General features: G+C 43.0%; 2 protein-coding genes and 1 pseudogene across 6 annotated transcripts; 2 read left to right on the forward strand and 1 right to left on the reverse strand.

Annotated features, from left to right (window-relative positions):
* The first annotated feature begins 14,290 nt into the window (after positions 1-14,290).
* Positions 14,291-114,375, forward strand: LOC147417801 (uncharacterized). Of its 5 annotated transcripts, none has more exons than XM_086506441.1 (7): positions 14,291-14,546; positions 14,684-14,847; positions 41,686-41,831; positions 41,920-42,002; positions 91,582-91,650; positions 113,344-113,478; positions 113,833-114,375. In XM_086506441.1, the coding sequence occupies exons 4-7, from the start codon at positions 41,997-41,999 to the stop codon at positions 113,869-113,871; spliced, it is 249 nt and encodes an 82-aa protein (XP_086362567.1). In that variant the 5' UTR covers positions 14,291-14,546; positions 14,684-14,847; positions 41,686-41,831; positions 41,920-41,996; the 3' UTR covers positions 113,872-114,375. The 5 variants fall into 5 exon arrangements, with proteins under 5 accessions (XP_086362567.1, XP_086362566.1, XP_086362568.1 ...); XM_086506440.1 differs by having other exon boundaries at positions 14,305-14,546; positions 14,672-14,769; XM_086506442.1 differs by lacking the exon at positions 113,833-114,375 and adding an exon at positions 113,563-113,826 and having other exon boundaries at positions 14,311-14,546; positions 14,684-14,769.
* On the forward strand, positions 36,750-39,068 carry LOC147417802 (uncharacterized). The gene is made up of 3 exons (XM_086506438.1): positions 36,750-38,528; positions 38,605-38,748; positions 38,843-39,068. The coding sequence occupies exons 1-3, from the start codon at positions 38,034-38,036 to the stop codon at positions 38,882-38,884; spliced, it is 681 nt and encodes a 226-aa protein (XP_086362564.1). The 5' UTR covers positions 36,750-38,033; the 3' UTR covers positions 38,885-39,068.
* Positions 84,957-85,921, reverse strand: LOC147417803 (DEAD-box ATP-dependent RNA helicase 20 pseudogene; annotated as a pseudogene).
* Positions 114,376-144,179: the final 29,804 nt, after the last annotated feature.

Here is a 144,179-nt window from a genome sequence, read left to right on the forward strand (position 1 = left end):
CGCTCAACCTTATCCATGTAGGTGTCCAAACTTAATGTGTATGTGGTCAAAGCTTCTATCTAAATAGGTATGTAAAGAATATCCAAACTTGATCTAGGTGGTGGAGGCTCGAACTTAAGTTGGAGCCTCACCACCACCTACACTTAGAGGAGGCTCAAAGCTATGCATGAATAGGTTTTCAAACTTGAATTATGCGGTGAAGGATCGAACTTAAGTTCGAGCCTCAACACTAACTAGAGCCACATGTCCTCAAAATTTTGTCCATGGAGATGAGAGATCTCACCTACAAGTTTATTACGTACACCTACTCCCTTGTTCGATAAGCTCGCTTGATGCTCTTGAACTAGACCAGAGCACGCTCAACCTTATCCACATAAATGTCCATACTTCATATGGATGTGGTCAAAGCTTCTATCTAAATAGGTATGTAAAAAAATTCCAAACTTGATCTAGGTGGTGGAGGCTCAAACTTAAGTTGGAGCCCTAGACTTAGAGGAGGCTCAAAGCTATATATAGATAGGCTTTCAGCTTGAATTAGGTGGTGAAGGCTCAAACTTAAGTTCAAGCCTCAACACTAACTAGAGCCACATGTCCTCAAAATTTTGTCAATGGAGATGAGCGATCTCACCTGCAAGCCTACTACTAACACCTACTCCCTTGTTTCATAAGCTCGCTTGAATATAACACAATCAAATTCCCTAAAATTTGGTGGATAAGGTTTTCTTTGAAGGAGAAATAGTGGCTACTCAAATCTATCTCCTAAGGTTGGGCTATAGCAAGAAGTCAGTTTTTGAAGATGCTAATGATCATTGGCTATTGTCTACAAACCACGTCTGTACAATGACCTTGGAGTTCTTTCAAATCTAGAGTTGCTCTTGGAATTATCATATTTGTATTACTGGTGTTCCTTTATGTCCAGCTTGGTGGCATGGCAGCTAATGGCAAGCTTGCCTTATGAGCCTTGTAGAAAGCAGAAAAGCTACCATAGCCACAACACCAAAATCTGATCTCGAGTCTCCCTTTTGTAGGGAGGCACACTTTAGCTAGTTTTTGAAGGTTGCGGTGGCATGGGATTCTTGTTGTAGGGAGGCATACTTTGGCTAGTTATGGAAGGTTGCGGCAACATCATGGAAATTGGAGGAGGATCAACTGAATTAGGAGGTAAAAAGGACTTGGAGGTGTGGCTGCATGTTGGTACATATGCCCAAATGTCGTCGAAGGTAGAGGCTAGCTATTGGTGCTGGCTAATTCAGGGAGGGTCCTTGAGGTGCTGGCTAACCAAATGTTGTTGAAGGGAGATGCCTGCATGTAAGTGTTGACTGACTTAGAGGCGCCCCGGGCAGTGGTCAGGGTCCTGATGTAGATGTTGGCTGGCTTGTAGGGGGTCTGTATGCAAAACCAGGAGCTTGATCGGGTGTACGAGAACTCCCTTGATATTGTGCTAGTCGTGGAACCTACAATGTAGCCCCTGCAATTTCTAGTGTGTAGAAATGTGTCCTCCTTGAGATTGCATCGGGTCCATTGGTGCCCCATCCTGAGGGGGTGGAGTGGACGTCATGGCTGCAGCATAGCCTTCTTCGACAAGCTAACTAGAAACGGTTATAGAACAAGACATGTGCAAAGCAGAAAGACCAGGAAGGGCGCAGGTTGATCCCATTATATGAATTGTGGGAATGCAACACACATTGAGCTCTATCAAGAGATGAAGAGATCTTACTTAATGATGAACGTAGGGTTATCTCAAGAAAAATGTAGCATGCAGAGAGGAAAACCTCGACAAAGAGCTCTGTAGAGAAAATTGACAGACCCCCTTCAGGCTCCACTGTCTGACTTGTGCTTTTTGTTGGTGTGATGACGGATGGGTACCGTGGAGACTTATGTGCAGGTGCGCATTAATTGCAGGGAAAGTATCTTCTTTTGGACTCTCACAGGAACGCACTGCAAGACAGCTTCCTTGCGATTTCTAAACTACATGCTAAAGAAGGAACAATAAGGCATCTATGGCGAGCTTGTTTTCAAGGGAGCTATGGCGAGCTTTCCTGCTAAAATCTCACGTCAAATTCAAATTTCAAACTTGACGGAAGTTCAAGGCATCGTTAGTTTTAACGTTTTTATGATGATGTTTGCTAGGCAGAAAAGGTGCAAGCTCCAAACTTAAGGTGCGGGCTCCAACTCAAGTTGGAGGGCGGATGAGGACTAGCACTCTTCAAAGAATTTGGATATCCCATCCTGACTCATAAGTTTGATCTTTGCAGAGTTTGAATTCTAACTCAAGCTTTCAAGTAGGTGCTACCCATGTTGGAAAAAAAGTACAGATGGAATCTTGCATGGATTCCTTGAGCAACGAGACATCGATGCACTCACGTGGGGGGAGCAACAACAGGTGATGTTGTCAACGCATGTGGTGTAGGCATGAGCACCAAGGCTGCGGCATCACCCTCAACAAGAGGCGGCAACGCAGATGGAGGAGGGACTGGGAGAGGGTTTAATTTTTTTTCTTTTAAATCACAAGTTTTGAATGTGCAACACTAAAAGTACCTTGCTTAGGTGGTTAGCGCAAAGAATGCAAGCTGGACCTACAAATTCTTAGGAGGGCCCTAGGTGTTGTTGCTCCATGTGCGCCAAGAAAGGAATCCAAGAAGATTTGTGTGCAATATAGATCAAAGAAACCAGTAGGAAGGGAAAATGAAATTAGTTAGAATCTCTTGAAATTCTCTCTCTCTCTCTCTCTCTCTCTCTCTCTCTCTCTCTCTCTCTCTCTCTCTCTCTCTCTCTCTCTCTCTCTCTCTCTCTCTCTCTCTCTCTCTCTCTCTCTCTCTCTCTCTATTTCTATTTCTATTCTTGCATTTGTAGGTGACTCTATCCCTATTTTTTGGTTTGACGAGTGGTTGCATGGCAATTTGCAACTCTCTCTCTCTCTCTCTCTCTCTCTCTCTCTCTCTCTCTCTCTCTCTCTCTCTCTCTCTCTCTCTCTCTCTCTCTCTCTCTCTCTCTCTCTCTCTCTCTCTCTCTCTCCACGGAGACATAAGCAGGTCCCAATTTTCACCAGACGTGAAGGGAAGGCCTCTCTCTAGATGCAAACACATATTCCTTCTTCTTGAAGACATGGGCGAGAGAATTCACGAGGATATTTATTTAGAGCTGAGCATTAGGGCATACATAGGGCACTTGGCACATAGAGGTAGGAGTTGAACGAGTAGGAGGGAAGAGGCAAAACAGATGCAAGCTATGATGAGGGTATTGAGAATGCAATAGTGTAGGTCAAAAGTCTATCATTCATGGGGGATGTCCCTCTTGTTTATTGTGATACATACGAGTCTATTGCGTGCATTTATTTTGGTTGTGCTTGCAAAATGGAGAGGGAAGAGAAGGGGGAGTACTCTATTGGTTTTTTCTAAACGTATCCCCATATGTCCAAGTTTTTCTTCAGCTGTTGGACTAGCTATTGCATCTTGTCACCTCATGACTCATGGAGTCTAATACACATTATCCAAGCTCTTATTCTTAGTTTAGAAATGGAGTGCAAAAGCCGGACTTGTATAAGCTAAACAATGTTTGAGTGTTAAAGTACTTCTTAGCTCTTTTATTTTTTGCAAGTGAGAAGCAAATTTTGTATGGGCATGGAATTGGATTTCATGTATTTTCTTTGCATTTGAAAATAACTCGTGAACATTGTAAATACACTTGTTGATAACATTTCATGTCTATGCACACATCACAAAGCATCTACTTGAAACTCTGACACCCAAAGGAGATTGCAAGCTTTGAAACAATTGTCCCAAATTTGTGCATTTTTCCCAAAATTCCTAAATTTGTCTTCAATGGTCTTTGCATCAATGTCAACTTCTTTTCCATACCACTAGTGGATTGCGTAAAAGGATCTTTCATGCGGAGGAGGAAGTGGAAACTCTTAAGCTACAGGTGGAAGAGAAGGATGCTAAGATTGAGAAGCTTGAAGATAAGATCCTGCATCTTAAAAAGACGCCCTTTAGGTGCAAGGGAACGTAAGAGGAGCTTCAATGCCATAGAGACTTTAGCCCCCGAAGGTGGTGCTAGAAAAAGAAGGGTTACAGCTACAAGGTACATTTTGTTACGCTCCAATCTGTGTTTCTGTGGTTATGTTTTTGTCCATTCTTGTAGGAATTTTGTAACAATGTTTTTGTTCATTCTTGTAGGAATTTTATCCAAGAGCTGTGTGGTAGCCACAACCAAGAGCATCGCATCCATTTGTTAAGTTTGTGCCTCAAGAATTGGATGTCGTAGCCCTTTTACGAGTACCGAATGCAGAACATTTAAACAATGCTGTCACAAAGGAGGTGATGCAAAAGTTTTCAAGTCTTGTGAGCAATGTTGATGTACAGAAGGCTTGTGATGAAGTTGGAATTAGTACTAAGGGATACATTGCCTCATATGTTCTCCTTAAGGATGCTTTCAGGGAAAGAGGAATTAGTGAGAATGTTTTTCCTATATCACTTAAGGTCAATCTTGCTAAGAAGGCCTCAAACGAAGACGTGTATTTTTGAATAGGAGGCTATTTGCACATAGAGGAGATAATGCCTTCATCCATCTTTACCAAGCAGTCCAAAGGAGTTAAGAAACATATCAATGCAAGCATAGGTGCAGACAGGGTCGACAAGGGATTTCCTTCCTCAATGTCAAATAATATTTTTGTTGCTTTGGGAAGGCTTCAAATGGCAATGATACATTTTTATGGTGTACCACCTAATGGTGAGGCTACAGTAATGCAATCTTTTTTTTTAAGTATGGTTCTCCTTATGTTATTTTGGACATTTTTCAGTGCTAGGCTCAAAGTTGGTGTTTGTGCTCAAGCCAGACGAGTGTTAGATTGTGAAGAAATGAAGATTAGAAAGGATAAGTATTACTCTCATGAACGAGGCATTATTTCATGCAAAACGTATAGCTATGAATGAGGATTGTGCACCATCTTTCAATGTGCAGTCGTAGAAAGAAATTTGGTGGCTGGTGCTATTGAGGTTCCCAAGGAGACCCATGGAGTGCTTGCTTGGATTTTTGAACTCATTCCGTGGATAACAGATGTCATTAGGCACAACTAGCTGGGGGAAAACTCCAAGTAGATGGCATAGGGGAGTTTGAAGTTGACTGGCACTTAGGTGGAAATTTGAAAACAATCAAGTGCATTCTAGGGTGCAAACAAGGGGCACGAGCTCTGTGTCCTTGTCCATTTTGCATTAAGGGCTATAGGGGGAATGCATGCAAGATCGCAATGGTCAACGAAACAGAGGAAGATGACAATTCACAATTTACACGTGTGTGGGAGCATTCGGTTCTATGATGTCCTATGCTGGAGGAGCCCAATCGTGCCACAAAAGACAGTGAATGGAACCCTATAATTAACTTCCCTCTCAAAAATGTGCATTTTTGCACACTTCATGCTTTTATGCGCATGTTTGATCGTTTATTAAAACTTCATATTGATTATGTCTTTACAATGAAGCCTACGGTGAGGTCGTTTCACGCTATCTCAAAAGTGGAAGGGCTCTTAAATTCAATAGGTTGTCATGGGACCAACACCTCCATTGTTGCACAGAAGAACAATGCAAGCACTCAGGAAGTGGCCCAACCAGTGTCCATGAGTGGACTAAAGGCAAGGCATTTTTTGAAGAGGGTTCGGTCCAAGGAAAGGGGTGCTGCTGCCGGAACATCAACATCTGAAGGTGGATGGGAGTTGTGGAAGGATCTCTGCAAGTATACAATGGACAATGATAGCAATGCAAGTGTTGTGCTTAGCCGACAACATGTTTGGGCGGTATTCGACAAGATGATGAAGATACTACGACTTGCAAGCACAACCAGTGAGCAACAACAAGAATTCCAAAATTTGGTGGTGAAGTTCACCAAGGCAGTCATCATTGCATGGGGTGAATCAAACATTACACACTATATGGTGAGTGCTTGCTATTTTTACTTGGTTTGTACTATGTTTAGTTTTGATCATCTATGTGTTGTGGCCTTTTGGGCAGCACATCCTCTATGCCCATGGTGCATACTTTATGAACATGTATGGTTCATTGGATCTTTGGAGCACGCAAGGTATGGAGAAGTCACACTATCGTGCCAGGGGTGTCTAGTTCAAGAATACAAGACATGGAGAAGGTTTAGTGCGCTCATGCTATCTTCAGGAAATGTTCAACTGGTTTTATTGCACCACCTTTGGACGCAAAGTGTCGATTGAACGTGCAAGGTCATCGCGCTTGGCAAAAGAAACTCGTCGACTGGCCCATGTTCGTTCCTCAAAACACTGGAGATCCTCACAAGGTCCAACACAGCATGTAGTGTGGCGAGCATCAAGGACTAGGGTTGGAAAAGTTTGGGTCAGGCGGTAGTAGTTGTATTTAGAATCTCAAGAAAATGGAAAATCTACTACATTTGGATGCTCTCTTTTTTTGGATCAAACCTTTGCATTGTTTGATTGTTTATGCAATTTTAGAAGTGTACGTTTCACTCTATGTGTTTGAATAGTTCTCCAATTTCATGTGGTTTTAAAATTCAAAAGATTATTTTCTCGTGCTTTTAGCGGCTCTTTTCCACATGTGAACCTGCCCTTATATGGCCACCCTATATAAAGAGGTAAAACCCCCCCCCATTCTCAAACAGATAACACTCCTTCCCTCACCGAACGCCACAAGCTCTACGAAAGCCCCCAAATGCACTTTCATGATGGCAAGGAAAAAACAAACTGCAAAGAAGAATCCCAAGACCATTGAGGCGTGCAAAAAGCAGAAGATGCGTGCAAATCAACAACCTAAAGAGCTACCTGATCCAGATCGAACAGAGACGGACATGTCTGATAAACGTGCATTGTGGGAAGGGGAGGACATCCCAGTGAACCATAGGGTGGGCGGGAAGACATTTCCAGGGCAAATAGGCCCGAGGCCATCCGGCCCAGGTCGCCCCACTATGGCCGGCAAGTCACTGCCCAGAGGAATGGGTGCAATGCCTTCTGATCAACACAACAATGATGAGCGTAGCAGTGAAGATGAGTATTATGATCCAGATGAAGATGACCCCTAGCCACATCCCAAGCACCATCGAAAGTCGAAATTCTACAAGAAGCCGCAAAGACCCAAGCCACAAGGAGCTCAGAGGCCCCCACAATGCCGACCTCAAAAAACACGACGATTTTGTTGAGCGTTTACTGAGATTCAACATTATCAAAAGACAACAGACCTGCTTATAAGGAAAGAACCTTTTGCACGGACATGTAAAGAAGTGCTACAAAGCTACATCACAGAGCTTCGGATGTCTGCAATTACCCTCGAATCAATTCAGGAGGCTGCAGAGGCTTATTTGGTCAGTCTCTTTGAAGAGACATTCTTTTGTGTTGTCCATGCCAAGCGTGTAACAATCATGGCCAAGGACATGCAACTTGCACGTCGCCTAATGGCACGACTGATACCTCTGATGTCAAAACCTTTTTTTGTAACTAGCTTTTGTATTGGAATCAATTTACTTTGGAACCCTTGTACTGGATTCAAGTTTTCTCGAGAACTCAATGTATTCTCACTTTGCGACAAATACAATCCGTCTCTTTTTGTCTCTCTATGTTACCTTAATGTCCAATTTTATTGTCTATTTGTCTATGTTTATTTTGTTAAATGGTTGAAGGTGAGATGCTAATTAGCTGTACAAAAGGCTAATCAACTAGCAACAAGATAGATAAATTTTTTGCTTTGTATTTGCCAAAAACTTGCAAAGCTTGATAAATTTGTGATGTCCACAAGACAACGAGAATTGGCCAACCATCAGTCTTGCAGGGGGCCAAATCTCGCTTACTTGTGGACACATTCAAAATTGCATGAAATGTCAATTTCAGGGCATAAGTAGTACCAAAAAAGCTATTATATGCAATTTTTTGGACAAATTTTGTTCAATGTACAAAATCAACTTTCAAACAGTTTGCCTTGTCACTAAAAATGAACAAAACAGTAAATTGAACTTTGCAAAGATCATGGAGAAGAGAGATAATTTGCATTTAAAAGCTTGTACATCTGGCTTAACGATCTTTTGACAGGAGGCGCTTTGCAACCTCTCTACGATGTTCTATACGATTGGGTAGAATGGATGTAAGTACAGAAGCAGCTATAGCTTGGGCACTGTCAACCCCCAAGGCTTGACAAAGAGCTATGTGTGTCATGACTTTGCCGCGGAAGCCAGTGCCAAAAGTGGGAATTGCAAGTGACTTTTTCACAAGAATAATTACATGAGTTGTTCGAGGGATGGTGGCTAAACATAGGAGTTTACTTGTGGCCTTAAGCACCCACAAAACAAAATGGCCATTTAGGGAGAAATCCTTGTGAATGATGCACACATCTTGCATTGGTAGTTTGCCGATGTAGTGTGCTAGGGAACCATGAGGCCCAAACACCGTGCACTCTCCCCCCTTCCAGCTAGCCCAAAGGTCCATGTCCAAAACATCCTGCAAAATTGTGATTAACCAAAAGCAAAGAAGAAAGGTTGAATTAAGATACTTAGTATTACCTCTTGCTGCTTATCATCATCATCCATTGTTGGTGTGGCTTCATTGATAGAGGATTTTCTCTCATCAACCTTGTGGGGGCTCTGCGAACCAGGCGAATCGGGGCAGATAGGAGTTTGTTTGGCAACAACTTTGGCTTGTGTGGCAACGAACTCCTCATCCATGACTTTTCTTTGCTCTGAAGCGAGAATATCCTCTATCACTAGCGCAATTGTGTCAGCAACAGAGTCCCCCAATGGAAGCAACTTGTCATCTAGAGCTTCTGGTGTAGGATCAAGGGGGAACTCCATATTGGTGCATATGAGGCTAAGACACTCATCTAATCGGACACCAAAAGACTTTTCAAGATCACGTGAGAATAAATACTCCTCATATTCTATAATTATGCTGCTGAGACGGCTAATCTCCACTTCAAGAATCACAGCAGGTCACGGCACTTGGGGTCGGGCACCTCGAAGGTGCCAGTAATCTGCTCTCTTGCTGCAACTGCTTCTTCCAAGCCATGGGGATATTCAGCAGCTTGCAGTCTTCGCTCACTTTGGACATCTATAGGCGCGGCCTTCGGATCTTTACTATCCGCCAACACCCCACCTACTGCCAAATGCGGGATCTCCATCTCCTCCAGGGAGGGCTCTTCGTTGACGAGGAAGAAGAGAGTGGCAATATTGGACAAGAAAGATTGCCCAATTTTGCGCTTCTTGAAGGAGTCTGCAACTTCCTTTGTCACTTGACGGAAGTGGTTCGCCTCTTTTGCAATCGCTTCAAAGAGATCTAGTCTCTTTGAAAATGTTGTGTCGCCCTTGTGAATGTAGCAAAGTAGATCACATGGCAACCACATCATGGCGTTGTCTTCAAAGCTCACAACATACTTGAGTATATGCGCATGCATATACTCTATGATGTCGTGAAAAGTGTCATTGTGGAGTTGCATGGTTTTTTGTAAGTCCACTGTGTGGGTAAAGAAGCAGTGTCCAACGTATTTAGTGTCCTCTAAGAAAAGAAGAAACCGCAAAAGGATGGTGTGTGTCTCTTCCGATGTTTCTGCTGCGTGGGAGGAGGATGCGCTAGCATGTGCTGCCATGGCTGTGTGTGTGTGTGTGTGTGTGTTCTTTCTGTCTCTCTCAAGTGTTGACAGAAAAATAAGAAGCCTCTCCCCTTTGTATAACACCCCCCCCCCCCCCCCCCCCCCCCCGCGCTACATAAAAAGACACCATCTCAAAGCTCTTTGATATACATACAAACACACATGGGTGCGCACACAAACACCCAAACAAAATCTAAAAAACTTAATCAACAAAGGTGATACTGTAATGACAAAAAAGTTTTGAATTTCCATTAAATAGAAGGCGTTACAACGTGGCATTAGAGCCAGTTACATTGATCTATCAGATCAACTTAAAGACAATGCGCCGCCAACCCTCCACTCCTCTTGCACTTTCATGGCTACCTCCATCTGCCTACCAATCTGAAACAACAAAAATGTGTTTAATAAGACTAACAATTGGCACATGTAGACAACACATAAACTAAACTGACCTTTTGCCGATTGAGACGAAAGTAAGCATCTTTGATTTCTTCGTAGCCCAATATAATTAAGTGTTCCCGTATGTTGGTGAGTGTCCAGGGTTCACTGACTTGCACAATCTCAAAAACACCATTTGACAAAGTAGCAGGCATGTCAAATGTCACAAAATTAGCAACACTAGATTGTAAAGGTATCCACTTTCCACTCTTACACATCCAACGCTCATAGTGAAAACGTCAATACAGTAGTGCGCACTTTCAAATATCGTATCCCTATACCTGAAGTGCCCACCTTACACTTGTATTTATCTCCTTGGTGCACTCCCTCGACCATTCCCCAATTATCTCCAAATACCAGTTTTAGTGCTTCATACATGACATTCTTGCTACAAAACATAGTATATGTGACACAGAATGGCAATTTCTTGAATAGGTGTACAAAAACGCATGGGGCAGCACCAACTAAGCCCTACTGATCTAGAAGCCTTCCCAAATTTTAATGAGGAGCAAATATCGAAAAGCATCTTCTCCGTCATTGAGAAAAGTGACCATGCATCGGGTTGTGGCCATTCCAGAGTCAGTAATGAAGGTTTGTCAACAACAATGATCTTACCATATCCATCCTTCGAGGCAGGCACTACATACGTGTGTGAGTAGAAGAAGATTCTGCATTGCAACAGAATCGAAGGTGGCGAGTTGGGAAGCATCATAACATCAATGTCCATATGAAGAGCGTTGAAGGTTCTTGTGAGACTCTTGATTGGTTGTTCCTCAACAAGGTCGGATGGAATTATATCTATGACAACACCAAAAAATACTAAATAAAAAACAAATAACAAGCATTTACAATTAGCAACCAACAATGTTTTACGACTTACAATGTATTGGGAAATCTCTTGAGATTCCATTCCTCAAGCGCATGGAACGCCAAGAGTACACGTGTTGAACATTGGCCACTGTGCCATTGACTCTATCATCTATGGTTTTTGAAACCAAAAAGTCTCCCCTTCCAATATTCGTCAAGGTTGCCACGGTTTCAAACTCGATGAGGCCCGATAACTACAGGTTGCATGAAGATCCAAGATCCTTTAGAAAACACCTGCAACACGCATTCCCCATCGGAATCCCTAGTGTTATGCAAGAAAACCGCCTCTATCTCATCCTTTGGCTTCCTTGAAGTGGAGGGGGTTGACATGGTAGCACCAAAAGAAGAAGAGTTGTGGTGTTAGAGAGAGAGACATGTTGTTTCAGAAATGAAATGAGAAGGAATGGTTGAGTGGGAAACAAAGGGGAGAAGAAGTAGTTCAAATGGATGGTGTGGATGAAAGGGGGAGACAGGTCGCGCAACTATGGAAAGCTTCCATTTGTGATGCAGCTATGGAAAGCTTGGTGGGAGGGGGAGAAGTGGCTAATGGGAAGCAAGGGGAGAAGAAGTAGCTCAAAGGGATAGTATGGATGAAAGGGGGAGACAAGTGGTGCAGCTATCGAAAGCTTCCTCATGTGCTGCAGCTATGGAAAGCTTGGAGGCAGAAGGAGAAAGAGAAGAGAGAAGAGGTAGAATAGAGGGTATTGCTGAGAAATGCAGATTTTGGTCAAAGAAAATAGTTTTTTGACCATGTATTTGGTTAGGAGAGCTTTTGGGAAGTGAAAAGTGAGATTTAGAGATTTTTTTTTTAAATTGAAATTTTACGGTTACTTTATAGGCGCCCATGAAAATGGAGGGAACCCAACGCCCCCCCCCCCCCCCCCCCCCCCCCCGGCCCCCCCCCTTTCCCCCTTCTCTCTCTTTCTAGGGGACAAAGCTATAATGAGGGGAATAAATAGGCCCTCATGTCCCCCTACTATCCTACCTTTTGAGAGGGTATAGCTATGGCCACCACCCTCTTCCTATTGGTCCATGCTTAATCACCCCTTAAGCTAAAGGGACCTTTTGGGGTTCATATTTTTCCTAATGACTAAGCACTTTATGTCTCATCATGATTTGTTCAGCCCCCTTGAGACTATCCCTAATGGGAATACCGCCACGCGTGCCAATAATGCCTCTTACCTCATTAAGTGGCAGCTCTTTCACACTGTTGAATGTTTTGTTTGTACTTGGGATCAAGAAGATTTTTTTTAATTTTTTTTTTGTATCTACACTTGCAAAACTTGGTCTTGTGGTCAAGTTTGTGGATGATATATGTACTACACATGATCTTATGTTTTGTGATACTATTATGGCATCTGTCAATTTGTTTAGTGGGCTTATAAGAATAATGCTTACAAGAAATATGTGGAAGATTCAACATACACAATGTTTGATTTGAGAAGGTTGTTTCAAATGCAAAACTTTGGCATGCTCATTTTGTTCATTTGAATGTTTTCAATTTCCTATGTGTGAAAGAATCTTATATGGATTCTTTGTTGCCACCCCTCGAGGCACCATTGAAAAATGTTTGTGAAGGATGTATTTTGGGCAAAATGCAGAATTCTAAGTTTTCTATGGATAGTTTGGTGTGGGCTACTCGCAAATTGTAACTTGTCCATAGTGACATTTGTGGTTCGATGCATCCTCTATCTTTGGGAACTATTTGTACTTTGTGACTTTTATTGATCATTACTATAGGCATGCATGGATAATTTTGCTTAAGGCAAAGTTCGAAGTGTATATGTGCTTCAAGTATTTTTTTCTTATGGTTGAAAATGTATTTGGTTGTACTCTGGACACCCTTCGTTTTGATTGGGGGTGAGTATATGCATGTATATATCTGCTTAAGGCAAAGTTTGAAGTGTATATGTGCTTCAAGTAATTTTTTTCTTATGGCTGAAAATGTATTTGGTTGTACTTTGGACACCCTTCATTCTGATTGAGGGGTGAGTATATGTCTAAGTAATGCATTTCTAATGAGTCATAGGATAAAACACGTATAGTATGATGCTAATGGGAGAATCTTTGGAGATATATGGAAGAACTCCAAGTGCCAAGTGATTGTATGCTTGCGCTTTCTTATATTTACAAAAAGGGGACATGTCGAGTGCATATGGGAAAGAGAATTTTAGAATTTTTTGCAAGCATTATTGGTGGCAAGCAAGGATGCCCACTTTTGCCGAGTCTCTTTAATGAATTGGAATGCATGACTCTTGAGTTTATACAACAAAAAGGCTTCAAAGGGTTTATGATTGAGAACACGGTGCTCATGACACTTTAGAAGATGCACACATGCTTATGATTCCTTTGGAAAAATTTTGCTTGCATAGTGGGCCGACTGTGAATGGCTCCAAAATCTTTATCACATGAGGCGGAGATAGTCGACCTACATCTATTGCATTCTTGCCAAGGACGCTCGAATCTAATTGGATGTTGAGGGAAATGAGGGTTGTTGGGTGTCGATCCCTTAAACGACCTCATCCCTTCAACAAGCTTGAGCTGGAAAGACATGTTAGGGAAGTCTGTTTGGATGCATGTGACAAGGGCCTAAGGCTTGAGTTGTGACATTGAGTTGGTGAAAGTTGAATTGATGTGAGACTTCTCCTACAAATGCCATGTCATGAAAGGAAGAGACATGCTTGGAACTCCATCCACCCCACAACATTATGCACGCACTATCTACTCCACGACACTTAGTGACACAAGGCATTAAAAAGGGGAGAAGCAAGGGGATCGACAACTGGGAAGTGCAAGGCAAAATCCCAAGGCGCAACAAAACGTTGACAAAGAAAAAATCGCGCGCCCCTCCGCCTGGTTTCGAACCCAGGACCTCGCCGTCGGGGTTGTGTGACACATGGGCTAGACATTTCACTCTTGCACCCACGTTGTACCCACGTTCAATTTTACAACCTTTTATTGCTAAATTACAGGGGTTGCCTGGGTTTAGTTTCTGAGTTGACGTTTGCGACTGCGATCTCCCCGGTCCTCGTGTGTGGACTTCCCAACCCTTGCTTCCCCTTAACAACCCCCCATTGGGTGTAAAACAGAAAGTGTGTCCTGTCATGTGTGACGTTACACTGGGTGACAGCCCTCGTTTATAAGTGACACGGGGTCACGTTCAAGGGATCTACGGCAGGGGCGCGCTTTCGGCATCGCGTGGATTTGAGACCGTCGGATATCCGCAGCAGGGGGGGGCAGGCTTTATGTACGCGCGGACTCGCCATACCTGCACGGATGCATGTTAGGCGAGTTGGATAGAGCGTGGGAGTCTGAGGGTGAGGTCTGGGGCTCGAGCAACGAGCGCTGTGAAGGGGCGCTAAATCTTTTAGGTCACGCCCTTTTGGATCAACGGTGGATCCAACTGGCACCGTTGATCCCTCGACGCGACCCCGTGTTCATTATCAACGAGGGGTGACAGCCAAGGAGCCTATTGGGGGAGTCTCCAGTGTCCAGGCGCCCGTGTGTGAGAGCGGCCTAAGACAATGGCATGACACCTTGATAATCAGCCAGAGTAATTGCGCTTGTGAAATAACTCGACACACGAGCCGCATGCACGTTTCTGTGGTCGATCATGGCGAAAGCTCTTGAGCTAGCAAGGTAGGCACCCACAAATGCATATATGTTTGCTCCCGCACATATACTCTCTCTCTCTCTCTCTCTCTCTCTCACACACACACACACACACATACACACACACATTTCGCCGTTAAACCCCAGTTTAGTACTCCATGCAGGTAGCCGAAGTCAACAATCCAACTACTTTAGATGAGGCGCAGCAGTCCATTATTTTAGACGCTCAGTAGCTCATACAAGCATAAAGGTGAGGACCTCGTTCCTCACTCAGAATTGGCTACTATAGTCAGTCAAATCTCTCTATAAGGTGGTCATTATCTCTGAGGTATGTTTTTTTCTCAATGAGGGTTGTCTTTACTTTGCACAATGGTTGCTCTTCGAGCTTGAAAAAGGAAAGACAGTGGGCTCATACACAAGAAGTTTTGGATAAATTCTCACAATAATTCCCACATTGTGACTTACCTCAACATCAGGAGCTTCTGTGAGGGAGGCACCGCATACCTAGCTAGGTACGATTGGGGGCAGGGGACCGCCGCCCCACCTAGCTAGGTACGATTGGGGGCAGGGGACCGCCGGCCCGGTGGGGCAGCGGTCCCCTGCTCCCAATCGTACCTAGCTAGGTATGCGGTGCCTCTCGAACAGAAGCTCCTGATGTTAATCATTGTATGAAAAACACTGAAAAAGACTCTGTTTTCCTACATGAGAAAAATTCTAAATCTTCTTGTGATAGCTTGCATAGTGGGTCGATCGTGAATGGCTCCAAAAAAAGGGTAATGCTTGTAAAAAATCTCAAAAAGGAGAAACCATGCATTGTGTACAAGAAAGAGCCACTTGATTTGGTAGAGAGCGTCAAGTACCTTAGCTTTGAGGTTCCAACCAAACATAAATGGAACAATTGCGTTACTTGATGCTTGGAAGCTGAAAGAGAGCCTACTTTGTACGAGAGGCTAATTTATTGTGTTCACAAGAAATATACATGTTTAACTTGCTTGTATAAATTGCTCGATCTGAAGGACAAGTTTGGATGGATGTATGGTGCGTGAGAGAGAGAGGGAGGGAGAGGGATTTTATTATCGTCCTTGGAGGTCAATATGACCTATGGGACCAAAGATACATTTGATGTACTATGGGGTGACGCATAACTAGTTTTGGATTTTGAAGGATTGTGTGATGTCAATTGCTATAGAGAGCATTGGAGAATCGCAATAGAGGGCCTGGTTGAGAGAGGAAAGCATGTAGATCCAGGAAAGAGAGAGAGAGAGAGAGAGAGAGAGAGAGAGAGAGAGAGAGAGAGAGGTGCACATGGGCTTGTGTGTATAGAGAGATCACGAGGTGATTGGAGACCAACAAAGAGAAAAAGGATGATTTTTTAACTTTCACCAAATGGTCGACACTCACCGAGCCTTTATATAGAGGAAGAAGGAATAGGAAGATATATCAAAATAAATCTCTGCAAATACCTTAGATTTTGGCATAGATACCTGTTGGCTCATCAACTTTTCCTTGAAAATCAGGACCATGAAATGGGTTTTTAAAAGCACAAAAATGAAGTGCATACCATTTGCAAGTTGAAAGGCTTGTAATAAGGCCCTTGCCAGATCCATATGAAGGACAATTACGAGGTGGCAGACCTTGACGACATGTAGAGTTGTCGCAAGCCTCGAGACTAATTGACATGGGGTTGTCAGATGGGATCAATGGTCCCCCTTTTTGGAATTGGATGCTAATGGTCCGATTAATCCCCAAGTGAACGCAAAGTGAGCCCACATAAAGTGAGCTCAAATATTTTTCCCAAGTGAACCACATGTGAGCTCTAGTAAACTCCAAGTTGTGACATCACCCACCCATTGCACGGGTGAACTGAGTGTGAATATAAAGTGATTCGAGTCCACAATACTTTTTATGGGTGCACGTTTAACAAGCAAATCGCAATGGCATAATGGTTGAGCCTTGGCATTGGGAGCAAGTGGTCGGGGTTTAAAGACCCTGGTGTGCAATTGGGAACTATTTTTTCTCTTTCAATTTGTCTTGTAAAAGGCTATAGCAAGCATACTTTGTGTGGCCAACTCTAGCGTCTTTGTCACACTAGACGGAGGTAGCTACTTCTATTGCATGCTTGCCAAGGAAGCTCGAATCTAATTGAATGGGCATTGTTGGGCGTAGCCCTCAAACCACCTCATCCCTTCAACAGACTTGACTTGGAAAGGCATGTTACCACATGGGAGACCTGTTCTTTGCCTTGTGTGATTGTGTGAATTGAAGGTGCAAGAAACTGTTGGTCCATACTAGTTGTTGCAAAGTCCGATCGGATGCATGTGACAGGGGCCTAAGGCTTGTGTAACACAAACCACCTGGATGTTTGTGACATTGAGTTGGTCCACCTATCGATGCCATGTCATTAAAGGTGTTTGGAACTTAGTCCTTCATTAAGCAATCTTTAGGCTAAAATTAGAAGGGCTACTCAAAGATTTTTCAATATTCTATCCTGCTTTCGAAGGGTAAAAATATTTTTGCCCTTCATTGAAGGGTAAAAGTACCTCCGAAGGGCGTCGAAGCCTTTAAAAATTAGGCCTGAAGTCTCAGTCCACCCTGCAACATTATACACGCACTACCAACTGGTCTATCTTCATTGGGTGTACAAAACCTCAAAATGTAAAAATATTGAAGTGTGTCTTGTCATGTGTGACGGCCAAGGTACCCAAAACAGCCTAGGCCTATTGGGCCTATCCAATGTTCAAGGACCTGTGTGTGATAGAGGCATAAGACAATGCCATGACATTGCCAAAAACGATGCAAGTAAATACCTTGATAATTAGCCATAGTTATTGCAAAGTAATTGCGCTTGTGAAATAACTCGACACACGAGCCTTGGGCATGCGAGCGTGTTTCTTTGGTCGACCATGGCGAAAGCTCTTGAGCTAGCAAGGTACACACACATGCATATATGTATGTCTCTCTCTCTCTCTCTCTCTCTCTCTCTCTCTCTCTCTACCGTCAAGAGCTCATGTTAAACCCCAGTTTAATACTCCATGCAAGTAGCCGCAATCAAGGATGCGACTACTTCAACTGAGGTGTGGCTCCATGCAGGTAGCCGCAGTCAATAATGTGACTACTTCAGCTGAGGCGTAGCAGTCCATAATTTTGGACATTCAATAGCTCATACAAGCATGAAGGTGAGGATCTTGTTCCTCACTCAGAATTGGCTACTTTCACAAGAAGTTTTGCACAAATTCTTACAATATTTCCCACATTGTGACTTACCTCAACATCATGACCTTCTGTGAGGGAGGCACCGCATACCTAGCTAGGTACGATTAGGGGCAGGGGACCACCGGCCCCTCTTGAGCAGAAGCTCATGATGTTATGCATTGTATGAAAAACATTGAGAAAGACTCCGTTTTCCTACATGAGAAAATTTCTGAATCTTCTTGTGTTTAGGCAATCTGACCTCTGTATAAAGTGAACATTATCTTTGAGATATGCTTTTTTTAAATGAGAATTTTCTTCATAATCTCTTTACTCGGCATTACGGTTGCCGTGATAAATCAATCTTTCTCTTAGAGTTTGAAAAAGGAAACCCAATTAAGAGTAATCAATAATTGAAATTTACCTTCAAACTTAAGTCATGTAACCCAAAGATCTTGAACAAAATTTGTGTGAAACATGGTTATCTATGTATATTTTCTTGCAATGAGTGTTCTCTTTCAGCGCATGTGGTGATGCCATTGTTCATAAACTTCTTTCTAGAGAAGCTACTCACACATTGCCTTCGTAAGAGAGAGCTACTCTACGTCAACAGGCCTTGAAGTGAGTGCTACGCGTAAAAGCTTGAACAATTCTAGAGTTTGGCATGTATGTAGATGCTCAATACATCACTGAATTCTACCTGACCCAATGTAAACGATAGTTTCTTAAAATTGTCACTAATCTACAACTGATGCTTATAATCTCTACCCCTACTATGACAAAGAAGAGATCTCTCAAAGGGCTATCCAACCTTCAAAACTAACCATTTTATTTCAGGATTGATTTGAAAAGACAAATAACTTATACTCCCATGTCTTTTAAATTAGTCATATACATGGTTTACCTCTTTTAGTAGTAATTTATACTTTTTTGGTGCACATGCCTAAGGGTTCTCATTTTCGAAGAAACTTTAATAAGTACGTAATATGTATATTTTTTATACAAAACCTTTATCAAGATCAATTTCTTGTAAAGTAATGCCTTGAAGAGAGACAGCATTGCCTTGGTAATCAAGGTGATCACTCGATATGTTTGCAAAATAGTTCCGTGTTCGAGGAGCTTCGAATTTGAGACTATAAAGTCTAAAGAAAACAAAAAAGTGTTCCATATCATAGTTTGGTGGAGGGTCCCAAAAAATTATAAAGTGCTCTTTTTCATGAAATTTTAATTAGTTCAATGGTGCAAACTTTGTTTAGTTCACTTCATTGTTAACCGTTTTTTGGCTGCCATTTTATGTGGTACACGATGTGTACACTTAAGAATGGAGAGAGAGAGAGAGAGAGAGAGAGAGAGAGAGAGAGAGAGAGAGAGAGAGAGAGAGAGAGAGAGAGAGATGAATGATGGAAAAGGTTGGCAAACTAAATAACTCAATATGAAAGACTTTGTGATTGATACAAGACAAAGGATAGAGAGGCCCCTAGGCTACATTTATTATGAGCCATGATGATCTCAGATAAATATCAGTGTCAAATAAAATAAAGCTTCATACTAAAACAATAAAATGGCCAAAACAGCCCTAAGATGGGCAAAGTGCTTGTGCAAACCCTAAATGTGCTCGAGATCCTTGTTCAGCAGGTGTACGGGTGGCCAACCCAGAACCAAGGGTTAGTACACGTGATGAGAAGCTTGTAAGGAGGAGAAGCATCTGATAGGTGAACACTAACATCCTCTTCAGATGCTGAAAAGTTGTTGAGGAAGTATGAATTGAACATAGATTGGTGATCAACGAGAAAAAGAGAAAGTTCTTTCTGCGAGAGAGAGACTTTTTGGGCCACATTGGTTCATCCAAGGATGTAAGCATGGATCTAGCTAAAGTGGCGGCTATTTGTGATTGGCATACATTGAGAAATTCACATGAAGTGAACCTTTTTGGGATTAGCTCTTATTATAGATGGTTCATTAGATAGTTTGCAATTGCTTCACTGTTGCATATCCTAACTCAAAAAGGGGTACCATTTACTTGGGGACCTTCACAGATTGTAACATTTGAGAAACTCCAACATGAGTTGACTATCGGGTTAGTGTTGAAGTTACCAGATTGTGGAGGGTTGCACAGATTTATGAAAAGAAACTCTTAGCAATCATTCATGCTTTTACTCAGTGGAGGCTTTACTTGCTCGGTGCCAACTATACTGTGTACACAGATCAGGAGAGTTTGTGATATTTTGTACCAAAAAAAATCATTGTCGCAGTTTCATTGCTAGATAGTGTATTTCGTGGTCTTGCAAGCCACATATATCTACTCAGTGTTCGGGAAAAGTATGCCTCAGCTTAGCCTTGAGCCGGTTGCAAAATCAAAGTAGCCAGTTGAGGGGAGGGCAAGAAGGAGAAAATTCCGCTTAAAATACATGAAAAATAGTGTATATTTTGCAAAAATACTGGCTAGTATTGTAAAATTTCTGGTTCAGATTTGTCTCAGAGGGATTTTTGTATGTTTGTGAAAATGAAATTTCCTGAACATTGTATCTACTGTTACATCAATGTCTTATCAAGCTTCATCCATTGAAAACAGGCCAAAGCTTTTGGCCTCGCCCCTGTTGGGCATATCTCATAATCAATGCACTCCAAGAGACAATATCCCGGACAGGAAGCTCCTCAAGTAGTTTTCTAGTCTTTTGAAGTACACCACATTTGGCATACATGTCGACCAAGGTAGTGCCAAGGACGACCTTTTGTTTCCACAACCCCTAACTAATAATATCATCGTGAATTCTTTTGCCCATATCAACGGCTTGCATAGTGCCACATGTCTTCAAGATGCGAAGGGAGGTGATTGCATCTTGATAAATGCCCTCGCTTCACATGTGCTGAAAACAGCCCACAGCTTCTTGATCTTGCCCTTGTTGGGCATATCCCGCAATCAACGCACTCCAAGAGACAACATCCCGGACAGAAAGCTCCTAAAGGACTTTTTGTGCTGTCTCAAGTACACCACAATTGGCATGTGAACCAAGATTTCTCAAGTACACCACAATTGGCATATGAACCAAACACGGCGTTATTTTTCAATAGCCCCTCACTAACAATATCATCGTGAATTGTCTTGCCCATATCAGCGTCTTGCGTAGTGCCACATGCCTTCAAGATGGAAGCTTAGGTGAATGCATCAAGAGAGATGCCCTTGCTTTGCATCCATTGAAAACAGCCCACAACTTCTTGGCCCTACCCTTGTTGTCAATGCACTCCTAGAGACGGCGCCCTAGATGAGAAGCTTGTCAAACACTTTTTGTGCTTTTTAAGTACACCGCATTTGGCATACATGTCAACCGATGCAATGCCAAGCAGGACATCTTTTCTCAATTGTCCCCAAAATTATCAGTGTGAATTCTTTTTCTTATCATCCTGATTTTCTTTGCTAATAACAATCTCTTGCCTAATGCCACATGCCTTCAAGATGCAAGCGTAGGTGATTGCATTTGGAGAGAGACCCTCTCTTTGCATCTGCTGAAAACGGCTCAAAGCTTCTTGGCGCCACCTTGCTTGGCAAATCAGTCCTAAGAGATGACATGCCGGACAAGAAGCTCGTCAACGACTTGCTGCGCTCTGACAAGTGCACCACACTTGACAGACAATACTGACTAACGTGTTATCCAAGTATTTGTTCTTTTCAAGTAATGTACGATTGCGAATATCAGCCTATATCTTATTACCTTAGTAGAAATCCTTCCTCTTAGCACAGTCTTTAAGTGAGCCCACAAAAGAAACTCAATTCTCTTCCTTTGCATGTTTGCTTGCGCATGGGTTATTGTTGCTTTCTTGGTAGCGCTCTATGAACCTGAGTCCAACGGTGCTTAGAGAGAAAACGAATTGTGTGTATGTGTCCACGCCAGTGTCATAAAATCCCGTTTCATAGATATACCACCTTGATACCTTGATGCTTGCGAAACATTTCGGTGAGACGTACAAAACGTACAACCTCCATAAAATGAAAAACACTCTCTATATAGAGTTTAGAGTCATGGGTATCTATCATTCATAGATTACACATAAACATCCATACGCGTATAAATATCATGTGCATGTATACACAAATATAGTTACAACTATAAATAAATAGATAAAACTATAGATATTTTATTAGTGCGTATATAAATAAACACATGTAAGTATCATATGTGTGCATGTGTACATACATACATACATATATATATGTGTATGTGTCCACATAGATATATACACACGCACGCATACAACCCGGGAAGTTGGGCCATTGTACAAATTTCATGGGGATGCGTGAGGATCATATGGATCCCATTATAGAGCTTTGCAGGATGTGGGGCAACCTAGAGGATCAAGAAGCCCTCATTTTCTTTGCTAGCGGAGCCAAGGCCAACTTTATTACGACAAAGATGGTGGCTCGTTTTTGGGAATCAAGCTTGAAGACTTGGGGCCACATATGGGTGCAATGCTAGCAGCACAAAGATATAATGTTGCTGTAACTTGTCATAGGCAACCTGTGGTTGCATTACCAGGGTGAGGACTTCGGCAGTATGTCTTGGGCAAGATGTTATGTTCTTTTACGAATGCCTTGGCGCGCCCTGAGCATCTTAGTGGACTATGCGTTAGTCCCTTCGCTGGATCCATCTTGCACAAATGGCATGACACAAGCCATACTCATGCATTAACGAGCGTAGAGAGTAGACGTCAAACTCGCCTTCCAGCCATAGACCCAATACGGGCTCAACCCCAAGCTGGGAGTCTGCAGTCAACGGGCTAGCTTGTACCACAAGGCACTATAAGAGGAAAAGTCACGAACCGCCACTATTGCCGTGGATTAATAACAGAAAATAGAGAGAGAAAAAATTGCGTGAGTGGAAATAGCGGTGGCAAAGGATGCGGTAGTTGTCCAACAACAATATATGTGGTAATAGACGCAGATATATATCCACAGCTATTATCGCGTGTGTTACTGCTTCGCTACATGGGCTTTTCAAAAATTAAGATGATCTGCTTTACTTTTTCTCTACTTCTTCCGCCTTTTCTCATCCTCACTAGTTCCACAGGACGACGGACTATCAGAACTCTCTCAAGATGAAGAAAAATTTGAGTCATCCTCGAAACGAGCACGCTTCTTGGATCTGATTACCACCTCAAAAGTCGACTTCCGGCCCAAATAACCGGGGAAATCCACTGATTTCCTCTTCTTCTGATAATGCTTTAAGCCTTTCATTATCTAGTTCATCTTCTTTTCAAGAGATTTGCCAAACTCTTCCTGCGAGTACAATTTCTACTTTTCTGCCCTTGCCTGTCCTTTCAGCTTTCTTCCCGACTTAAGAGGAGGGTCTATGGTCTCATGCCATCTCGAGCGAATCTCATCAATCGGGTAATTCTTTAGGTGTTTCGCAAACTTCGGGTCTCTAGAGTACTTGATTAATCTTTTCACACGTGTCAACTTGCGGTTGACATTTGTACTCCACTCTGGCAAACTTCCCCGCCGATAATTTGCCCAATTCTTCATTCTTTTCTTTATTCTTGTGCCGGGTTTCAACTTTTCTTTGCCTCTCCGTTGAGAAGTGTTATCTCTGTCAGACTCTCCGCGAGAACCCATGTGTGGTCTTGGGTTCTTTATGGCTGATGCCCTTAAGACAAAACGATGATGGGAGCGTGCCCGATGCGTGATCGACTAAGGGTGGGAGTCGCTAATAAGTCCGAGGCAAACAACCGAGATACCTTGACAAACAAAATCTTGACTGTTCTGTCAGATTCTCCTTGAGAACCTCTGTGTGTTGTTGAAGGATCGGATCCTCCATAGAAGAATCTTTTTGAGCTCTGATACCATTGCTACAAGCTTGGACACTCCAAGCGAGAAATCAATAGCAACACATGAACAAAAATTACAAAATCACTAAACTTTACGAGAGAGAGAGATAGTCGACACGACGCGAAATGGCCGTGGTAAACTTTGAGAAAGCTTTATAGCGAAGGGCTTGTGTCCCATACCACAAAGCCTAGTGTCCTGTATACAGACTAGGACACTCCAAGCGAGAAACCAATAGCAGCACACGAGCAGAAACTTCAAAATCATTGAACTTCGAGAGATAGATAGATAGATAGATAGAGAGAGAGAGAGAGAGAGAGAGAGAGAGAGAGAGAGAGAGAGAGAGAGAGAGAGAGAGAGAGAGAGAGAGAGAGAGAGAGAGAGAGAGAGTCGACACGGCCCGGCATAGTTTCGTGCCTAGAGGTATTGGCCCCAAAGTCTAGCGCCCCTTTCGGTAATTTCTTTATCATTAATCATTGCAATATACAACTCCCGAGTGACCTCTGCTCTCAGACTTTGCGTCCAGATGCTCTGCAAAGTGAAGCCCCAAGGGCTCTATTTATTCTTACAAGGAATGCCCCAAAAGTAGAGCCCCAAAAGCAATTAGTTGGTGGAGCATGACTTTCCATCAAAACCTTTGGCAGTAACTGTTTAGTAACACATAACTTTCCATGCATCATGAGAATGTCATCCTTAAGCATATAGTGCTCATGATGTCTCCCATCAACAAGCTGATCATAGATCCTTGAAAAATCTGAATCTTCAGCATATTGTGTCTTCATTTTGTCTAGTTCACAATGGTACGGAATTGACTCTGTCAAAATTTGGGGCTTTCGTGATAACGCATTAGACACCACATTCTTTTTCCCTTGCACATGCACAATCTGAAAATGGAACATTGACAAGATGTTTGCCCATCGCATGTGTTTCTTAGACAACTTCGTTTGTGTGAGAAAATATCGCAAGGTTTGATGATCTGTTTGAACAACAAAATCAGCCCCTAGCAGATAGTGTTTCCACTAGTGAGAGCGTGAATAATTGCCAGCAATTCTTTCTCATAAACTTGCAAGTTCCTTTCGGTCTTCAAAAGAATTTTGCTCTTATATGCGACTACTCGGCCATTTTGCATTAGAACTGCACCAAAACTGTGGCCACATGCATCACATCGAACCACAAAAGGTTTCGAAAGATCTGGCAAAATGATTACCGGATCTGAAGTCAGCTTTTCTTTCAAGTGTTTGAAGGCTAAAATCTCCTTGGCTGTCCACTTCAAAGTAACTGCTTTCCCTTGTAGTGCATGGAGTGGAGAAGCAATCTCAACAAAATTTTGGATGAACGTTCTGTAGTAGGAACATAAGCCTAGAAAGCTTCGAATGTCATGTATGGACTTCAAGTCTGGCCATGACCTAATTGCTTCCATTTTGGCGGGATCCATCCGTACCCCATCCTTTGTAACAATGTGCCCAAGGAAGTGAATTTCTTCCAAAAAGAATTCACTCTTCTTCGCATTAATGAGTAGCCCGTTCTTGCGTAACTCATTGAAATTGCGGTTAAGTGATTTCTATGCTCTTCTTCAGACTTTGTGTAGACAATCATGTCATCAAAGAAGGTACTCAGGAAGTTTCTATGCGTTCTAAATATTCTGTCCATAATTCTTTTGAACGTGGCAGGAGCATTTGTGAGACTTTGAGTAGACAATCATGTTATCAAAGAAGGTACCCACAAAGTTTCTATGCGGTCTAAATATTTCTGTCCATCATTCTTTTGAACGTGGCAGGAGCATGACAAGAAACTCATAAAGACCAAATGTTGTCTTGAACGCATTCTTGTGGACATCTTCTGGCCTAATGCGTATCTGGTGGTACCCACTCTTTACGTCTATCCTGGTAAACAATGACGCTCCCTCAAGTCGATCAAGGATGTCATCTATCCTCGGTATGGGGAACCTGTTTTTTATAGTATTCTTATTCAGGGCGCGATAGTCAATGCACATGCGCCATGAACCATCCTTCTTCTGCACCAGGAGTACACGCGAACAAAAAGGGGATGAACTGGGCTGAATCAGCCCCTTCTCTAAAAGCTCATTGACTTGACTCATAATCTCTTTCTGTTGGGCTGCACTAACCCTGTACGGTAGTCTATTTGGTGGACTAGAACCTAGCACAAGAGGTATGATCCTCAAGTCTCTCAGGAGGTAACTCCCCTGGCAAAGAGTCCAAAAACAATCGCTGAAAAGAAACCACTTAGAAAAGTTGACCTATCTCTATTTAAGGTAGACAAATTAGATACAACTTCAGGTACTTCTTTTGCAAAGATCAAGTACGCAGAAAGATGATTCTTTATTACAAATGAAATTGTAGAAGCAAAAACGATTGGAACAGACTCGCCTTTAAGGTTTACATCAAGGACATGAGTTTTTTCTCTATGTACAAGGGTAATCTTTTTGTTGTAAGTATCCACCATAGCATGCAACCTGTAACACCATGGGATACCCAATAACACATCGCAGCCCTCTAGTGGCATAATATGAAATTCTTCTGCATCCACATAACTCTAAATGTGCAGACGAAGTTTCCCCAAATTGGGAGTAATAGGCTCTGAATGACTTGGGCATTATAAACCTGCTTCATCTGTCATACCCATCTCCTCGGCAGAATGCCCAACTTTGCTGTTTTCATGTTATGAAATTTGCACTGGCTCATGGATCAAAGAAAACCAATCCTGTTTGGTCTCTAACTTTGCCCCAAGCTCTACACAATTCGGTGGCATCTGTGTTTGGCTCGTCACCAACCAAATCTGGGACAAGTCTTGCATAGGCTTTGGCTTCTTCCCTTTATGCTTTGACTTGTCATCCTTATCTTGTGACTTCTTTTGTGGGCATTTATTCGCAAAATGTCCCTCCTCTTCACAAATGTAGCATTTCTTGGCCTTTCTTAGAGCTTTTCTTTTTTCAAAAGATTTGCCAAAAAAAAAACCTTTTCTATCCTTGTCCTCGCCCAGACGAAGATTTAGACTGCTTCTTGGACGTGTCAGTTTCATCAGTGGAGGGTTTCTTTGTGGGAGGCACAGAAGTCTTTGCTGCAGCATTTCCCTTGGCTGAAAATTATTTGCCGTGGGACCCTCTCTTGTCTAGCCATAGCTTGAAACACTGAACCACCTCCAAAATAACCGGGATATGTAGTAGGTAACGGAAGGGTCGGATGCATAGCATGCTCAATACTCCCTTGACCATTCACAAACAGTTCTTGTCCAGGTAAAGAAAATTGCTTGGGATCAATGGACATCGCTGGTTGTTCAATCACATGGGATTTCCCTCGAGCATCACGAGTCCTTTGTGCATTTGAAATCTCCTTTTCCTGCAACGGATCAGTCATGCCTTGTGTCGGAGCCTGAAATTCTTGTGTAGGAGCCTGTAAGAACTCCTGCATTTTTGGGTTGTTAGCCAACTGTTGAAACATTTCCTTGGAGCTACGTAGTTGAGCTCTGAACAACCTGTCCTCTTCTTGAATTGTTGAAGGAACTTCCTCTGTACCATGTGAGGAAGATCCCTCTTCAGGTACTTGGTCTCTCTTCTCTGCCATAATGACAAGCTCAATGTTGCTTTCACCCACAATAATCCACGCTGCACTTTTTGAAGAAAAAGCTCACTATCCCGTCGATGGAACCATATAACTGGCTTGTACATAGTAGAGGACGGTACTATTTCAATTATCTGTTAACTTTACACAGAGAACTGAGAAGAAAAGAGAGCACAGAGGCGTCCAACGACTAGAATGTCACTGCGCACACAAAAACCGACACCCTGTAGGTCCCAAAGACTCGCGCCCCTTTTGTATTTCTTTATTCAATTAAGAACAAACGATTCGGACACGTAGATCAAAGTCTCACACAGTTGCCAAACTTGGCGAGGGCTGAAATTGCAGGTCTCTGACCCAATTTCGGCAACATAATGATGCCAAAACCCTTGTAGGTCAAAAGCAAATGTCTAGGACAGATTCCCTCGCAATTTAGAAGCTTTCTGGTGAGCTGTAACAGAATTAAGGCGTGCTATAATTCCCTATTTTTCCAATGTCAGGTGTACAGAACCCTGTACACACACGCATCCCAAGGCTTTCCCAAGGCTCCCCTGGTGCTAATTTGCAGTTTAGGTGTGACGTTCAAAAGTTTGCGTTTTTGCTTCTATATTTGGGTCAGTCTGTCTTTGTACTCATGTATTCACAGATACTCACAGTTCCATCGCGAAAGATTGCGACTTTGGAGAGTTTTCTCGCGTGAAAACTCTTCCAAATCACAGGGGGACCGTCCCATTGCGTGCGGGAGCCCTTGGGACACGCGCATACATTTTTTTCTCCGCTAAAAACGATACAAAACAAAGAATTACAGCCTGCTGTGTTTTTTTGCAGGTTTAGGGTTTCGGCCCAAATTCCATTTGGCACACACAGGCTTCCATACTCATCAGCATTCAGTGCTAACTGGCCCGACCAGTCCCAGACTGATTGACCTAGATTCCCAATGTAAGAAACCCGTTCGGCCACATCTGTTTCACACTGGCCATGTAACGTCCACTTGCACCTTTTCAAGGGTTCCAGGGAAAACGAGTAAAAAAAGTAAAAATGAAAATATGTAGTACATATTTAAAGAAGGCAGCAAGAAAAATACACTTCCTGGTGACACAGAGAGTAGGTTGTTGCGATTTGGACAGAGTCAAAACACACAGGAGGGTGGTGCTGCTAGAGTGGCCAAAGGCCTTTGGGAGCTTAGTCGTTTCTTTTTCCAAGAGTCAACAACACGGTTGGTTGCGGTTTGTGAGGAGAAGCGGCTCTGTCGGGGCATTGCTTCCCCACAGCGGATGCAGGAGCGTCACCCAAGTAGCCCTTGGATGGAGGACCAGATGCAACAAGCTCGATAGGAGCTAATCACCATTGAGGAGCGGTGCCATGAGTTGGCCTACCATCGTAAGCACGTGGACCCAGGTGGGGGACAGAGTTACTGGTGAGTTTTTTTGAGATGATGGGTCGTGTTTGCAAGTTGAGGAGACCGGATGGGTCTGTTTCCATAGAGCTTAAGGACATGTGGGTAGTACCTATTGACCTTTATTGTGAGCTTCTCATAGTCGAGCTGTAGTTAGAGCACATGGATGCACGCAGAGAGTAGGTGTGGGCACAGGTGCTTTGCCTAGTTCAGGAGGCTCTCATGGGACTCCCTCATGGTAGTTGCCCATGAGAAAATGGTTTGACTCCTAGCTTCTTCTTGGAGTACTAGGACGTTCTTGGACAGGACCTATGTAGTCAATACCAACACATTTAGCACACAAGATGCATGATAGCATGAGCGAAGGTTTGATCTACCTCATCCTTAAGGCCCTAGATGAGATTCGACAGTGGCGGTCCATCATCATTCTCAACTCAGCCTACAAAATTCTTGCAAAGGCTCTGAGCTTGAGAATTCAGCCACTACTGGAGAGCATCATACATGAGACTCAGACGGGCTTTGTCAAGGAGCGTAGTATCCTTGACAACATCTTCACTTTCTATTGACTTTGAGAAGGCCTATGACAGAGTTGATTGGGGCTTCCTTGAGGCACAATGTGTAGGATGGGTTTTTCAGATGCATGGATGAGAGAGGTGTCTGCTCTTTACAAATGTGCTCACAATCAGGTGTTGTTGGCAAGGGTCGAGGGGAACGCTTCATGCTTACACGCTTAGTACAGTAGGGATGCCCTCTTGTCCCCTTCGTGCTACGTAGAAGCGATGAGTAGATTCTTGACCTCACAGGAGGTTGGTTTGTGTGGCCTATAGCTACCCATTCGGGGAGAGGAGCTCTTGGGCATTGAGTTTGCCAATGACGTAGGTATGTTTTTGGAGGGCCATGAGGCCAATTTGCATAGGTGTGAGCAGGCAGTGGAGGTGTTCTGTTGTGTGTCGGGAGCATTGATCAATTGGAGAAAGACAATGGCTTTTTGGGTTGGTGATGCTCCCACGCCTGACTGATCGCTTGGCGAGGGCTTTCGTTGGATCTCTCTAGGGACACCAATTTGTCACTTCGGATGCCAGGTTGGCTTAGATTTATCACCAAAGTAGCAGACTGCTCCTCTCCTCCTAGCCATCACGAGAAAACTGCTTCATTGGAGCTCGACAGGGCTATCTCTTGGTGGCAGGGCTGTAGTGGCCAACCAGGTGCTCTTGGCCACCATGTTGTACATCACTTCTTGCTGAATTTTCTCGTGTTCTTGCATCGGTTGATGAAGAGATTTTCGTGGATAGGGAAAGACATGCAGTGGGATTGGGCAAAGGTTTCTTGAAAGGTCATTACAGTACCTTGCTCTTAGATCAACGACCTAATCAATGTCATTACAAATATGACATTTTTTTTTTCATGAGAAAAAGATCCTTCTATTAGTTGATGAAATTGCTCATGGGGTTACAATCACCTCTACTAGAGAGGCCTACAACAATCATAAGGGGAGAATCTCCCAATGGAAAAAAAACATATGTACAATGAGGGCTAAATCAGGAGATGGGAGGAGGGAAAAGCCACACAGGTGGACGGTAGTGCCATCTGAGCACACCCCGGACCATGGTGAAGAAAGGCCTAGGGTGCCAGAGTCGAAGGAACGCCTCTCTACGCTCTCGCATGCGGTCAGAGCTGCCCTGAAGATGTACTGCTGTTAGGCATATCTCCTGTGTGCAAGATGTACTGAAAAGCGCTGCAAAGGTTTGTGCCCAACAAGTCCCAATACTCCAAGAAAAAACTGGGAGTCAAACCATCCTCCCCTGGACAGCTACCACGGGGAAGTTCTCTGAGGGCCACATGGAGCTCCTCTAGTTGGAGAGGCAACTCACGTCTCTGACGCATCTCCTCAGTCACAAGACAAGGCATCTGTGCCCAAACCTTTTCTCTGCATGCATCCTGACGCTCTGACTGAGGCTCTGTTGACAACAAGTCACAATAGAAGTTAGTAGCAAATGTACGCATATCCTCAGGCTTTGAAGCAACTGACCCGTCAGGTCTTCTCTACTGGCTGACACTGGTGTGCGCATGACGGTCCCACTACCTCAAAGAACGACCTAGACACTCTGTCACCCACCTGGGTCCACTGAGATGCCTGTCGATGAAAATCAAACTCGTGACGCCTCTCCTCTATGCTAGCAAGCTCTTGGTGAGCCTCTTGCAACTGCTCCTCCAACCAAGGACTGCCTGGGTGCTGCTCCTGCATCCGCTGCAAGGAAGCAATGCCCTGACGGAGACGTTGCTCCTCCTCCCTCGCTGCAGCCAGGTGGGCCGTAGACTCTTGGAGAAAGAAATGACTAAGCTAAGCAAGTCTAGAGGCCTCCTCTATCAGCACGAGAGTCCTACGTGTCCAAGCCCTCTGTCCAAAGAGCCTCCGCTCGCTCTCTGAGCTCTGAGTCCAATAAGATCCTCTCAGGGATGCCTAGCATCATGCTCCCTCTCCTCTATCTATCTGTCACCGTGAGAATCATTGGTGCATTGTTCGAAACAATTGTCCCAGCCAAGATGCAAACTGACTCTCCCAAGTCACAGATCTGGTCACTAGCGTAGAAGCGATCTATCCGAGATAGATTCAATCCTCCCACTCTGCGGTCCGAGCGAGAGAAGGCCAAGCTGTCTGGGGGCCTCACAAAGCGAGAGTGCTGCCAAACATCTGAAACCCTCAAAGTCATACATAGCCTCTCCAGGCTGCCAACTCAGCTCCGTGCAAAGTAGCATGGCTACCACCGATCCTGTCTGAGGGGTCCTCCAACATGTTGAAGTCACCCTCAATGCTCTGCATGCGATAGAGACTCTACAACGTGAGACCAAAATTCTGTACGTCCACTTGCCACATTGGGCGCATAAATGTTCAGGAAATCCAAGAGGCAACCCTGAATCTGCATAGTAATCCACTGAGCCCTACCATGCACAATAATACCTCTGTCCACAATGGCATGTTGCCAAGAGTCTGCAATAGTCATACATACCCCTCCCTGTATACCACCAGGTCCAAATGCAGCTGATCAAAATGTCTCAAATCGCCTACGCAAAAGCTTGCCACATTGTCTAATGCGGCTCTCACAAAGATGATGCTCCTGCAGCATAAGAATATCAATCTCTCCGTCCACAAGGCATTGTTGAAGCTCCTGACGCAATCGACCCCGCTGGCGTTGAAACTGTGGCCCACCTAATCCCTGCACATTCCATTTGACAATCCTCATGGGGAACGGGAGAGAACTGATGCTGCAGCAACAGCTAACCGCTCTATCTTCGAGGCTGGCTTGGATGGAGAGTAATCCGCATCTGAGCGTCCCCGAGATAGGCGGGACTACAAAGATTGTCTAGCCCAGGCCCAAGAAGAGCATGCCGTATGCAGGGCAACCTCCTCTATCCAGCAGTCCTCATGTATGTATACATAGCATGATGGGCTCTGCGTGTCAGCAAAGAAGTGTACCACAATGTGTCTACATCCTGTCGAGTCTGGAGGTGTCACTGAAAACTTGGCCAGTGGCCACAAGGTCTGTACCAAGTCTGTAACCCCCAAGTCTCTCGTGTGGTGAGAGAACTCGAGGGCCTATGCTTGCAACCACTCCATCACTGAGTCCAAGGTCCCCTCAGCTTGATCCCTGCCACATAAGGGAAAAGAGAAGCCAACCGTCGAGTCTAGGGCCTCTATCCCTCTGGCTGCAAGGAACAGTACATGAACTCTGAAACAAGCTGCCTCAAAGTCTGGTGAAGGGTCCCCGAGAAACCGCGTGAAGTCGTAGGCAAAGAAATCCCACATGCGACGAATGTCGAAGCACGTCAGTCCACGAGGAACTGTTGCAAAGGGAGAAGTCTTCACCAAAAGGGGGGTACGCAAGAAGGGCTGTCCCTCTCTCGCCAAGCGACTTGTGGCAAAAGCGCTGCCAAGAGATCTCCTAGCAGTCGAGGAAGGTCCTACCCCATGGGTCGGCTGTAGGGAAGGAACGGGAGGAGATGTGGAAGCAGGGGGACTGGTGGGAGGAGGAAGAGTGGGGGGGACGGGGAGTCGCAGAAGGAGAGGGGCGAGGTGGGGAGGGGGAGGGGCGGAGGAAAATTTGGGGGCAGGAGGGGGGGGCTGTCGAAGGTGAGGCTCAAGTGGAGGGTGGAGTTGGGACCTCATCTTGTTGAACAGGGTCGAAACGGTTCCCTGTGGGAACCCATTGTTGCTCGCCTGGAGCTTGGCGACCACTCGGAGGGCCAGGCTGGCGTGGTGACCCTTGTCGACGTCGACCACAAAACGTGTTGCCAGCCTTCCTCTGCCTTAACCCAAGGCTCGGAGAGTGACACTATGAGAGATCGGGGTGTTTACCGCGGGCCATTACCGCAAAACAAGAGAGAGGAATTCAAAATGAGGAGAGAGAATCCTTTTGATGCTCAAGCGGCACTTTACCGCAAATATTACCGCGTGCATTTCCGTGAATATTGCTGCGCACATTACCGCTAAAGCTGGACCCCCTCCCCCCTCCCTCTCCCGCAGGTTTCCATTTAAATCCAATACAACTCAAAATGTATTTACACACTACAACTCCTACACTCTCTAGAATGCTTGCTCACTTCACTTAATCTCTCTTTCACTCTAAAAATTCTATACATAAATCATTGAACTCACAACAAAACCATTACAAATACTATTCATAAGCACATAACGAAACATTTGCAAATTAATCATATACTACACCAAGTGAAAGAATGGAGAGTTTTATTAATTCTCATCTTGTATAAGATCTCTACAAGCACTAGGATCCATATTTAGACCCATAGTATTCAAATCAATAAACAAATTTAGAGATTCTTCCTCCTCTCCATCACCTCGTGTAGAATCATCATCGCTTTCTCCCTCTTCCTCCTCCTCAAGATGACTATTTGCAAGGCTTGGCTGACCTTCTTCAACTTCTACTACATCTTCCTCTGCATCTTGTGGTGATGGTATGATGGGATCAATTACTGGCTCAATGTCCGTCTCTGCAAAGATAGATCTACCCCGCGGCGTGACTGGAATGACATACCAAAGTCTTCTTTGATATATACATGGCACATAAAAGACTTGTACGTCACACACAAAGAATAAGCTGATATACATAACTTAAATTTTTAATTTAAGTTAATTGCACATAGCCTAAATTACCTGCTCGCAACTACTAGGATACACCAAGTTGTCAGTTTTTCCCCGATGGAATTGGGTGGAATCCACCATAATGAGCCCATTTTCATGTCTTTTGACCTCACCCGCAAACCATCGTCACTCAAAGAGGAATTTGTGAAAAGATCTGAAATCCACTTTGATTATTCTCTCTATAGTACCACAATATTTGACCTCATCTGTTGTTGTGTCAAAGTTTCCCATCACGCCACAATCATTAGTGGTCCGACGCTTATCTATCTTGCGGGTGCGAAAATGTCGGCCTTCGGACCAAATGGAGTTGAAAATGAGACCCTACAATCACAATGCATAAGAGGTTACATCTTATTTCATTAAGTGATTTGCATACATGCATACATAACATATACACACTCACCTTGCGCAAGCATCCTCGCGCATACTCCCATTCTTTAGGGCTTATTTGTTCTCCTTGTGCTTTGGCATTGGTCATGGCATTATGGATCCACTCTACTTGAATCAAATCAGGATATTTTGCAAGCTCTTTAGGAAAAGGAGGTGCACATCTACCTCCATGGGACCTCTTCTATGCATCTCTATCCCTTTCTCTAGCTGCGTGGGCTTCCAAGTACATATTGACCCATTTGGTCATGATAGTGGCATTGAGTAAAGAGTAGTTGTTGACTATGGCATGAAACTCTCTATCCATGACCAAGAGTGAGCCTTTTCCACTGGGAATGGTTGAGTGCTTCCTAGGATCCTCTTCTTCACTCCACAGACGAGGCAATGATGGATCCACTGTGATGAGATACTGTGAGACATACACAAATGCCTCTTGCACCACCCAACCTTTTGCCATGCTCACCTGAAAACATTAAAACCATATATTTTTATTAGTAACTCCATAGCGTATAAATGCTATCTATATTGTATTGATTTTGCATACCTCCGGTTGTGACCTCAATCTAACAAAATCCTTTAAAGTCTTCAAGAATCTCTCCAAGAAGAACATCCATCTAGAGTGAACCACCCCACAAATGGCAATCTCCTCAACAAGGTGAAGCAATAGATGTATTTGGCTAACAAGTATTTCACGTGGGAATGCATCCTCAATAGCACACACTGCCTCTACTGCTAGCTGATGGGCTACTGGTATGGCTTCTACTTCTATCTCCTTGGAGCTCACAAATCTACAGGGCAAACGTTATATAGTAGATGAAAAAAAATTCCAAAGTTCATGCATGCACAACATGATATAGTACTTGAAAAAAACCCATTACCTCACAATCTCACCCACTTTGAATATTGCAGCCTTCACCTTAGTGTCCCCATAACCACTAATAGTTATGGGAAGTACAAACTACAAACAATAAAACATCTTAGTGAATGTCAACCTATATATAAGGACACATAGACACCACAAACTGTTCTACTCTTACCTGAAGGATTTTATGCCAATCATGGGATTTCAATCCATACAATTGAGTGGAGCCACCCTTTTTGGTTTTTGTGAAAGCACCTTTGAGTGACCGCATATATCCCGTTGGAGTTCTGATGGATGCAATGACTTGCTTTGTCCACTCTTGGTCTGCCTTTGACATTATCCACGGTGCTTTTGGGAGAATCATCTTTCCCCGCTCCCCCATGCGGGGCGTGGTTGAAGGGGGGAGACGTCTAATGGCTCTTAAATCTTCCCTAGCACCCAATGAATCCTTCTTGCCAGATATGTGATCCCATATAGCTTGCCCAACATTTTTGAATACATGCATAGGGTCCAATAAGTGCTGAATTTTCAACGAAGCCCAATAGGGGAGCGACAAGAAGATTGAGTACCTAGACATACCCTTTGGCAACCCATTGGGAGGCGGTGAGGATCAATAGTAATAATGTCAGAACGTGGCCATCTGTGTATATGGCCCGAATTTGCGCCGTGGTAATAGGTGCGGTAATCAGCGCGGTAAGACACACAGTAATGCTCGCGGTAATAGGAGCGGCAAATCAATTTTCAAATTTTTTTATAAATAGGGGCATCCGCGTGCCTCGTGAAGTTCAAAGCCCTAAAATTTGAATTTCATCGTTTTCTCCACAGAAGCCGAGAGCGCGAACCTCACAACCTTGAGCTCTACCTCCATCTCTACTCTTCTACTCTCCACCATCTCTACTCTTCCACTCTCCTACCCTCTCCCAACAAGCGTTTCAATTCCATGTAAGTTTTGTTGTTATGTTTTTTGATTTTTTCACACGCATACACACACATGCATACACACACACACGCATGCACATACATGCATACACACACTAATTACACACTAATTAGTGCATGTGTTCTTTACACACTAATTACACACACCACTAATTAGTGTGTGTTAACACACACTAATTAGTGTGTGCATGGCCAACCCCAAATTTAACATATTAGGTTATGCAAGTAATAAATTTAACAAATTTGACAAATCTAACAAGTTTAGATTTTGCAAGTAACTAATAATTAACAAATTTAGGTTTTGGTGTGTCTTTACTTACACTAATTAGTGTGTGCATTAGAATATTGCACACACTAATTATTGTGTGTAAAGAACACATGCACTAATTAGTGTGTGCATTAATGTTTAGATTTTGCAAGTAACCACTAATTAACAAATTTAGGTTATGGTGTACTTTACTTACACTAATTAGTGTGTGCATTGGCCAATGTGATTGGTCAATGTGCACACTAATTAGTGTGTGATTAGTGTGTGCATTGGCCAATGTGATTGATCAATGTACACACTAATTAGTGTGTGATTAGTGTGTGCATTGGTCAATAGGATTGGCCAATTCACACACTAATTAGTATGTGTTAACACACTAATTTGTGTGTGATTAGTGTGTGCATTGGCCAATGTGATTGGTCAATGCACACACTAATTAGTTTGTGATTAGTGTGTGCATTGGCCAATGTGATTGGTCAATGCACACACTAATTAGTTTGGGATTAGTGTGTGCATTGGTCAATTGGATTGGCCAATACACACACTATTTAGTGTGTTATTAGTGTGTGCATTGGTCAATTGGATTGGCCAATACACACACTATTTAGTGTGTGATTAGTGTGTGCATTGACCAATGGAGTTGGCCAATGCACACACTAATTAGTGTGTGCACAAGCCAATTACACAAGCCAATGCACACACTAATTAGTGTATGTTAACACACACTAATTAGTGTGTGCACAAGCCAATTACACAAGCCAATGCACACACTAATTAGTGTGTGCACACTAATGCACACACTAATTAGTGTATGTTAACACACACTAATCTAATGCACACACTAATTAGTGTATGTTAAAACACACTAATTAGTGTGCACAAGCCAACACTAAAACACACTAATTAGTGTGTGCACAAGCCAACACTAAAACACACACTAATTATGTTAAATTAAACAACAATCAACACAAAAACATAAACATACCTCCATGATTAAGTCGTAGGTGACGTATTAGGCCCCAATGGCCGTCCAAGTGATCGCGCAATCGGTCACACTAATCATAAACACAATAATCTCTTATTAGTCAATACACACTAATATCTTATTAGCACTCAAGGCTTTGCAAGACTCTTTTGTAGGTTGTAGACACACATTGGATTCTTTCAACATTGGATACTATAGAGAATCCAATGTTTGAAAAAAATCAATGTGTAAATTTTTAATCATATATTCGAATTTTATACCTTAGTTTAATCTTTGTCGTAATAAATGCAGACCATGTCTTCTTCTTCCACACCACGCTTTCTCAGCATTGAGGATTTCATGGCAGACGGGATGTCATATCCCGACGCTCTCTCTGCCTATCATTCACAGCCGTCGCCTCAGCAGTCATCATTAGGGTTCGGCTGGTTTCGGGACGCTCTTGGTGGGTCCGCTGCCGTACCTGTGATCGATCCAGATGTGGAGAGGGCATTGCGTCTTCAGGCTGAGTGGTTAGGTTTGCAGCAGACCCTTACGCAGCGCTATTCACCGGCGCAGCTAGCAGCTTTTGGATTATCAGAGGTCTCTACTCCGACTGGTGGCACTCCATACCTGCAAAGTTTTCCAGCTACAGCTCCAGGTTCAGCTTTTCCTTCACAGGGTCCAACGCACCAAGGTCCGACGCCATTGGTTGCGACGCCACAGGGTCCGACGCCACGGGCGTCCACCTATCCATCACCTATCCTACCTTCTGTCCCAGATTCACGTCGGCGCTCTTCTGGCAGTCAGCGTCAGGGCAGCTTGCGCGCTAGCGCCGGTTGATCTCGACGAGGGAGCGGAGCTAGTTGTTGTTTTGGGGGGGGGGGGGGAGGGATGGAGTACTATAGATTCTTCTCCACAATCACCGCTCCCTGCTCCAGCAGAAGATGAGGACCATGACATGCCTTCACCAGATGCTCGCGGGTTATACTACCAGGTTCATAGAGGAGGTATGGTGGATCTCGGGACAGCGCAGGACAGGAGATTCCGCACACACGTCAACCAATTAATCCACTCCACATATATCAATTGTTTTCTCAAATTTGATCAGCAAGATCCCTACAACCTCACATATATAGAGACAACCATGCACATGCGTTTCCCTAACCTTGAGGGGCAACAATTCTCAAGGCAATGGTTGCAAGAGCATGTCAAAACATTTCTGAAGAACAAAAAATCTACTGTGAGGAGAGCTGCAAAGAAGACAATGAAGTCTCCAGAGCATAGCTATCGGCAAGGAAATGTCCATGATGTGGAGTGGGAGACCGCTATGGGCGAGAAAGAGGACGAAAGGGCAACGGGTGCGAGGATGTATATGCGTCAAGTTGAGGCCAGATCCCATCAGACTCCTACGCATTATGGTTCGGGAGGAAAAACGGCTTGGAAAGACAAATACGTAAGTAAAAATATTAGTTTTATTGTAAAAAATCTAATGTTTTTCATTTAATTAATTGGTTGCTAGTTTTTGTCAGTATAACATTACCATGAGTCGCCCGACCAGAGATGTGCAGAGATATAGAGAGAACCATACCGAGTATCAAACTTTGTGTTGGTTGTTTGAAAATCAAATGATCTCTCGAGAGGAGTTCGAAAATGCGTGTAGAAGTCTGCAACATGTAAGTTTAATCTTATTTAAATAATCAAATTGTTGATTTTATATCAAATATTAAATAACAAAGTGTTAATTGTTTCTTTTTTATGGTTTTGCAGAGTCAAGGAGTTCCACGCGAAATGCCGCCAACCCCCCCATGACCATCCTCTATTTTGTATACACGGGCCCCGTTTGCCCTATCCCACATGACCATACTCTATTTTGTACACGCGGGCTTTTTTTGCCCTTTATGTAAATGCAATATCTATCATTTTTTGGCTCAATACCTCCCCCAATTGTAATTCCACTTATGTAAATGAAATTATCAATCTTTTTTTGGTTCAATGTATTGTCCAATTGTGATATTTTGTTGTAATTAATAATAATTTTGTAAAATAACTAAAATAAATAAAAAAATAGATGACCTTTTGGATGGTCCTGCAAAGGACAATCCAAACGGTCATCTGTTTTTTTATAATAAATCCTGCCGCGGTAATGCCCGCGATAACGCACACGCGGTAATGTTTGCAGCAAAAAACGCGGTAATAGGCGCGGAAATATAGCCGCAACCATTATCGCGGATGTTACCGCTAGACCATTACCGCAAACGTTTCCGAAGTATTTTCCGCGTACGGGAATTTTTATATCTCAAGTTTGTTTGTTTTTTTTGCGGTAATGTGAGCGATAATACCGCGCATATGTTATAGTGTGAGTCTGCCTGAGTACCCTGTGACTCTGTCTGCTGTTGCTGGCCAGTCCTAGGAGGCTGGGGCTGAGCTTGAGGTGAATGTCGAGGCCTCCTCCGTGGACAGGCCTTCGCAAGATGACCCATTTGACGACAAATAAAACACTGATTCGGGAGGCTTGAATACTCCACTCTCTGGCGGAGCCAACCACCACTCACCCTAGGTAGTAGAATGACCTTCAGAAGGGTGTGGGTGTCCTGAATCAGAACACGTACTGTGGGAATGCCAGCTGCCTTGGCAGCTACAGAGGCTGCCATGCGAGGTGTCTCCAGAACAATGCCTATCCTGGATAGTAACGGATGGTACTCCCTCCTCACGCCGGGGAAGCAGACTGAGATGGGGAGGTCTGCCTCCTCGACAAGCATGTCGGTAGCTCGGTCGAAACCATGGCTCCACTGTCGAAAATTAGCTTGAACTGCTTGAATGGCCAGGGGGCTCATCGCAATGACCTTGGACGCCATCTAGGAGTCTCAAACTCTATCTGGTAATAGCCACGCCCGAGAAGCTGAACGTTGAGTTTCTTGCCCACCTCTGCTAAAAGGTGGGTCTGGAGAAGATGACGCACCTCTCCTCTGCTAGGGCGGGTGCCGATGATCTTGCAGATGACGGAGGTCGCCTGGAAGCGCTCCACCTTTGCTGCGAGGCTTGCTTGCTCTGTCGGTGAAAGAGCAAGTCGGATGGTGGGCTCTGCAGAGTCGGGCGAGGGGGCTTCTTGAGAGTCCCTCTAGGGTGGAGCATGAGCCTCCATCTATGTCCGCCGCCGTGATGGAACGCGAGACGGAAGGAGACCGCCCTTTGAGGAAATCCCAACAAGCAATGTCAGGAGGTCAATCCCTTCGGAGCAAGTCGAGAGGTGCCTTCAGGGGGATGGGAGCCAGCGAACGGAAGCGGGGGTGGAGGAGCACGGGAGCGCGAGGGGAAGGGCTGGGGCAAGGGGGCAGCATGCAGTCTGGCTGTACTGGACAGCGGCGGGCAGGGTAGCGCGCAGCGCGAGGGAGGAGGGGGGAGATGTGAGCGATGGCGAGAGGGGGAGGTTGCAGGTGCGTGCGCGCGGGGGGGGGGGGGGGGGGGGGGGGGGGGTGAGCAGCAGCGAGCGTTAGCTGCAGCACCGAAATATGACATTTTTCAACCTGCTGATTGCAAAGTTGCAATGGTAGAGAATGCTACTCTCAATTCTAGGAAGTACAGAAGCTGTTCAATTTCAGTAGATGCAAGTTGCAACTTGAAGGTCAGTCCTATACTTCGAATATACACTGTTTTTAGGGCTTGCCTTTTTTCGTTATTCTTCTCTTGTTATATCAGCCGCATTATAGTTGTCCACAAGACTTTAAACCATTATCCATTTATAAAATTAATTTATTTTAAGGGTTGATATTTGAAGGGTTTCCGAAAGATGTACCCTTACTTGTCTAGGGTTTTCTACAATATTAAGTAACTTGCATGTCAGTGGTGGGAAGAGCTACAATATTTTGCTATGCTTGTGCTGGGTAAATCTCGAAGGGTGCCCGGCAAATCACAGAGAAGAATTGTGTATGTTGTTTCGAAACTTTTGAAACATGCTTCATATGAAATGTTTTGAAACTTCATGTCTACTATGCTCTTAAGCGGCATTATTGAAATTTCAAGCGGCACAATTGTAAATTGAGACAACTTTTCCTCGGGTGAGAAGGGTTGCAGTTTTCAACCTTGACGGTTTGCGTATTTTTTGGGCTTGAGTTTTATGTGTCTAGATTGAAGGTGGAGATAAGAGCTGCTATGGCTCTTGGGTTTCAAGGTTTGTTGTATCCATTCAAAGATGACCATTGAAAGTAGTTCCTGGAAATCTTTCAAGAGCAATTCTCTTTGAGAGTGCAATGCCAGAAATCAAACTTTGGATCAGAGTACTCATAGCAATGTTCGTTGATTGAGTTGGGGCTTGCCAAAGGCAATTTTCCTAACCGGAGCAAGAAAGGGCACACTCAAAGCTCTTTTGGTTTCTAAGTCAAAATCTGAAGCATTTGCCAGTATTTACACTGAAAACTTGTAGAATTTTACTGGTTTCCTTCAAGGAAAGGTCGGAATCTAGCTGGGATTTTGCAATTTTAGACGGTTAAATATACATTAATCCCGGTTTTTTTGCGAACATTGGATAGAGTAATGCAGCAAAGCTATTAATAGTTCAATCTTTACGATGTCATTCGTAGCCAGTTTTGAGGAGTTTTTTTTGTCTTTTGCAGATGTTTCTCTATGGTGCTATAGGCATTGGTGCATTCTGGAGCCTCAAACAATGAGCGTCAACTCCAACACAGATATGTCTTTGAGCTCTCTCGCATGTTTTGCCTCAATGGGTGAAGTTGGAGACCATCGCTCTTGAGCTAGCAAGGTTGGCATGCACACAATGTACATGCATACATGTATGCTCCTTCGCCATCAAGACCTCATGTTAAACCCCAGTTTAATACTTAATGCAGGTAGCTGCAAACAATCCGACTACTTCAGCTGAGGCGCAGCAGTCCATTATTTTGGACAGTCGATTGCTCATAAAAGCATGAAGGTGAGGATCTCGTTCCTCACTCAGAACTGGTTACTATGGTTAATAAAGTATCTCTATAACGTGACCAATATCTTTGATATATGTTGTTTCTAAATGAGGGTCTTCTTTATATTCTCTTTACTTGGCATAATGGTTGCCCTAGTAAATCAATTTTTCTCTTAGAGCTCGAAAAAAGAAACCTGAATTATGAGTTATCAATAATTGAAATTTACCTTCAAACGTGACGTAAATAGCTCGTGTAACCCAGAGATCTTGAACAAGCTTTGCTTGAAAACATAGCTATATATTTTTTCTTGCAATGAATGTTCTCTTCTAGCACATGTGATGGTGCCATTGTTCACAAACCTCTTTCCAGAGAAGAAGGATAAGCTACACACTAATTGCCTTCCTAAGAGAAAGGTAATATATGTCAATAGGCCTCGAAGTTAGTGGTACTCAAAAAGCTTGAACCATTCTAGAGTTTTTCATGGATATAGCTGTTCAATACTTCGGTGGGTTGTGATTTTCAACTCTACCTGACTGAATGTAAGCAATATTTTCTTGAAACTGTCACTAATGTACAAGTGGTGCTTTTAATCTCTATGCCTACTATGACAAAGCAGAGAGCTCCTTCAAAAACTTTTTTTCAGGCTCGGTTTGAAAAGAAAAAGATCTAATACTCGATGTCTTTTAAACTAGCCATACTTGGTTTATCTTTTAGTAGTGGTTTATACTTTTTAGGTGCACATGTCTAAGGGTCCTCATTTCTTTGTAAGTATTAGGTGAAACTACAAGTACGTGATATTTTTTAAAACAAAATTGTAAAGTGACAATGCGATGCCACGTCTCCAAATGGCATAGGGTGGTTGAGATTAGATATATGGCTGAGGTTAGGCATTGCAATTAGAACAATATTAGTCGTGTGATGAGTATGGGGAACCAAGGTAAATTGAGGGTGAACTAAGTGGAATCAAGATCACCTTGCGATCTGCGATTTTTCAAGGAAGAGCATTGACTTGATAATCAAGATTTTCACTTGATATGCTTGCAAAATAGTCTTGCGCTTAAGGAGCTTTAAATTGTTAGACTTTCTAGCCTAATGAAATTGCATAAAGAAAACAAAAAATTATATGGCTCTAGGGCTAATTGAGTTCCAAATCATAGTTTGGTGGAGGGTTTGCATAGTGTCTCCCAAAAAACAAGGTGAAGGTGCACTTTGGCATTTTAGTACAAAAAGTTTAAAAGGAAGTCAACTTATGTCAGGCTTTGAAATGAAGGGACATTTTGACAAACTAAAAACAGAATAAGATTTCAATGCTACACATGAAAAGATTAGTCCAATCAGCAAAGGAAAAAATAAATAAATCAAATGTATGCTCTAAGGCTTGTATTTAGAAAGCCAATTATAAGAACAGGAATGCCCTTTTTTGTTGTTATGTGCATAGTACACCATACTAAGAGGCATATAAATCGAGTACAAGGCAATAGCTTTGAGATTCTAGTTAGTTCAATGGTGTAAACTCTGTTGGCGTGCCCAAAGGGCATGGGCTAGTGTTGAGTATTCTTTTTAGTCTTAGCTCAAAAGACTTTTAGTAATATTGAGAAGAGAACTTGTGTAAGGTAACACTGAGCAGGCCTAAGTTCAGGGGGTGGAGGAGCGTGGTGTTTACCTCAAATGCTGTTGGCTCGACTCCACTCTGCTCGATGTTGCACGGGAGCTAAAATGATTACCCCTGACATTCAAACGAATTTTTTTCACGCTTGCAGTGCGATGCCCCATGCAACACCTTTATGTGTCGCATAAGCGACCACACGAGTGTTGCTTATGTGACACATAAATTCCAAAAATCTAAATTATATGCGGCGTTGCTTATACGACGCACACTTTTTTAGCAATTCAAAAATGCTCTCGGTGTCTTGTAGTGTGCTAAAGGAAAAAAATATGCATATATGTATATGTATGTGTGTGTGTTGGCTACCCGGTCGTCTTCGGGCCTTCATGTCTCGGATTTTAGAGAACTTTTGGTCTACTTGCTCTCACAAAAAAGGTCCGTGATTGCTCGCGATGGATAAGTTGTGTACTCCAAAGCGTTGTGGTGGTGTGAATATTCTACAGTTGTGCTCTCCTGTTACAGCAAGGAAGGCTACTTTGTTATTGGTACTGGTTGAGCAAAAACAACCTTGGACGTAGATGTTTGTGTTTCTTTGCTCTCGTGCAGTTTCTACACCAGCTTTTGGCCATTGGCAGCCTTTGTACCGGGGTGTGGTTTTTGGTAAATTGAAGCTAGAATACCTGGATGCCCCCTTGCTTCCAGTCTTGTAGCTGATTGAAAATTAGTGATGCAGGAATTGTTGTGACATGTTAGAGACGATGAGTGTGGCTGTCATAAAGTGATGACGTGGCTACTCACAGCAGAAACCCTAATTTCTGCCAGAAACCCTAATTTCTGGAAATCATGGAGGTGGAATTATTTTTGTTTATTTTTTTAATAAAGTTTTGAGCGACGCAAATCCAGCTTTTGGGCTACGCTTTGCTTTATTTTGCTCTCATAGAGAGAGAGAGAAACTGCTTTTGAACTGGGGCTCTGCTTTTGGGCATCCCTTGTAATCTTTATATACACGGTTTAGGGCTTACTCTGTAGAGCATCTGGACGCAGAGTCTGAGAGTGAAACCCTAACCGCTCTTTGTACTTTGACATTGATTTTAATACATAAAGAAATACCGAAAGGGGCGCCAGTCTTTGGGGGCCGGGGCCAATATCTCTAGGCACAGAACTCCACCGGGCCAGTGCAAATCTATTGTGATCTGTGAATTGTTTGAAGTGGTTATTTGGTGCTGTCGCGATTGATTCTTGACTTGGAGTGTCCAAGTTTGTTACAGTGGTATCAGAGCACGGCCGATTTCTCTTCTACGGGAAATCCGATCCCCAAATTTTTTTTCCGCGGCACCTATGGCTTCACGCAAGGATCAGTCGACTCCCTCTGCATCTGGAGATGCGGGCAGGGATTACAACGAAGATTCCAGCAGAGAGTATGGCCCGCCTCAGCCTACTCAGGCGGAGCAAAGAGAGATGAAGTGTCGTCAATTGATCGACGATGCAACAAAGATGATGCTCAGTTTTGCGAAGGATTCGAAATTGGCAAAATATATGAGCGAGACTTCTTTTCACGAAGTGCATATGCAGTGGCAAAAAACCACTACACCACCCCTGAACCCGCTCTCAAGAAACCTTTTGATCACAAACAGTATTCAGAGAAGGAATTACAAGAGGTAGTTGATGCACGGATTGCTCAGCTTTTTGACGCACAGAAGAAAGCCAAAAAGCACGGCAAAAAGCAGAAGAAAGGCACTGACCTCCTGGGATATTTGGGTCGTCAGTCGACATTTGACAAGGCAAAGAAACAGAAGAAGCGTGTTCGATTTGAAGGAGTACCCAGCTCTTCTTCTTCTTCTTCTTCTTCTTCTTCTTCTGACAGTTCTTCTAGCTCTTCAGATTCGACCGAAGAAGACAGAAAAGGTAAAAAGCGAAGCAAGAAACAAAGCTTCGGAAAGGGCAAGAAAAAGGCAAATAAGGCTAAATCTCGCCGAGAGACTAACAGTTCTACTGAGGACTCGTCTACAGACAGCTCAGATTCTGATGACAGAAACTTTTATGCGAACAAGAAGAATTTTTAGAAAGCCAACCAATATGACTTTCTCGAAGATAAAAGCAAGAAAGTCCGAGAGTTTAAGGAAGGTGGCCACTCGATCAAGTTTGATACTTTTTCAGGATACTCGGATGCTTCGAAGGCTTTGTCTTTTATTCAGCAGTTTTACATCGCTTTCGTAGGAGGACGCTATTCAGAGCACTCCAAGATTCGGAGAGCTGCTTCTTACTTTAAGGGGAATGCTCGTACTTGGTGGTCCACGCTTCTTTTAAACAAGGTTGCGCCAGTTAAATGGCTGAAATTTAAGAAGCTTTTTATTTCTTCTTGGTTGACGCAAGAATATGAACGAGATATACGAGCTGCTTGGAACCATCTTCGAATGACCAAGAAAGATACAATCAATGCTCACTGTGAAAGATTCTGGAGCTCTTTTCTACCCGCCTCTTCATTCAAGAAGATCTCGTTCAGAGAACAGATTGAGCGGTTTACCTTGGGTCTACCTACAGAGATTCGAGATCACTGCTTGGAACAGAAGTCAACTTCTATTCAGGAGTTGATGAGTCATGCGAAGCGGGGCTTTGCCATTGACTCTGGCAGTCTGACCTACCCCACAGATGAGACCATGACACTACGAGCCAAACAGGCTTCTGGGAATGAAAGTAGAAAGAAAAAGAGCAACCCAGAGAAAAAGGATGCACGACCCAAGCTTACTCCTGAGGAGCGAGCTCGCTTCATTAGAGAGGGGAAGTGCTTTGGATGCGGGGAACATGGACATATCTCCGCGAAATGCCCTAAAAAGGCACAGAAAGAACAGAATGATAAAGACGACAACAAGCCTGAGAGTTCGAGAGCAGCTGAGGAACGTGGCAGAAAAGGCAGATAGAATAGCAGAACTGGTACCACATGGCGTGGGACCTGCACCGAATCTAATGAATGAAAGTACAAACTTTGCCGCTTTTTGGGCAAAGTGAACGATCAGGAAGCTCTTTTGAAGGAGCCAAGGCCAACTTCTTTTCACTGGGAATTGGCGGCTCGATTTAAAATTACGTCCGACAGACTGACGCCATAGGCGGAGGTAGTTCGACTCGCACCTGGATGGGATGTTGCCATTACAGCGAGCATTGGCAAACTTCGTTTGCAATGACAGGGGTGTTCAGGGCTCGTGAGTGACGTTCTACTGAGGATCCCTTGGTACCACAAGAACTACGTCGTGGTTGACTACCGGGCCAAGAAAGAAACTTTCATAAATGAAGGGCTCAGAGATTGTACTTGATGAACTTCAGTTTCTTTACTTATTCTTTTGGAAGAGAACTGAACGATGGATGAAGGCTGAATATGTTTTGACCTGATCAAAAGAACGCCAAGATCTTTCTCCACACCCATACTGATTGCTTTATAGAGGGCCTGAAGATCAGACCATTGACCTCATACCTGGAAGCACGACAGCGAACCGGCCACCTTACCGTGTGAGCCGAGTACAGAATGAAAAGATTATGAACCAAGTGAAAGACCTCTTGGAAAAGGGTCTTGTCCAGCCTAGTACTTCACCGTATTGCTCTCCAGTGTTGTTAGGATTTGAAGAAAGACGGATCTTGGAGAATGTGCATCAATTATAGAACTCTCAACAAAATCACCATCAAGAACAGATTTCCGATTCCTAGGATCGATGATATACTCGATAGGTTACAGGGATCCTCGTGCTTTAGCAGGATTGATCTGAAGAGTGGATATCATCAGAACCGAATCGTGTCGGGAGACGTCTACAAGACAGCCTTTCGGACTACTTTTGGGTTATTTGAGTTTTTGGTGATGCCTTTTGGCTTAATCAATGCTCTTGCGATACTTAACCAGATGATGGACGGGATTTTTCGAGAGTACAGGCTATTTGTTGGCACTTTCTTTGAAGATATCATTGTTTTCTCCAAGAATGAGGCAGAACACAGAGATCATCTGCTTGAGAGATACACTTTTTGGGACACTTTGTCTCAGCAGCAGGAGTGCAAATGGATTCGGCCAAGATAGAGACTATACGTGACTGGCCCGATTTGAAGAATGTCCATGAAGTTGGAAGCTTCTCGGGACTGTGTTCGTACTAGAGACGGTTCATTCGAAAGTTTGCAGAGGTTGCTTTCCCTTTGCATATCTTTATACTGAAAGGAGTCCCTTTCTCGTGAGGATCCACGAAGGTGATTGCCTTTCAGACATTGAAAGAGAAATTGACTACGGGACCAGTTTTGACTTTGCCGGACTTGCAGAAGTCATTTGAAGTATATTGTGATGCTTGTGGTCGTAGTCTGGGTGCGGTCTTGATGCAAGAAGGCCATGTCATTGCTTACGAGAGCCGATTGTTCTCTAGGCCGGAGATGACAGCACAGATATATGAGAAAGAGCTTTTGGCGGTTATCCATGCTCTTACTCAGTGGCGGCATTACCTACTCGGAGCAGATTTTACTATCTTTACAGACCATCAGAGTTTGCGCTACTTCTTGTCACAGAAGCAGCTCTCGAAAAGGCAGATGCGGTGGGCGAACATCTTGTCACAGTTTCACTTCCAGATTGTCCATGTGCATGGAGAGAAGAATGTGGTGGCAGATGCTTTGTCTCGGAAGCCATTGGTTCTGGCTTTTTCCGCGATACATCATAGGAGCTTCGAGGATATGGTCGACTAGTATGCCACAAATACAGATTTTGTAGATATTTTCACACGGATACGGGATGGGGAGACAGTAGCAGGATACTCCCTTCGGGAAGGCTACTTGATGAGAAAAACCATGTTGTGCGTTACACAGCCGTTGAGGGAAAAGGTTATGACTGAATGCCACTGTCCACCTTTTTACGGGTCATCGCGGCATTGCTACCACCATGAAAGGGGGAGAGATACTTCTTTTTGCCGAGACTCAAAAAGGATGTGGAAGAGTTTGTGCGCAGTATGCCAGAAGGTCAAGTTTGACAGGCATAAGGCATAGGGATTGTTACAGCCTTTACCCATACCCACCCACCCCTCCCACCCCTGGGAAAGTATTGCAATGGATTTCATTTTTGATCTCCCGAGAACACAGAATGATCACGATGATTTTCCGATTACATAGCACGTCTGAGACGATTGTCTCCGACAGAGACCCCAGATTTGCGAGTTTGGTTTGGAAGGCAATTTGGGAGAACATTGGCACGCGGTTGCAGTTCTCGTCATCGTTCCACTTGCAGACTGACGGGCAATCTGAGATTGCCAATTCAGTGGTTTTAGATTTATTGAAGTCTTGTATCTCGGATCAGAAGACTCAATGGGAAAAGAACTTACCTTTGGTGGAATTTGCCTACAATAACAAGATACACTCTTCGACGGGGAAGACGCCATTTGAGATTGTTGAAAGTGCTGCGATGGTTCCATCCTGTCTGAGCACGAAAGATCAGATATTTGAAGCGGATGAATATTCGCGAGATTTGGATACGGCTTTTGCCAAGGTTCACGAGACTTTGCAGAAGTCTCAAGAACGATAGAAAAAAGGCAGTGGATCGCCATCGTCGCGACTTGAAATTGAAGGAGGATGATTGGGTGCTCTTACGTTTTGAGAAGGCACGCCTAAGAACGAAAAAGAGAAAGGAGACGCTTCTTTCCAAAGCTTAGTATGCGATACTACGGACCTTTCCAGATTACTGAAAAGATAAATGATGTCTCCTTCCGATTGAAACTGCCAGATACTTGGAGGACTCACAATGCATTCCATGTGGGTCTCTTGAAACCTTTTAAGGGTGATGTGCCTGATGATGGGGAGCCTGATGAGCAACCCGAAGTGGAAGAAAACAAGGAGACCCTTGTTCTTGACCAGATTTTGGCACATAGGGATACGAAGAAAGGTAAAGTCCGAAGGTGATTCTTGGTTAAGTTCAAGAACTTGCCTGCATTTGATGCAAAGTGGATGGAGGAGGAGGACCTAGCAGATACTCCTCGGATTGTGAAACTTTACCTCGATGCTTTGGTTTAGCATAGTCTACTCCAAACGGAACCCAGAATTCAGCTTGGCTGGTGATCTGGTGCAGTGGGATGCACAAGAGGGGAGTCACTCCACTCCTTTGTCAACAGATGCCTTGATCTTGATACTAAAGTCACTGATGTCTCTTTGAGCTTCAGGGATACTGAGAGCTGACAGTATTCTGCTGGATGACTTTATGAAATGGAATTCCTGATTATGATACTGATTTGTTCTTGACTTCTCTTAAGTGCAGGAACTGATAGACTAAACGACTGCAGCATTTTGGTCTGATTGATCTCGAATAGACATGGTTGCAATAGGGGTTAGTCAATCAGACATCGATGAGGTCCCGATTGGACCTAGATGTGATTGCTAGCTACATTGCCGATAAATCATGGTCTACGATCCGAATGAATGTTGAATGTCACGTGATGTCCAATGATGTCTAGTGATGTCCCGTGATGTTGTGTGATGTGACTGTAGATTTGGTACATGTGCTAGATGTGTGTTCCTAGTACGTAGGTACTAACAGTCAGTGTCTGCTAAGACGGTTTATGGCTTTTGTCGGTTTTGCAGGCGTAATCGCGGTCGATTACAATACTTTCAAGAGGGGGGTATGTCACGAAGTGATGACGTGGCTACCGACAGCAGAAACCCTAATTTCTGCCAGAAACCCTAATTTTGCAAAAACCCTAATTTTCGGAAATCACGGAGGTGGATTTTTTTAAAGAAAAAATTTAATAATTTTTTGAGCGACGCAAATCCAGCTTTTGGGCTATGCTTTGCTTTATTTTGCTCTGAGAGAGAGAGAGAGAGAGAGAGAGAGAGAGAGAGAGAGAGAGACTGACTGCTTTTGAACTGGGGCTCTGCTTTTGGGCATCCCTTGTAATCTTTATATACACGGTTTAGGGCTCACTCTGCAGAGCATCCGGACGCAGAGTCTGAGAGTGAAACCCTAACCGCTCTTTGTACTCTGACATTGATTTTAATACATAAAGAAATACCGAAAGGGGCGCCAGTCTTTGGGGCCAATATCTCTAGGCACGGAACTCCGTCGGGCCAATGCAAATCTATTGTGATTTGTGAATTGTTTGAAGTGGTTATTTGGTGCTGTCGCGATTGATTCTTGACTTGGAGTGTCCAAGTTTGTTATAGTGGCAACTCACTTGGATTGGAGAGTGCATTGGAGTCCGTTTTTTGATCGGACTCTTGTTCAACGCTCCCGTAGACAGGCTTATTTCCTCTTCTAGAAAGGTATTGAAAGGATAACAAATGCGATAGATGATGCTGGACGGGTGCTCTCGTTTAGACAGGCTGCTCTTACTTTTGCGCTTGGGATACACTACAAGAGTATGTGGAACACCATTAAGGATCTTGTTGACTCTGTATCTCCCATTCCGCCGTTGGTTGAGGAGGATTTGTGATTTGCATTAAGTTGGTTCTTCGATCGTTATCTGCAAAGAAGGTGTATTGTCATTTGCAGTGATCTTCTTTGTAATGGAATTTGCCTTAATATGTGAGAGTAGCGGAATTTAATGAGAGTACTTTCAAGAAATGATTTTGTGAGCATAGCGGGTTGACATAATTGAAGATAGCAACATAATCATAGCAATTAGTTAACTTGGCATAGACAATACTTTTGCAAGAGAGAGAGTTTAGAGAACATGACAACAGTTGAGGACCGGATTTATGTGGAGCCGGTCCCCCCTCCAATAGGCATTTGTATTATGATTTCTCCCATTAAGAGAGACTTGTTACAATACATTCTTTGTGTTCCTTGTGACCTAGGTGATGCAATGAAGATGGAAAGCTTCATGCATCACAATCATAGCATAACATGAACTTGAAGAAAGCTTTAACTATCCCAAGCCTCAGTCCCAAGACCTCAAACACCTTCGAAGGTGGAGAGAGCTAGCAGGGAATGAGGGTAGGGAAGAGGAAGAAGAAACATTTCGTAGGAGAAAGAATTAGTTCCTCACTTATCATACTCTTGTTGCTAGCATACATAATAGCATAGTAATGAAGAAGAAGGAGATGGCAAGCGTAAGCATTGAAGCATGGCTCTTGGTTGGATTTGCACTCCATAGCCAAGAGTGTTGGTGTAGGCTCTCAACCTCTACTTGCTTGGAGAAGGAGAGGGAGCTCTTGCACTTTGCATAGTACCCAATGAAAGTGCTTGTGAGTGTGTGTGGGTGAGTATACCCCTCAAGCAAGCCCCTAGCTAGCTTGGGTCGACCCCCCCTTGTAGCTCATGCTTGAAGCTCATTGGACCCTCCCAGGCCTAGCCAATCACAAGCAAGAGCCATTACAAGCAACATGGGTAGCCTTGGGACAAGTGTCCCCCTTTCCCCTTTGAGAGAGAGGACTTGATAAATGCAAAATTAATTAGATAATTCAAGTAATTTATCATTGGACCCCTTTGAAGCCTAGCCAATAGGCTTCAAGCAACACATGAAGGTAACATGGGTAGGGACCTGACATGTGTCCTTGCTGCCTCTTCAAGTTGGGGCTTCCCTTGTGTGTGTGAGTGGGTGTTCTCTCTCTAGCCCCTAGGAAAAGGGCTCGCCCCCCCTCTTGTAGGAATGCTTTTGACTTTAGGTGATCAAGCACCTTACTCACCAAGCATGACAAAGCACTTGAACTAGGGGGTGTTCCCACAAGCATCTCAGGCAAGCTTCTCAAGGCACCTCAAGTACCTTAATCATGTAGCAAGTCAAGCACCTCAAGCATGGAGCCATTCAAGCACCTCAAGCATCTTAATCAAGCACCTCAAGCATGACAAACACCTCAAGCACGACAAGCACCTCAAGCAGGACAAGCACCTCGAGCTTGGGCCGGGTTCCCACCTCAAGCTCAGCCCTAGCTTACCTAAGGTCAAAGGACTTTTACACACATTTATTGGAGGTCTTCAATGAAGCTAACCCTAAGGTCTTATGCTCCATTGGTTAGCCTTGCTCTTTGATAGACCATCTCCCTTTTGGGCCCCTTTACCATTGGCCCCGTGTTGAGATAGATCTATAAGCACATATCTATATCTTAACACTTGTTCCCGTTTATTCTCCCACATTAAGTGATCAATTTAATATGAGAAAATCATTTGGGTTGGTTAGATTTGAGATTTTATGACATTCTTGGATGCAAGAACGCAGTAATAAGGTATGGAATATAAATAAGGGTGCTAGATGGTGGCGGATTAAAGTTATGAAAGTGTAGCATGTTAAACTACCTATAAAGGAGCATTATTTATGTGAAGATGCATCATGGGGGTTCTCCCAACTAGCAAATTTTTGCACTCTAGAAGATTGGCCTCTTCGAGATGTGTTCGTTGTGGTGCGGGCATTGAGAATATTCCACATCTATTGTGGTCTTCTTCTCGTACACAACAATTTGTGGACTGCATCTCTACACCTCTTTGCACGCGTTTCCCTAGGACACCGTTTGGTCGATTTTTTTGGATTTTTGGAGTGCTACCTTTGCTTCGGCTGTATGCATACTTTTTCAACTCGGATAGATTCTGGGTGCTTTGGACAGTGTGCAGAGCACGTAATTTCCTCGTGTTTCAGCATATTCAAGTAGAGTACATTTCCTTCTTCAAATTATCTCTTCGACAGTCCCTTCAAATTGCCTATGTCTTGGATGAGCTCCCCTTTAGTCATTACGAGCTCTTCTTTTACTGTTTCTGATTTAGCGCTTGTAATATTTTCTATGGGTTTTCCTCGTTTTGAGGTTTTCCATTGGTAATTCAAAAGAGTGTGTGTGTGTGTGTGTGTAACAGGCTTGGACACTCCAAGCGAGAAATCAATAGCAATTCACGAACAGAAAATTCAAAACTTCAAATTGATTTCTCGCTTGGACACTCCAAGCGAGAAATCAATAGCAATACACGAACATAACTTCAAAATCAGTGAACTTTAACACACACACACACACACACACACACACACACACACACACACACACACACAGAGAGAGAGAGAGAGAGAGAGAGAGAGAGAGAGAGAGAGAGAGAGAGAGAGAGAGAGAGAGAGAGAGAGAGAGAGAGAGAGAGAGAGAGAGAGAGAGAGAGAGAGAGAGAGAGAAAGATTTTTAACGTCTATGTCAGGCCGAAATCGGCCTATGAGACAAATCAAATGTACATGGTGTGTATGTCATCCGTCTATCGGAAAGACAAATGAAACAAAACTGAACTGAACTGAATGTAAGGTAGTGGAGTATCTGAGGAGGGATGGAGCTCTATCTCTAGGGGTATATGCATGTCTATATGCTCAAGGTAGTACAATCATGAGAATGCATCAAGCTATCTAGCTCCATCCTGTACTAATGGGGGGATGTAAGATGTGGTACATGGGCGGGTCTGGTGCCAAGGCTACCCGGAGAGAGAGAGAGAGAGAGAGAGAGAGAGAGAGAGAGAGAGAGAGAGAGAGAGAGAGAGAGAGAGAGAGAGAGAGAGAGAGAGAGAGAGAGAGAGAGAGAATCGACACGGCACGGCACGGCGTAGTTGCGTGTCTAGAGGTATTGGCCCCAAAGTCTTGGTGCCCCTTTTAGTATTTCTTTATCATTAATCATTGCGAAGTACAACTCCCGAGGGACCTCTTCTCTCAAACTCTGCGTCCAGATGCTCTCATAGTGAGGCCCCGAGAGCTCTTATAAACAGTACATGGGATGTCCAAAGGCAGAGCCCCAAAAGCAATCAATCCAAAAGCACTTTCACCCAAAAGTTCTGGTCTCTAAAAGCTAGCGTTGGAGATTTCCAAAAGCAGCCAACGTAATTTGCGGGAAATCCCTACAGCCTGCCATGTGGCACCTGCAACGGAAATTTGCGACGTCAGCATCCGTACGATTTGCCACGTCAGCATGTCACCGCATTTTAAGGAAATCCCTTTCAGGGTTCAAGCTTCTGTCTTTTAAGGTTTAGGGCCCTATGATCGGTGCTTCATAAGTTCTTCAAGTTAGTCCGCTCAGTTTCTCTTGTCCACTTGGCCATTTCTTTGCCAGATGGTCAGGCCACGTCATCACTTTGTGACATACCCCCCTCTTGAAAGAATTGTAGTTGTCCTTGATTACGCATGGAAAATGAGACATAAGCCATAAACCAGTTCAGTAGACACTAACTCTAAGTACCGATGCACTAGACGACACAAATCTAGCACTTGCACAATGACGACAGTCACTGAACATCAAATCATATTCATATCAAATCACATAGAATCCATCGAGATCTAGGACCATGATACCTGGCAACGTGTTTAGCAATCGCATCTAGATCCACACAGACCTCACTAATGTTGGATTACCTAATTTTTATTGCGATCATGTCCATAGAATCTCAAGACCGAAATGTTGCAGTTATTTCGTTTGTCAAACCTACACTACACAATCACATGGAGTGAGCACACATAAATCAGATTCATTTTTGGGAATTCCCATGTCGAAGTACTTCTTTCATAAAGTCATCCAACAGAATACTGTTAGTCCATCAATATCCCTGAAATCCAAAGGAAAATCAGTGATTTTATTCCATCTAGGTAACTTGTGACAAAGGAGCGGAGTGACTCCCCTCTTGTGAAGTCCCATCTGTAGTAGATTCAACCCTGCTGATCTTCGGGATCTCTTGGAATAGTCAAAGCTAGATCGAAAGCCTCAAGGTAAAGCTCCAATATCTGAGGAGTATCTGCTAGGTTCTCCTCCTCTATCCACTTCGCATTCAATGCCGGATAGTTCTTGACGAAGGATAGTTCTTGACTAAGAACTGTCGTTCACTTTATCTTTCTCTTTCCTTTCCTCATGAGCTAGTATTTGTTTCCGAACGAGAATCTCCTCGCTCTCTTCTACTTCAAATTGGTCCTCAGGCTCCCGGTCGAGTGGCGCCTCACCCTTGAAAAGTTTCAAGCGACTCACATGAAAAGCATTTTGAATCTTCCAAGTATCTGGCAACTTCAGTCTGAAGGATACATCATTTATCTTCTCTTGAATCTGGAAAGGGCCATAGTACCGCATTCTTAGCTTTGGAAAAAGCCGCTCCTTTCCCTTCCATTTCCTTAGGCGTGCCTTAAACCGTAAGAACACCCAATCATCTTCCTTCAATTGCAAGTCGCGTTGATGTCTATCAGTTGTCTCCTTATGCTGTGCTTGAGACTTCTCAAGAGCCTCGCAAACCTTGGCAAAAGCAGTGTTCAAATCTCTCGTATATTGATCCGCTTTAAAAAATCTTATCCTGGGTCTAGGGAATTCTTTGATCTACCAGCTGGTTCCCTTTTCCTTTCTTTCCTTATGCCTTTGTGTGCTTCTGTGCTCAACAACAGAGTAGGCCCCCCATGTCTATGCAGTTCCCTTCAAGTAAGATGCCTCCCTTCGCACCTTGGAGTGTTTTGAGAACCAACCTCCAGAGAAGGCGACGTCAAACTGTTGTACAAACTCAAGGGCTCAATAGGTGTCACAAACTGCTGACGTGTCAAAGCCCTGAAAAATGGAGCCAACTTGCAGATGCCGGCCGAGGGGCCTAAACCCTAAGAAGAACAAGTAACAGAAGAAGAAGTCCTACCAACTTATGGGGACCCCGTTCGATGGGGTCCCAAGTGACATAAAGGATTAAATTACAGCAGGACCCACACACACACACACACATAAAGACTTGTGTCAAAAGCTGATGACGTGGTAGACTTGTATGGACAACACACGTTTTGTGCTGACAGTGTTGACATGGCAGTTGTACGGAATTCCGTGATTTACGATGATAGCTTTTTGGCATTGCTTTTGGACCATAAGCTTTTGAGTTTGAAGGCTTTTCACTGAAACTGCTTTTTTGGCCAAGGGCCTTTAAATATGAGGCTAGGGCTAATTCTCTAGTATGCTTCCTGGAGAGGGTGCAGAGTCTAGAGTACCGCTTGTACTGTGTTGATGCAATATAAAGAAATACCGAAAGGGGCGCCAAGGTTTGGGGTCAATACTCTCTGGGGTGGAATTCCGCCACTTCGTGTCGTGTGTCGTCTCTCTCTCAGTTTAGTTATTATTGAAGTGCTAAAAGTCTGTTCAATCTATTCTTTTCTATTAGCACGTGGTGCCCGTCTTGTGACAGGCTTTGATACCACTGTCACAAGACGGGCACCACGAGCCAATAGAAAAGAACAGACTGAACAGACTTTTAGCACTTCAATAACAACTGAACTGAGAGAGAGAGAGAGAGAGAGAGAGAGAGAGAGAGAGAGAGAGAGAGAGAGAGACGACATGCGACACGGAGTGGCGGAAGAGAGTATTGGCCCCAAACCTTGGCGCCCCTTTCGGTATTTCTTTATATTGCATCAACACGGTACAAGTCGGTACTCTAGACTCTGTAGCTCTCCAAGAAGCATACTAGAGAATTAGCCCTAGCCTCATTTTTAAAGGTCCCTGGCTTGAAAAGCAGTTTCAGTAAAAAGCCTTCAAACTCAAAAGCTTCTGGTCCAAAAGCAATGCCAAAAAGCTACGAGCGTAAATCACGGAATTCCATACAACTGCCATATGAGCACTGTCAACGCAAAATGCGGGGTGTCCGTACAGGTCTGTCACGTCATCAGGTTTTGGCGCAAGTCTTTCTTTTTGTGTGTGTGTGTGTGTGGGTCCTGCTTTATTTTAATCCTTTATGTCACTTGGGGCCCCATTGGACGGGGTCCCCATAAGTTGGTAGGACCTTTGCTTCTATTACTTGTTCTCCTTAGGGTTTAGGCTCCTCGGTCTGCATCTGCAAGTTGGCTCCATTCTTCAGGGCTTTGACACGTCAGCAGTTTGTGACAATAGGTGTCTTGGTAGCCTGAAAACGTCTCAAACCTAACGGCTTGACTCTCTTCCTTGAACTCCTAGGTCTTCTTGCTCATCTGGTCACTGTCAAAAAAGGACAAGCTCTCCTCCTATGAGTTGCTAGATGGCCTTCCGAGCCCTCTAGGCTTTCTCAAAAATCTGCTTTTCTTGCTTTTTCTCCACTTCAAAAATCTTGTGTTTGGTGCTCAGATCATAGCAGCTAAAATACACGTATTTTATTTAGAATACACAACGTCCCGTATTGAAACATACAATACGTCTCGTAACGTTTGCCTCTTATCCAATTCAGGGAGTTGGAAAGATTGTGCTTACTGCTGCAAATGGCAGCTCCTTCACGCTTGTTGATGCACTTTATGTACTTGTCTGTATCCGCACTTGCTAGACTTGGACTTGTAGTCAAATTTGTGGATGACAGATGTACAGTTCATGATCTTAGTTTTGGTGATGAAATTGTTGCATCTGGCCTTTTGTGCCGTGGGCTGTATAAGCTCACTTTGTATGACAAGTGTGGACAAAATTTTGCAAATGCCGTTGCAGATTCAAGTTCTATTTCAGATGCAAAACTTTGGCATGCACGTTTTGGTCATCTGAATTTTGCCAGTTTGCTGCGTTTGTAGAAATCTGATATGGTTGCTTCTTTGCCGCCTCTTGAAGCACCTGTCAAACATGTTTGCGAAGGCTCTATTTTGGGTAAGATGCAGCGTTCTAAGTTTCCAAAGGATGGTTCAGTTCGGGCCACATGCAGGTTGCAGCTTGTGCATAGTGATGTTTGTGGGCCCATGCAAACTCCGTCCTTGGGCAATTACCTTTACTTCGTGACTTTCATTGATGATTACTCCAGGCATGCATGGGTATTTCCGCTTAAAGCGAAGTCCGAAGTTTTTATGTGCTTCAAACAATGTCTAGCTTTGGCTGAAAATGTCTCGAAATGTACTATGGGCACCCTTCGTTCCGATCGAGGGGGGGAGTATATGTCTCATGAATTCAATGCATTTCTGGCTAGTCGTGGGATAAAACACCAATGTACAGTGCCTTATACACCTCAGCAAAATGATGTTGCTGAGAGGAAAAACAAGTCACTTACGGAAATGGCACGATGTATTGTCAAAAGTCAAGCTTTGCCACATTCTTTTTGGCTTGAGGTCATCATGTGCGCCACTTATGTACTAAACAAGTGTCCTACGGAAGCTTTGCAATCTATTACTCCATATGAAGCATGGCATGCTAGAAAGCCTTCTATTGAGCACATGCGTGTTTTTAGCTGTTTGGCATATGCTTTGGTGCCACAAACACAACGGAGAAAATTTGATGATAAGGCTGTCAAATGTATTTTTGTTGGTTATAGTGCTGAAAGCAAAGGTTACAGGTTGTATCATCCGCCGCAAACGAAATGAATTCTTGTTTCACGGGATGTAGTGTTTGTGGAAGATTCTGTTTAGCTCTTGCTTTCATGTACTAGAGACAATAATGTAAGCTCACATGACATTTATGACACTTTGTTGCCTCTTTTCAGTGGTGGAAATACGAATGTAAGTTCCAATGAGGCAAATGTACAGCCTATGGGGGTTTCTAAAAATGTTACAGATCAGCCTATTACTGATGCAGATGTACATGATGTACTTGATGAGGAAAGGACTGAAAATGAGCAGGCTAGAGGTATGCCAAAATGGCTGGTGCACACTTTGCGTGACAGTAACTTGGATGCACCATTGTCTAGTCGTACTCGTTCAGGCTCTCGCCATGCATCTTATGCATCAGATTGTTATGCTTTGGCTGTGTCTAACTCACATGATGTTGAGGAGCCTCTGTCTTTTGATGAAGCACAGAATTCAGAAAATTGGATGGCTGCCATGCAATCAGAATATGATGCACTTATAGAAAATGACACATGGACTATGTGTGATTTGCCTTCTGGCAAAAAGGCCATTGGTACGAAGTGGGTTTACAAGTTGAAATGCAAGCCGGATGGTGAGATCGATCACCATAAGGCTCGACTTGTTGCAAAGGGTTATGCACAACAAAAAGGCATAGATTATGAAGAGACTTTTGCCCCACTTGTCGTATGACTACTGTGCGTTTTCTATGTGCATTGGCAGCTCATTTTGGTTGGGATGTACATCAATCATACATTGTTACTGCTTTCTTGAATGGTGACATATTTGAGGAAGTTTATGTAACGCAGCCTCGCGGTTTTGTCATAAAAGGACAAGAGGACAAAGTGTGCAGATGTAAGAAGGCTTTGTATGGGTTGAAGCAATCTCCTCGTGCTTGGTATGAGAAAGCTGACACTCATTTTGTCAAACGGGGCTTTCGTAACAGTCTAACAGAAAGCACATTGTATGTAAAGCGTGAGGGTGATGTACTTCTCATTGTGGTTCTTTATGTCGATGATTTGCTGATCATTGGACCAAATGAGAGACATATTGCTGAATTTAAGGCTGATTTGAATGCTACTTTCAAGATGAAAGATTTGGGGTTGTTGCATCATTACTTGGGTATACAGTTTAAGCAGTGTGATGGTGGTATTGCCTTTTGTCAGAAAAGTTACATAGAGACATTGCTTTGTAAGTTTGGACTTGAGGATTGCAAACCTATTGCCACTCCCATGGAAACAAGTTTGAAGTTGAGTCTACATGATGCTGGCGATCCTGCTGATGTCACTCTTTACCAAACTGCTGTTGGCTGCCTCATTTATGTATGCAACACGAGGCCGGATATTCAGTTTGCAGTCTCACAGGTCAGCAGATTTATGCATAGCCCATGGTCTAAGCATTGGCAGGCTGTCAAGAGGATTTTCCGCTATCTTAGTGACACTTTACATCTTGGCTTGTTTTATCCCAAGAGTGGACCATTGCCGCCAGACTTACATGCTTTTTCGGACTGAGATTGGGTTGGTTGTTTTGACACGCGAGTGTCCACAAGTGGTTTTTGTTTCATGCTTGGCAGTTCATGTATATCATGGTTGAGCAAAAAGCAACCTACTGTGGCCACTTCGAGTTTTGAGGCTAAGTATAGGGCAGTCTTCATAGCTACGGTTGAGTGTGTATGGCTCAGAGGCCTCATGGCTGATTTGGGTGTTGGACAGGACACTGCCAACACTATCTACACTGACAGTCAGAGCGCATTGGTAGTTGCGAGGAACCCAGTTTTTCATGCTCGCACAAAGCACAATGAGGTGCATTACCACTATGTCAGGGAGAGGCTCTCAGCAGGAGAGATCAACTTGGCTTATGTGCCAACACAAGACAACCTTGCAGATCTTTTCACAAAGGCATTGTCTCGTGAGAAGCTTGAAGCTTTCCACAAAGCTTTGGGCTTACTCCCCTTTGTGGACTGATCTTGTCCTCAGGGCATGGCACTTCCCTTTACTCATGTGCCAGCTCTCGTTCACCGCATCACTCCAACGGGGATTTGTTACCATATACATGTGGTAGTGATGTATCTGAACGCACTAGGACTGCCGGGGCATTTTTTTCCTCTTTAGGAGGTTTTTCCCCCCGAGCATTGTATATACACCCATCACTCTAGGGCTACCTATCTTTCCATTGCACACTAAGTAACACACTCTCTATTGTGTGCCTTGAGCTTCCTTCGTCTTCTCCAAGCTGTGTGTGTTTCTCTGCAACCATAATTCCAACAAGCAACGCACTATGCAATTTAGAATCAGTGAACGGTTCCTCAAGGCAATGTGCATCTTGCAGGGATATGATCGGATGAACAAAAGAAAGCATCAATTGATGCGCATAGCAAGCAGCCGAAGATGCCTGAGAAGGAGCAGCAAACACCTGTCCATAATGCAAAACCATGGCAGCAGCAAGTTCCCGCTTTGAAGAAGTCCAAACACCTTGTAGTGAAGATAATGCGTCGTGCTCTCTATGGTGGGTGTGCCTCAGTGCAGTGTGCGTGAGATCTCACTCCACAGAATGAAAACACAAAAGACAATGAAGAACAGAACAACAATAGCGAGAAACCTGAACAATATATTATATGAACCATGACCAACTCAAAGAAACCAATACAGACTCTTGCATGGAAGCACTCTCAGCTCCACCCCAGAACTCCTGGGTACAATGGGGGTTCGAGGCTCAGCTATGCAGGGAAGACCTGAAGACGTTCTGTGCGTGAACTCAAGATGCTAGACTCCAGACTACTGACCACACAAAAAGTAGATGATAATATGATGATACCGACCCCTCCAACCAACCACACATATATCTCTCCTAAAGAGCCACCAACGGCTAGCAGATATCCCAATCCAGCTAAGCCTATCTCCAAACTGAGGTGGTGGTGGTGATTTGCCATGGTGTCCACTAGACCACCATCCGTAACACTTGCCACGTGTTACTGCCCAGGCGAGAGTCCCTCCAGTGTGAACTCAAGCCCAACTGCAACTAACTGCTTGTCATGTGCAAGTGACACTATAGCCCTGTAGGTTTCCCACCACAAGACCATTCACCGTTCCGGTGAGAGAGAAAATTGAAACTGGCAGAGAGTACTGAAACTAGAGAGGACACTGAAACTATCAGAGAAAATTGAAACTAGAAGAAAATCTGCAGTCAACCCGACTGACGACTGTGGAGAAGACTTGATGAAATGTCGGTATTTGCAGAATATGATGAAGAAGTACGGCAACCTGCCATAGTGAGATAGGCTACATAGAAAGTAAAAACTCAAGAAGGCCCAAGTCTGCAACAAAAGCCCAAAATGGAGAGTGTAGTGGAAATGTCACCAAAAGGCAGAAAGTTGTTCGAGGTGAAAATTGGTTTTGAAAAAATCCTCCAAAGTTAGCTTGATTTCGTTTTGGCGACCCTCCAACTTGCTTGGAATTGCCAGTTTTTTTTTTTTTTGTCCTGATAAACTTCACTAAAGCAAATGCTTGGGAACACTGGTGCGTAGGGATTGGGTGGGGGGTATGGGTAGGGGCGAGGAGGAGGGAGGGGGAGGGTAGGGGCGAGAGAGGAGTAGGGAGGGGCGAGTGTTGAGAATGGTGGTGAGGGATGAGAGGAGGGCCGAGAGATGAGTAGGGAGGTGCGAGGGTTGAGGGAGGGGTTGGGTAGGGACGAGAGGGGGAGTGGGTAGGGGTGAGGAGGGAGGGAGGGGGTGGGTAGGGTGAGTAGAGGGTAGTGAGGGGCAAGGGGGCGGGGTGGGAAGGGGCGAGAGAGGAGTAGGGAGGGGCGAGGGTTGAGGGGGTATGGGTAGGGGCGAGGGGGGGTGGGAAGGGGCGAGAGAGGAGTAGGGAGGGGAGAGGAGGGAGAGGGGGTGGGTAGGGGCAAGGGGTGAGGGTAGGGATGAGTAGAGGGGGGGTGGGTAGGGGCGAGAGAGAAGATAGGATCTAGGGGGGGGGGGGGGGGGGGGGGGGGAGGGATGAGGGAAGAGTGTAGAAGGTAGAGGGTGGGTAGGGGCGAGGGATGGTAAGGGGGTGGGTAGGGGATTGGGGTGAGGGTGAAGGTGCTTACAGGATGCACATGCACAGAGAGCCTAGGGGTGAACTCGTGTAGAGGGATTTATTTCCGCTTCTATGATTCTTCATAGGCTCACCAAATCCAAAGGCTTCCACCAAGGGCGCATGGTGAGTAGCCTTTGTGACCTCCACCCTTTGAGCTTGCTTAGGTAGCTCATTGGGTTTAGTTATTATGGAAACATTAGAAGAGGGTGTACCCCTAGGCAAAGATTGAAGAGAGACTCCATAACAAGGCACAGGTTTGGTAGCATTCAACCACTCCAGCAGATCTTCATGTGACCCGTTAGGTGGAGTAGGTTGTTCCAATTCAAGGCTGGTTTCTAGGGACAAAGAACTATGCTGCATGACGGGATCCATGCCTCCTTCTAGGCGAATGTGTTGCATTGGGGAGCCGGGAGTATGTATCCCCATGGCGTCGTTTCCCCAATCATGAAGTGCTTTAGTGTATCGCAGCCATGGTCTACCGATGAGCAAGGGAAATCCGCCCTCAACCTAGGGAAGACGAACCACAACAAAATCCAAGTTAATTGTGAAGTCTTGTACCTATAGAGGCACTTTGTCCACTATGCCCATTGGGTAGACTGTCCTCTGGTCGGCCAATGTAACTGTGAAGGGAGCAAAGCGAGTAGGCTGTAGACCTAAAGCCAACATAGTGAACTTGGGCATCATGTTGATGCCAAATCAACCATCCACTATCACCCCTGAGAATTGCCGCCCCAAGACGGACACAGTTAGACGAGAGCTTCTATAATCAGTGAGGGGAGCAGCGGGATGGGATAACATATAGGACTCTGATGGTCGCACTGGGAGTTGCCCGCCATGAGAACTTGCTCCGGGGTAAAGTGACTGAATAACACCAAGGGTGTCACTTCTAAAACTCGCATCTAGTCGCAGCATGTCATAGAGGGACACTTGTTGGGAGGTGTTCTTCAAGGTCGTCTCTGCTGTAATCTTATCTTTTTCTACCAGTGGTTTCTCTGGTACCTTGATCTTGTGTAGATCGGCAACTGCTTCCAAGAAGGCTTCATCAATATCGGAGTGCAAAGATTTGGATTCTTGCTTGGCACTGGGGGATGGCTTGTTAACAGTTGAAGGCAGGGTATCCACTGGTGAGAATGTGTGGGGGAGTTGAACTTGCTGGGATGCTAAGACCGAGAGCCGCTTTGGGCCCCCGAGTCAGGACGCCCGCTGGCTCCTCTATCAACTGCAGCTTATCTTGAGGGTAACCGCATGGCAGAAGGGGACGGTTGAAGAATGGTGCTAACTATTATTAGATTGAGCTTGGGAAAGGTAAACTCATTTTGGCTTTGACTTGGGTTCAAAGCCGCGGATGCACGAAGTTTAGGGTAATCCTTACTGTAGTGATCCTTTGCTTCAGGGCAATGACGGCAGGGAGGGGACCCTTGTGGCAGGGGGCATTTGCTTTGGTAATGTCCATATTCCCCGCATCTGTAGCACAAAATGGGTTGATTCAATGGGCGAGTCGAAGGGTGAGGTGGTCCTTGCTCTTGGTGCATGGAGTTGGAGGTGGAGGCATAGAAACTTTGAGGGGATAAGGGAGCATGGACATGATAAAAGCTCTGAGAGGGAAAAGTACTCTGCATACCTTACATAGGAGTGGCTGTCAACTAAGGTGGCATTTGGGTTTGTTGACCATAAGTAGAAACCATATGGGATGCAGGAGCTAAGCCTTGTTGAAGCGTTGGAGGGAGACTCTGTCGTAATTATCTTAGTCCCTTCAGATAGTAGCATTATTTGTCATCATTGCCTAACTTCTCACAGAAGTGAAAGTAAGCTCGGAGCAGATATTCCTGCGGAGGATGCCCGAGAGAACGACAAGAGGTACACCAAACCATAGTTTTAGTCTCCTGATGAGCTTTGATCTCCTCAAGCTCGCGCTTGAGATTGTCCAAAGCTTCTTGCTGTGGAAGCTTCTGTTGCCAAAGAGAGAATGATCTCTCTTCTTGAAGAGCTCGTTGTAACTTCAGAGCTTCCAGTCCTCAAAGTGACTTTCTAAAAGGACTGAGGTGGTTTCTACTGGAGGAGAGTCGGTGAACAGCTTCCTCGCTCCTATCCGAGTAGCAGCTGCAACAAACTCCTCCAGGGTGGCGTCATGTCGGAGATTCTCCCGTAGTTTTTGTTGAGACGTTTTTGGAAGAGCCTTCTCCACCCACTTCTTAACCATGAATTCACCCGGTTGCTGAGGAAGCTTGGCGACCAAAGACTTTGTCTGGTCATGAGCACTGCAAAAGTCTCTTTGGGCTGAAGCATCAGGTTGGCTAACTCATCCAGAACCTTCTCTTGGAAGTCCCTTGGTCTGAAAGCTTCACAGAATTGTTAGTCTCAATGTGGCCCAAGTAGTAAAGTGGTTTTCTGCAAACTGACTGTACCACTTGTCTGCTAAGCCATCCAAGGTAGATGGGAAGAGTACTAAGTAGGCGTCTTTGCGGTTGAGACCACGACCTCTGCAGAGAGGAATAAACCTTCGGGCATGGTCGTCAGCATCCTCTGTAGAGAGACTTGTGAAAGTTGGGAACTTGATGTTCACCTTAGCGAAGGATGCTTGTGAGCTCCTCCATGGCTGTCTGCGCAATAGCTTGTTGTATTGGAGCTTGGTGTAACACAGGGGATGAGAAGTTTATTGATGGGGGTGACTAGGGAGGTGTAGAACGCGTTGAGGGGGAAGGTAGGGGTAATTGTAACAGACTTGGACACTCCAAGACAAGAATCAATCACAACAGCACCAACTAACCACTTCAAAACAGTTCACAGTTCACAATAGATTTGCACTGGTCCGGCGGAGTTCCGTGCCTAGAGATATTGGCCCCAAAGAAATACCGCCCCTTTCGGTATTTCTTTTTGTATTAATCAATTCAAAGTACAAGAGTGGTTGGGTCTCACTCTCAGACTCTACGTCCAGATACTATGCAAAGTGGGAGCCCAATCCACATATTTAATGTTTACAAGGGATGCCAAAAGTAGAGCCCCAAAAGCTTAAAATAAAGCAAAAACTCTTTTCTCTCACAAGCTTTCTCTCTTGAGCTTCCAAAAAAAAGCAATGGAGTTCTCTCTCTCTCTCTCTCTCTCTCTCTCTCTCTCTCCCCCCTTGCAATTTGCGTAGAGCAAAAAATTAGGGTTTCTGGCAGATTTTAGGGTTTGCAGGAAATCAGGGTTTTCTGGCAGAAATTAGGGTTTCTGCTGCCGGTCGCCACGCCATCACTTTGTGACACACACACACACACACACACACACACACACACTCCGTCTTCAATTTCATGTGGGCCCCATCCCTCTCCTCCCCTTCACACTAGTCAACACAACACCCCCTCCTCTCAAATTCTAGCCTAGAGCCTTCAGTGCCGATGCGGGACAGATTTTGCATGCTTTTTAACTATTGAATGGGCATCCGTTGTCCCCTCTCTCTCTCTCTCTCGGGTATACCTCACTCAACAGTACCGAAAGGAAAGCTGGCCAAGTAGAGGCGAAGCTAAGCTACTAAGTGTTCTCTTCTCTACATGCCTTACAGTCTTCAATGGGAATGTAGTTAAGAAGAGGAAGGCTAGATCCTCCTTTATTTTATGCCTATGGAATCTGAGGCTTGACCTGTTGACCGATTGTCCACTGCAGATAATCTGACAGGCTTGAATTCTAGCTACAAGCTTGCTGAGACGGACACTTGCCACTTTCCCCCTTTAGAATGCAGTTTCTGAACTAGGATCTTTGAGGGTCCCTTGTTCGTTGTACCTCTAGCAGTGTCCTTCTTGTCATATAAGTGTTGAGAGAGAGAGAGAGAGAGAGAGAGAGAGAGAGAGAGAGAGAGAGAGAGAGAGAGAGAGAGAGAGAGAGAGAGATTGCCAAAATATCCTTGTAATTTGTGGAAATTCCCAAAATACCCCTCAAATTTGAAAAATTCCCAAAGTACTCCTCATATTTGGCCACAAAAGTTCTCTTCAATTATGCCAAAATTCCCAAAATCCCTAATGAACCTCACAAACATCTCTGAAAACAATTTTTTGCAAATTCTTCATAGGAAGATTGGTTTTCCTCAATAGAAGACGATAGAACTAGGGTTTTAGATGGTATTAAGGGCTCTTTAGATGAAATTGTTCATCGTTTTTGAACATAGATGCCTCTATTTGTGAGCTCATTGGCGAATAATTTTGTCTAAGATGCTAAAAGATAGATCTCCGTTGTCATAAACATTAGACTACCCAAAAAATGGGCCAGATCCATTACAAAATAATGCAAGGGTATATTGGGAATTTTTCATTTGAGGGGTATTTACAGGGGGGGTTTCGGCAATTTCCCCTTTATTTTATTACCTTGCATGTTTAAGTTAAAACCTGCTTTTCTCATGCGTCTTTTTACGTGCACCCCCAACAACGCTTCTCAGCGCCTACGGAGAGATGGAGTGAGGAGGTGGGGCGGCGATGTTGTAGCAACAATAGCAACAATCCATGGTCGTGTTCACACCTAGTCAGCTCCGAGGGTTGCAACTCCACACGTTGATCTACAAGCATATGATTTGCGGCGTGAACGTGCTCCCGGAGCTCGTTCTTCTCGTATCTACAAGCGTGACCTCTCTAGCATGGATGACGATAGTTGGTTTTTGGTTCCAGAAATTAGATGGGGCCAAAGTTTGAGCATAGCATCGGTTTTACAAGCTAAGGTTTACGGTCCTCTATGGATTGGCCATTCTTTTGGATTCCCTGCAATTGCCATTGGAGGAGGGGTGCGTGGAGTTTCGATAGCTTATGTTAATCGAATACGAATTTATATTGTAGGAGTGATCAACTTCATCCGGTGGAGTTTTCAATCCTCTACGGATTGACCATTTTGTTGGGCTTCCTGCACTTGACATTATGGCAAGGCTTAATCAAAAAAGAAATTTGTGCTATAATTCTCTTTACTTTTGCTTGAAAAATTGACACACTCGGTTTTTTTACTCGATGTATGAATTTTCTCTCTGTATGCATGTAAATCTCTACATAGACATATATATAACTACATATATACATATATACTTCACATGCATACATATGATATTTACACGTGCACATTTATACACATACATATAAAATATTTGCATCTACTTATTTATTTATTTATTTATAGCTATAACTATATTTGTGTGCATGTGTGCGCGCGCGTGCGTGTGTATATATGTATGGATATATGTTTGCTATCTTGATTGATAGACATACCCATGATTCTAAACTCAATAAAGAGAGCGATTTTCAATTTCATCACCGAAATGTTTCAATTTTGAGGTATTGGGGTGGTATATCCTCGTTACTAATTGACACCATAATTTTAGAGGGGATCTATGGTTGAAAATCAGCATCACATGTCGGCGAAGATCACAAACGATTGATCTGGAATGTGAACTTGATATAAACTAGGTGTAAACTCGGGTGAACATGAACTCGTTGTGAACTTGCATTTGAAGTGCTTGTGAACTCCGCAAGCTATGTGCACTGCATTTTGGTGGTGTGAACTCGGCGTAAACTCGGTGTGAACTAGGATGGCAGGTAGGGCGAAACTACTCAATATAATGCTACCATTTCCCTTGCGTAACAAAACGCGTGTTCGAGTGTGATGGTAAGGCATCCTACCATGAATCGAACCGACCACGATCATTGACGACTTTGGTACCATAGATCCCCTCCAAAAAGAGGTGGTATATCCATGAAACGGGTATTAATGTCACACTACCGCGCACACGCGCGCACACACATGATTAGTTCTCTCTCTAAGCACTGCTGGATTTGTGTCCACAGAGCAGCGCCAAGAAAGCAGCCATATCTCCTACACAAGCAAACATGGAGAGGAAGAGAATGAGTTTCTTTTGTGATCTAACTTAAAGACAGTGCTAAGAAGAAATATTTGTACTAAGGCAGTAGGAACAGGTTGATATTTGCGATAGTGGGTTACTTGAAAAAAAACACAGACTTAGGCGACATGTTAATCAGTATGTATGTCAAGCGTAATGCACTGGTCAGAGCGCAACAAGTTATTGACGAGCTTCTTGTCGGGATATCGTCTCCTGGAACTCATTGGTTCCAGGATATGCCCAACAGGGCAGGGCCAGGAAGCTATGGGCTGTTTTTGGTGGATGCAAAGAGAGGGCATCCCTCCAAATGCGATCACCTACACTTGCATCTTGAAGGCATGTGGCGTTATGCAAGAGGTTGAATGGGCAAAAGAATTCACGATGATATTCTTTGTTGGGGGCTGTTGAAAAAGATGTCATGATTGGCAGTGCCTTCATCGACATGTATTCCAAATGTGGTGCACTTCAGAATTCAAATGCTTGATGAGCTTGACGTCTTGAGTGCATTGATTGGGGGAGATGCCCAACATAGGCAGGGCCAGGTAGCTGTGGGCTGTTTTTAGCGGATGCAAAGCTAGGGCATCTCTTCAAATACAATCACCTACGCTTGCATTTTGAAGGCATGTGGCACTACGTGAGACGCTTATATGGGGCAAAAAAATTCATGATGTTATTGTTAGTCAGGGGCTGGTGAGAAAAAAGAACATGCTTGGCACTCCCTCATGTATGCTAAATGTGGTATACTTAAGAAAGCACAAAAAATGTGACAATCTTCCTGTCCAGGACGTCATATTTCGGAATGCATTGATTGCCGGACATGCCCAAAAGGGGTAGGGCCAGAAAGCTCTGGGCTGTTTTCAGTGGATGCAAAGCGGGGGCATCTCTCCAAATGCAAAAACCTACGCTTTCATCTTGAAGGCATGTGTCTCTACGTGAACTGCTGATATGGGCAAAAGAATTAATGATGATATTGTTAGTCAGGGGCTGTTGAAAAAAAAAACGTTGTGTGTGGCACTGCCTTGGTTGACATTGATACCAAATGTGCTGTATTTCATAAAGCACAAAAAGTGCTTGATGAGCTTTCCTTTCAGGTGGTCGTCTCTTGGAGTGCATTGATTGCGGGATATGTCCAACAGGGGCAGGGCTAGGAAGCTGTTGGCTGTTTTCAGCGGATGCAAAGTGAGGGCCTCTCTCAAAATGCAATCACGTAAGCTTGCATCTTGAAGGCATGTGGCACTATGTGAAAATGCTGATGCAAGCAAAACAATTCACGATGATGTTATTAGTCACCTTGTGTTGAAAACAAACGTCGTGCTTGGCACTGCCTTGGTCGACATGTATGCCGAATGTGCTGTACTTCGCACACCACAAAAAGTGCTTGACTAGATTTTAGCCTGGTACGTCGTCTCTTGGGACGTACTGATGAAGGGATATTCCCAACAGGAGCAGGGCCAGGAGCCTCTGGGCTGCTTTCAGCAGATGGGAAGTTAGGGCGTCTCTCCTGATGCAATCACCTAATCTTGAATTTTGAAGGCACATTTGGCCAAATTCAGAATGATATTATTAGTCAAGGGCTGTTGAAACAAAATGCTGTGCTTGACCAATGACACTGCCTGGGTAGACGTATGTCCAGTGTACTGCAAAAAGCATAGCAGGTGCTTTAGGAGCATTCCTGTCTGGAATATCATCTCTTGGAGTCGCAATATTTCAAGCAGGCAGGGCCAGGAAGCTGTGGGCTGTTTGCAGAAAATGCGAAGTGAGGGAATCTCTCCAGATGCAATCACCTACACTTGCATCTTGCATCTTGAAGGCATGTGGCACTAAGGAAGATGCTGATATAGGCAAAAGAATTCACGATGATACTGTTATTGAAGGGCTGTTGAAAAATACAGTTGTGCTTGGCACTAACTTGGTTGACGTGTATGCCAAATGTGGTGTTATTGAGAAAGCACAAAAAGTGCTTCAGGAGCTTCGTATCCAGGAAGCTGTCTCTTGGGGTGCATTGATTGCGGGATATGCCTAACAGGTGCAGGATCAGGAAGCTTTGGGCTGTTTTCAGCAGGTGCAAAGTGAGGGTATCTCTCATTTGTTAGTCAAGGGCTGTGGACAAAAAAGGTCATGCTGGGCACTGCCTTGGTCGACATGTATGCTAAATGTGGTGTACTTTAAAAAGCCAGAAAACGTCCTGGAGGAGCTTCCTGTCCGGGATGTTGTCTCTTGGAGTGCATTGATTGTGGGATATGCCCGTCGGGCCGGGAAGGGCCAGAAAGCTTTGGGGGGGTTTTAGCGGATACGAAATGAGGCTGTCTCTATAGGTGAAATTACCTATGCTTTGGTCTTGAAGGCTATGCTTACTCTTATAGTGTTCTTCCTCTCTCTCCTCTCTTTGTCCCACTCTCAACTATAGAGTGTTTCTTTGTTTCTGCAATCTATCAACGTCATTGGGCAAGCAATGAGTAGATTTGTGCAAGGGACTATCATTCTTAGAAGATGGTAGCCTAGAGCAAGGCATCCATGTTTGATTTGCATAGACCGCATACTTTCCTTTTCGCTAAACGTTATATTAACGTCTTCTAAAGGCCATATTGACCTACGAGACTAGAGAGTTACATCATGGTGAATCTGATATGAGAGAGAGAGAGAGAGAGAGAGAGAGAGAGAGAGAGAGAGAGAGAGAGAGAGAGAGAGAGAGAGAGAGAGAGAGAGATATTAAGAGCTTCCCAAGCTGGAGTGAAACTATGCAAAGAGCTTAAGAGCTTACTTGACTGGAGCCGCACATCGCGGAGGAAGGCAAAGCAATAGTGCCAGATGAAGATAGATAGAAATCGTTTGCAGAGAGTAAGGAAGGGGCTATATTATTGTCACCAATCATAGCATTAGGGCAGAGGAGCGAGTACGAGATTGAGGAGGCCAGTGCCAGTGCTTGAAAAAAACCTAGGTTTAGTGTAATCCCACCTACAAATTTAAAATTTACCTCTATATTTGAAGGTCAGAAAACCTACAAAATTTTGAAAAAACTAGTGTAATTCGGTGTAAAAACCTTCAAATTTTATCAATTTACCTCTATTGTTTCACATATGTAGGTTTGCCAAGTTTTTGGAAAAAGTTTTTTTTGAGCATTGGCCAGTGCACATCCGTTTATTCACAAACTTGGGCTTTGAGAGGCGCAAAAAAATGCGGGATGAGAAGAGGTTTTTTGCAGAAAAGGAAACTCCTCAAGGGACCTGCACACAGTTCGTACAAGGATTAGCCCAATTTTCGAGGCAAAATGTGATCATTTAAGTGTCAAATTGCAACAGTATCAGAACAGAGATGGAGATGCACTCGGTTGAACCCTCGTTTTGACGAACTAGTCTTTCTTGGTGGGCGTTGCTATAGAACATCCATAGAACATAACAAGACATACGTAGATTGACATTAAGTATCTAGGAATGAAGTTAACAAGTACAAAGTGCAAAATTTTTATAAAAGAATTGCATGTGTATTTTCTAAACATATATGATGATTGATCACCTCTATAGTTTCTATAAAATGGTCCAATTTCACGGCTTTCTCTACAATTGTTTGAGCAGTGAGACCAAGGCACTGCTCTTTGCCGTACATGTTCTGATAGATTTTGGAGCGCAGTTGGTTACTTGGCTAGTTGGTTGTGATTGCTATCACCTTGGCTTTTGTTGTGGAACACGAGCGGATGAGTATAACCAATTGATAGGCAACAACAATAGCTCAGCTTGAGACTTGATGAGCATTGGGGAAGAAAGCAAGTTGTGTCCCATAGGGCTCACTATACAACAGAGAGCTAGTAAAGGGGGTAATTGAATTGAGCAAAGGATTGCAACTCAATCATTCTGCTTAAACCCTACTCCTTACCTACTTTGCTAGCTTATTTGTAGAATTCCATTGAACCTAGTAATATTGGCCATTTAGTCTCTAGACCGAGGACCTATCTTAGAGACACCCATCTTACTCTACATCAAGTGTAATCACTTTTCTCTTATTACTCGTAGAACTTGAGAGAGAGAGAGAGAGAGAGAGAGAGAGAGAGAGAGAGAGAGAGAGAGAGAGAGAGAGAGAGAGAGAGAGAGAGAGAGAGAGACGATGAAATGAAATGTTATATTAACGTCTTCAAAAAGGCCAAAGTGACTGGATCTGATACAAAGTCAGAGTAACAAGATGACAAAAAGTCAAAATAAAATACTATGGAATCCTAAACTACTAGGTGTGAACTAAGCAGCTAGCTGGGATAGCTGAATCATAGGAGATCTAGCATCGGTCGTTGGCGAATCTCATCAATCTCCTCCATGGTTAGTAGTCTGACCGGGCGTCGTGCATGCTTGGCCAGAGTGCTTTGAATCTTCTGACGTAGCCTCCGTCGATGCTGTGTAGTCCTCCACAGTCGTGGGCGCCTGGATTTCCCCAGTTCAGTCGCTCGGTTGATCAGTGTGTCTCTTGTGTGAGACGAGGGGGAGCTCTGCTGTGGGAGTGGCTCTTGCGGCTGTCCCGTGTCTGTTCCGAAGAAGTCTGTGATCCGTCTTTGAGACTGGCTAGCCTCGCCACTCATCAAGCTATCTCTGTGTTTGCGCAGCTCGAGCAAGAACAAACCCAGGCATCTTTGATCCTCGTATCCCATGACTCTTGAGAGTGGTCCAAAACCCTCTCTGAACAAGCAATGGAAGCGGCCTCGTATCTCGTAGTAGACGGGGCAGCGGCATGTATAATGCAACTCTGTCTCATGCTCCATGTCACACAAGGGGCATGTCTTGGCCTCTGCTAGTACTCCGCTGTATCTCCCAGTCTCAATCTGCAGCTGGTGAGAAGATGTGCGTAACTGGCCAATAGCACATCGTATCCCATGAGACAAGTGGGTGTCCATGTATCTGGGTCTTGTCACAAAACCATCCTCCGTAAGCTGGAGAAGGTGGTCTCTGTAGAAAGCCATCTTCGTGCCCAATTCTTGTGCTGGCTGTATCCATGTCCTCCTGGTGTCTAGCTGGGTCAGGTCTTGGCGGATGAGCTTGGTGATCTCTGACTGTGTAAGAGTGAGAGATGGTGCATCCAATGAGTATTGGAATGGTGGCAGCCTGTCTATGCTGAATCCATGCGCCTGAAACCATGATGCCATCTCCCCATACCAGCATGTTGTATCTCCTTGCATGGCTAACTGTCGAGAGGACTCAAGTGCAATGCGAGCATATCTATCTCTAGGAAGTTCCCATGTGCGGTTTATGAAGGAGACTGATCTGGTGAGCGCCTCAACTACTAGTGGGGGGGCTGCTAGCTCTGCTCGGATAATGGCCCGTGGTACTGATGCCTTGGCTCTAATGAACCGCGAGATCATAGAGATGAGAGGTTTCTCCATGTTCCCCCATCCATCCGTGCGACCCGGTCTCCCATGGTGATCTAATGAAGGGTCCCCATATCTCAGCTCCATAGAGCAATGCTGAAGCCACCAAAGTGTCAAAGAGCCAGAGCTTCGTCCGGAGTTCCTGAAACTGAACCTGCGAACACATCTTCTCCAATCTACCTAATGCTGCCTGGGCTCTAGTCAGTCTGGTCTCTGCTGCTCTTTTGAGTGAGAATGCAGGTCCGCTAAAAACCACTCAAAGGTAATTGTAAGCATCTGTGTACTCCACAGTCTCCTGGCCGTATGTGAATGTAGGTGCTGACCTCCTGATCCATTGTGGGGTGGTATTAAACACCATAACCTTGGTTTTACCAAGGTTGACAGACAAACCACTTTCGTGGGCAAACCTATGCAAAGCATCCAATTGACATTGCATTCCCTCTAGGGATTCGGAGATCAACACTATATCATCAGCATATAACAAGAGTGGAATCCATGTCCCTGCCAACTGTGCACCTCTATCACCATCGCTCTCAATGTAATCAAAAACCTCATCCACATACATACCGAAAAGAGTAGGAGAGAGCGGGCAGCCCTGCTTCACCCCAATAGTGGAGTGAACCGGTGTAGAGAGTCCCTCAGGGGTGCGTACATGCCCTACTACTGATCTGTACAATGCCATGATCCCCCAAATGAGCTTTGTGGGTACTCCCATTTTCTGTAATCTGCGCATCAATCTAGCTCTGGGTACTGCGTCAAAAGCTTTGCGGAAGTCCACAAAGCTACAATAGATCCGTCTCCCATGAGATCTGCCCTCCTCAATGATGGCCCTGAGTGTCCGGATATGGTCAAGAGTAGAGAAGCCTCTCTTGAACCCTGCCTGCCCAGCTGCACGCATTCCTTCCCTCTCTCCCCATCTACTCAGCTGTTGCTCAAGAATGGATGCATACAATCGTGCCAGTGTGTGTCCAATCATGATAGTGCGATAATTCCCAGGCTCCATGGGGTCTCCTGACTTGAAGATAGGTACAATCGTAGATAGGCTCCAGGTGTCCGGTAGACCCTCACACATGGCACGGTTAAACATAGCTGCTAGAAGCTCTGCTAGTAGGTCTTTGGCATGCATGAAATGCTCAGCGACTAAGCCATCATGATCATATGCCCTTCCAGTCCTCATCTTGTCAATGGCTTTCTTCACCATCTCAGCGGTGAAAAAAGCACATGTGTGTGGGCATGGATCGGGGGGGTTGGGAAGGGGCGATTGTCCAGGTACTGTGTACAAAGATGATGCGTACTGACCCCAGGTCTCTGTGGAGGCAATAGCAGGGGGGGGGGGGGGGGACTGCTCATGAAAGAGCCGCCACGCCTCACGCGAGTCCTGACTCAAGAATAGTTGGTATAGATCCTGCTCGAGTCGAGCCAAAAAAGCCCTCTTCTTCCGCTGCACCAAGCGTCGGAAGTCAGTCTGTGACTGTCTGGGAGTGACGTCCCCCAAAAGCACCTCCCTCTGAAGTCTAGCTCTAGTCTGGCGACACTCCTCATCGTACCAGCTGTTCTGAGGCATGCTCCTTGATCGGCGTCTCTGGTCAGGCTTGGTGTGTGGGTATGCCTCTGTTGCTGCATCGTGTAATGTCTATGTCAGTATAGTAGTTAGCTCCTCCAGAGGTCGCCCCGGGTACTGAGTGCATAGGCGTCTGTAGATCCCGTCCATGTATACAAAATCCGTCTCCCGTGTGAAGGTGTAGCGAGTAGGGGCTGCTACCCGCTGCCTGTGTGTTACAATGAACTGGAAGCAGATGGTCATCGATACCAGAGCATGATCCACTGCCACTCTGACCGGTCTGGGCCCAACTGTGAGATCCTGGATACTAGAGATGAGATTCGGCTGTGCCATGACATAGTCCACTGTGCTGGCTCCATGTCTGTGTGGGAAGTATGTAAAACCTCCCGCAGCAGGAAATCTCTGTAGGCCATTCAAGATGGCCAATCCATGTGCGGTGCCCATGTCTATCAGGTGTCGCCCATACTCAGTATATTCCACATCGTGTGATAGTCTGGACAGGCTCGTCTCTACAACATCTAGCTCTCTCAGCATCTCCTCTAAAGTATCATAAAACACTGTCTGGTGATGGGCACTCCTAGCATTGAAGTCCCCTAGAATGATAATGTCACCATCTCTAGAGAACTCCCATATGTCATCATCCAAAATAGAAAAAGGGGACTGTCCTCTGGGTGATGCATAGACTGATGTACTCGGGGGAAAGTAGCAAATAGCAATGTAAAGATATCTGCCTGTCTCTGCTTTCAGTCTCACCCACATGTACCTAGCCTGCTCATCCCTACGGGCTATATGTATCAATGGCTGCAGATCTTCTCTAAATAACACTACCACTCTCCCCGAGCCCCGTCCTTTGTGCTCTGAGCGTGTCTCCTGTCTGTAGGCTGTCTCCCACCTGTATCCATTGATGTGAGGCATGGATTGCTCAGGGGCTTGGTGTGTCTCAGAGTAAAAGATGATGTCTTTTTCAGTAAAGCTATCCTCAAAAGCACCCACGTCAAGACGCATAGATCCATTACAGTTCTAGGCAGCCACTTTGAGTGTGGTCCCATAAGTCTCGCACCGTCATGTGGAGCGTCGTTCTAGTATTACTACTCTTCCATCTCGGTAAAAGGCAATCATGCCTTTTCCCCTTGCCGCTCTAATCTCCGGCATTACTTCCTGCATATGAGCGATCTGCGAGAGGGTGAGATCATCCCCGAGAAAGATGCCCGTCTCTTTAAGAGTTGGTCTTTTCTTCAAGAAGGACTTCTTCGCTTCCATGGAGGGAAAACGGAGGATGAGTGCGGTTTCCCCACTGCTTCCATTTTTCTTTATGTTGCCCACTCTCCATGCTCTTGTGTGCATCGGCTCATGAACCCTCATTAAGGCCATGAGTTCTTTTACCTCTTCGTCCACATTGCTTTTGTCTTTAAGACCGCAAATTCTCACATGTAAAGCGCGCACCCGTCTTCTTTGCTCCTCCTCTAGTGTCTGATTAATGATAGTGGGTGTGGACGTGGGCGTTATCTCCTTGCCTTTTCCTTTCTTGGCCACCTTGATCCATTTCTCGGCTTCATCCGCCTTTTGTTGAGTTTTGGTAAGAACATCCACCCAAGAAGTCGTCATCTCTTTGTGTTGCTCTTCTCCCTCTTTGATGGCCCGCACTTGCTATATATATATATATATATATATATATATATATATATATATATATATATATATATATATATATATATATATATATAGATAGATAGATAGATAGATAGATAGATAGATAGATAGATAGATAGATAGATAGATAGATAGATAGATAGATAGAGAGAGAGAGAGAGAGAGAGAGAGAGAGAGAGAGAGAGAGAGAGAGAGAAATCTTGGTTGTCGATCATAGAACCTAATTTAAAACGAATTTGAGGAGAAAAAATCTCGGATAAAGGGGTTGTCCTTGTGCTACAAACGGTTATGCAGAGGAGCACGTTGGGCTACAATATATAAGATGCATTGGCAAACAAGGACATACATATATTGACATCAACCACCTAGGATCAAAATAAACCTGTACAAAGTGCATTGAATTGTCGAATGGTGAGAAAAGAAGTGCGTGTCTATTCCATATATAGATATGATGATCAAGATTGAGCATGTACTAGTGAGGAAAACATGTAGCTAAACTAAACTTAAGGAAGCATTGACAAACTCAAAAAAATACAGAAAGCATCAACAAACTATAAAATTCGAACTGTACTAGTAACCTAGTTTTGTATATGGGTGTCATCCAATTGTGCAAGTTGGAGGACAATGTTTGAGTCAAGCGATATAAAAGCAATGTGAATAATTAAACATTTCATCTTGCAATGAAGCATCATAGAGTGAAAATGCTGAATATACAGTGCACGTCATGCAGAAGTGCCATACAAAAGTATGGTGGAGAGTTGGCATTGTGGTCTCTCCAACAATTTTAGGAAACAGAAGTCGTGCCCTGCCTCGTAGGCTTTATGTGTTGACCAAGCAAATGCATAGGCATGCGGAATTAGATGCAGATATGGACCTTGCAGTGTTGCCGAGCTGGAGTCGTGGTTATGTAGTCGAAACGTCAACTGTTGTAAATATTTATACTTTTCGTGACACACAAAACAAGAGTTAACACAAATACAAAAAATGCAAGAGATAGATTTAACTTAAAGAGAAGTAGAGGTAACTTTGTCTTCTACATCATAGATGGTGTAAGATTTATTGTAGTGACAAGTTCTCAGTTCATAAAGTCGAGCGCAATCACTACAATAGAATGGCTCAATCAATAGGGTGTGAATACTTAGTTGGAGGGCGCCTCATTTTGTTGTTTTGACTCTACACTATATTGTGTAAGTGTGTAAACGATAGTCATAGTAGTTGACGTGTATTAAATAGGATATTATCGAAAACTTACTATAGTTACCCCCCCTCCGAATTAATGTCGTCCTTGACATGACTTGATTGTCAATGTCGGTGCGGTTTTTGTTGTCGTTTTTGCTTTTGTTTGCTCCACTGCTTGTACATTCTCTTTTGGATGCCTTTGTAAAGACCTTGCTAGAATCTCTTTTGATATGGAGTGCTTGTCGGCCTTACTATAACTTCAAGAATGACTTAATGCTTTGAGTCTTCAATTTTCTACCTTTTGTGTTTGCTCTTCTGCGTTGGGGACTTCTTTGTTCCTGCATCAAGGTGATCAAAGTCGCATTTGCCACTGTTAGCTTTTGTGTGCTGTGTAAATCATGACACTGCTTCTACTTGATACATGACTTAATTAAAGCTTGACAAACCCCAATTAATTCCCCAAGTTAGTAACTTGCTTCAAAAGAGCCTTATCCGACATCATTCGCAATAAATGAGCACCTATGAGCAACTTCTACAATCTGTAATGGAAATGCCCTATTAACTTTGAGAGTAGCGGAAATTAGAGAGTACTTTTGTGAAATTACTTTGTGAGCATAGCAGGTGAACTTAATTGATGGTAGCAACATAAACATAGCATTTAATTAACTTGGCATGAACAATCCTTTTGCAAGAGAGAGAGTTTATAGAACATGACAATAGTTGAGAACCGGATTTATGTGGAGCCGATCCCCCTCTAATAGGCATTTGTATTATAGTTTCTCCCATCAAGGGAGACTTGGTACAATACAATCTTTGTGTTCCTTTTGACCTAGGCGATGCAATGAAGATGGAAAGCTTCATGCATCACGAGCATAACATAAAATTTTTGGAAAGCATTAACTATCCGAAACCTCAGTTCCAAGACCTCAAACACCTTCAAAGGTGGAGAGAGCTAGTAGGGAATGAGGGTAGGGAAGAGGAAGAAGAAACATTTCATAGGAGAAAGAATTAGTTCCTCACTTATCATCACTCTTCTTGCTAGCATACATAATAGCATAGTAATGAAGATGGCAAGCTTAAGCATTGAAGCTTGGCTCTTGGTTGGATTTGCATTCCATAGCCAAGAGTGTTGTAGGCTCTCAACCTCTCTACTTGCTTGGAGAAGGAGATGGAGCTCTTGCACTTTGCACTTCACACAATGAGAGTATGTGTGGGAGAGTATACCCCTCAAGCAACCCCCTAGCTTTCTTTGGTCGACCCTCCCTTGTAGCTCATGCTTGAAGCTCATATGACCCCTCCTGGCCTAGCTAATCACAAGCAAGGGCATATCAAGCAACAAGGGTAGCCTTGGGACAAGTGTCCCTCTTTCCCCTTTGAGAGAGAAAACTTGATAAATGCTAAAATAATTAACTAAATCCACTAAATTATCATTGGACCCCTTGGAAGGCCAACCAATAGGCTTTAGGCACACCATGAGGGTAACCTAGCTAGGGGCTTGACATGTGTCCTATTTGCCTCTTGGGCAAGGGGTGCCCTTTGGGAGAGAGAGTGGTCAAGCAACCACCCCCCCTTCTTGCATGGCCCGCCCCCTCCTTGTAGAGATTTGCATTGACTTTTGTGAATCCTCATGCCCCTCAACCTTGGGCCTAGTTCTCACCACAAGCTTTCCCTTAAGCCCCTCAAGCTTGGGTTGGGTTCCCACCTCAAGTACAGCCCTAGCATCTCAAGCATGACAAGCACCTCAAGCATCTCAATCATCAAGCACTTCAAGCATCCCAAGCATCTCAGTCAGGCATGTCAAGCACCTCAAGCTTGGGCCGGATTCCCACCTCAAGTGTAGCCCTAGCTTACCTAAGGTCAAAGGCATTTTAACACTAACTATTGGAGGTCTTCAATGAAGCTAACCCTAAGGTCTTTAAGCTCCATTGGTTAGCCTTGCTCTTTGACAGACCGTGTTTCATTTGGGCCCCTTTACCATTGGCCCCGTGTTGAGATAGATCTATAAGCACATGTCTATATCCTAATCCTTGTTCCCGTTTATTTTCCCACATTAAATGATCAGTTTAATATGAGAAAATCTGTTGGGTTGGTTAGATATTAGATTTTATGACATTACCTCTTATAGTCGTCCTCGACTATGGGGTAGAAGAGATAAAGCCTTAGTCATTAGTCAATCTTGCTTAGCGGATAGAGGATCCCTTTTTACCCTACGACATCTTTCCAAGATGGATGACTAATCCATTTGGTGCTTGGGAGACACAGCTGCCGCAAGCATGTCTGCTCTTTAGTCCATTCATTCTCTCAAGTAGAGTGACAAATTCTACTTCGTGTGTGAGAGACGTCATGATCTCCTCTTGTACCCACCTCATGATCTCCTCTTGTTGAGCTTGAAAAACTCAATAAGGAGGCTTGTTAGGCGGTGAGCTTCCTGGAAGGAGCTCAATGCAATGGTCATCATTCCCTTGTTTTGGAGGTAAGTCCATAGGGATATCATCGATGAACACATCTTGGAATCCTTTTAGAAAATTAGACAAGTCTAAGTCTTCTTGATTCCTACCATCTACATTTGATGAACCATGAGGATCTTTTAGGGACTCTTTGACAAAAATCATGGACGCAGAAACTGAGCTCTTCATTGATTTATCAAAAGCAGGAGGATTTACAAGTGGTATAGTACGACTACACTCACTAGCATCTATATGCATGTTCTTTCCCCTGTAGGTGAAGTAGATTCTCCTTTCAGAACTTCATGTTGGCAGCCATGCGATCAAAGCATGGCGTCCCTACGATAGCATGCTCCTGTTGGAGAGGACAGATGAAAAAGTCTTCTTTGTCGACATAGCTTTGGACATGAAGCCTCAACTTCCCAGTCAAGGGAGTAACGGAGGTTTGCTGTCCCTTGAAAGCTGTGTCAGCCGTTACAATATCTCCCATCTCGAAAGCTTGAATGTCCAACTTGGTGGCCAACTCTGTTCATATGAAGTTGTGAGTAGAGCCAGGGTCAAACACGATGAAGGAATCATGCTCCCTTACCTTTCCCCAAGCATAGGAAAGAGACGATCCTTTGCAATGAGCATCCTCTGTTGGAGCTTCGATGGTGGAAGCCCTAGGAGTCTCATTGCGAGCATTTTTCTTGGGGCAAGAACGATAGCCATGTCCTTGCTCCCCACACTTAAAACACTTATGGTTGTTGCGAAAAGCTTTTTGCTCTTCAGGAGAGAGTTTGTTTTTGCCTTTGTAAACTCCGTTGTCTTTGGACTGATTGTTGTTGTTGTTGTTGGAAGTGCCTTGGGAAGAATTTTGGGCATTAGTTTTCCCCTTTGCATCATTTTTGTCTTTGTTTTCCATGGGCTTGACATTCCGTCTAGCCCCTTGTTGGAAATTGATGCGTGAAGCAACCACGATGTGATGGATTACTTCGGTGATAGAACCAGGCCGTTGAGAGTTGACGTATTCGGCCATCTCTTCAGGTCATCCCACACAGAATTGTTGCTTTTGCTCGCCGAAGTCTATCTTTTGGAAGAAAGTAGCCTTGAGATGTAAATCCAAAAACTTGTCTACATATTTGTGGATAGACTCACGAGAGACAAGCTTCAAACTGCGGGATTCGGTGAGCACTTTGTCCTTTGCATCGCTTGCAAGGAATTGCTTTATGATGGTGATGGAAACTCGTAGAGTTTTCCATGTCTTTGGGGCTTTGCCGTTGCCATAAAGGCTAGCCCACCATTGACGAGCCAATTTATGGAAGTGCATAGCTACATGGCGTAGCTTGGAGGACTCTGTGAAGCCCTCGTCTCCAAAGGCCGCATCAAATTGCTGGAGGAAGTCCGATACTTTGTTGGGGCACCAAAGGTGCCATCATAGGTGAAAAAGAGAGAATCTTTCCTCCCTCTTTGATATTCTTGAGCTTTTGTGACCTTTGCCATGTAGGGTATGTTTTGTGATGTCCTCCCCTCTTGTATTCTCTAAGATAATAGCCATAGCTTTCATCGGAAGAAGGGGAAGGTGAAGAAGAAGCTGAAGAGGGTGATCTCTTTCTTGCCCTTTTCTTCCTTTGTTTCCTCTCTTCCCTTTTGGACTGACAAGGAGAAAGAATGGGGGTTGAACGTTTAGTCTTGGGAGGAGTTGGCGATCGTCTAGATCGCCGTCTTTGTGGAGCCACATCTTCAGAGGAACTTAAAGTTTCATTGCTTTCTTGCTCTTTGGATTCCTCCTCTCAAATGGGAGAGAGTCTTCTTTTGGGGGTCTCTTCAAGAGGTATCCTAAGCTCTCTCTCCTCTTGGAGAGGAAGGGAGATCCCATAAGCGCGAAGTTGTTGAGTAACTTCGGCTTGCGAAGCAGGGTTGTCCATAGCTTGTTGCAACCTAGTAACGAGATAATTGACAAACATGGGGGCATCATCATTAGCACCTTCATGTGCAAAATCAAAGCTATCAATCTTCATTCTACTCTCTTGGTTATTGTTAGCCATGTTAACAAAATTTGTGTACTTACTTAGTGTATGCTTTGGCAATTCAAAACCTTAGTTGTTACTCCTCTTAGCCTTTGAAAAATGGCACTTAAGTATCTACACCCACGGCTCGAAGTGGTTAATTATAGAGAGTAGTGGAGTGGGTCTAATATTGCAGAATTCCCGAGGGCTAGCTCCTTTTGGACTTCTTATGGCTCAATAATGGTAAAGCCGTAGGCAAGTCTAAAAAGATCCCATTATTAAGTCCAAAGCTCCCGAGGTGTGCACCATATCTCACATAGTGGGCTCAACAAAACCGATAATAGATTCCAGTCCCACTTACCCTAATATAATTAACAAAATCAACCATTTATAGGCTACTTAAGGACCTCTCTTCTTAAGCAAGAGAAGAGAAACCAAATGCTCTGATACCAATGTAATGGAAATGGCCTATTAACTTTGAGAGTAACAGAAATTAGAGAAAGTACTTTTGTGAAATTACTTTGTGAGCATAGCGGGTGAACTTAATTGATGGTAGCAACATAAACATAGCATTTAGTTAACTTGGCATGAATAATACTTTTGCAAGAGAGAGAGTTTAGAGAACATGACAACAGTTGAGGACCGGATTTATGTGGAGCCGGTCCCCCCTCCAATAGACATTTGTATTATAGTTTCTCTAATCAAGAGAGACTTGTTACAATACAATCTTTGTATTCCTTGTGACCTGGGTGATGCAATGAAGATGGAAAGCTTCATGCATCACAAGCATAACATAAACTTTGTAGAAAGCATTAACTATCCCAAGCCTCAGTCCCAAGACCTCAAACACCTTCGAAGGTGGAGAGAGCTAGCAGGGGATGAGGGTAGAGAAGAGGAAGAAGAAACATTTCTTGGGAGAAAGAATTAGTTCCTCACTTATCATCACTCTTCTTGCTAGCATACATAATAGCATAGTAATGAAGATGGAGAAGATGGCAAGCTTAAGCATTGAAGCATGGCTCTTGGTTGGATTTGCATTCCATAGCCAAGAGTGTTGGTGTAGGCTCTCAACCTCTCTACTTGCTTGGAGAAGGAGATGGAGCTCTTGCACTTTGCACTTCACACAATGAGAGTGTGTGTGGGAGACTATACCCCTCAAGCAACCCGTTGCACAATGTTCCAAATCAATAACGACACGTTGTTGCACTCTTGATTGAAGAGTGGGACAAAAGCCGAGGACCGTTAAAAGAAAGCTGGTTGACCCCCGCTTGTAGCTCATGCTTGAAGCTCATTGGACCCCTCTTGGCCTAGCCAATCACAAGCAAGGGCATATCAAGCAACAAGGGTAGCATTGGGATAAGTGTCCCCCTTTCCTCTTTGAGAGAAAAGACTCGATAAATACTAAAACAATCAATTAAATCCACTAAATTGTCATTGGACCCCTTGGAAGGCCAACCAATAGGCTTTAGGCACACCATGAGGGTAACCTATCTAGGGGCTTGACATGTGTCCTTCTTGCCTCTTGGGCAAGGGGTGCCCTTTGGGAGAGAGAGCGGTCAAGCAACCATCCCCCCCTTCTTGCATGGATCTCCCCCTCCTTGTAGGGATTTGCATTGACTTATGTGACACCTCAAGCCCCTCAACCTTGGGCCCAATTCTCACCAAGCTTGGCCCTTAAGTCCCTCAAGCTTGGGTTGGGTTTCCACCTCAAGTACAACCCTAGCATCTCAAGCATGACAAGCACCTCAAGCACCTCAATCATCAAGCACTTCAAGCATCTCAAGCATCTCAGTTATCAGGCATGACAAGCACCTCAAGCTTGGGCTGGGTTCCCACCTGAAGCACAACCCTAGCTTACCTAAGGTCAAAGGACTTTTAACACTAACTATTGGAGGTCTTCAATGAAGCTAACCCTAAGTTCTTTAAGCTCCATTGGCTCTTTGACAGACCATCTCTCATTTGGGCCCCTTTACCATTGGCCCCATGTTGAGATAAATCTATAAGCACTAGTCTATATCCTAACCCTTGTTCCCGTTTATTCTCCCACATTAAATGATCAGTTTAATACGAGAAAATCATTTGGGTTGGTTAGATATTAGATTTTATGACACAATCTGTAGAATTAAATGATTGGCTTTCAGATCTTGTGAACCAATGACAACTTTGTAAGGATTCTATAGAAATTGTCGAGCTAAAACTTCAACTTCTTTAGGCCAAGTTGACTCCAATACTAAGTTTGTCTGTCAAGCCGAATCTTGGAGATAATTTTTCTTATTTGAGGTTCAAAACCGATGTCCAGCATTCGATCGGCCTCATCAAGGACAAGATATGTAACCCTGTGAAGGTTGGTTTGTCTATCATTGAGCATATCAATCAAGCGATCGGGTGTGGCTATGACTATCTCCGGACCTTTTTGAAGATCCTTTATCTGCTGTCCCTTTGGTGCACCTTCGTAAACACATGTACTCTTTATCTTCGATGTAGCCCCAAACCTTGTTGCCTCTTGTTGTATTTGGACCGCCAGCTCTCTAGTGGGTGCTAAGATGAGAACAACCGGACCATGACATGGTGACAGTGCTGGCTGGGCATTGACATGAACAATGGCTGGTAATAGGTAGGCAAGTGTTTTCCCTGGTTCGGTCACTGCAAGCCCAATCAGGTCCCTTCCTTTCAAAGCCATTGACCAGCCTTGTGCTTGGATTGTTGTTGGTTCTTTTAAACCAGCTCTAAGAAAACCTCCAAGAACATAATCAGGAAAGGAAGCATCGTCGAAGGAGCGAATGGGCTTGGGATGCCATTACCCTCCACTACAATCTCTCGTTTTTGTTTTTAAAGATAATTTATTTATTTGGTAGGCAGCCACATCTTTCGTTGTCATGGATAGCACATTGGGATGTTCCACATAAAAGTTCTATTTAAATGGGGGAAGGCCTTGAAAGCTCTCTGGAGAGATATCAACAGCATCCAAGTCCCCCTTTGTTCGAGCAGGAAAAGTTGCTCTTTTGTCAGGCTTCCACTCTCCCCAACCTCCATATGACAGGATTGTCCTTTGGATGCCTCTGTACATTCCTTACTCGAATCTCTTTTGATGCCCATTACTTGTCGGTCTCACTATAACTTAAGAAATGACTTAAGGCTTTGAGTCTTCAATTGTTTACCTTTTGTGTGTGTTCTTCTTCATTGGGGACGTCTTTGTTCCTGCATCAAAGTGATCAAAGTCGCATTTGCCACTGTTAGCTTTTGGTGTGCTGTGTAAATCATTATATTGCTTCTACTTGATACGGACTTAATTAAATCCCGACAAACCCTAGTTAATTCCCCAAGTTTGTAACTTGCTTCAAAATAGCCTTATCCGACATCGTTCGCAATAGATGACCATCTGTGAGCTATCATTGTCCATTTGTCCCCAAAACTCACGTACATGATGTATAGGGTATGTAGATGGCTATCATGGCTTCATATTTGAAAAAATTGCATCTCTGGCTAGGGGTTAGACTTCTATCCTTTTTCAATTTTTCTTCACATGTAGCTTGTATTCTCTATTCATAGCCTATTGACACAAAGTTTGCCTTGATTTGGACTTGTATTTGGCTTTCTAAGCTAACTTTTTGGATTTCAGTCTCCAAAATGATCGATGGGCATCTCTGGCATCTTCTGGCTGCCAAACCTGAAATGAATTATACCCCCAAGATTATCTAACATGTAGAACCAATGATGATGACCAAAATTTGGCTTGACCCTTGGTTTCTCCTGCAGACATTTATCGTGATAGATGATTGAACTGCCGTTTCTGCCTCCTATTTTTATTTTGTCAGTACTGTTAGTCCCTTTTGTTTGTTAGGCATCACTAAGTCACATACAAGATAGAAGATTTACAGTATAAAGATCTACTTCTTGTATACTTCCTTGTAGTCGCATGACGTGTCTGATAGGCAACTTTACACTTGATGGGTGCTTTTGTTTAGTTGCATCACCAACTTTCTTTGTCCTTGTAGGCCACCTCGGAGTTTTATGACCATTCGCAAAAAAAATTGGCCAATGTTGTAGGAGCAAATCACACCACCTATTAAGTACATGCAACACTACCTAGATCAACGTAATTTCAATCGAGGACGTAGATGACACGATAGGCGCAGATGGAGGCAATCGCTTTAGCTTGTCAGGTTGAGACCGTCCCACACATACAACATTCAGGAAGGCCAACTAAACCAAAATCAGGAATCTCACTGCTCTCAACTACACCACCCAACCCACATACACACAAACGGAAGGAAACTCGCCAAACCATACCAGAATCATACAAAACTTAAGGAACACTATCTCCTTACTAGGATACACCTGTCCCAAAGCCTCTACACTCAAAATCCTCACACAAACCCATCTGCAAAAAATACATATGAAGACAGAGCAAAATTTCTAGAGTGCTCGAAACTGAAATCTATGAGTACCTATGCATAGCTTATGTCGCCACGATTCTAACCACTACTTGTACATAGAAAACAGACATCGTTTTATACACTTAGGCCACAAATAGCTTGTAGATGCGTTAGCGTGCGTGCTCCATTTCACGAGGAATGCTTGGCGTTGTTGTGTAGCTCTCTCCGAGCCTATCGCAATGGTGCAATCGAATCTCCAATCCGATGAGCGAGTGGGAAGTAGCGTGAGGATGAAGCGCACGCTCTCTCTCTTTCTGTCTCACACACAATCGACGGCAACTCAAAACTTTGATTATGATAAAGGTTATGTTTACAAAATGACCTAGGTACCTTATATACTAAGGCTACCATATGGCATAGGTTAAACCAAAAATAGAGTTCAATGGGTCAAATTGCTTTGTATTTACAATCTGGAAGTGCCATTGCACCCCGTCTCCTGCATCTAGAATAGCTACTCATTACAAATGATGTTTTTAACCATAATCTGCATCATTTCATAACTCTCAAAAAATAAGGCTTTGGTATGGAAATTGAGTTATGCCGTACTGTTGACCCATGGGTCAACAGTGCCATACGGAAATATGGTGGAGAGTTGGGACTGTGTCTCTCCAAAATTTATAAGAAACGGAAGCCGTGTCCTGCCCCATAGTTTATTTCCTACAACATAGGAATGGTATTCAAGAACAAGATATCGAACCTGAATTTTCTCTTTGAAAATTTGTATTCAAGTTCACGACCATGTGACTTTCTCTCTTGTCCTTGTCATAGCCATGTTGGGCATTTCCTAGAGTCAACATGTTCCAAGAGACTACATTGTGGATAAAATGGTTGTAAACATTGCCAAGCCATCCAAAGATAATGTTCTATTGAAGACGTCTTAAGAAATCCAAGAGACGGTGGTTTTCACATGTGGGGATTAAACTCGAAATTGTGGCTTTCTGCTTGAATACCTAATTCTTATCAAGGTGCATGTACGAGTGGAGATAAACATCGACTCAAGGTGACTACTATTCAGTGTCACTATAAGTGTGACATTTTCTGCTCATTGGAAAGTTACATTGGTAGAGAGTCCATGATTGGGATAGGACATCAACAAATCAAAATGTAGTTCTTCTTGATCGATCATCACCAAGAAATGATTGAAGACAACTCACAAAACATTGGCAATCATACGGCACCTTTGCTCATTGCCAATGATTGGCAATTACCAACAAATACAACGATATTTGGAGATTATTCACATAAAAGTGGTGATCAGAGAGCACCAGGACTAGCCAAAAACATTTTTTTGAACCAAAAAAAGGGCACACTTAAAACTCTTGTTTTTCGAGTCAAAATTTGAAGCATTTACCGGCATCTACACTAAAACTTGTAAAATTGACCTGCTTTATTCAAATCAAGCTCAAAATCTAGCTGGGATTTTTCGATTTTAGTTGGTTAAAAATATGCTAAATCTTGGTTGGTCATCAAGGTTGATAATTGCAAGGTGCCCTTGCACTTCCAAAGGAAGGGAACTTCTATGGCTGCCCGTACTCGAGGGAAGGCTGTAATTAAATCACCCTGTCAAATCACAACACCAAAATTTAGCTTATTCCTATCATGAAATTTTAGGTGTCCTTGCTATGATCACCAAAAGCTTTTTTCCATAACGGTTTGTATACTTGACTTCTAAAGCCTCAAATCAATGCATGCATTATTATATGCCCAAAAGTGAAATAAAGCCAAGAGGTGTCTAATAAAACTGTATATTCAAAGATGCAACCATACTAGAATCCGATCTTGTTAGGTAGATCAATTCAAGCACAACAAACAACACCGACTGGGCAACATGAGATAATACCACAAATCATATTTCTTTCAAACAATTGAACCCGTATGTGTATGTAGAATGTTTGGCGTATGAAAAAGCTATGATCTTGACATACAAGGGGAAGTTCGAACATACAAAGAATGTTCCTTAAGAAACCGAAACCATTGATATGGGCTTATTGCATAATGATGGCTACTAACTTTTGTGAAGTGCCACTCAATCACAATCCATTGCAAGGCCATCCAAAGATAATATTATATTGAAGGGGGCTTAATCAATCTAGAGTAGAGAGATGGTGGCATTCACATGGGAGGTTAAATCCGTGGTTGTGGTACATGTTATTCTTGAATGAACAATCCTTATCAAGGTGCATGAACGAGTGGAGATAATCATCGACTCAAGGTGATTACGATTCAATGTCACTACAATATTTGTGACATTTTTCAACTTGCTCAGTATAAAATTGCAATGGTAGAGAGTCCACAATTGAAATAGGACATCGGCATATCAAAATGTGCTTGTTCTCAATAGATCATTACCAGTCATTACTAGTCATTGGTAATAACTCACAAAACAAATGGCACCTTTGATCATTTCCGAGGATTGAGCAAATACAAACTACGATAGGGAATGACTCACAATGATGGCCAATCATTTAAAATCATTGGCAATAATGATTGGAGATCAATTCACAAAAAAATTGGTAATCTGACAGCATCAAGACTTGCCAGAAACATCTTTTCTAACCAAAGAAAAAAAGGGCACGCTTAAAACTCTCCTGGTTTTTAGGTTAAAATTTGAAGCCTCTGTCGGTATTTATGCTCAAACTTGTAAAATTTCACCAGTGTTATTTAAACTAGCTAAAATTGCAAAACATCGGCTAGATTTCAAGCTCTCTTTGAAGAAAACCGGTTGGTCATCAAGGTGAATTGCAGGGTGCCCTTGCACTTCCCAACAAGGAGAGGAAACTTCCACGATTGGTTGTGCTTGAGGAAAGGCTCTAATGTAGGCAGATCGACAAAACTAGCACTTGACAAAGTAATTCTGGCAAATTTATCTTCAAAACCACAAATTTTGAACTAATCTTTTGGCAAATGATTTTTGGAAAATAGCCAAATGATCCTGAACACCCTATAAAAAGCCATTGGGCTAGGAATAACCCCTGTTTTTTTCCTTACATTTGGCGCTAAATCCAAGATTGTGGTGTACGTTTTGCTTGAATGCCCAATTCATATCAAGGCGCATGAACAAGCAGAGATAAATAGCGACTCAAAGATAACTACTATTCAGTGTCACTATAGACATGAAATTTTCTAACCTACTAATTGTAAAGTTGCAATGGTAGAGAGCCCACAACCGAGATAGGACATTGGCAACTCAAAATGTTCTTCTCTCAATTCTGGTAAATACAGGAGTTAGTCCATATCAGCAGATGCAAGTTGCAACTTGAAGCTCGGGCCTATACTTCTAATATACACTGTTTTTAGGGCTTGCCTTTTTTGCACGGTTTTCTTCTCGTTATATCAGACGCATTGCAGTCGTCCACAAGACTATATTACCATTATCCATTTATAAAATTCATATAATTTAAGAGTTAATATTTGAAGGGCTTCCAAAAGATGAACCCTTGATTGTGTAGGGTTCTTTTCCTAGAGAAATTGCTTGCTGAGCACCTTGCGCGTCAGTGGTGGGAAGAGCTACAATATTTTGTCATGCTTGTGGTGGAAAGCAGTGTTGGAGACAAATCATTTTCCTAACCATACACAGAAAGAGAAAAGTTTAGAAGAATGACTGGCATTTTTCATCTTTTTACACTGCTTCTCTTAAATTTCAAGTGGAATGATTCCTTTTCCTCTTGCTCCTAAGGGGCATTATTGAATTTTCAAGCAGCATGATTGTAAGCTGAGACACACTTTCCCCAGGTGGGAAGGGTTGCAGTTTTCAACCTTGCCGGTGTGTGCCTATTTTTTTGGGTTTGAGATTTGTGTGTCTATATTTAAGGTGGAGATCAGAGCTGCTATGTCTCTTGGTATTTCAGTGTTTGTTGTATCCATTCAAAGATGACCATCGAAAGTAGTTCCTACGAAATTTTTCAAGAGAAATTCTCTTTGAGAGTGCAATGGTGGAAATCAAACTTTGGATCAGAGTAATCATAGCAATGTTTGTTGATAGAGTTAGGGCTCGCCAAAAAAAAAAATCCTAATCGAAGAAAATAAGGGCACACCTAAAGCTCTTTTGTTTTTTAGGTCAAAATTCAAAGCATTTTCAGGTATTCACACTAAAACTTGTAAAACTTTGCCGGTTCACTTGAAAGAAAGCTTGGAATCTAGCCGGGATTTTACCATTTTTATCTGGTTAAAAATACAATAAACCCTTGTTTTTGCGACCACTGGCTAGAGAGATGCAGCAAACCAATTGATTGTCCAATCTTTACGATGTCATTTATAGCCAGTTCTGAGGAGGCTTTTTTGTCTTTTGCAGATGTTTCTCTATGGTGCTCGAGGTGATCAATATACATCGGTGCATTCTGGCCTGAGCCTCAAACAACAGGTATGTCTCTGAGCTTTCCACATGTTTTGTCTTAATGAGTGAAACTGGTGATCGTTGCAATTTTTTTAGCATCGTTTACAGTTTCTCATATGCCTCAAAAGTATGGTCTGCTCCTTAGCATTTTCATCAAAAAACCATTCCCTCTTTTGCAAGTTACAATCCCTAAATGCGCCTCCCACTCTTTTGCATTGAGGTGTGATGCTTGGTCTTGCTCCTTGAGTTAATCTGGCTTGATATAGGATTGTTCATGTGGCTCTAGCTACTAATGCACAATCTATGTAGTTACATCCAAGTTGTGTCTAATTGCTATAGAACTTTACCACCTTTCAAGTTCAAAACTTTTCAGCCCATGCTCTTGGTCGATGTAATAAGGCCTGCCCATAAACTCTCTCTCTCTCTCTCTCTCTCTCTCTCTCTCTCTCTCCAACAAACATATGGTCTTTCATTAATGAGCAGAGGACACACCCATGTACATCTGAATTGCCTCATAGGCCGATCTCTCTCTCTCTCTCTCTCTCTCTCTCTCTCTCTCTCTCTCTCTCTCTCATGGGTCTCTCACTGTTTTTAGGGTTTTGTCACTTCTTCTTTACTGTTTTTAGGGTTTTAAAATTACTTTTGGGTTGTTTTCAGGGTTTTGTCACTGTTTTTTGCTGTTTTTTAGGGTTCCGTCACTGTTCTTGCTGTTTTTTAGGGTTCCAAATTTGTGTTTTGCTGTTTTTTAAGGTTTCTCAAGCATTTCTTGTTGTTTTTTAAGAGTTTCTTGTGTTTTTTTTTGTTGTTTTTAGACTCTCTCTCTCTCTCTCTCTCTCTCTCATGAGAAGCATCAAAGAAGTGCCAACGGCTTCCCCCACATGTAATGGCTTTGTAGTCAAGTCTATGGATACACATATCATATGGTATGCGGCTGCTATTGGCAGATACACACATCCTTACACCAGCTTGAGATTGAGATTGGCAATATAGAGGAGTTCTGGCTGAGGCAAGGTTATGTCGTGTATGCCATAGGGAGCCAGAGATAAAGCTGCATTACATATGTCATTGCTCCACATACTATGAGATTCGCGGGCGATTCCACTGCTTAATCAGGGAGGGTTTTGGACCACTTTCCAGAGTTATGGGATACCAGGATCACAGATGCTTCAGTCTGTTCTTGCTTGAGTTGAGGAGACATAGAGATTGCTTGGTGAGGCGACTAGAGAGACAGACTCATCGACAGGTTACGGACTATTTCAGGCCAGCCATTACCACTAGACAGCCAGACAGACAAGTTTTGCAGCAGAGTTCCGATCGGCTACAGAGTCTCTAGTCTTTCCCTGTTGCTAATTGGACTATTTTCTTAATTTTTCAATGATTAATCTCTTTTTCTAGGATATTCTATTGTGTACACTAAGAACTGTTAAAAGATTGTAGCTACAGGAAGTGCCATCAAGAACGGACAACTCTGATGTGTCATTTGATGGGTGACGGTGTGAGCGGGATGGAAACACACACAACGCCTCTATAATGACTCGACACACACTCTTGGGATCATACACACACACATTATGGGGCACCACTCGGCTTACACAACCAGCCTGGCCTAGACAGGAAACACACAGACGGAGTGAGAAGAGAGAGATTTCCCACTTGCCCACTCAACACTCACATATACACACACACACACACTCTCAATTCAGCTCAAAGGAGGCAAATTGCTGTTGTTTAGACTCAATGAAGCTCAGCCCAACACCAATGGGGCAAATAGTTTACACAGTATTGAGGAAATACACCAGATACAACCACAAAGTTAAGCAGAGGCTTCACTCACCGGAGAGGCTTCACTCACCGGAGAAGATTACACAGAAAAACAGCAGAAAATCTGTGAGGAATTTGGCAAAATGGACAGTGCCATTGCGTCCGGAACGCCCAAAAACCCCACCCTACAATATCACAGTGCTCAAATCCGACCTCGGATGAGCAGTTTAGGGCCAAAAAATGCTCCAAAAACAGCAAAAACACACTTGCGGCTGTTTCTCCTCTCTTCTCTATGTTTTTTCTGGTCTTCTCTCTGTTTCTTCAGTTCCCACACTTAGCTTTATTAGTTGGGCACCCTTGGCCTTTTAGATGACCTCAAACGGATCCCGAATAGGCCAAAAACTGATCTCGCAGTGTATAGTTGTCACCCTGCTGCATCCATGCGCACACCTGGCACTCATTTCTTTTCAATAATGCGTCTCGCGACCACGTGAAGTGGCCCCAAAAAGTGGTTCTCATGATGACCTTTCTGCATAACTCTCACAAGAAAACACCCACGTTGTATCCGTATTCATCCACATGCAAGTATCGACCCGTTCGGCCTCTTGACGCCACTAGATGTCATCTGACGCACCTGCTTACCTCATGTCGTCGGCCTGCGGATAGCTTCCTCGAGAAGTTTTACGCGCTAACAACTCCTCTTTATTATAGAAAAAACACAGTGGTACTGGTAATAGTGAAAATCGATGCACTATGTACACCTTGTCCTACCTGTACACATGTGGGCTCCACGTAACCACCTGGCTCTGAAAAATGGGCAATTCTTTATTTGATGCACCATGCATGTATATGTACATATGCGCAATCCCTTGCTCCAAAAAACTCCTGACATAATTTTCCCATCCCCTAGCATGCTAGATCATTCATGATCAGCAGCAGCAAAGAGAGATATGAGACTCGCCGCATCACAGGTCTCCTTATCCCTCACCAACACTGCTTGATCCACAGACAGCTTGTCTTGCTCCACCATAATCAATCTAGCATGATACAATTTAAGACGCAATCCATTTACCCTTGACTTATGTAGAACACCATCCAGGTTAGCCAGCTGATATGTGCCATTTGGAAAACACTCCACTACCTTGAAAGGGCCTTCCCACTTAATTTGAAACTTCTTTTGGAAGGTGTTGTCCAGCTTACTGTTGTAGCGCAAAACCAAGTCATGTTTCTTGATACCCTTACTTTTGACCTTTTTATTTATCTTTGCCAAAGCCTTATCCTGCATCTGCCCATAATGCTCCAATGCGCTCATCCTATCCAACTGGACCTCTTGTAACTGCAAGAGCCTCTCTTTGAATGCATCACTAGGTGGCCCAAGCAACTTCTCTAACATCTTGACCGTAGGCAACTCTACCTCCACAGGCAATAGTGCTTCCTTTCAATACACCAAATGAAATGGAGTAAACCCTGTATCTGTCTTCACCGAAGTACGGTAAGCCCATAATGCACTAGGCAATTCCAAATCCCAATTCTTTCCTTGGTGCTCTGTCACTTTAGAAAGAATTTGTACCAACTTACCATTGAATCTTTCATTTAAGCCATTACACTGCGGGTAATAAGGAGTGGTATGCTGGTGCCTAATCTTCATCTTTGTGCATAAGAAGTCTAGCAATTTAGCTCTAAATCCTGGCCCCTTATCTGAAAGTAGCTCTAATGGCACCCCAAACTTGCAACATATTTCATCATACACAAATTTTGCCACATCCTTTGCAGTGATCTGTTTTACTGCTATAGCCTCTGCCCATCTAGAGAGATAGTCCAGTGCAGTCAAAATATAGCTTTTGCCCCTGCTTGTGATAGGTAACGGGCCTATTGCATCAATCCCCCACTTTTCAAACACATCAAACGCCATAATGGTTTTTCGTAGCTCTGGCTTCAACACTCTCTTCCCAAATGCTTGACACCTATTGCAAGACCTACACCAATGGTGAACATCCTTGTGCAAACTAGGCCATACATACCCCTCTTGCAAAATCTTATGCAAGGTGATCTTTAGAGCAAAATGGCCACCACATGCGCCTTCATGATTCTCTTCCAACACTCTGTAAAGCTCCTCCCGCCAAGGTATACGTCTCAACACGAGATCAACCCCTTTCATGTATAAGACATCACCAATCAATTTGTACCTGTATGCTCTACGCACAAAGCCATACTTCTTAGACTTCTGAATCTCCTTTGGAATGATTCCTGTTAGCAAAAACTCTTCTTGAGCCAAAATTTCCCGGCCATGATAAAGAGGTAAAGTGGTCCTCAACACAAATAGCTCCCCAATCATGCCTTGAGCTGCTTCATGTGCCTCTCCATTTAGAGCACGTTCAATGTGTCTGATGATCCATGCTTCGAACTTTTTTAACATGCCTTTAATTCTGAAGCACATTTCCTTCAATGAGGTGTTCTTGCTCTTCCACACACCCAGCACTTGCTTCACCACTAACAAGGCATCACCTTTTATGCTCAAACCTTCGAATCCCATGCTTCAAACAAATATGTAATCCGGCTTCCAGAGTAGCATATTCAGCCTCATTGTTACTATGAGCATCCAATTTGAACCCTCTCGCGCATACTAGCTTCCCCTCTGGATCATAAAGTGCTATACCCCCTGAAGCTGCATCATGGCTCTTTCTATATGAACCATCAAAGAACAACACATGTGCATTGCTGATCTGTGGCACTTCTTCAACTACCTTTCTCACCACCTCTTCCTTAACAATAAGGGGATTCTCCTTGTAGGTCAACAAATCAGCTAGGGTAGCCCTTGTACTATCTTCCACTAGAAAAGAGAACTCAAACTCTTGCAGCTCAATTACCCATTTCTTCACCACATTTGACATGTTAGTACCATTAATTAACTGTGGCAAAAAGGCATAACTCGTCAAGAAAACAAAAAGCCGTGGTAACAAGTAATGACGAAATCGTCGACAAGCAAATATTACACTGGCCATCACTAGCTCTACTTCCGAGAACTTTCTCTCCGCTACCAACTTCACTCGGCTTGCACAATACACTGGCCTCATATAATGGCTGCCCTTCCCCTTTTGCAATAGCATGGCTCCAATGGCATCATCCCCTACTGATGGATTTACATAAAACACTTTCTCCCAATCAGGAGCCTGCATGGCTGACAACCCCCCTAACACCTCTTTCACCTCTTGAAACACTTCTTCACACTTGTCATCCCATTGCAATGGATCATGCTTTGCCACTTGTTGTAATGGATAAAGAAGCTGCGAAGACAATGAAATAAACCGTGCCATGTACTTCACTTTGTGTATAAAAGTTGCCAATTGCTTCGTACTCGTTGGTGATGGAAGAAGAATAATAGAATTAACCTTATCTGGATGAGCCTCAATGCCATTTTTTGACACCATATGGCCCAATAACTTCACCCTTGGCTGCGCTAGATGACATTTCTTTGGATTTAGTTGTTCTCCACATTCATCATATCGAGCCAATACCATCTGCAACTTCTCATGGTGTTCAGCCCTACTGCTATAAACACAGAAGTCATCCATAAAAGCTTTAACACAACTACCAATGAATGGTTCCAACACCCAATTTGCTCTCTCTTGATAGAAGGAAGGTCCATTTGACAACCCAAATGGCAATACTGTGTAGCAATAGCAGCCCCATGGCGTAATAAAAGTGGTCTTTGTGCGGTCTTTAAGAGCAATCTTCAATTGAAAATAGCCTGAAAAACCATCACACACACTGTACCTCTCATAACCTGCCACTGAATCCAAGATCTGATCGATGAATGGAAGAGGATATGGGTTCTTCTTAGTGGCTGCGTTTAAGGGTTTAAAATCTACACAAATTCTCCACTTCCCATCCTTCTTTGGACTGACTACAACTGGACTCACCCATTCTGTGGTCTCCACAGGGACTATGAACCCTGCCTTCAACAACTTGTCCACCTCTTCTCGCAAGGCTTCCATTTGCTCTTGACCCATCGTTCTTAGCCTTTGCCGCACTGGCTTAGCACCTTCTTTCAGCTCTATATGTATCTCTTCGCCCTTGAACCCTCTGATCTCTTCATATGAAGTAATGAACAAATCAGGAAAACTAGGCAGCATGTGCAAATATATATCCTTCTCCATAGCTGAGAGGTCTCCACTGATCATTTGTGTCAACAATTCCTGCTTCTTTGACAACTCAACCTTGGTTTGCATGAGCCCTTCAATCACTTCATAAGGCCCTTCACTTTCATCTTCAACCTCATTCGCAAATGCAACTAAACCAAACTCCTGGATTTCTTTGTCCATCAAAAGAAATGCAACATCAACATCCTCATCAGTGCTGGTAGTGCTATCTGTCCTCATCTGTCACCGTGGAAGAGTCTTCATCACTAGACTCATCCTCATCTTCATAAAGCTCCTCTAATCGTTTCCTTGTGTCCATATTATAAAGCTTCTTGGTACCCGTCTTTCCATAGAGGCTAATCGTACCATGTCGCCAATCTTGAACAGCTCCCACTGCACGTAACCATGGTCTGCCCAGTATAATAGGATATGCTCCCAACCCTGCTGGAATCACATGAAAATCAACCACTGCCTTTGCATCATATGCCTCCACTTCTAAGCTCTTTACAACACCCAAGCATTTTACTTTTTGATGGTTTGCCAATCTGATCCGAAAACTTGACACCCTAGCCACTGTGAGATCCATCTTCTCAACGCATGAGTGTGTTATGACGCATATTTGGGCTCCGCCATCCACATAACCTTGTCCCAAATTTTTCCTTTTATGCCACACATCTACTATTGGACAAATGTCTGGTAGCTCATCCATTGCCAACACCTTTATTGAACCTCTCTCTGGCTCTTTCTCCATTGGGTTAACCATCCTCTTTCACTATCGCTTTAGCTTAGGCACCATCTCTATAAGTTGCCCAAAAGTAACATCTGCCTTCCTGCTCGTCAGATCCTCCTTCAAGTCATAGCTTAATTGCCCATCCCCTAGTGGAAAATCTGAAACATGAAACTTTCGACGAGCTCTCCTTTTCCTCTTGGCCTTGACATCCTCACCTTCATGACTCTTTCCCTTCTTCTTACTAGGACCTGGGGCACTTCTTCCTTCCTTGTCCTCTGTCGTCCTCTTCCCAATAGGCATCACTAATGTATCCTCTAGCTTTGATGCCTTCTCTAAGGTAACCACACTTAACACTTTTGTCTTTCCCTTTTCCTCGTGGGTTAATCCACTGGTTCTTTCATCTCCCTTAATTTCGATGCCATAATCATGCGACCTAGTTAACACCTGTCTTGGCAATGGATACATGTCTCCCCCCATCCTTGGTGGCTTATCACATTGCGGGCTGATGTGACCCAACTCTCCACAATTGTAACATGTGGGCGTCTGCCTCCAAAACCTACCATTGCTTTGTCCAACACCATTCCTAGGCCTTTTTTCACCTCCTGGCTGATTTCCAAACCTCCCTCGACCTCGATTATTTCCCACTTGACCTAGCATGTTTAGGATGAGATTCTTCATTAAATCTACCATTTGCCTCATGTCTTGCCTTAGCCCATCATCTTGCACTGTTGTAGTGACCACTGCTGGCATAACATGAGTAGTAACAGGAACCACTGGTTCGTGATGAACCCCTGGCATGCATGCGACCTTGTAAAGAGTCCATAGGCTGAAATTCAGACCTCATTGGCAAAGACTCCACCCCTAACTGGCTCATTTGCTTCAGCTTCCACTCTTTGTTTCTTACTACCTCTAGTGCATCTTCATATGTACCCCCACCTGACATGATGAAGAAGTATAGGTTCTTGGCTGGTCTTTGGGAGAATATACGTTGGAGAGTGGAGCTAAAGCCTTGCACATCCGCTCCCATGCCAATGAAAATTTACGTATGTACGCATCTACTGGCTCACCTTTCTTTTGCACCAAACCTTGTACTTCTTGCCACACTTTGTCAGGACACTTTGTCAGGATCTTCTATCTTCACAAACTCCACTTCCAACCCATGTCGTAGATTGTCCCAACTCAACCTTACAGGTGGATCAGCCACACGCAACTCCTCTTCAAATGCTTTAGGCCAAACTCGTGCATCACTCTTCAAACAAATTTGGAGAAGGCGTAACATCTGCGTAGGGTCATGAATCTGGTTGCTAATGAAGGCAACCTCCATCTTTTCCAAAAATTCTTCCACATCTTCATCACTTCTTCCATGAAACTCCGGATAAGAGAAAGCCATGGCTACCCCTTCGAACACACGTGCAAGAACCCAAAACTTTTCACTACCCAATCCCCAGAAACTTCAATGGAGCTCAGCTTTAGATAAGGACAAATACATGCACATCAAATGAGTTTTCATAGTTAATCATCGGAATGACAACAGGCAAAGGACATTCCAGGATCTCTCTCAATCTTCTTGGCCCAAACATAAAGACTATGCGCTGCTGGAAAAAGATTTTCCTGGACACATGAACATTAATATGGATTCTTTGAGTTAAATGAAAAGGAGTGAACTGAGGGCCATTTTGATCATCCATTAAAGCCAATCATGAAGCTCCCAAGAAGGCACACCTGACTTATCCTCTGATTTTTGCCCAAATTTCAGCAGCATAACAGCATAAATGGCTCAAAATACCAAAAAACCAGCCATCATAACTTGGAAAAATTTTGGAGAGTTTCCCAGAAGTAGAGCAGTGTGAACCCAAAATATAGACTGTCTATGTATGCATAAACTGCCAACAATAGAACCCGAGCATCAATTAGGAATCACTAGTACATAGCCTATGGCAAGGTCACGAAAAGGGTGCTCCAGCTACCTGTATCACCGAAAGGATCTCCACATTTGAGAATCCCCCAGCTCAATAAAAACCTCACGCTATCGACCCTCACACGAAGGCTAATGCAAATCGCGTATACTCAAGTCTCAGAAATGACTATCTTCTAGACCAAGTCTCAGAAATGGCTGGGACTGCCAAATACAACCAAGTATGGCTCCACAAATGCGTACAATGGCAGTTTCCACAAGTAACGTACAATCCAACAAACGATGCGCTCAAATAGGCGCCAAGTGATGCATACCCACAACAATTGCAAGTGACATCACTGCTAGTATATCACTGTACTCGAGCTATCTGTACCTGTGTGAATCACCTGTACCTGTCCCTGTAACCTGTAACCTGCAACCTGTAATCCCGAATCTCGAAGCTTGAAGCTCGAAGCAGAAGGTACTCGAAGAAGATCCTCAGTGGGGGCACCAAAAGAATGTGAGCGGGATGGAAACACACACAACGCCTCTATAATGACCCGACACACACTCTTGGGATGATACACACACACATTATGGGGCACCACTCGGCTTACACAACCAGCCTGGCCGAGACAGGAAACACACAGACGGAGTGAGAAGAGAGATTTCCCACTTGCCCACTCAACACTCACATATACACACTCACACACACACTCTCAATTCAGCTCAAAGGAGGCAAATTGCTGTTGTTTAGACTCAATGAAGCTCAGCCCAACACCAATGGGGCAAATAGTTTACACAGTATTGAGGAAATACACCAGATACAACCACAAAGTTAAGCAGAGGCTTCACTCACCGGAGAGGCTTCACTCACCGAAGAAGATTACACAGAAAAACAACAAAAAATCTGTGAGGAATTTGGCAAAATGGACAGCGCCATTGCGTTCGGAACGCCCAAAAACCCCACCCTACAATGTCAATGTGCTCAAATCCGACCTCAGATGAGCAGTTTAGGGCAAAAAAATGCTCCAAAAACAGCAAAAATACACTTGCGGCTGTTCCTCCTCTCTTCTCCACGTTTTTTCTGGTCTTCTCTCTGTTTTTTCAGTTCCCACACTTAGCTTTATTAGTTGGGCACCCTTGGCCTTTTAGATGACCTCAAACGGACCCCGAACAGGCCAAAAACTGACCTCGCAGTGCATAGTTGTCACCCTGCTGCATCCATGCGCACACCTGGCACTCATTTCTTTTCAATAATGCGTCTCGCAACCACGTGAAGTGGCCCCAAAAAGTGGTCCTCATGATGACCTTTCTGCATAACTCTCACAAGAAAACACCCACGTTGTGTCCGTATTCATCCACGTGCGAGTATTAACCCCGTTCGGCCTCCTGACGCCACTAGATGCCATCTGACGCACCTGCTTACCTCATGTCGTCGGCCCGCGGATAGCTTCCTCGAGAAGTTTTACGCGCTAACAACTCCTCTTTATTATAGAAAAAACACAGTGGTACTGGTAATAGTGAAAATCGATGCACTATGTACACCCTGTCCTACCTGTACACATGTGGGCCCCACGTAACCACCTGGCTTTGAAAAATGGGCAATTCTTTATTTGATGCACCATGCATGTATATGTACATATGCGCAATCCCTTGCTCCAAAAAACTCCTGACAACGTAAACATCGCGAAGGAGTTTCCGTAAGTTCGGTGGAAAGGGCCGGGTTACGAGTGCCCTTGATGCGTCACATGATGGGTGACGGGTGCATCAGTAAGGGGGCATTCCATAGGCTAAGGAGGAAATCCGAACTGAGTAAGAAAATACGCGTAAGAACGCAAGCACAAGAATAAAGATGGGTTCAATGAAGCTTTTTACGAAAAGCAGGAACAGTCGCGGGAGGACAAATGTTTTCCCGCGAGGAGTCTGTGTCTGCATTGCATCTGTGTCGTGTCTTGCACCCGGGGACGCCTGGAACGTGTCCGTGTAGCATTGTTTTCATTAACTAAGTGAGTTTTTAAAGTTTGAACAGGTTCACACTTTATTTTATTAAAGTGGCCGGTCACTTTTAAGGGAGGCCTTTATTAATAAAATAAAGCAAGTCTCTCAAAAAAAAGGCAGCGCTAAAAAGCTACGCGGGGGGGGGGCTGAATTTGCGATCTTTATCTCTCCTCTCTCTAGGAGCGCCAGGCCTTGCTTTTTGGGCCCCTATTCTCGTCGGGTGCGAGGGCCTATAAAAGGACAGCCAACGTTTAGTTTCTGGACATGCCGGAAGCAGCAGAAAGTGCTAGCGCTTGGATTCTGGAACAGAGACTGGCGACGGAAACTGCAAGTGTTCGTGTGACGACTGAGTATGGAGGTCGTTTTTCCGAGTAAGGAGCGATAGGTATACAGTGTTGATACGCATTGAGAATTGTTACTTTGTGTGGTTTGTTTTTGCAGGAACCTCCCATCTTACGGGAAAGTACGGCCTCGCGCCTAAGTCCCTTACGGGAAGGAACGGCCTTGTGTCCAAGCCCTTTACGGGAAAGCACGACCTTCGGGTCTAAGATTACAGAACGGAGGGGTTTCCTCGGCTTGTCGTGCTTGTATAAGAATTCTCCCTGAATAAAAGAATACTCTTAACGGGGGGGACCAGCCCATCTTCTGGTCCCCAATACTGTGTCGATCTTCTCCCTTCTCTCATGTTTGCAAAGTATTATAATTTTCAGATTTTCTAAGTGCTTGTGTACGCTCCCGTTTTGTGACAGTGGTATCAGAGCTCGGACTCCTCTCTTTCTCTGCAAAGAAGGACGACTCCGGGAAGAACGGGAAGAACCATGTCGGGCCAAGGGAGAAGCGTTGAAGAGGAGCTTCAACAAGTGCAAGCTCAGCTTGCGGATTTGCAACAAATCTTACTGTTGCCAGACGTCCAAAAGCTTTTGGGCGAAATGAAGAAAACGAATGGTACTGATGCAGCCAAGCATCCAGACAACACTGTTGGTGTGAGACCACAGGAGGCAAGAGAAGAAGAACGTGCCGAGGTGCACAAAGGATCTTCAGATCGGAATGAACGGCCTACTTCAAGGAAAGGCCAAGAAAAAGCGCTCTCTTTGCTAGATGAGAGCAAGGACATCTCTATCTCATCTCCATCTTACTCTCCTGATTATACTTATACTTCTCGATCATCTTGTCAGAAGAAGGAAGCCGCTACTACTGCCACTACCCTACATCAACCTAAAGATAAGCCTCGATTCAAGAAGCATGGTTGCAAGTCTTAACATCGCATGAGAGTCTTCAAATCGGGCGACAAGGACATCAAGTTCGAAACCTACAACGGACGGAGAGACATCTCCAAAGCACTGTCCTTCATCAGACAGTTTGAAGTCGCCTTTACCAATCGGCACTTCACAGAAAGATCCAAATTATGCCATGTGGGGATGCACCTCAAGGAAACGGCAAGTAATTGGTGGTTAGCCAAGATTCTGGAAGGTTCTCAGGCCAGAACTTGGGAGAGCTTCAAATCTGAAGTTTATGAACAATTTCTTCCACCTGACTTCGAGCAAGACATACGGAAGGAATGGGACTGGCTTGCCCAGAAGGAACATGAAAGAGTAACGACTTATGTGGACAAGTATTGGTCGGTTCTTCTGAAGGTCACTCTCTTCATGAAGATTGCCGACGAGGAAAAGAAAAGAAAGCTCGAAGCGGGTCTCCAACTGCAGCTTCGAAAGAGTATGAAAGTGTATCCGCATGACACTCTTTAGAGGATGATGGAGTCAGCAATCATTGCTGAGGATTTGCACTCAACTGGGACGCCTAGAAAAATGGAGCATAGCACTTTCCGTGCAAGACAAAGAGGGGTCTACGATGACCAAGGGGGCCAAGGAAGAAAACGTCCTCCATCTAGAGACGATGACCACTCTAAGAAGCCAGAGGGCAATGGCAAGCGAACTAAGTATCTTTCTCCTACTCAACTTCAAACTTTCAGAGAGGAAGGAAGATGCTTCTACTGTGGCGAGAAAGGACATATGAAACCGGATTACCCGCTAAAGCAGCAACGGCAAGAGCAAGCCTCTACGAGGCAAGAGAAAGCAAGGAAGGAACCCGCACCGCCAAGCTCGAACTCAATCCCAGATGTTCAAGGAAACACAGAATCTGAGAAAGGGAAGCGTCAACTTCTGAAGGGCTGGGGGTCTTTGAACAACCAGCGAGTAGTGATTCTTTATGATCCAGGATCCATGGATAACTTCATCTCCCTGGATACTGCGGAACGATTGTGCCTCACACCGGCTCAGCTTGGCACACCGGTTACATCCAGATCGGCATTCGAGGGGTTGACAACCAATGCAACTCCCGTGCAAGGACAGCTCAATCTACGGATTGGCAAGTACAAGGACCGCGAATCATTTTTGATGGCACCCATCGAGGGATGTGATATCATCTTGGGTATGCCATGGCACTTCCACATGACACCTATTCCCAATTATGTGGAAAAGACCCTCACTTTTGATCATGGGGGTAAGAAAATAAAGATTCAAGCTGATGCAGGAGATTGGCAGTTCCCAATTGTAAGCCATATCTCCATTAAGAAAGAAATGAACAAGTGTGTTTTTGCTTACTTGATTTTTGCACGTGAAAAGGATAAAACTAGTAGGGACTCTCTCTCTAGTCTGGAAATTCAGCGTCTTCAATTTATTGAGAAGTACAAAGATTGTTTCACAGAAACACTTCCTGATGAACTCCCTCCGGTACGCCTGGAAGATCACCGCATAGATCTCATACCGGGTAGCTCGCCTCCCAATCAACCCCCTTATCGGGTAAGTCTTGCTCAGCAAGAGGAAATTCTGAAGCAAGTCAACGAGCTTCTAGAGAAAGGGTTAGTACGGCCAAGTGCTTCACCCTATTGATCTTCAGTTTTACTGGTGCAGAAGAAAGATGGCACGTTTCGAATGTGCATAGACTACAGGTCTTTAAACAAGAGCACGATCAAGAATCGCTTTCCAATCCCTCGGATTGATGATATACTTGATAAGTTGCAGGGTGCAAGTGTCTTTAGTCGCATAGACTTAAAGAGTGGGTATCATCAGATACGGATCGCCCCTGAGGATATCCACAAGACTGCTTTCACCACAACCTTTGGACTATATGAATTTTTGGTAATGCCTTTCGGCTTGACCAATGCTCCTGCGACCTTCAATCGCATGATGGACCGCATTTTCAGCCCGTATCGAGCTTTTACGGGAGCATTCTTTGACGACATACTCATCTTCTCTAAGTCAGAAGAGGAACATCGGAAGCACTTGGACTTAGTGTTTCAAGAATTGCAAAAGCATGAGTTGCATGTGAATGCAAAGAAGAGCGAGTTCTTTCTGTCAGAGATACACTATCTCGGCCATATAGTCTCTCACAATCAAGTGAGTATAGATCCTGCCAAGATCCGAGTGGTAGAAGATTGGCCTATTCCCACTACGGTACATGATGTACGTAGCTTCCTGGGATTATGTTCATATTATCGAAGGTTTGTCCGAGGATTTGCTCATGTAGCAGGACCACTTCATTACTTGACAAAGAAGAAGATTCCTTTCAAATGGGGATCGAGACAACAAGGAGCTTTTGATCGGCTCAAGTACTTGCTAAGCCATGGACCTATTTTGATAGTTCCTGACTTAAGGAAACCATTTGAGGTTCACTGCGATGCTTCAGGCGATTGCATCGGAGCAGTGTTAAACCAAGAAGGCCATGCAGTGGCCTACGAAAGCAGACAGCTTAAGGATGCAGAGTTGCATGCATCAATCTACGAAAAGGAACTCACGGCTGTGATTCACGCCTTATCCAATTGGAAGCACTATCTTGTAGGAGCGGATTTTGTGATCAAGACTGATCACCAGAGTTTGCGGTATTTTCTTACGCAAAGGAAACTATCTGAGAAACAGATGAGATGGGCCAACTTTTTGTCTATGTTTCACTTCCAGATCCTTCACACGGCTGGGAGTAAGAATGTAGTCGCAGACGCATTGTCTAGGCGGCCAAGGGTGAACGCTATCACTTCGGTGTATCACCAAGAATTAGAAGCACTACCAGATTTGTATCCGAATGATCCAGATTTCTCCACCATTTGGGGAAAGCTACATCGTGGAGAGAATGAATTTCCCTATTCCATTCGGGACGGTTATCTCTACCACCATTAGGCCATATGTGTGGAGGAACCATTAAGAAAGAAGATCATGGATGAAGCACACGCTTCGCCTTATGCGGGTCATCGGGGTATTCTCCCTATGACCTTAGCAATGGAAAGATATTTGTTTTGGCCTAGCCTTAAAGCAGACATTGATAAGTATGTCAGGAAATGCTTGGTTTGCCAAAAAGTGAAGTATGATCGGCATAAGACGCCTGGGTTGCTACAACCATTGCCTGTGCCTAATGAACCTTGGGAAAGTATTGCCATGGACTTTATCATGGACCTCCCTAGAACTCAGACTGGAAATGACGCGATCTGGACCATTGTGGACAGGTTTAGCAAGCAAGCACACTTTATACCAGTCAAGAAAACGATCAAAGCAGATCATATGGCTAGGGTCTTCCTAGCACAGATCTTTAAGCATCATGGAATGCCTAAGTCTATTGTGAGTGATCGAGATCCTCGCATGACAGGAAATTTTTGGCGTGCCTTGATGGATAATCTTGGTACGAAGCTGAATTTTTCATCTGCCTACCATCCTCAAACGGACGGGCAAAGTGAGATAGCCAATTCCACAGTATTGGATATGTTAAAATCTTATGCGTCAGACCGGCAATCTGACTGGGAGAAATATTTGCCTCTTGTTGAGTATGTGTATAACAATACCATACACTCATCGACAGGGAAAGCACCTTTTGAGATTCTCTATGGTAAGCCTTTGCTTCCACCGATCCTTTTAACTAAGGATAAGATCTTTGCAGCAAATGAATTTGTCCGGGACTTGGACACAGCCTACGGGCAAGTTAGGAGAGCTATTCTACGCTCTCAGGAAAAGCATAAGAAAGCTGCAGACAAGCACAGAAGGAATCTCGACTTAACAGTCGGACAGTTAGTCTTACTCAAGTTTGAGAAGGCAAGACTTAAGAAACAAGCGTCTGATAAGGGGAAGGTGGTAAAACTTTCTACCCGTTATTATGGGCCGTTTAAGATCACTGAGCGAGTGAATGATGTCACCTTCCGATTAGAGCTACCGCCTAATTGGAGGATCCATAATGCTTTCCATGTCAGTTTACTCCAGCCGTATGTGGGACCGCCTCCAAGCCAGCCTAGTGCTGAGGAACCTCCTGAGGTTGAGGAAACAGAAGAAGTACTCCAACCAGAGCAGATAGTAAGTCACCAGGAGCTGTCTCTCAAATCCGGAAAGATAACACGGAAGTATTTGGTTAAGTTTAAGAATTATTCGAATCTAGATGCTCAGTGGATGACGTAGGAGGAATTAGCAGCTTATCCCGAGATACTGGAGGTATATGTCCAAGCACTACAGTTGAGGTCAACTGTTTAGAAGCCAGAGGGATGTTGCTAATTGGACTATTTTCTTAATTTTTTAATGATTAATCTCTTTTTCTAGGATATTCTATTGTGTACACTAAGAACTGTTAAAAGATTGTAGCTACAGGAAGTGCCATCAAGAACGGACAACTTTGATGTTTCATTTGATGGGTGACGGTAAACATCGCGAAGGAGTTTCCGTAAGTTCGGTGGAAAGGGCCGGGTTACGAGTGCCCCTGATGCGTCACATGATGAGTGACGGGTGCATCAGTAAGGGGGCATTCCGTAGGCTAAGGAGGAAATCCGAACTGAGTAAGAAAATACGCGTAAGAACGCAAGCACAAGAATAAAGATGGGTTCAATGAAGCTTTTTACGAAAAGCAGGAACAGTCGCGGGAGGACAGATGTTTTCCCGTGAGGAGTCTGTGTCTGCATTGCATCTGTGTCGTGTCCTGCACCCGGGGACGCCTGGAACGTGTCTGTGTAGCATTGTTTTCATTAACTAAGTGAGTTTTTACAGGTTCACACTTTGTTTTATTAAAGTGGCCGGTCACTTTTAAGTAACCAGGCCTTTATTAATAAAATAAAGCAAGTCCCTCAAAAAAAAGGCAACGCTAAAAAGCTACGCAGGGGGGGGGGCTGAATTTGCGATCTTTCTCTCTCCTCTCTCTAGGAGCGCCAGGCTCTGCTTTTTGGGCCCCTATTCCCGCCGGGTGCCAGGGCCTATAAAAGGATAGCTAGCGTTTAGTTTCTGGACATGCCGGAAGCAGAAGAAAGTGCTAGTGCTGGGATTCTGGAGCAGAGACTAGCGACGGAAACTGCAAGTGTTCGTGTGACGACTGAGTACGGAGGTCATTTTTCCGAGTAAGAAGCGACAGGTATACAGTGTTGATACGCATTGAGAATTGTTACTTTGTGTGGTTTGTTTTTGCAGGAACCTCCCATCTTACGGGAAAGTACGGCTTTATGCCTAAGTTCCTTACGGGAAAGTATGGCCTCGCGCCTAAGTACGGGAAGGAACGGCCTTGTGCCCAAGCCCTTTACGGGAAAGCACGACCTTCGGGTCTAAGATTACAGAACGGAGGGGTTTCCTCGGGTTCTCGTGCTTGTATAAGAATTCTCCCTGAATAAAAGAATAATCTTAACGGGGGGGACCAGCCCATCTTCTGGTCCCCAATACTGTGTCGATCTTCTCCCATCTCTCATGTTTGCAAAGTATTATAATTTTCAGATTTTCCAAGTGCTCGTGTACGCTCCCGTTTTGTGACATTCCCCCCACTTTCACTTTCACTACAACATTTTGTTTAGGATGTTAGTCTTTCTTTCAACACACATGTTCACAAATAGCAGGTTCTTTCATACAGCATTAGTTTCATTCAAAATTCAAAATCTATTTTATTCATAAAGCAAAGTAATGTTATTCATAATTTTCTGATATCTCTTCTTAGCGACTATCTCCTCGTCCCGTTCTATTTTCGATTTGTCAACCCTTTTCATTCTTGTGCCTTATTGGGACACCGTGCAACGATATTTTCTTGTTCTCCACATTCAAAAAAAATTTCTGCTTTGAAATATTCCTCTCGCTGTTCTTCTCTTAGTCTCTGTTCTTCTGTCAATCGAGATCATGTATCTCGTTGTTGTCTGTTTCTGTTTTGACTTGTCAAAGGTTCATCTGTTCAGCAAGTCAAGCTACCCGAATGCATAGCGAATCCTCACTTAGCATGTCCCTCTGAATTTTTCTCAAGACAGTAGTCTCGATTTTCATTGGGAAGTCCACAACAAAACCTCTCAATCTGCTCCTTAAAAGTGATCTTCTTGAAAGAAGAGGTCGGAAGGAAAACATCTCAAAATCTTTCACATTAAGCATCCAAAGTGTCACCCCCGGTCATTCGAAGTTGGTTCTAATCGGTTCTCACATCTCGTTTGTACTCCTGAGTCAACCAAGAATAAATAAAGAGTTTCTTGAATTTCAACCACTTTGTCGGTACTTGTTTCTTTAACAAAAGAGTGGACCACCATGTTTGTGCATCACCTTTCAAAAAGGATGATGCCTGTCTGATCTTGGAGTGCTCTGTATAGCGGCCTCCAGAAAATGCTTTATCAAACTATTGGATAAAGGCTAAAGCCTCGGGAACATCTCGAAACCCTGAAAAGTACTCAAACTTTACGGCTTGTCCTCCCTCTTTGAAGTCTTTGGCCTTTTGCCCCTGTCGTTGAGGAAATCATACTGATTGGCTCTATAAAAGTGCTTGCTTTTTGCATATAATATATGATCTTTTCATCGTTTCTTGCCCTTTTCACTCGAGTCAGAAGAAGAGAAGGTCTTCGAGATGTCAGAAGAAGAAGAGGACAAATTGGGCAATCCTTCGAAGCGTACACGCTTCTTCTGTTTTCTGGCGTGTTCAAAAGAGGATTTTTGGCCGAATTAATCGGGGAAATCAATTCCCTTGTTACGTTTCTTCAGTTGCTTTTCTTTTGACCCCAATAATTGGTTGAGTCGTTTTTCAACAACGTCCTCGAGTTCATCTTCAGTAAACATCCGTGGAACAGGAGGTTGCTTGAGGACTGACTTGATTCGGGAATCGATGGCTTTCTACCAATGAGTGTGCACCTCGTCAATCGGGTGCCACGTCAAAAATTTGGCATATTGAGGATCCTTTGCAAATTTGAGCATCTGCTTTGCACTCATCAACCTGCTGTTGAGGATGCATCTCCATTAGCTGATGCTGCGTAAGGTGGCCCGTATTCATGATCTTCTAATCCATTCGAATTTTTCGTACTGCCTCCTGTTTCAAAAATATCAAGATGGTTCGTCTGATTCTTGCGGGATTAGTTGTTTGAACCCATGTGCGGTAAGAGGATCGGATTTCTCGGTAGAAACAAAATCCGTCGCGCTTTGATTCCACTGTCACAATCACCTCCAAGACGAGAATCCAACACGACACACGAGAGAATCACTTAAAATATTCACAACTTTAAATATCACAGTTCACTTTGGTCGACACGGCTCGGCGTAGTTCCATGCCCAAAGGTATTGGCCCCAAAACCCAATGCCCGTTTCGGTATTTCTTTTATATTAATGCTTGATCAAAATACAACTTCTGCGGGTCCTCGGCTCTCAGACGCTGCGTCCAGATGCCTTGAAGAGTGAGGCCATTGGGTTCCTTTTATTCTTACAAAGGGTTGACAAAATCAGAGTCCCAAATGCAGTTAAACTCAAAAGCAAGGGATCCCAAGAGTCCCAAAAGCAGTTAAACTCAAAAGCAAGGGGTCCCAAAAGCAACTGGTCATCAAAAGCTGCCAAAAGAAAGCACCAGTGCAATTTACGATATTCCGTATAACCCTGCCACGTTAGCAGCCAGCATGAAATGCGGAAATCCGTACAATTTTCCACGTCAGCCTGCACATTTAATACCTATATTAAAGATAATTTTTTTTTTTTGGTCAATATTAGTTCTCATAGTAGACTCATGTGGCACTTATCATAAATGTGTATATCATGATTCATTTTGTAATCGTTGCAGATAGGTGAGAAAGAAGGTTTGCATTCTTTATCTATTTGCTTGGAAGAGAAATACAGAGCCGTCTTGTTTGTGTATGTGTATGCAATCTATGCAAGAGAAGCATCTTGGAAAAGCACATGAATCCTCCTTTTTTTGCATGGTGTCACAATTTGAGCATCTTGGCTAAGCTCTATAGCTAGCCTACAAGTCGAGAGAGAAATTAAGTTGCACATGCTACCATATTCAGTAACAATGTGTGTCAGTACGCTTACCATGCACTTTTTTTCCTTGATAAGAGGTTTTTATACTCTCATCACTCTAGTGCAAGCCTTATCTTTGCATTAGCATACTTTGCAATACTATCTCCTTTGTTGGGTGCTTGTCCTTCATCTTCATCTTTGCATGCATTTTTGCAGCCATATTTTTGACAAATGATAGAGAGTAGGCTTCTCCATCCAGGCATAGTTGCTAGCATCCTTTGGGTTCATGTTCTAAGACTAAGGCGAGCGCTCATAGGATAAAATAACTTTGGGATAGCTCATAGAGCTAGCTATTGTTCAAATTTTAACTCCGGATCATTTCAACCTTCATTTCTACTATTGGTAGTACTATGCAACAAACAATTTTGTCTTTTATGCAAGTTTTTTGATAATACACATTTCTACAAACAATATCGTTGAGCAAATAGGTTGGGATGCTAAGGGTGTGCATGCTAATGTCTTGATTACACTTTCTATTGAGTTTTCCAATATTTACTCAACAAAAACAGAGAGACATTCATTGGATAGATTAGCTTTTTTGTATTCAGGTCTTGATTTTGGCAAAATTTGCATATATGCATAAGGAGAATTTCTTGAATGGAGGGTTGTTTCAAATGAAAAACTTTATTTAGTGACCTGAATTTTGTTAGTTTGTTGTGTATATAGAAGATGTTGTATATATAGAAGATACAATTCCCCCTTGTTAGCATGTACTAAGGAGACAATTATGAGCTCACAAAATGTATATGATATATTGTTACGTATGTTAATGGTGGGAGTACAAATGTAAGGTCTAATGAGGCACATGTGCACCTTATGAAGGTTTCAAATGGTGGGAGTGCAAATGTAAGGCCTAATCAGGAACATGTGCACTTTATGAAGGTTTCAAATGATGCTACATATCAACCAATTTCCTATAAAACTTTTACAAGATGTAATAGATGAGGATGGTGCTAAAAATGAGTAGGCTCGAGGTATACCTATATGGTTGTTGTAAACAATGCGCAACAAGAAATTAGGTGCACCTTTGTCTAGTCATTTTCGTTCAGGTCCTCAAGATGCCTCTACATATCTAATTGTTATGTTTTGGCTATGTTTAGATCTATCATAAGGAAGAATTTTTGTCACTTGATGCAAAGAAACAAAATAAAAATGAATGGAGTGGAATTTGAGTATGATGTTATCGTGAAGAATGGAACATGGTCTTTGTGCGACTTACCTAGCAAAATGGTCATTGCTATTAAGTGGGCTTTAAGGTTAGAACAATATAAGCTTGTTCATTGTAAGGATAGAGTTGTGGCGAAAGTGTAGGGATGTAAAACAATTTGTGTTAGGCTATGTATGATATAAAGCAAGTTCCATGTACTTGGTATTGAAAGATTCGTGCTTATTTGACCGCCCAAAGTTTTTAGAATAGCTTAACTAAGAATATTTTGTATGTCAAGCGCATAGATGATGTATTTTTAATCATTGTGCTCTATGTCGAAGACATGTTTCTCATTGAAAGAAAGAAGGGATATATGACTAATTTTAAGACTCATTTGAATGTCTATTTTAAAATATGTGATAATTGAGGCTTTCGTATCATTTTGGGCGTATATTTTAAGCAAGTTGATGGAAATATTGCTTTGTGTCAGACAAACTACATTGAGATATTGTTGTGTATATTTGGACTTGAAGATTGTAACCCTTTTTGTGAGGGAGTTGATCTTGGACCACGTTCCACCTCTTAAATAACTCCACCCAATCACCCTTAATAGAGATCCATGCCTCTCGGTGGAAGCATGGTAAGGTGATCCTATTGCTTAAGTCCATGTACAACCACTTTTAGAGTAATAAATAGCTTCTCCAAGTTGAAAATTGATAAGAGGAAAAACTAGCCATTTTTTTGAAAAATTTGTAGAGGTCAAAACCTTGTGCGTGTGTTTCTTTGTTGGCATGCAGGAGTTAAATCTCACAATGCTCCAAGACTCTCTCCATGATAATATTCATGTGCTTCATACTGCGAAACCTGGTTGTTTGGAACACGAGCCCAACAATATGTGCCACTATTGGCTAAATTTTCCTCTCTTGAAACAGGTTGAGCTTGTTTCTCCTTTCTAGCATTGTAAGACCGTTTCTTCTTATTTTCATATTGTCTGATTGTTTTTGCCACTTGCTTAGGCACTATTGCTTGAACAAAGGGAACTTTGAGAGTGTCATCTATAATGACAACCATATTTGGAATTGTCCAGGAAGGGGAAAAATGCTCCAAATGAGAGAGAGAGAGAGAGAGAGAGAGAGAGAGAGAGAGAGAGAGCCAGCCTCTGTGTGTTTCTATTCATGAGCGAGCCAAGAAACGAGCCCGTCACAAGGCCTAGTGGGATACATGTTGCTAATTGCAAGATTTACGAAAAACATACATGTGAAGTCTTCCCTTGTGTCTACATATAGGGGCTCCATTGTCAACGTAAAATGGCCGAGATCAGATAGCCAACTGGTAATGAAAAGGAGCAGCTTAGCATTGTTGATAAATGCAAGGCAAGACCAAGATGACCCCAACTTGCTAAAGGTTGCAAGGATGTTGGATGTGCACAAGTGAAACTTGTATGTAGCAACAAAGAAAATTTTGGCTAATGTTGATGGTGAAGAATGTGTTTCTATGGCTATGTTTAGAAGAAGGCATTGTTGTGATACAATCTTAAATGATGTGAGGGACATCATCTTTGAGTTTTGGACAACCCATTCATGTGTCTCACCTAATAAGAAGGATGTGAAACGCTTCAGATTTGGTCCAAAATAGAACATGGAACATCCAATCCACTATCTTTATGAAATGCTAGCGAGTTCAATTTCAAATTCTAATTAAGGTTTTCATCCCATGTTCTAATTAAATGCTTTATTTTCTATGCCATTATCCTCATCAACAATCTACTAATGTATCATGTTCACGATCAGATTTTTGGCAGAGCAATTCATGAAAATTTAGAGATTCATGCTTAGGGCATGGTTCTAAGATTTGTTTGGTTCTCATTGTTCTTAGAATGACAAACGTTTTAGTTCAATTAGAGTTGAAATTCCTCCTTTTGCGTGGTATCATTTCTCAGAAGCATTAGTCCTCCAATTTAGTATCATCACTCAAGTCTCATGTGTAAAAGTTGAGAAACTGGTAGTTGCGTTCTCAACATATTATATTGCTTACTGGAATGTTTGGTTCTATTCCTTATTTCTTCTTTGTGCTGCTATATCATTAAATAACACTTTGCAACATCGATTAATCTGCACAAACATTATTGTAGTGCTCTGCACGTAGAAATGTTTCCTCTTAAAGATAATGTTAGTATATTTACATGAAATTGTGTAATTGTAGACACATTGCTCTCATCTGCTAGTATATCTATTTGCATTGTGTGGCTATAATCCTATGATCTCCTTTATCCTACTCTGTTGTGATGGACATATTCACTATACAAATCCTTTTTTCTATCCTTGATTAGACCATGGGTACTCATGATTTGTGTTTTATATAGTGCTCTAGCATTTTATGTAGTATTTATCTCAAAGATTTCTTTTCATTTTCTTCTTATTGGTTGCTTGCATTCATCATTCATGAACCATATAGTGGTGTAATTACCCTTGGAGTAAAATTCTTTTCAAGTTTGTAGAGTAATGTTCGGCATTACATAGAATTGTTTACTTCTATATAGTGCATTTAACATCTCTAAAATGTTGGTTATGTGAAAAAAGTGCTATTTATGGAGCGTTTTTTGTACTTTGCATGCCCCTTTCTTTATAGAAACTTCTAATATTGTGAAGTACTAGATGTAGTTGTGAGCTATACATGTACACAATCTATCAGAATTACATTTAAAGTGTTTGCTAGGAACAATGCTTTAGGAGATCTTACATTACTTCCAAGTCCGATATAACCAGTTAAGTATTATTTACTGTTAGGTATTATATAATTCTTTATTTTTGTATATAGCTCTATGAAATAGTTTTGCAATGATATATAGCTTTCTATCAAGTATAACAATGTAATGTTATATAGTGGTATAGCATTGTGTACTACTATGTAGATTTTGTGCGGAGTAATATAGCTAGATAGCATGGTGTAATATTACATAGCTCCTATGTAGATCTATATAACTATGTAGCTATATGGCAATGTGTACTATGATATAAATTTTGTGCAGAGATACATAACATTGTTTTATTCAATCTAGCAGTTGGATTAACCATGCTTATAGAGATATATATGATTGTTTAGTTCCATATATGAATTGTTGGCATCTAGAAGGTATTATCTAGTGATATATAATGAAATATTTAAAGCACTGGTAATCTAGAGATAGATGTAGTATGATAGTGTTACATAGTGGTTTCTATAATTGAACATTAGTTGCCTTGATGATCATGTTGTGCGCATTGGCTAAATTGTTTTGTAGACTAAATTCTACTTCAAATTTAAAACTTGCCAACCTGAACTCAAGTTGGGACAACGTTCCTTTGAGAAGTATAAGACATTTTTTGTGAAGAAAATGAAGGTCTTTAACACATATTGTTGCCAAGCTCTTGTTTAAATGTTGTACTTGAAAGAGGAAATCAACCGTGTCAAGTCACAGGGACTTGGCTACCGTGGCACAACTTGTAAATGTACTAGACAATGCAAGGTTTGTTAGATGACAGATGGTAGTGAAGAATGCTCAGCAGGAACACGCCTATATAAAGGAATCACACATCTGTGGAAAGAATGTGTGTAAGGAATGTGTGTAAGAAGCCCGATGGTAAACTTTACCATAAACCGACCAGGTGGAAGATCAGTGTTTTAGAAAAAAGGATTGCAACAAGTTATGCCTTGTTAAAGTTTTTCGATATGTGGAGCATAACAATAAGAAGGGAAAATTGGGAAAGCATCTTGAGTTGCAGCAAAATATGCTACCGGCGGTCAGTGAGATGTTGAAGCTTTTAAAACACATACATAGAAGTTTCTTTTACATAACTTCAGATACAGGTGGCAGGCTAATCAATCGATCTTGCATTGATCACTTTCTTTATGACGTTATATGGATTTCTATATCTCAGATGATACCAAACATGAGACGCCATTTGTCCAACATTGCTTCATGGTTCACTACAAATAAATGACCGAGGAAGGCATTGATGTCTGCAAGCATTGGGTATGGTTAGATGACGCCGCATTGCAGTTCAAAGCATCAAGGCCATTCTACTTTGTGGGCAAGTAAATGGTTCCATTGTCGGCGTGCAACTGCTAACTAAATTTTTTATGAGCATATGTAGTCTCACTTTAATGTGTGATGTCTGACCCTGCCATGCTTGTAGGTGCATCGGGCTAACGAAGATGCAAATAACTTGGAACTTCTTTGGGTTTGGGCACAAAAGAGGTGAACATGACGATGCTAGAGCCATGATTAAGCGTGTCTTATCACAGGAATAGGCAAAGCCAGATGGTGGTGTCCTTAAGAATGCAAGGGAGGAAGGCATTGATGTCTGCAAGCATTGGGTATGGTTAGATGACGTTGCATTGCAGTTCAAAGCATCAAGGCCATTCTACTTTGTGGGCAAGTAAATGGGTCCATTGTCAGCGTGCAACTGAGCATATGTAGTCTCACTTCAATGTGTGATGTCTGACCCTTCCATGCTTGTAGGTACATCGGGCTAACGAAGATGCAAATAACTTGGAACTTCTTTGGGTTTGGGCACAAAAAAGGTGAACATGACGATGCTAGAGCCATGATTAAGCGTGTCTTATCACGGGAATAGGTAAAGCCAGATGGTGGTGTCCTTTCTCTTGGAGAGACTTGGAAACAACACATCAGGGCCAAAAAATCAGAAAGTTCCAAAGAGGTATTTTTGGGAAATCAAGGTTGGTGATGTTGATAGCAATCGTACATTTGGAGTTGAAACCATTCAAGGAACATGGAGTAGGCATAGTGTATGTGGTTTCTCGACACACGATCCCACGTAGATCAAGCTTCATGAGTTGTCATGTTATTGCAATGCGTGTATGTAGCAGCCCTGGAGGTCTTGTGTAAACAAGACCATCGTCTTAAATGATGAAGTGAGGGGTGTGAAGGATCCCTGGCAAAGTTGCTATATGTTGTTGGTGATAATTTAGCAGTTAATATTGAACCAGATAACGCTAAGAAGGTCGAGTTTTACATTCTCAAATGCTCCGCTAGTAAATTTCAAGCAACCGAAAGGGTCAAAGATGCACAGGGCACAATATGCAAAAAGGGATCTTACTTTGTGTCAGGATAGTATGACAAGAATATTGATGATCGACACAAGCTGCTACGTGAGAAACCGGTTGCAATCCACTACTCTTATCTAGTGAGGGCTATCAAATTCCCAATGGAGTTGGCTAATCCTCCTAATTTTGAGATTTATGTCATCAACACAGATGTGCGGGAGTGTATTTACCACAATCTACCTTATACATATATCTTATAGTAGCCATTATGTGGGAAAAGGCTGTCATCCTTTGAATGAAACTTTCTATTTTCGACACTTGAGTATGGCTTTCTTGCTAGTCTTGCAGGCATGTTTACTTGTTTCAATTACGTAGATCGGGGCCAATCTTTACTCTGAGATGTTGATTCTCTAAACCATTTCTGACCATAAAGCCCCGTTTCTACTTTCTCGCATAGAAAAATATATACCGCAATTCTTGTCGACATTACAAGTTCCTTATCATAACATAATAGACTAGCCATGTACATATGTGTTGGAATCACTGCATAGATATCAAAACAAAGACAAGTCAATTCTAATCATAAAGCCATTTTATATTCTTGAATAATAGGTCTTGAGTTCAACTCCTCGTCCCGGCTAGATCTTTAAGATCTCTTGGGATAGTTTCCTACGACGTTAAAACTCTCTTCTTCTTCTTCTTCTTCTTTTCACACCATACATACATGTTAAGAAGGGTACAACAGTGGCTAATAGCCGTAAAAAGTAAGGGGGGGACTTTATTGCCCACAATCCAGCAATAGACACAAGATGGAGATATATAAAAGTTGATAATTACTTTTTTTAATCCAAGCTGAGAAAACATACGAAGGACATCGCAACTAATTTCATGTAGGGGGCACTTTAGAGATGCCTCGAGGTGTATTCCTATCGATGTTCCATACAGAGCCAACCCCGCAACCATGTTGGCCACATCGTTGTTAGGTACTCTACATCATCTTCATCAGAGAGGCTTTCAATCTTTGGGACAATTAGGCAGTTGGCCCTCTCATTTTTGAACATCTTGTAAGTACTATCATTGACCATGATTGTGTTGTTGCGGGACAGGAAAGATGAGAAGAGAAGTGCTCTGATGTGTGGGTGGAGCTAACCTCCTAGAAGTGAGAGGAGCTTCTTATTCTTTTTGATATATGAAGAATAAGGTAGTGCGTATGTGCACATAGTGGATGGGTAGTTGGTTAGCCACCTAGCTACGGGCAGAGGCGTAACGCCTTTACCCTAACAACCTACCACTTAAAAGGTGATGCACTGATAAGTAAGTGCTACTAGCTAAACTACTAGTATGTACAAGAAAATAGTTTTGAGAGACCCTCTCAACCTATGCCCAATGTCTCACTTAGTCAATCTACATGTAGCTGTATCAACTCTAGTGATAGGCGAGCATAGGTATCCATACTAGAGCCTACATGTGAATCCCGTAGACAACTCTGTATGGTTCGCATAGCTCCAATGCATCATGCTAGTATTAATCACCATACGACTGACCATCCCTACTACAAATGCTCCCAATGCAATTGCTAGGTCGGGCCTCGACACTAGTAGTTCATACATGAGACGATCGAACGCTAATAAAATCTACGCAAACCTAATTGTCCCAGCCTCCTTTGTGCTATCTGCATGCATTGCAACATCAGGACTACTCATCACATATAGATGTGTCATCGCCGACACTAGGATGGCTATGTCTCTCTCACCCATAGGCAAAATTGTGCATCTTGGCATCAAATCATTAGCCTCTAGCATGAGCATATCAAAGAAATCTATGTTTATTATCTCTATATGTCTGTTAACCCTACATGTGTCTCTAGGGAGCAATCATGCTCTATCTCTGCTTGCATAAACTCTGACAACACTTATTGTGTCTCACTAGAGCACTGTCACTCTACCTCTACAGAGTCTACTGGCATGTCTTGCATAGCTAGCTCTGTCTCGTAAGCATGGTGGAGCTCACTTGCAAATGAGACACGCCTCGTCTCTTGCTCAACACATGCCAACAACAAAATTGAGACCATGTCGTCTCTTGCCTCGGATACATGCATAGGATACACGAAGCCACTCTGGGCTCCCCTGACAATCACTAGTAATTTGAAATGCACCCGAAAAGGAATGCTCTCTAAGTAGTGTATGACACCCACAATCTACTAATTGTCTTAGTGAGATCAAGCTTGAGGAACATAGTGCACATGTCATAGGGTATATGATGCACCACTGGGCAATGACAAGCAAACATCTCCTGCACGTACAATGTCAAATGCCGAACCATCTTCCAAGTGTACACACCCAAAGCTCCCACTAGAGAATGTTCCGAATCACTCACGATGTGAAAATTGCATCCTCATCTAGCGACCAACGGGGAGAAGTGTTGCCTCTAGAAGACATCAAAGAGGGAGGAATGCTAAAGGGAAATGTGACATCACCGTCACTAGTATACGAAACCATTACACTAGAATGTGTCACAACCTCATCTGCATCACGCATACATCTCTGTTATTGCCTTATACGTCTAAAACAATAGCGTCTAATGTTCCTTGTGTGACCACAATGCCAACAACGCAAGTATTGGCAACTACGAAACCTCTGTTTCTCACGAGTCATGTCTATAGACTTTGAAACATCACACATTTTTGCTATATGGATGTCAAGAAACTATGGCAAGAAATCCTAGGAGAAATCTCAACCATAAAGCTTGTCAAACTGGCAACAAAATGGGAGACCACTCGACCACGACACAATCATGAAAACCATGATAGATTACATCAAAATCTATGCTCGCATGTGTATAAAACAACTCTACAAATTGTAAGCATAAATAGCGTCACTATATCAAGTGAGCACAATTGAGCTCAACCGAGCATAAATCGCATAACCATAGACGCAAGTAGTGAGTAAACATGCTCAAAACTCATCCCACAAGAAAACTTCTTGCAAAGGTTTGCAAAAACCTGTAGAGCCTGTAAAGCTTTTGACTACTTGTATTGTAGCCACACAAGTATATACAACTAACAAACATGTCAAAGTGAGTCAAATTCAACCACTAAACATCAGAGAGTAAAATGCAGATGAGCATAAAACAACACGAATGTAAGAAAATCTAATAGATTTTCCCCTGAAAAATGAGTAAAAACTCAAAAATCTCACCAAAATCACACAAAGCATGAACACACTGAGAGTCTCAATAAATAGATCCACAAACGGTATACATAATCTACCAAAAGCCTGGCAAATAGCTCATTCTTGAACGAGTGGCTCTATGGACAACTGCACCTATCCAAAGTGCCTGTGAATCTGTGAATCTACCACCTGCAAGCTATACCTAACTTGTAGAGCATGAAGCGGAAGTGAATTTTCTTTTCCCGTAGACACGGCAAAGAAAACGATCAGAAGAGAGTAAAAGAGAGCTAAGATAAGGCACGATTGGTGTGCAAAAGAAAAAGGATTATGATTAGGTTTCATAGGCCTTTATATATAGGCTCATATAAATGATGTCACATTCAAGTGCCCAAGTTGGGCTTATCCCCAACAAACGCCCCCTTTAGCCGAACTTGCAGCATCATACAAAACTTTGTGATCATCTCGTCATGTATGACTATCATCGTGTGCTGCTAGACTCTACTAATACATCTAGGCGTAGTATATGATTCATCATGACGGTTATCATATCGGATTCGTCACACATGGTTCAATAGTACTCATCCTACGCTCACAAGGTAGATAACAGACACGGATCATTCATTCGTTTGGGAAGGCCTTACCTCAACTCATTCTCATGCAAAGGTAGTGTCTCATACAAAGACATTATCAAAGTTGATAATTGTGGGGCTTGACCAAGTCTCATTTAGCATACACATCTTGGGGACACCCATCATCAAATGGAGTTCGTCTAAAATTTAGTGCGAACATCCTCCAAAAATAATTGATGAAAAGAAAAATTTAATAAAGTAAACAAAAAATGAAAAGGTTGTTGTGCAATCATCGTCAGCAGTGACGTTAGTGTGTGTGTGTGTGTGTGTGTGTGTGTGAAGGGGGGGGGGGGGGGGGGGGGTAGTAAAGCGTGCTTGTTCGTGCTGTTCATGCTTGCACCCTTCACAAATTCTATCATCAGCCTTGCATCGGTTGTTGTAGTTGGGTTGGCCCACCTGGTGTGTGCAGCCCTAAGTGGCTTTGTGCCTAGGCTAGTTGTTCCTTGGGTTCTGCCTGGGAAAATCGTTGGAGCAAAACTGCTCTAGATGCGGGTGTGGGAGGGTAGTCGATGGCGAAGCTACATTGGAGGAGAGCCAAACTGCTCTCGCTCACTCTTGCTACATTGGAGGAGAGCCAAACCGTTCTCGCTCACTCTCACTGTGTTGAAGCCAAGAAAATCTGATCGATGTCTCTTATGTTGTTGGAGGGAAGTGCTTGCCAATGTTGTAGTAGCCGATATCGAGCCATGTGGACTCGAGAAGAACGCTAGAAGTTGAGAAGTTGTAGTTGATGCCAAATCGATGAGTCGATGATCGGTGAGGAAGGTCGGTGCCAAAGAGAGCGTGTGTTTTCAAAAACAGTGTCAATGTTGCTCTCTCTATCTTGCTAAGCAAGATGCACACAGGCTAATTCCGGGAGGAGGCACGTGATGCCTATCTCTGATCAAGAAAGGAATCGCTCTCGCTCTCTCCTTTTTTCACTTGTCGGCGATTGAGCTAGTGTGTGGTTGTGTGTGAACACACCCATAGAGAAATGCTAAATTTTAATTCTTTGATTTTCTTGCTGCTTCTCTGTCGAACGGTGAGTGTGTGTGTGTGTGTGCATATCAAAGAAATCTATGTTTATTATCTCTATATGTCTGTTAACCCTACATGTGTCTCTAGGGAGCAATCATGCTCTATCTCTACTTGCATAAACTCTGACAACACCTATTGTGTCTCACTAGAGCACTGTCACTCTACCTCTACAGAGTCTACTGGCATGTCTTGCATAGCTAGCTCTGTCTTGTAAGCATGGTGGAGCTCACTTGCAAATGAGACACGCCTCGTCTCTTGCTCAACACATGCCAACAACAAAATTGAGACCATGTCGTCTCTTGCCTCGGATACATGCATAGGATACACGAAGCCACTCTGGGCTCCCCTGACAATCACTAGTGATTTGAAATGCACCCGAAAAGGAATGCTCTCTAAGTAGTGTATGACACCCACAATCTACTAATTGTCTCAGTGAGATCAAGCTTGAGGAACATAGTGCACATGTCATAGGGTATAGGATGCACCACTCGGCAATGACAAGCAAACATCTCCTGCACGTACAATGTCAAATGCCGAGCCATCTTCCAAGTGTACACACCCAAAGCTCCCACTAGAGAATGTTCCAAATCACTCACGATGTGAAAATTGCATCCTCATCTAGCGACCAATGGGGAGAAGTGTTGCCTCTAGAAGACATCTAAGAGGGAGGAATGCTAAAGGGAAATGTGACATCACCGTCACTAGTATATGAAACCATTACACTAGAATGTGTCACAACCTCATCTGCATCACGCATACATCTCTGTTATTGCCTTATACGTCTAAAACAATAGCGTCTAATGTTCCTTGTGTGACCACAATGCCAACAACGCAAGTATTGGCAACTACAAGACCTCTGTTTCTCACGAGTCATGTCTATAGACTTTGAAACATCACACATTTTTGCTATATGGATGTCAAGAAACTATGGCAAGAAATCCTAGGAGAAATCTCAACCATAAAGCTTGTCAAACTGGCAACAAAATGGGAGACCACTCGACCACGACACAATCATGAAAACCATGATAAATTACATCAAAATCGATGCTCGCATGTGTATAAAACAACTCTACAAATTGTAAGCATAAATAGCGTCACTAAATCAAGTGAGCACAATTGAGCTCATCCGAGCATAAATCGCATAACCATAGACGCAAGTAGTGAGTAAACATGCTCAAAACTCATCCCACAAGAAAACTTCCTGCAAAGGTTTGCAAAAACCTGTAGAGCCTGTAAAGCTTGTGACTACTTGTATTGTAGCCACACAAGTATATACAACTAACAAACATGTCAAAGTGAGTCAAATTCAACCACTAAACATCAGAGAGTAAAATGCAGATGAGCATAAAACAACACGAATGTAAGAAAATCTGATAGATTTTCCCCTGAAAAATGAGTAAAAACTCAAAAATCTCACCAAAATCACACAAAGCATGAACACACTGAGAGTCTCAATAAATAGATCCACAAACGGTATACATAATCTACCAAAAGCCTGGCAAATAGCTCATTCTTGACCGAGTGGCTCTATGGACAACTGCACCTATCCAAAGTGCCTGTGAATCTGTGAATCTACCACCTGCAAGCTATACCTAACTTGTAGAGCATGAAGCGGAAGTGAATTTTCTTTTCCCGTAGACACGGCAAAGAAAACGATTAGAAGAGAGTAAAAGAGAGCTAAGATAAGGCACGATTGGTGTGCAAAAGAAAAAGGATTATGATTAGGTTTCATAGGCCTTTATATATAGGCTCATATAAATGATGTCACATTCAAGTGCCCAAGTTGGGCTTATCCCCAACAAACGCCCCCTTTAGCCGAACTTGCAGCGTCATACAAAACTTTGTGATCATCTCGTCATGTATGACTATCATCGTGTGTTGCTAGACTCTACTAATACATCTAGGCGTAGTACATGATTCATCATGACGGTTATCATATCAGATTCGTCACACATGGTTCAATAGTACTCATCCTACGCTCACAAGGTAGATAACAGACACGGATCATTCATTCGTTTGGGAAGGCCTTACCTCAACTCATTCTCATGCAAAGGTAGTGTCTAATCCCCTTACAAAGACATTATCAAAGTAGATAATTGTGGGGCTTGACCAAGTCTCATTTAACATACACATCTTGGGGACACCCATCATCAAATGGAGTTCGTCTAAAATTTAGTGCGAACATCCTCCAAAAATAATTGATGAAAAGAAAATTTAATAAAGTAAACAAAAAATGAAAAGGTTGACGTGTGTGGGGGGTGGGGGGGTGTTGTAAAGCGTGCTTGTTCGTGCTGTTCATGCTTGCACCCTTCACAAATTCTATCATCAGCCTTGCATCGGTTGTTGTAGTTGGGTTGGCCCACCTGGTGTGTGCAGCCCTAAGTGGCTTTGTGCGTAGGCTAGTTGTTCCTTGGGTTCTGCACTACAAGGAACTCCTCAACTGAACTCTTTCCACACCTTCAATGGTGCCAGCTGATTGCCCATATTTGGAACCACCAGCAAAAAATCGTCGGGTCTGCCTATTGGTATGCGCTACCTACCATCAACTGCCGCCTTGTTTGGTCAAGCCTCTAACTCTTTCTCTCTGAGATTCCTCCAAACTTTGTTCTAGGCTCAACTCCCCCAAGCTTTGATACCACTTGTAGAGCACGAACCGGAAATGAATCTATTTCTCTCACATACATGGCAAAGGAAACGAGCAGGAGAGAGAGAGAGAGAGAGAGAGAGAGAGAGAGAGAGAGAGAGAGAGAGAGAGAGAGAGAGAGATAAGATAAGGTTAGATTGGTGTGCAAAAGGAAAAGGATTATGATTAAATTTCATAGGCCTTTATATACAGGCTCATACAAATGATTTCACACTCAAGTGCCCAAGTTGAGCTTATCCCCAAAATTTCATAGGCCTTTATATACAGGCTCATACAAATGATTTCACACTCAAGTGCCCAAGTTGAGCTTATCCCCAACATAGCTCACGTTGTATCCGCATATATATATATATATAGCATAAAACTGCCCAAAAATGTGCTAAAAACTCTCTGGACTGACCCCAATAATCATACATGAGCAGTACATTTGCTGCATAATCTACACTCAAAAGAACGCACGAACTGTGAGTGAAATTCATCTCATCGGTCGTAAGCATGTCGATCAAAAACCAAACACATAGCATAACTTGTCACCTGTGGTCGTAAGTTCCAGCCAAAAGCTTTGCTTTCTTGTAGACACTTCAGAATGGTCCATCGGAGCCCGATGTGTGTCACCGAAGTAGGAAAATGGGAACTGTCAAAGCCGAATCGTTGTCGGCGAGGGGAGGGGTCGCAGAGAAGACACTATGGAGCCAAGCCACTCCAAATACAGGCTAGAGGAGAGCTAATGATGCTCCCCGTTGCTTTGCTTCCTAAGCCTGCTTGCTAGCTTTATTGCACTCCCCCAAGCTTTATTCTCTGTAGACTCGACTATTCCACTTACTGTAGAGATTCCAAGATACCTCTTAAGAATCCCTCTTCTCGAAAGCCACCTCCAATTCAGCACCGCCAAGCACCGAGCTCAGTTCCCACTAAGGTAGCACTGTCGATGGCCACGATCACCACCACGGCTCTGATACCAGTTGAAAGAGTGTGTGGTGCACGAAATGCGTGTGTGAGCAGGACGGTGCGGGAGAGGGAAGAGGAGAAGTGCACTTCTATGTAGGTGGAGCCAACCTCTTAGAAGTGAGAGAAGCTCCTTATTATTTTTGGTATATGAAGAATAAGGTAGTGCATATGTACACACAATGGACGGGCAGTTGGTCGCCCAGCTATGAGCAGAGGCGTAACACCTTTACCCCAACAGCATGACAACATATTGATAAGCTACTACTGACACAACTGAAGAAGGGACGGAACCAGAACCTGATGCAACTGAAAAGGGATGGGGGAAATGAGAACATGAGGCAGGAGACTTGGATGTCGATCAAACTCCCAAGGACAATGCTTCTCGTTGCATACTTACATCCTCACTATGATGATTATGTGATTGGAAAGCTCCTTATCTTAAACGCTTCTAGGAAATCATGTGTAGATCATTCTTTTGTGATGACCGAAAGTCATGTGGAGAACGCACCAACTGCGCATACTTACTCGCTATAGATACCTATCGGAAAAAGCACATTTAAAACTCGCAAATGTGTGCTCACCTCTTTGTAGACCTTTCTATGTACCAGATTGAGTTCAATCTTCCTTTTATGTCAACAAATGTGCCTGGGAGATTCTCTTATACTTGGAGGGGGATGTCACATGCATGCAACCATATGGGGAAAACCCTCTATCTACGACCCCATGGCACTAGTCTAACCCTCTTATCTACAAATTCTATAGATCCCATACACCCCTTTCTACGGTGCTTCTATAGTCAACTTGACCCCCTCTGTAATATGTGTATGGTTTGTAAATATTTTTCTTGAACATTGACACCATTTATTTTTGTATATTGATAGTTTCATTTGTGAAAATGGGGACTTTTTACCCTACCCAAGGTCGTTATGCCTTAGTGCACCATGACCAATATGGGTCCCAATCAAAATTTTTTGGGGAGTTACTGAAGGATTCATATTTTCTTGTTAAAAAATGGGAGGACCCTTGGGACCCCCACAATATCCCTTATTGCTCTAGCTCCAAAGTAGCTAACGTCCAATGGAAGGATGTTTACTTCAAGCGCCTGCAGTTCTCCACGCTCTGCTTGCACAACATTCACAATCCCTGCACTTCCTCGCATGTATTTTGTGCTCATTCTGCCCAACACGCGTCCATAATCTCGTACGTAAGTGCATTATGTGTACACCAAGCTATGGATCTCTTAAGCCTTTGTACTACACCTTTCAAGAGTCCACCTTTCTTCTATAGGCATGCTAAGGCTTGCTACCAGTTCAAGTGCATGTATATTGGTTGGGGTTCAAAGTGCTACGCACAATGCAACCTCTTGCTAGGCTTTCACAAACAAGCAATTGGAGTAGAATGATAAAGCACAACTTTTGTTGATAATTCCTATCCAAATGCATTCAATAGAATTGCTTATGAGGACATACAAGAATTTTTCTACATTGTCACATACATTACAAGGTCATAGATGCAGCTAAGTGTCCACATATCCTACTCCCAATGGCCTTTTTTAGACATACACATGGCCAATGTCATGAGTTTACAGATCAACTTTGACTTGGAGCCTCCTATACCAACAGAACAACCTTTACTTTACAATCCAAGACTTCTACTACTTAGAACAAATCCTATGCATAGATCACACAAAATGAAAGTGATTACACCTAAAGAGCACCAAGAAAATGTTGAATCTTGGCATGCCTGACTAAGAATTCCATCATTGTCATAGAAATTCCAAAAAAGCCACATACAAACATTTGTCATCGAACTTCCAAAAAAGAAACATACAAACACTATGTAATAATTAAAAAGAGTTGGAAAAATTGCATGCATAGATATGGCTTTGAAATATCAACCATAGTCACCTAGAATGGGAAACGAGAATGAGATCGACAAGGCCATCAGAGACAAAAACAGCGTGCTCATTTTACTAGAAGGGTTTCAAAATGGCTTTATATAGGTATATTGTGTATAAAGCATTTGAAACTACCCAAAGAAATAGCAAAGAAAAAACGAGAAATGAGGGACTTTGGAAACATAGTTTCCAATCCGATAGGCCCCAAAGCGGAGTTTCCTTGTAACTATGATATCAACAAGGATACAAATCAAATCAAAGCATCAATATAGATCACTTGAGTAGCCCATGAACTGAAAAAGGTTGAAGTGCCTGCAAGTATGGAGTGAATGATGGGTAAAGGAGTGAGAAAATTCCTAAATGCAATAGATAAAACTATAGTAAAGCAACATCCAACGCTAAACAAGTTGCAATTTTTCCTCTAAATTTGTCGTTGTATCCTAAGATTTTGGGCAGTTATTAAAAATTATCCCTACATGGTACACAGAGGGGAATTCATTCTGCATTTAAATTTCTAACCTTGCTTTGGTTTAAATCCGAGAAGAAATCTTCTATCTTTCTTGTTTTGGCTAGTGGAGCAAGCAACGACTTCTTTGTTGTCTTTGCCTTCTTATTGGAACACCCCTTCGAGTTCACATTCTCATCAAAGGTGGAAGAGGGATCCCTATATCTCTGCTTCTCTTCATCAAAAAGAGATCACCATAGCTCGCTGAGGGCTTTGGCGAGGGCAGGGGCCGAGACAGATTGCCTAACATATTTAAGATGATCTTTGGTTAGTTCTATGTGTTCTTTGCAAAAAGAGAAACAAGCAGAGGTCTTCTTGGATTTGGGGGCTTCGCAACAGATGCCATAGCTAGTAAGCTTGTACTGTGAGAGGTGAGAGTTTAAGCGTGTTGCATTGGCGGCAACATTTTTCAAACTTAGGCACTCACACATGGCCTGTATCCGTGTTTGCGCAATGGGAATGGGTACGGTCCTACCCATAAGGGATCAATTGTCCACTTTACAAGGTGCCATCAAGGGGTAGTCTCAATTCTCTATGGTCGAGTTGGGTTCGTGAACTAGGAGTAAAATGTGCACATCGTGGCTATTGTGAGTTGCATGTCAAGTGAATGTGAACTCAACAGACGTTATGAAAAGTGTTTCATGGGTAAATTGCGTGTTCATGTGCATTGCAGATTTTGTGAGTGTATGTGATGCGCGTGTGGACAAAATGTGGACTCACTAGACTAGACATTGTGAGCTATGGGTTCATGAGTGAAGTAAGTGCGCGCATGTGTGAATAGTCTATGAACTTTGTCACCAAGAGGCCACAACATATAATTTATCAGTGTAGCTTTCATGTATCAACTCACAACAACACACCATTGCCAAATGGTAAAGGAATTGCCTTGGAAAGGGTACATTATGAGATAGGAGCCCTTCATCTTGTAAATTTTGGCATCTCAAGTGAACTGCCCAAAGTGATCCCATTAATTATTGTGGCTTTTAGGTATTTATTATGTTATGAAATTGGCCTATTAGCTTGAGAGTAGCGGAAATTACAGGGACTACTTTTGTGAGATTACTTTGTGAGCATAGCGGGTGAACTTACTTGATGGTAGCAACATAAACATAGCATTTAGTTAACTTGGAATGAACAATACTTTTTGCAAGAGAGAGAGTCTAGAGATTATGACAACAGTTGAGGACCGGATTTATGTGGAGCCGGTCCCCCCTCCAATAGGCATTTGTATTATAGTTTCTCCCATGAAGAGAGACTTGTTACAATACAATCTTTGTGTTCCTTGTGACCTAGGTGATGCAATGAACATGGAAAGTTTCATGCATTAAGAGAATAATCATAAACTTTGTGGAAGGCATTAACTATCCCAAGCCTCAGTCCCAAGACCTCAAACACCTTGGAAGGTGGAGAGAGCTAGTAGGGAATGAGGGTAGTGAAGACAAAGAAGAAACATTTCATAGGAGAAAGAATTAGTTCCTCACTTATCATCACTCTTCTTGCTAGCATACATAATAGCATAGTAATGAAGATGGCAAGCTTAAGCATTGAAGCATGGCTCTTGGTTGGATTTTCATTCCATAACCAAGAGTGTTGGTGTATGCTCTCAACCTCTCTACTTGCTTGGAGAAGGAGAGGGAGCTCTTGCACTTTGCACTTCACACAATGAGAGTGTGTGTGAGTGTGTGTGGGAGAGTATACCCCTCAAGCAGGCCCCCTACTTGCTTTGGTCGACCCCCTCTTGTAGCTCATGCTTGAAGCTCATTGGACCCCTCCAGGCCTAGCCAATCACAAGCAAGAGTCATAACAAGCAACAAGGGTAGCCTTGGGACAAGTGTCCCCCTTTCCCTTTTGAGAGAGAGGGCTTGAGAAAAGCTAAATCGATTAATTAAATCCACTAAATTATCATTGGACCCCTTGGGTGGCCAACCAATAGGCTTTAGGCACACCATGAGGGTAACCTAGCTAGGGGCTTGACATGTGTCCTACTTGCCTCTTGGGCAAGGGGTGCCCTTTGGGGGAGAGACTGGTTAAGCAACCACCCCCCCTTCTTGCATGGCTCGCCCCCTTCTTGTAGGGATTTTCTTTGACTTTTGTGCCACTTCAAGCCCCTTAACCTTGGGCCTAGTTCTCACCACAAGCGTGGTCCTTAAGCTCCTCAAGCTTGGGGTGGGTTTCCACCTCAAGTACAGCCCTAGCATATCAAGCATGGCAAGCACCTCAAGCATCTCAATCATCCAGCACTTCAAGCATCTCAAGCATCTCAGTCATCAGGCATGACAAGCACCTCAAGCTTGGGCCGGGTTCCCACCTGAAGCACAACCCTAGCTTACCTAAGGTCAAAGGACTTTTAACACTAACTATTGGAGGTCTTCAATGAATCCAACCCTAATGTCTTTATGCTCCATTGGTTAGCCTTTCTCTTTGATAGACCATCTCTCATTTGGGCCCCTTTACCATTGGCCCCGTGTTGAGATAGATCTATAAGCACATGTTTATATCCTAACCCTTGTTCCCGTTTATTCTCCCACATTGAATGATCAGTTTAATATGAGAAAATCGTTTGGGATGGTTAGATATTAGATTTTATGACATTACCTCTCTCTTGAAATCATAGTCGTCCTCGACTATGAGGTAGAAGAGATAAAACCTTCGTCATTAGTCAATCTTGCCTAGCAAATAGAGGATCCCTTATTACTCTATGACATCTTTTCAACATGGATGACTAATCTATTTGGTGCTTGGGAGACATAGCTACTGCAAGCATGTCTGCTCTTTACTCCATTCCATTCTCCCTAAGTAGAGTGACAAATTCTACTTGGTGTTAAGAGACGTCGTCATCACAAACATGATTCTAAGCATGCATACTATTTAAATTTGTGTACAATGAAAAAGAGAACTAGTCTTATAAGACAAAAACATTGGTCATTTAAAAGAAATTTGTACATTTTTTAACTCTAATGTAGCATTATAAGCATTGGCAAGGTTCATACTATCCTTAAGCTGTATTCCTTGCATCCATGTAGCATCTTCAAAAGGATAATTTTTGAACTTAATAAGAAACCGTCAGATAACCTTACCATGTTGTAGTACCTTCTCTTCATGCCAAAGGATAGCTTCGGGTTGTAGCACCTCTTCTTGGTCTTTAACTTCGGGAGGGTCTTCAATAATTGGTTTACTTGGTGGCTCTCCTTTGTACGGCTTAAGTAGGCTCACATGAAAGCATTGTGTATGAGCCAATGGTTTAGCATCTTGAGTTCGTAAGCCGTCTCATTGATAGGCTTCAAAATTTGGAAAGGATTATAGTATCTTTTTGCTAGCTTAGCATAATACGTTTGATGGCCCGTAGGATTTTTGCCCGTCGTTTGCCTTAATCAAGCCTTAGGAAACTTAAGTAAAACCCAATCATTTTCTTTGAACGTTAAGGCCCTTTTGTGCTTGTCATCAGCAGCTTTTTGCCTTTGTTGAGAGATAGATATAGCCTCCTTAATCTTTTGAAAAGATTCTTGTAGCACGGCTATACTCATCGGCAGCGAAGATCTTCCCATGTAGTTTGAGTAGCAAGGGACTTATAGGTCTTCCCTCAATGATCTCAAAAGGTGCTTTTCCGGTAGAAGTATGTACATTATTATTGTAGGCATACTTTACGAGAGGTAAGTACTTTTTCCATTGTAAGCATTGATCTACTTTTGTAACATAAGTCTTTAGTAGATCGAGTATCGTAAGATTGGCTATCTCACTTTGGCTATCCATTTGTGGGTGATATGTGGAAGAGAAATTCAATCTTGTTCCTAGATTTTCAAAGAGACCTTTCCAAAAATTACTGGTCATTCTAGGATCTCTATCTAACACGATGTTGGTAATTCATAGTGTTTGAAAATATGTGGTATGAAGAGAGTTGCCATTTGGTGTGCCTTAATAGTCTTTTTGACAGGAATAAAATGTGCTTGTTTGTTAAACCTATTGACTATATGTATTATTCCCGTATTCCCATGGTGAATTTGGGATAGGCAATGGAGTAGTCCAAGTTGCTTCCCTCTATCATACGGCATACTATACATTTTGAAACATACTCTTGTATATCCACTTTCATGGTAGGCCAATAGTAATACATCTCTACTCCTTGAAGAGTAGGTTGAATGCCTCTATGTCTCGCATAGAGAGGAGCATGGGATTCATACATAACTTTCTCACAAAGGGAATGGGTAACACATAGCCTATTTCCGTGGAGAAGATAACCATCCTGCAAGGTGAATGGTTTCTCTTTCTTTCCCAAAGCAAGGCCTGACATTATGTGTCTAAAATCAGGTTCAATAGCATACTCATCTATCATAAGAGATAGATCATTGTGAGTAGCTATAGACAACGCATTAACGTTTGGTTGTCGTGAAAGTGTATCAGCCACTTGATTGTGCTTACCAGCAATGTGAGCAATATGGAAATTAAATTGCGAAAGAAAATTTACCCACCTCATTTGTTTGTCGTAAATCTTGGTCTGCGTCATGAAATACTTGAGACTTTGGTGGTCGGTTCGTAAATAAATGGAGTCCCCAATAAGTAGTGCTTCCATGTGTCTAGGACATGTAGAACAGCTAAACGCTCTTTCTCATAAATGCCCAAGACTCGTTCATCCGTATTGAGCCTTCGGCTCTCAGATGCTATGGCATGCCCTTCTTGAAGCAAAACTACTCCAAGACAACCACCACAAGCATCACATTGGACCTCAAATGGCTTTGAGAGATCCGGAAGCATGAGTATTGGTTGGGAAGTAAGATTCTCTTTGAGCTTACCAAAAGCATTTTGCTCCTTAGCAGTCCATACATACTGAACGTTCTTCTTAGTTAAGTCATGTAGTTATCCTTCTATTTGAGAGAATTTTTCTATGAAGCGTCTATAGTATGCGCACATACCAATAAAGCTTCTTAGCTCATGTAGATTCCTTGGATTAGGCCATGCTTTTATTACCTCTAACTTTGATGGATCTATGCAGATACCATCTTAAGAGATAATATGGCCTAGGTATTGAATCTCTTGAAGGAAAAATTCGCTTTTCTTTTGGTTGAGAAAAAGCTTGTTTTCCCTTGATGCTTGAAAAATCACTTGGAGATGTTGCTTATGTTCCTCCAAGGACTTAGAGTAGATGATGATATCATCAAAGAACACTCCAATGAATTTGCGGTAGGGTCTAAAAATTTTCTTCATTAGACGATTGAACGTGGCCGGTGCATTAGTCAAGCCAAAAGGCATGACTAGATATTCATAAAGACCAATCGTTGTGCAAAATGCGGTCTTTAGGATATCTTTATCCACTATCCTTATTTGATGATAACCACTTTTAAGGTCAATCCTACTGAAGTAGGTAGAGCCTTGTAGCTTATCAAATAAATCTTCTACTCGAGGCACGGGAGTTTTTTTTTTATAGTGATGATTTAGTGCTCGATAGTCCACACACATATGGTATGTACCGTCTTTATTTTACACTAAAAGGAGTGGAGAACAAAAGGGAGAAGATCTAGGTCTCACCATCCCTTTGGGAACCAATTCTTGTACTTGCCTCATGATCTCCTCTTGTTGAGCTTGAGAAACTCGATAGGGAGGCTTGTTAGCGGTGAGCTTCCTAGAAGGAGGTCAATGTGATGGCTATCATCCTCTTAGTTTGGAGGTAAGTCCATAGGGATATCATCCTCTCAGTTTGGAGGTAATTCCATAGGGATATCATCGATGAACACATCTTGAAATCCTTTTAGAAAATTAGACAAGTGTAAGTCTTCTTGATTCCTACCATTTACATTTGATGAAACATTAGGATCTTTTAGAGACTCTTTGACAAAAATCATGTAGGCAAAAACAGAACTCTTCATTGATTTATCAAAAGCAGGAGGATTTGCAAGTGGTATAGTATTACCACACTCACTAGCATCTATATACATGTTCTTTCCCATGTAGGTGAAGTAGATTCTTCTTTCATGGAACTTCATGTTGGCAGCCATGCGATCAAACCATGGCGCCCCAAGGATAGCATCCTCATGCTGGAGAGGAGAGATGAAAAAGTCTTCTTTGTAGACATAGCTTTGGACATGAAGCCTCAACTTCCCAATAAAGGAGGTAAGGGAGGCTTGCTATCCCTTGAAAGCTGTGTCATCCGTTACAATATCTCCCATCTCAAAGGCTTGAATGCCCAACTTGGTGGCCAACTCTGTTGATATAAAGTTGTGAGTGGAGCCTGGGTCAAACAAGATGAAGGCATCATGCTCCCTTACTTTTCTCCAAGCATAGGAGAGAGATGGTCCTTTGCAATGAGCATCCTCTTTTGGAGCTTCTATAGTGGAAGCCCGAGGAGTCTCATTGCAAACATTTTTCTTGGGGCAAGAACGATAGCCATGTCCTTGCTCCCCACACTTAAAACACTTATGGTCCTTGTGAAAGGTTTCAAGCTCTTCAAGAGAGGGTTTGTTTTTTGCCTTTGTAAACTTCCTTCTCCTTGGACCGATTGTTGTTGTTGTTGTTGGAAGTGCCTTGGGGAGAATTTTGGGCATTGGTTTTCCCCTTTGCATCATTTTTATCTTTGTTTTGCATGGGCTTGACATTTCGTCTAGCCCCTTGTTGAAAATTGATGCATGAAGCAACCATGGTGTGATGGATTACTTTGGTGATAGAAACAGGCCGTTGAGACTTGACCTATTCGACCATCTCTTCAGGTAATCCCGCACATAATTGTTGCTTTTGCTCGGCCAAGTCTATCTTTTGGAAGACATTAGCCTTGAGATGTAAATTCCAAAACTTGTCTACATATTTGTGGATAGACTATGAGAGAGAAGCTTCAAACTGCACCATTCGGTGAGCACTTTGTCCTTTTCATCGCTTGCAAGGAATTGCTTCATGATGGAAATTCGTAGAGTTTTCCATGTCTTTGGGACTTCACCGTTGCCACGAATGCTAGCACAACATTGACGAGCCGATTTCTGGAAATGCATAGCTACATGGTGTAGCTTGCAGGACTCCGTATAGCCCTCATCTCCAAAGGCCTAATCAAATTGCTGGATGAAGGTGAACATTTTATCAATAGTACCAAAGGTGCCATCTTAGGTGAGAAAAGAGATACTCTTTCCTCCCTCCTTGAACTTCTTGACCTTTTGTGACCTTCGCCATGTAGGGTATCATTTACGATGTCCTCCCCTCTTGTATTCTCTAGGATAATAGCCATAGCTTTGGTGACATCTTTCTTGCCCTTTTCTTCCTTTCTTTCCTCTCTTCCCTTTCGAAATGATGAGGAGATGGACTGTGTGTTGATCTTTTCCTCTTGGGAGGAGTTGGCGATCGTCTAGACCACCGTCTTCGTGGAGCCACATCTTTAGAGGAACTTAAAGTTTTATTGCTTTCTTACTCTTTGGATTCCTCCTCGTATGGGAGAGAGTCTTCTTTTGGGGGTCTCTTCAAGAGGCCTCCTAAGCTCTCTCTCTCTCTCTCTCTCTCTCTCTCTCTCTCTCTCTCTCTCTCTCCTCTTTGAGAGGAAGGGAAATCCCATAAGCACAAAGCTGTTGAGAAACTTCGGCTTGCAAAGCAGGGTTACCCATAGCTTGCTGCAACCTAGTAATGAGATAATTGACAAGCATGGAGGCATCATCATTAGCGCCTTCATGTGCAAAATTAAAGCTATCAATCTTCATTCTACTCTCTTGGTTATTGTCAGCCATGTAAACAAAAATTTTGTACATACTTAGTGTATTCTTTGGCAATTCAAAACCTTAGTTGCCACTCCACTTAGCCTTTGAAAATTGGCTCGTAAGTATCTATACCCACGGCTCGAAGTGGTTAATTATAGAGAGTAGTGAAGTGGGTCTAATATTGCAGAATTGTCGAGGGCTAGCTCCTTTTGGACTTCTTATGGCTCAACAATGGTAAAGCCGCAGGCAAGTCTAAAAAGACCCCATTATCAAGTCCAACGCTCTCGAGATGTACACCATATCGCACATAGTGGACTCAACAAGATCGATAAAAGATCCCAGACCCACTTACCCTAAATAATTAACAAAATCAATCATTTATAGGCTACTTAAGGACCTCTCTTCTTAATAAGCAAGAAAAGAGAAACAAATGCTTTGATACCAATGTAATGGAATTGGTCTATTAACTTGAGAGTAGCGGAAATTAGAGAGAGTAATTTTGTGAGCATAGCGGGTGAACTTACTTGATGGTAGCAACATAAACATAGCATTTAGTTAACTTGGAATGAACAATACTTTTTGCAAGAGAGAGAGTCTAGAGATTATGACAACAGTTGAGGACCGGATTTATGTGGAGCCGGTCCCCCCTTCAATAGGCATTTGTATTATAGTTTCTCCCATGAAGAGAGACTTGTTACAATACAATCTTTGTGTTCCTTGTGACCTAGGTGATGCAATGAACATGGAAAGCTTCATGCATTAAGAGAATAATCATAAACTTTGTGGAAGGCATTAACTATCCCAAGCCTCAGTCCCAAGACCTCAAACACCTTCGAAGGTGGAGAGAGCTAGTAGGGAATGAGGGTAGTGAAAACAAAGAAGAAACATTTCATAGGAGAAAGAATTAGTTCCTCACTTATCATCACTCTTCTTGCTAGCATACATAATAGCATAGTAATGAAGATGGCAAGCTTAAGCATTGAAACATGGCTCTTGGTTGGATTTGCATTCCATAACCAAGTATGTTGGTGTACGCTCTCAACCTCTCTACTTGCTTGGAGAAGGAGAGGGAGCTCTTGCACTTTGCACTTCACACAATGAGAGTGTGTGTGAGTGTGTGTGGGAGAGTATACCCCTCAAGCAGGCCCCCTACTTGCTTTGGTCGACCCCCTCTTGTAGCTCATGCTTGAAGCTCATTAGACCCCTCCAGGCCTAGCCAATCACAAGCAAGAGTTATACCAAGCAACAAGGGTAGCCTTGGGACAAGTGTCCCCCTTTCCCTTTTGAGAGAGAGGGCTTGATAAAAGCTAAATCAATTAATTAAATCCACTCAATTATCATTGGACCCCTTGGGTGGCCAACCAATAGGCTTTAGGCACACCATGAGGGTAACCTAGCTAGGGACTTGGCCTGTGTCCTACTTGCCTCTTGGGCAAGGGGTGCCCTTTGAGGGAGAGAGTGGTCAAGAAACCACCCCCCCTTCTTGCATGACTCGCCCCCTCCTTGTAGGGATTTGCTTTGACTTTTGTGCCATCTCAAGCCCCTCAACCTTGGGCCTAGTTCTCACCACAAGCTTGGTCCTTAAGCTTCTCAAGTTGGGCTGGGTTCCCACCTCGAGTACAACCCTAGCATCTCAAGCATGACAAGCACCTCAAGCATCTCAGTCATGAAACACTTCAAGCATCTCAAGCATCTCAGTCATCAGGCATGACAAGCACCTCAAGCTTGGTTCGAGTTCCCACCTCAAGCACAGCCCTAGCTTACGTAAGGCCAAAGGACTTTTAACACTAACTATTAGAGGTCTTTAATGAAGCTAACCCTAAGGTATTTATGCTCCATTGGTTAGCCTTGCTCTTTGATAGACCATCTCTCATTTGGGCCCCTTTACCATTGGCCCCGTGTTGAGATGATCTATAAGCACGTGTCTATATCCTAACCCTTGTTTCCCTTTATTCTCCCATATTAAATGATCAGTTTAATATGAGAAAATTATGGCGTGGTTAGATATTAGACTTTATGCCACTATTACTTAATTGTCAAAGTCTAGGTATGGCAATTTACGGAGGTGGCTATATAAGCAACCCTCCCCCCCATTGTATTATCATACATTTTTTCATTGCCAATGTTGATTGGTTCAAGACACTCTCTCTCTCTCTCTCTCTCTCTCTCTCTCTCTCTCTCTCTCTCTCTCTCTCTCTCTCTCTCTCTCTCTCTCTCTCTCTCCTTGGTCTCTACGCTTCCACATCGTTGACTTTGACACATCCCACCATTTTTTTCCTCCCCCTAGAAATTGGTCAGTTAAATATCCCTTTCAATCTCAAGAAAATTTTTGGTTTAGAGGGCATGGTCAGCTAGGCATGCTAAGAATAGGGTTTTCTTAAAAATAGCTTATGGAGTCTATAAAAGGGAGTGGTTGGGTAGAGAATAGGCATGCAGAGTTTCCCTTATCCTTTCAGTGTGGTACAAAGCACGCTCAATTTCTAGGGAGGAGAACCTTTGCATATGCATGTGTGGTCGGGGTGAACTATGAGAAACAACTCTTACGAGGAGGGAGAGTTGGAGGTGGCCTGTACAAAAAAGAAAAAGAGTTATGGCTCTGAAAGCATGCACCTTTGGTGTCATGGCCGTTTTCTGATTCATGGTCATCGTCTCTCATAGGCCGTAGTGAGTTGTGCATGTGGTTTTTCTCTCTTGTATGTTGCCGAATATGCCTTTATAGCCAATTTTGTATGCTCTCATAAGGAGACACCCTTGGTCGCCTCTTTTAGTGCTATTGGCCAAGTTTAAGGCTTAAGGGGGTTCCCATAAGGGGCCACAAGTTTTGGGAAAGTTTTGAAAGGCCTAGATAATCCGCTAGAGGAAGTAGAGAAGAGGGCTCATTAAATTTTGGCTTTTGGTATAATCTTTTCTCTGATTTTTTTGCGAACAGCAACCAAAGCCTATCCTATCAAGGAAGTTATTCTAGGGTTGGAGGCCTAAGCTTTACAAAGTTTGTCGAAAGCAGAGATTTGTGAGAAAACTCAAGCAAACATGATTAGTCAAGGGTTTCTTGCAGCCTCAAGATTGTGGAAGGTTATTACTTGGCCACACGATAGAGAAGAGATTTGAGATGCTCACAATTCCTCAATGCAATATTTTCTTAAAAAGGGAAAACTTGATTAGTTGAGAGTTTTTTGCAGCCTCAAGCTTGTGGAAGATTATTACTTAGCTACACGACAGAGAAGAGCTTTGAGGTGCTCACAATTCTTCATGGCAATATTGCCCTAAAAAGTGCACACCTGAAACTCTCCCAATTGCTAGGATTAAATATGAGGACACACTTGTTGGTGGGTTTAGAAAAAGCGCAACCTCTGATGAATGGAAGTCAGTAACTCTTTCCGTCATATCCTTGACAATTTGATGGTGGTCAGGTTGATATTCAGTTTTCCTTGGAATATATGTAGCCATGACTTGAATTGAGCATGGTGCTGATGTTATGGTCTTTTCCTATTAGTATAACCTCTCACATATTGTGAGATTTGCAAAAAAGAAAAAATATCTCCCAATTTTTACGATCAAATGGTCAAATGTGAGAGATTTGCCAGATTTTGCACTAAAGCTTGTAGAATTTTTTGTCAAGGAAATCTCAAAATCAAGCTAGGATTTGTAGTAAATTATGTTAAATCTTCAATTTCCCATATTGCAGGGCACAATCTCGATTGCCATGAAAGGAAAGTATGGGCCTTGTAGCTGTGAAATTTGTAGCCTTCTACTAACACATTGGCCTTAATAATGATGTACATAATACGCTAAAGGAAAAAAAAAATAGCATTGTACAACAAGAGGGTAGAGTGTTCAGGTCTTAAAATGGAGCATCTACTTCTAGTAGCGAGTGAAAGTCCATCTTCCATTGAGCACATGCAAAAATAATTTTCCTAACAAGATGATTGCAAAATTGAAGATAAGGGATATTTTTAAAAAAGTGGAAAAGTTCTAGAGACTTTTGGAAGTATCAGATAACATTTGCCAAACATGAGAGGTATTTAGTGGAGTTTTAAGATTTGAGGGTTGCCCCCCTCCCCCACACCTATGGTAGATATAAAAAATAAGTGGGGTTTACCCCTATTGTATACGCTTATGGTACCTATATTAAAAACCCCTCTTCCTTACACTCATGTGATACCATACGGAACTACATAGTGAATCCCCCGAGAAAATGTGCAACTTGATTGTTTCAAGCCAAGAACAAAGATCTCTGTTGGAGGTGAACGTCCTATGCACAACTCTCGGAAGCAAAATATTTACATTAATGTTGAGGAAAAGAAGCATAGGAAAAGGACGAGTATGACTGTACATTAAGTCAATTGCTATATAAGAAGAAGAAAGTGAGGAGGATCAAAAAATATGTCTTAAAATCCCTCACATCAATACCCCTAAACGAATGTAACTTCATTGTCGTCTTCTTGCCATCCAAATCCCAAGCCACAATATGTTCATGCCAATGAAGGCGGTTTTGCGACTATTAGTACACTTTTGTTTTAAACTTTGGCTCCAATATCAATTTAATTTTGACAAGTTGTCTATTGTGTCTCATCATTTGTCCCATCCATGCATTCTTTATTGCATCTATTCTTTAATGTATTGTTTCAAGGTGTGCACTAATGTCACAAGAGGCATGGATGCATCTTCAAGTTGTTGTGATGCATCCAAGCATTGCAGGGGAGAACATAGAGTAGTTAACTGAGTTCATTAAAGAGATTGTCCTTTGCTGGAGCTTGGAGAAGCCACAACAACATCCTTTACCATTGAGGGTGCTCATCCACTACCATTGAGGGTGCTCATCCTGAATCTTAACGAGGTTTTGTTGTGCACTGTACATTGCAAAGAATCAACCCCCCACGATTATAAACTACATGGTGAGAACTCGACACTCGTGGGGAGTTTACAAAGTGTACATTCAAGGGGGGCTAGAAGAATTCTTGGATTGGGCATTCCATTTGATGTTTTCTTATGGAGTTTCTATGGAGAACAAGAGGCAAATTACTTGCTTGCCCATTGCTTCTTGAGGCTACGTGAGGGATTCAAGGAAGTTATTGGCTAGGAGAGGTGTCTAGTTTACCCAAAACATCAAATTCCTAGAACTGGAGAGTGTTTCATGTTCTTGGTTGACTTTTGGTCATGGCATCCAGAGCACACTATTGCACCACGCACACATGCATTTTGCACACCATGCACTCTTTCACCTGGACAAGAAGTAGCTTTACTAGTGGGACCAAGAGAAGCTTCTTCATTATCCAAAGCAGTGGGCACCTTCTCCGGTGAGGAAGTATCAACAAAAGGGTCTTTCAAAGCAAAACTACATTCGCCCCCCTCAGTAGCAATATTTTTAGGCAAGGCACTATACTAGAAGGTTCTTTTTCCACAATTTCTTCAGCCCTCACAGTCGCCAGAGGTTCAAAGGATTGCCCTGTCAACCATGGATAAGAGTCCAATTAAACCCGTGCCATTTTAATCCTTTGTAAAGTAGTAACTATTTCACTTTTCCCTACCATTGCAAGGATTGGGATTAGGTTGTCCATCAACTTCACTTGTCGGCGCCCTCGACACTGGTGAGAAATAATTTGGAGGATGTTCTTTAAAAGAAAAAATCATCCCTAGTCGTAGCATCAGCAAACGGCTACCCTAGAAAAAAAATTAAATTGCATTGGTAGCAGATTTTGCATAATGCAAGTATGCAATGGCTTCCCCCTTCCAGTGGAAGGAGCAGGATCAGTGTGTCCACAACCAAACGGACTGATAGGCACCCTCTCTAAGGATTGGAATATAGGATCATAATCCATGTCATGAAGTCCAGGTGAGTTGTTGACACTTTGTGAGCATTGATCTATAAAATGCATAGATTGTGTTGATAGCCAAGGAAAATATTCACCAAACCATGGTCATAAACACAAAATATGGCAGTGGTAGAAGTTCACTTACATTAGGGGTAGCAGTCATACATGCCTCAACTTGCAACCTAGCACTACCTTCATCTTGGATGGCACATGTTGCTCACAATCAAGCGCTAAACACTTTTGATAAGAATGGACCATGTGTGCAAAACAAAGAAAGTGGTAGGAATGATGACAAGGAAGTGACATAACATATAGGGCCTCTTGTGCAAATCCAAAACCATAGCCACAACAAGCTGGCGATATTATTATGGTCTTGCAAGCATGACTTGTGCAAGGTGGCCTTGGATGGAAAAGGTTGACAGCTGCTCTGATAGCATTGTTTCCAATGAATTACAAAATTCACATTTATGAATAGCAGAATTGTGCTCATTCTCTATCAAATTGAGTTCAACCTGCACACACAAGCGACAACCATAGGTTACAACCATTAGTGAAGATTATTTGATTTGCATATGGCTATCTAGCAATTTTTATCATCCTACAATGTACAAGTGACCCAGTGTCAAGTAGCTATTTCCATTCTAATCAAGTATATAACATCAAAATGATTGTAGTATAATATATCACTATATAGCACAGTTTGTAACTGTATGAGTGTACTCAGTACTATATACAAGTGCAAAGAGTTATTTAAGCCATACAGTAACTATAGTCGTATATAGTATTATCTAACTATATAATACTACATCCCTATATAGTTAATAGAACATTACAACACTACTAAATTACTATAAATAGCACTATGTAATTACACCATCATATTACCACTATGTATCCATAGAGAAAATATAAGCACAACGCAATATCGTAGGACTATATAGCACACTCTGTCTCTATATGCCTTAAACAACTACTATATAAGAATGCAGAGTGGCATAAACAGCTATATAGTGGCACATAACTATATATCTACAACGTAACTATATAGCTATATATTCCTATATAGTGGCACATATTATATATCTACAACGTAACTATATAGCTATGTATCCCTATATACTTTATAGAGAAACTTAGCACTACATGTCTAGTATAAATAGCTCTATATAATTATACCTTAGTGGTACAAGTCTGTAAAGTCTATATAAGCACATAACGATATAGTGCAATATAGTTATGTCTTTCCATGTAGTACTATATAACTATGTCAATGCAATATTATTTAGTTTGGTATTACCATAAAACTAATAAATGCTACATAGCTTTCTTGAAGACAACATAACTATGTATGTATTGCACACATTGTTTCTACATAAGTGTGCATACATGTACATAGCTATATATTGTGCATTATAGCTTCACATTTTACATCATAGATATGTGAACCTATGTATACAGCAATGTATTGTGCATTATAGCTCCACAATTTACTACATAGATATGTATACTTAGTATATAGCTATGTAATCTCTGTGTAATGTGCATTATAGGTACCCACTTTACTACATATATAAGAACACATGTATGTAGCTATGTTTTGATGCACAACTCAATAGCCACTACATCGTTATAGGTGAGCTACAATTTTGGACATCACAATATATATGTGCACATAGAATTATATAGTCATGAAAGTCTTTGGATTACCATATTACTATAGTTTCCCACATAGCTCTGAGTAGTCATGTGCCACTATAAGTATATTGTCTTACTTTGGCTTGATCTAGAGAGCTTCTGAGTGTCCTCACATTATTGGGATCCATGGTTGAAAGAAGGTCTTGGATGGTCCTTGCAAACGTTGTGATCTCAAACTTGCCCTCCTCTTTGAATATACTCTATTAAATTTCCTCAACCTCTCTTTGCTCGTCTTCAAGACGAGGTACTACCTTCTTTGAATTTTCTCCGTCTCTTTTCATGTAAATTGTACTACACTATCTTTTCATGGTCATCAAATTGCAAGCAAGTAGGGATCACCTTGGACATGGGTGACACGTGTTTTACTGCACTATGCTGGGAAGAAAATTCCATCTTTGAGAAGGCACTCAAGAATCTCCCTCTCTTTGTTTCAATCTCTCCTTTGGCCTCACAACAAGTACACATGAGAATGGTAGCCTCTCGCACCCAATTTACTTTTTGATGACCGTTCTTTGTGGCCCCTATGCAGTATTCCCATAAAATTCCCCTCACAAATGAATTGGTGAGTTCTTTATTGAAGGGATTTTCCTAATACAACATGAGGTGTA

This window comes from Adiantum capillus-veneris, chromosome 30 (assembly GCF_014529385.1).
Source record: "Adiantum capillus-veneris isolate H3 chromosome 30, ASM1452938v2, whole genome shotgun sequence".
Classification (NCBI taxonomy): Eukaryota; Viridiplantae; Streptophyta; class Polypodiopsida; order Polypodiales; family Pteridaceae; genus Adiantum; species Adiantum capillus-veneris.

Excerpts from the sequence above, each read along its gene's own strand:
- LOC147417801 (XM_086506441.1), top strand. Across the intron at positions 91,651-113,343 it reads GCCTGAGCCTCAAACAACAG|GAGTTAAATCTCACAATGCT; the intron begins GTATGTCTCTGA and ends GTTGGCATGCAG. Across the intron at positions 113,479-113,832 it reads ATTTTCCTCTCTTGAAACAG|GGGCTCCATTGTCAACGTAA; the intron begins GTTGAGCTTGTT and ends GTCTACATATAG.
- LOC147417802 (XM_086506438.1), top strand. The coding sequence starts at position 38,034 with ATGCCTTCACCAGATGCTCGCGGGTTATACTACCAGGTTCATAGAGGA. Across the intron at positions 38,529-38,604 it reads CGGCTTGGAAAGACAAATAC|TATAACATTACCATGAGTCG; the intron begins GTAAGTAAAAAT and ends AGTTTTTGTCAG. Across the intron at positions 38,749-38,842 it reads CGTGTAGAAGTCTGCAACAT|AGTCAAGGAGTTCCACGCGA; the intron begins GTAAGTTTAATC and ends ATGGTTTTGCAG.